Source organism: Dendrobates tinctorius, unplaced genomic scaffold, assembly GCF_039654945.1.
Source record: "Dendrobates tinctorius isolate UK_male_01 unplaced genomic scaffold, ASM3965494v1 ptg000051l, whole genome shotgun sequence".
NCBI lineage: Eukaryota > Metazoa > Chordata > Amphibia > Anura > Dendrobatidae > Dendrobates > Dendrobates tinctorius.
The window spans coordinates 22,541,493-22,644,153 of record NW_027361719.1 but is presented as its reverse complement, the minus strand read 5'-3'; the positions used below and the strand labels follow the sequence as shown (position 1 = coordinate 22,644,153).

Here is a 102,661-nt window from a genome sequence, read left to right as displayed (position 1 = left end):
GTGACTTAAGTTGTGAGTGACACTGAGTGGAAGGAAGCTGCCCGCAGGGAGAGCTCAGCAGCTGACTGAGCATGGAGGCAGCCACATAATGCATTGGAGGGAGCAGCCAGGGAGGCTGGGGAGAGGCAGAGCATGGAGGCAGCCGCATAATGCATTGGAGCCGGGAGCAGCCAGGGAGGCTGGGGAGAGGCAGAGCATGGAGGCAGCCGCATAATGCATTGGAGGGAGCAGCCAGGGAGGCTGGGGAGAGGCAGAGCCTAGCAGCCGCATAATGCATTGGAGTCGGGAGCAGCCAGGGAGGCTGGGGAGAGGCAGACCTGGCAGAGCATGGAGGCAGCCGCATAATTTATGCGGCTGCCTCCATGTTCTACCTCTCCCCAGCCTCCCTGGCTGCTCCCTCCAATGCATTATGCGGCTGCCTCCATGCTCTGCCTCTCCCCAGCCTCCCTGGCTGCTCCCGGCTCCAATGCATGATGCGGCTGCCTCCATGCTCTACCTCTCCCCAGCCTCCCTGGCTGCTCCCTCCAATGCATTATGCGGCTGCCTCCATGCTCTGCCTCTCCCCAGCCTCCCTGGCTGCTCCCGGCTCCAATGCATTATGCGGCTGCCTCCATGCTCTGCCTCTCCCCAGCCTCCCTGGCTGCTCCCTCCAATGCATTATGCGGCTGCCTGCCTCCATGCTCTGCCTCTCCCCAGCCTCCCTGGCTGCTCCCTCCGGCTCCAATGCATTATGCGGCTGCCTGCCTCCATGCTCTGCCTCTCCCCAGCCTCCCTGGCTGCTCCCTCCAATGCATTATGCGGCTGCCTGCCTCCATGCTCTGCCTCTCCCCAGCCTCCCTGGCTGCTCCCTCCAATGCATTATGCGGCTGCCTGCCTCCATGCTCTGCCTCTCCCCAGCCTCCCTGGCTGCTCCCTCCAATGCATTATGCGGCTGCCTGCCTCCATGCTCTGCCTCTCCCCAGCCTCCCTGGCTGCTCCCTCCAATGCATTATGCAGCATAATTAAGCCCCTATTAAGATCCGCCATTGGGTGGAGGTAATGTGATGGTCTGGGGTTGCTTTGGTGCTGGTCAAGTGGGAGATTTGTGCAAGGTAAAAGGGATTTTGAATAAGGAAGGCTATCACTCCATTTTGCAACGCCATGCTATACCCTGTGGACAGCGCTTGATTGGAGCCAATGTCATCCTACAACAGGACAATGACCGAAAGCACACCTTCAAATTATGCAAGAACTATTTAGGGAAGAAGCAGGCAGCTGGTATTCTATCTGTAATGGAGTGGCCAGAACAGTCACCAGATCTCAACCCTATTGAGCTGTTGTGGGAGCAGCTTGACCGTATGGTACGCAAAAAGTGCCCATCAAGCCAAACCAACTAGTGGGAGGGGATTCTGGAAGCATGGGGTGATATTTCTCCAGCAAATTAACTGCTAGAATGACAAAGGTCTACAATGCTGTAATTGCTGCAAAGGGAGCATTCTTTGATGAAAGCAAAGTTTGAAGGAGAAAATTATTTCAAATGCAAATCTTTTTTTAAAACCTTGTCAATGTCTGGACTAGATTTTAAATTCATTTGGCAACTCATTTGATTAATAAAAGTATGAGTTTTCATGGAAAACACAAAATTGTCTGGGTGACCCCAAACTTTTGAACAGTAATGTATATCTGCTCTCAATTTTGTCAGAACAAAACTTGTTAGTGTACTTTTAGGACCATACAAAATGAGAGCCTATTAGGTCCCACTGATGATGCATTATACGAATTTACACTGTAAAAGGTGAAGATTAAAAATAAATCTCAGAATGAAAAAGCAATTTTTTTTTAACAAAAAAATTATCTTTAATAAAATAGATTTTCCAAAAGTAACGTTACACAACATGTTGCATTAGAAAAGATATGATCTTGAATACATAAAAAAAACAAAAACCCCATACGCAGAGCTAAAAGGTTACACTTACTGGAACTTTTGTGGTTTATTATGCTGTAAGAGACCCTCATTCTGGTTGTCCACTATGTTAGGCTCATAAAAACACATTGTATTGTAAAGAAAGGGTTTTCCTGGAAATAACTGACATTTTTATCCAGCACATTGCCCTGTGACAAACGTGTTGGCACGGCCATATCTGTTAGAACGGCCATTAGCACATTCATTTTAGTGCTGCCGACTTACAAAGCAAGAAGGGAATGGACACAGAATTGGCTGTTGTGCTCCAAGAGGTTCTTGCTGATGGGTAGTGGTACAAGGCATCAACACACCAACAATGACACATCGATGGCCAACGTTAAAGGGTTGCTTCATGAAATGTGGTAAAATAATTTTACATTTAAATATTAAACGTTTTTTCTAAATAACATCATTTAGCAAAAAAGGTCTGCTTTATGTAGTGCTCTCTATCAGGATTCAGAGATGGCAGCTACCATCAATCACAACCTGTCCTAGATTTCAGGACAGGCTGCGTGAAGAGCTGTAGAGCGGAGACAGGTCTTGTCAGGGTAGCCTCCTGTCAGGCATTGTGAATGTGTATCCTCTGTTCAGTCTGCACGACTCCCCATGTCCTGTCAGGTTGACTGAACAGAGGAATGCAATGTCAGGACTGCTCTGAAGTGACCTTCTTCGCAAAGCCTGTTCTGAAATCTAGAACTGCTTGGGATTGATGGTAGCTGCCATCTTTGAATACTGAAAGAGTGCACCTGATAAAGAATACCTTTTTGACAAATGATACAAAAATACCTTTAATGACAGACTATTAGTATTATTCGTGGAAAGCCCTGTAAAAGTGCATTTAGAAATACTGATTTGGGCCCATCAATGCACCACTGATGCGTGTCAATGGATTATACACAAGTCGTTCGGCCTCATTACACACACCGAACCTTGAGTAATGATGGGGACAGAACAGTCAATAATACTATCATTCTATCACCGTACTGTATCATTATCAGCAGCGGATTAGGTTTAGCACTGTACTGCTGATAAACGATTTTTTGCCACCACAGACCCTCAGATTATATCCAATGACCAATCGTTTTGTTAGTCACGTGATCACTGGCATGTCTACAGCGGTGGAAATTGAGAACGAGTGTTAATACACGTTATTCTGAGTATCTACTGGTATAAATGTACCATTAGAATCACAGACAGTTTTTGTGGCAGTGCTTGGTCCAAATACATGGGAAAAAATAAACGTAAATTACAAATATAATTATTCATATGCTATAAAACAATTCACTTGTTGGGCTCAAACCCCACAAAAACTGAGTGCAATTCCAGCTCCTGAGTGTTTCTTCATTATGTTTTAGTTTTGATGTCCAAGGACATAAGTCGCTACATAATGGTACATCCAATATGGACATATTTTCACACACACAAAAAAAAAAAAAAAATTGGAGAACTTTCCTGCACCCCAAACCTTAAAATGGGTTCTTGCTATGTGTTTATACTGAGGATTTGCGTTCATTTTGATTGTAATTAAGTGTCAAAGATGCATTCAAAAGTTTGGAAGTTATCCCTAATCCTGAAAAGCAGGGCTCAGAAGAGTCACATGTGAATAGAACGATGGTTGATCATGTGCATCTGCTTCATTCATTCTCACTGCAACCACCAGATATAGTTTTGCACTGTTTTGCTGGTCTTCAAAACTCTTATAAGAATGAATGGTGCGGCAGTGCACATGATCAATTTCCGCTCCATTCACATGGGGGTCTTCAGCGCACAGGTTCTCAGAATGGCTTGCGATCCCAGATGTTGGACCCTCAGCAACTGGAACGTTATCCCCTATCCCATGGACAAGAGGTAACTTGCAAATTTGAAAATCTCCTTTAAAAAGGACAAGGGATTGATGTGTCACAAAGCTCTATACATACAGCACACACAAGAAGGAAAAAAAAAATGGAGCAGATGAGAACTGTCAGCAGAGTTAGACATTCTCTAACAGTAATACAAGTTCGGTACTTGCGTTCTATATCTAATCGTCAATCAAATACGGGTTTATTACATGGGGAGGTGAAATTTTAAAACAAGTTAATGAGTGAACAGCATACACAAAGTATACAACTAAGACAGAAAAGAAAAAAAAAAATAGCAAAAACTAACTATTTGTCATTTAAAAGCAAAGAAAAAAAAAAATACATATTCAACAAATGGAAGCAGCTGTATATAATACATGGGTTCCGCACCCTCTTCACTTTTGTCTCTTCGGTAGCGTGGATTTTGCATATCTGAATAAAAAGTGCATAGTGTTCCCAGGATGAGACAGGACCGGGACATATAAAAAAAAAAAAAAAAAAAAAAAAAAAAAAACCCCACTGTCTGGTCTTCAATTACCGGTGGGGGAAAAGCTCTGGATCCCCGTCAGGTAGCTGGCTCAAGTACCTGTGCAGCTGGGAACAGCACCGCCAGATGAGAGAAATAACTCTTATGGCTTTTGAACGAAAGTTTTTTCCTACAAGTCTCAATTGTGCAACGGCCAACTCTTGTTATTAGACAGCTCTCGATGGAAATGTGAGCAAGACTCGTCATGGTCAACTTCAATGTCTTCAGTGTCTGTATCCCCTTCATCCCCAAACAACTCCTCCTCCAAGAAAGACCCCCCAATGCCATACTCATGTTCATGAAGAGATGCTTCATTGGATGTCAGGTGAGAGGAGCCTTCCACAAAATCAGCGAACCTGAGGGGGGCACACAATCAAGAAAACTTGTTAGGATAAGGTCAGATGAAGTTTGCAAAGCCAAGAATAGTGTAGATGACAGCCTTTTACTAGGCAAAGTAACAATGAGACTCATAATAGGCTCATAAGAAAAGACAAGGTTGTCCCTCATAATTGCCTTGTGAAAGAACAGCCCATTCATATATACCGTATTTTTCTGACTATAAAACGCACTTTATTCCCTCCAAAAATGTGGAGGAAAATGGGGGGTGCGTCTTATAGACCAGATGTACCGGCTGTGATGGGGAGGTAGGGGAGCAGTTTCGGGGGAGCAGCTGGCTTCTGTGGCCAACTCCTGTGCCCGCTGCTAAAATGAATATTCACTGCATTCCACACCATGGGTGTGGAGGGCAATGAATATTGACTTCTCTTTAATGGCATCCTGGTATGATGGGCCCCCACCCCGGTCCTGGAATGCCTTGTCCCATCTTTTCCTTATCCTGGTATGATTAGCCCCCACCTCCATCCTGGTATGCATGGACCCATCAGTAAACATTAAAAAAAAACCATTACACTTACCTTCCCTGGCGCTCCTTTGCAGCATCCTGCTCTGATGCCAGCAGCTGCTTAATGCTTGTAAGCAGAGTGTGGCAGAGACGTCACACGCTGCTTGCAAGCCGAAGGGCAGCTGCCGGAATACTCAATGCTCTGCACGCCGGGACTGTGTGCGCGCAAAGCAGTGAGCATTCATTGCTCTCTGGCGAGCACAGTGTCAGCCGGAGCCTTCCTGCTGCTGCCGGCTGCCACGTGTGCCTATATTTAAAGAGAAATGAATATTCACCCCATTCCATGAATATTCATGCACAGTCCCAGCATGCAGAGCGCATTGAGTATGCCGGAAGCTGCCCTTCAGCTTGCAAGAAGCACATCACGTTCCTGCCATGCACTGCTTACAAGAATAAAGCAGTTGCTGGCATCGGAACAGGACGCTGTTTTTTTTAAATGTTTTTTTGATGGGGCCCATGCATACCAGGATGGGGGTGGAGGCCAATCATACCAGGATAAGGATGGGTCCATGCATTCCTGAACCGGGGATGGGGTCATGCATACTAGGACGAGATGGCTTTGCATACCAGGATAGAGATGAGGGCGATCACTCTTGCCAGGATAGGGATGAGGAGGACCATTCCTACCAGGAAAGGGATAAGGGGGGCATGCATACAAGGATAGGGATGAGGAGACAGGCATACCAGGATGGGGATGAGGGCCATGCACACCAGGGTAGGGATTAATTTACCACATTTTATTGCTTCAATCTTTTTTTTCCCAAATTTCCTTTTCTAAAAGCTAGGTGCGTCTTATAGTCCGAAAAATATGGTACTTTGCCTGCATGTAAAACTACATTCCTGCAGCTTCTGTATGGGACATGTATGGCAAGGGGAGGCTGTGGCATCTTTATAACACATGATATTGTCTTCATTAAAAAATACTATATAACAAAACGAACATATTTAACATCTCCTAGAAAGCCTTAAAAGAATTTAATATATACATATATAGGATTTCTTATAGCATTAGTCAAAAATGTATGCTCAGAGATACACAAAATATATTCAGCCCTGATCTTTTTCTCTAGTAGTCACTTTCGACTTTATTCTAGACTGTGTTGCTGCAGTTTTATGTTGATTTTTTTCTGTAAAATCTAGCAGTCCTAATTTTTCAGCTTAATCAAACTAGTATTAAAGGGAACCTGTCAGCAGGGTTATGCATAGTAACCTACAGACAGTGTCAGGTCAGCGCCGTTATACTGAATAAAATGATACCTTGGTTGTGGCTATTTCTTAATCTTTATTTTCAGCTTTGTGTTAATGATATGCTCGTGTCCTAAGGTAGGGTTCATATATGTGGTGCTCTGATTAGGTATTCATAATGCAGCCTGACAGGCCACTGATCCCTCACTGACCTGCCCCCTAGCTTGCATAATGAATATACTGAATAAAAAAAATAAAAAATAAATAAATGACGCTTCTGTCGGCCGTGGCACCTGAGCTGTAGCATAATCGCATGTTTACTGTGCACTTAATCCCTTTTGCAGATTTACTTGAGCGAGGAGCAAAAAAAAAGTCATCTTGAAAATGGCTCCCGCTGTGCTTGCGCAGTAGCACCTCTTAGGCTATGTGCACACGCTGCGGTACCGCAGCGTTTTTAGCCCTGCGGAACTGCAGCAGTTCCGCAGACACGGTACAGTACCATGTTACCCTATGGGTCTTAAAAACCGCTGTGCTCACGGTGCGGTTTTTTCCGCGCGGTTTTGCTGCGGTTTATAAACCACAGCATGTCAATAGTTTCTGTGGATTCCGCTGCGGTTTCACACCTTTAACATAGTAGTGGTGTGAAACCGCAGGGGAAAACCGCAGGTCACTTTACCTGCGGTTCCGTGCGGAAAAACCCGCAGGCGAATCCGCAGCGTGTGCACATAGCCTTAAGAGATCGCTGACAGCTGCTATTGTGCATGAGTGGGTGGCGCCATCTTGGTGGAGGACATTTTTTTTCTTCTCCAGAAAGACAGCGCTGCCGGCGCCTGGGTAAGAGCACCTATCGGATCTCTATACAAACCGATAGCTGCTACTGAGCAGGCGCCCCAGGTGACATTTTCAAAATGACTTTTCTCCCCTCGCACAAGTAAATCTGCAAAAGGGATTAAGTGCACAGTGACCGTGTGATTATGCTGCAGTGCAGGTGCCACACGGCCGCCACCTGCCTGCAGAAGTGTTTTTTGTTTTTTTTTAATTCAATATGTGATGGTATTCAAACTAGGGGGCAGGTCGGTGAGGGATCAGTGACCTGTCAGCAGTATGCATTATGAATAGCTAATTAGAGCTACGGAATATAGGCTGAACTGGATGAACAAATATCTTATATGTTACTTTGTTAGAGCACCACATACTGTACATGAACCCTGCCTTAGGACACGAGCATATAATTAACACAAAACTGAAAATAAAGAAAATAAAGATTAAGAAACAGCCACAAGACGGATTTCATCAACCAAGGTATCATTTTATTCAGTGTAACGGTGCCGACCTGACACTGTGTGTAGGTTACTGTGCACAATCCTGGTGACAGGTTCCCTTTAAGGGGATGTCTCCCATTCTTTTCGATTGGAGCTGCTACTATATCTTTTTGCAATCTGATCAACAGGATTAAATTGCACTTCTTTGTGCAGAATATTTTAGAGATGACTAAGATGCCAGGGAAGGGCTTTCTCACAGCATCATGGATAAACGGCAGATTTTATTACACTGCTACAGTGATGATTAGCTGTATTTGCAAAGAATGATTAAAAAAACAAAAAACAAAAACAGAGCTGTGGAGTCGATGTCAGTATAAAATGGACAGACTTAAAATAAATAATAAATTGGGTACAGTATTTAAATGCAGTATGTGCTGAACACTCATAAGGATTTAGGCAAGTTATGAAGTGTCCTGTACAAGTCTGTTCTACACCATGTTCCAAATTATTATGCAAATTGGTTTTCAGTGGAATAGCGTTTTTTTTCTTCAATGAAACCCATTGATGGTATTGTGTCTCAAGGTTCTTTGGATCACTGAAATCAAATCTCAGATACCTGCGATAATTAGTTTGCCATGTGAGCCCAATAAGAGGAAAACTGGATGTTCCACACTATTAAGCAGGCCACAGTTTTCAAGTAACATGGGAAAGAAAAAGGATCTCTCTGCTGCTGAAAAGCATCAAATAGTGCAATGCCTTGGTCAAGGGATGAAAACATTAGATATTTCCCGGAAACTTAAACGTGATCATCGTACTGTTAAGAGAGTTGTGGCTGATTCTGAGCACAGACATGTTTGTGCTGATAAAGGCAGAATGAGGAAGGTTTCTGCCAGGCAAGTTCATCAGATTAAGAGAGCAGCTGCTAAAAAGCCATTACAAACCAGCAAACAGATATTTGAAGCTGCTGGCGCCTCTGGAGTCCCTTGAACCTCAAGGTGTAGGATCCTTCAAAGGCTTGCTGTGGTGCATAAACCTACTAATCGGCCACCCCTAAACAGTGCTCACAAGCAGAATTGGTTGCAGTGGGCCCAGACGTACCTGAAGACTAATTTTCAAACAGTCTTGTTTACTGATGAGTGTCGAGCAACCCTGGATGGTCCAGATGGATGGAGTAGTGGATGGTTGGTGCATGGCCACCATGTCCCAGCAAGGCTGCCATGTCAGCAAGGAGGTGGAGGAGTCATGTTTTGGGCAGGAATCATGGGGAAACAGCTGGTAGGGCCCTTTAAGGTTCCTGAAGGTGTGAAAATGACCTCTGCAAAGTATATAGAGTTTCTGACTGACAACTTTCTTCCATGGTATAAAAAGCAGAATTGTGCCTCCAGGAGCAAAATAATCTTCATGCATGACAATGCACCATCTCATGCTGCAAAGAATACCTCTGAGTCATTGGATGCTATGGGCATAAAAGATAAACTCATGGTGTGGCCACCATCTTCCCCTGACCTCAACCCTATAGAGAACCTTTGGAGTATCATCAAGCAAAAGATCTATGAGGGTGGGAGGCAGTTCACATCAAAACAGCAGCTCTGGGAGGCTATTCTGACTTCATGAAAAGAAATACAAGCAGAAACGCTCCAAAAACTCCCAAGTTCAATGGATGCAAGAATTGTGATGGTGATATCAAAGAAGGGTTCCTATGTTAACATGTAACTTGGCCTGTTAGGATGTTTTGGAGTTAAATAGCTTTTTTGTTCAGTGAATGTGACCTCCTATTGCTGCAAATTCCACAAACGAGCATTTTCAGTTCTTTAAAACATATCAAATGTTTAGAAATTCTACTGTGCCTAATAATTTGGATCAGTAGATTGAGTTTTTATTCATTTTGGAGATTATACTGTTATCATTGGGAGGTTTCTTCAATAACATTTGATGTATACTCTATTAGACTGACTGACTGTCATTTGCACCGACCACTTCGAAAATCAGAGAAAAATATAATTTGCATAATAATTTGGAACATGGTGTATTCCTGATCTAAGACTCTCTGCTTTTAGTTGAGCTGAATCTGTGCTGCACTCTAGGTACATGCTCAGTAGTAAAGCTCCTCCTCTACAGATCTGAGCGAAAAGGCACCGATAAGGAATGCCTGTAGCGCTGCACTCATCTCAAGAACTGCCAACGTCAACGGGAAAACAGGATTAAGGCAAGCACTTCTTAAATCATATCTGAATTTTCAATAAATTGTGCATATATAAATAGTCCAGTGTATGCTTCATGTTTTAGTTTGCTTTTCCTATGAGCTCATGTTTGAAGAGGTTAGTGGATGTGATGTTATTAGCTCAGCTAGCAGTTTCAGTTTCTTTCTGGGGTATAATTCAGAACAAACTTCCTGCCTCTCTCTTCACCTCTTCATAGACTGCAAAGCATCATGATGTGAAACATTTACTGAGCTGTACCCTGAGAAACACCAGAGACTGAAAGCGATCTAATAACAAACTTTTTATTTGTCATCATCTGTGCTATTGATTTATGCAAACTTTGTTTTATTTGTATCCAAACTTATACATTATTCCCTATTCTTTCAGAAATTACAATACACCCTATTTTTTTATAGGACAAAATTATTTTGAGAGCAAATTTATATGATTACAAAATGCCTTAGAAGCTTCCTATGGAGTCAGCTGTATAAACATTTCCTATTAACTCAAGATAAAAAATATATTGTATATCAGTGCATGACAGATGAAAACAAATGCTGTGAGATCAAAATCAGTGCATTCTCTGGCAGTGATAAAAATGCTAATACAAGAAAGAACGATCATAACCAAGAAACCAGTGCCCAGCGCTCCCCCCCCCCATGCAAAGGGGGAGGAAAGAGCATCTCAAACATCAGTTACAAAACATTTTGTAAGTGACAAAGTTGCTGTAACAATGACAGCAGAAATGTTTGAAAGACCACTTATAGAGCTTGTTGTACCATTATCATTATTTGCACGACCAGCATTAATGGAGAAGTGGCCCGCAAACTTGGTGATCCTCAAGGAAGGGAAAGTGTTATTGAAGAAGCCCTTAACCAAAAGGAGGACCTTAAAAAGACTCAATAGATGCTTTATATTTCTTAAAATGGATGCCTGCACAAGTCACAGAGGGAATTATTTTGCTATCAATCTTCGATTTGTTTGTGACAACAGTAAAATTGTTACCAAGGCACTGGCAGTAAAACATACTAAAAATTATCACTCCAACCAGTTTCTCCATGTCTTAGTGGAAAAAGTTCTGCAAGATTATAGCTCAAAAAAGAACAGGCTTTTGCTGTTGTAATTAACAATGCTTCAAACATAAGTACAATTAAACGATGAATCAGAGTAATGAAGGTGAATAGCAGCTAGTATGTTTGAGATGGAAAGCTACAGTCCTGTTCCTGAGGGACAAAGATATTACTACAAAAGAACAGCAAATTATACTTTACAATTGGCCAAACCTCAGTTAACACTAAATGAAGGTCAATGGACACAGGTGGCTGAATTGGAGGAATTGCTTAATCCTCCCCCATTTACAGTGACTAAAATTAGAAGCTGAGGATTTAACTCCTGGCATTTTCATAAAGGAGTGGAAGAACCTGCTGTTTTGCTTGTCCCAAAGAGGAGGATTAATGGCAGATGGCATTGTTGCTTCAATGAAACGGAGAGAGACACAGCTATTAGAAAATAAAATTCTTCAGGCAGCTGTTTATGTGGACCCAAGTCATCGTATATTGCTGGATGATCAACAGCTTACTAAACAGCTTACTAAAGGAAAAGAGTCGCTGACTGAAGCAGCAGTTAGGGCGAGTGGGCTACAGGAATGCCAAGAGCAAGAGGACTTGGGTCTTGCCAGTGCTGCTGCTACCATATCTTCAGTCTCATCAGATGAGTAGTTTAATTTTGAAAAGTATTTGGATGACATGGAGCAGGCAAAACGTTGCTGCAGGGAAAAAGATTTCACTACCATAGCAAACTGACCATATTTCAGCAAAATCTGTCACATGCTCTCAAAAAAATAGAGTTCAATCTTTCATCAAAACTGACTCTGCACGAGGCAATTCCTTTATACCCAGAAATGGTTAGAGACATTGTACGCGTGGTTACGCTTGGCCATCAACCCAAGATAGTGTAGACAGGTTGTTCTCTAGCCTTAAAATAATTAGATCAGATTTGAGGTAATCTATGAAGGAGGATCTGATGGAGGCCGTACTATTTCTCAGAACAAATTCATACACTGCACAAATGTTATTCAGTACGTTTTGGTGGAAAACTATTATTTTCCCCGCTTACTACATGTATTGCATATTTACAATTCATTAAAAGTTTGTGTTGTAAAGTTGTATTTCAATAAAGATATTTCATGCTCTATATAAATAGCTTGATTATTGTATCATAATGGTGATTAAAAGTCTGATGTTACAATTTTAATACAGCAAATGTATCACAAATTAAAGAGGAGTCATGTATGAGGGAGTCGAAGTCAGAGAAATTGAGGAGTCGGAGGTTTGGCTTACAGACTCCACACAGCCCTGGAAAAAAAAACAAAAAAAAACAGCTCTGCCATCTCTACCCAAGTCTGTGCAAAAGAGAATCAGCCATGCAAACCCTCGTCAGTCTCTAAAAAACAGATAAACTGCGCAAAGGTTAGCCTAAAAAAAATGGATGTTGTAAATTTTCTTAAAGAGAGATGTCCATCCAGCAGCGCACAAAGCTACAGCTATACATGTGCTGAACTGTACGATCTAGCTAAAAGGATAACAAATGCCTGAAATTCAATAGTTTAAGTACCATGGTCTCCTTTCCTCTTCTCGCTCTCCATTGAGGGGATATCATGGTCCTTGAATGTTCTGACCTAGCGAGCAATAAAATGTTTGCAACATAAAACTCACTGCTTTGTAAAGACTTATTAGATCTCTTGTAATACAATGACCAATTCTACAAAAAAATACATATATTTTCATAACAATAGAAATGTAATATATATTATATATACACACACACACACACACACATTATAATATATTGATTTTACAACATTTCTACACCTTTCCTCACCATCAATCTCAATAGAGGAGACTTACAGAACGCATCTCAACTGGGCCAAATGTCACTTCTTGGTTGAGACCTAATAAATCTGCATGTGAAACACTGTCTGTGGGTCGGAATAAACGGAAGCTGCTTTGTGGCAATGGATATGGCTTCTCCGGAAAGGGGGCACATCTTAAAATGCTATAGTGCACCCACTACAGCACAATGCCAGTCAGTCAAGAGGTGGTGAAAAGTTACACTAATGCCCAAATAAGCGCTACATTCCTCATTAGCTTGAGCTGCTGTGAAAAATGTGGCACATAAATATTGGACTGAATTAGTAAATCTGTCCCAATGAGAGGAATTAAAAAATACTGTATATACTCGAGTATAAGCCGACCCAAGTATAAGCCGAAGAACCTAATTTTGCCACGAAAAACTGTCAACTTATTGACTCGAGTATAAGCCGGGCATGTATTGCCCCCTCATCCCTGTCGTGGTATCCGTGTGCCCTCCCCCGAATCGCTGTCCTGGTATGCATGGTTCCCCCGTCCCTGTATATGTGGCTGCCCCCGTCACTGTCCTGGTATGTGTGGCTCCCCCCACATCGCTGTCCTGGTATGCGTGGGCTCCCCCCTCCCATACTTGTATGCATGCTTATAAAAAAACAAAAAAATATCCTACTCGCCCTCCTGTGCGCCCTGCATCTCATTGGTTCCAGTGCCCTCGCAGCATCTTGCTGGTTCCAGCTTCCAGCAGCTCTTCCTATGCCGAGCGATCACGTGGCACCTCTCTCATTAAGGTAATTGAATATTCACTCCACGCCTATGGGAGTGGGGGCGCGTGCATATTCATTACCTTAATGAGTGGGGCCACGTGATCGTTCGGCCCAGGAAGAGCTGCTGGAAGCCGGAACCAACGAGATGCTGTGAGGGCGCCAGAACAACGAGATGCAGGGCGCAAAGGAGGGCGAGTAGGATTGTCTTCTAGAAGCCGGCGGCTGCAGCTGTCACTGTGCACACTATAAGAGAAATGAACACATTTCTCTTTAGCAGCGGCACAGGCTTTAGCCACAGCCGCCGGCTCCTGCCCCTGTGACCCGCTGCTCTGCCGCTCCCCCGCCGGATTTCTGGGACAATGGACTCGTGTATAAGCCGAGGAGGGCGGTTTCAGCACAAAAAAAGTGCTGAAAAACTTTGCTTAAACATGAGTATATACGGTAAAAGGCTTGTTTTATTTTCCCCAGAGCAGAAATAAAACACAAACCAACGTCTGTCTTCAGGTTTCGGGACACTTGATTACCAATATGTAACGACAAGCAGGGACTTTTAGTATATCATGGAAACTATATGCCACATCAGAAATCCTCATTTCTCTATCGCTTCATTAGGGGACACAGGAAACCATGAGTGTATGCTGCTTCCACTAGGAGGTTCATACCACGCAAAAAAAGTTAGCTCCTCCCCAGCAGTATATACCCATCAACTGACAAGGAAGCTCATCAGTTTTAGCTAAGTGTCAATAGGATGTGGACACAAGGTTGCTCTCAGCCCCGTTTCTACCTTTAGGTTTTGTTTGTTTGTTTTTTTTATTAATGATCTCGGTTTTTCAGATACAGCTTGTGATTCTGGGCGATTTAGTGCAATTGATCACTTCACTCTCCCCTCTAGAGACCGGGAGCACAGTGTGGGATTGCGTCACTACTGTACCCTCTCGTGTCTACCAGGCAGGACACCATGCCTCCTAACACATCAAGAGTGTTTGGGGCATCCGCACGGAGGATAATACGGACTGGTGCTTGCCACTACACCTTAGCCCGCTCGCTACAGAGCCAGACATGTAGGGTGGGAAGACTGTATCGGTATCTTATAGCTGCCCGACAGAGCCCCAGGACCAGGTACCCTCCAGCCGCCCGTCCCTCTGGGACGCCTGATGACAGTCTTCATTATCATGCTGCGAAGATGGTTTCCAGGGCCTTCAGGACAGGTATCTCTCCTCATAAGTCTCAGGAAATAGGAGGGGGGGGGGTCTCTTTAAACACAATAGTGATATGGTGTTTTTTACATAAAATCGTGATGCAGTTATAGCCCAACCATAGCCCCTCGCCACCCTGCTCTCCCGACAGATGGTTCTCTAAATTTAGTCCATGGCTGGTTACGGGGCCTGGTCCCGCGATCGGTACTCACCCTCACCATTTAGTCTGCCAGTTGCGCAGGCTGTCTCGTGCACCCCACACATCGTCCTCATCCCCCGAAGCACGGGAACTTACCGCACCCTTTTTTTTTTCTTTAACGCCGACTCCTCAGCCCCATATTTTTTCCCACTGAGTATCAGGAGGAGACATCCACCTGCTGTACTGCAGTGTTTGGGCCAGATGCTCTGTCTAGACACTCTGCCTAGATGTTTCAAATTCATTCCCTCCAGGAGAGCACCCACCTCCCCCTCCTCAGACCTCATTCGCAGCAATGTTTTTTTTCCCTATGCCCACCAGCTTTTCCATCCATGGGGAATTAGACTTTATGTGCTATAGGAATAACAGCATTAGTGTTTGGTCCCCTACCCAGTGAATCTGATGCACCTTTTACCATGTACCTTATGGTCGATCACAGCTGCAGTCCACATTTTCTGACCACTATCTAGTGTATCAGATGCACCATTTACCATGTACCTCCTGGTCGATTGCAGCAGCCGTACTAGTGTTCTGTCCACCATTTGGTGAGTCAGATGCACCATCTACCACGTACCTAATGGTCGAATGCTGCAGGGGTCCATGTCTCATGCCCACTATCCAGTGAGTCAGACGTACCATTTACCACACACCATCTAGTGTGCATCAGATGCACCACCTGTCACTTTCCTTATGGTCATTTGCAGAAGTGGCCCACGTTTCCTGCCCAATATTCAGCGAGTCAGATGTATCATTTACCATGTGTCTCATGGACAGTAACAGCAGCAGTCCACGTTTCCTGTCCACCATCCAGTGACTCAGGTACACAACCTATCAAGTTCCTCATGGTCATATGCAGCAGTGGTCCACGTTTCCTGCCCATTATCCAGTGAATCAGATGAACCAGCTACCACATGGTGGATCGCAGCAGGAAATGTAAGTGCTCTCTCCTTTATCCGGTAAGTCAGTCACACCATCTATCATGTACCATATGAGCGCTTGCAGAAGTGGTCCAAAAGCTCTGCCCGCTATCCAGCGAGTCAGACTCATTATCTACCACATAACCCAACCTTGATTACAGTTATGACCCGGAGGGGGGGGCCTTGTCCTCCATCCTGTGAATACGATTTGCCAAGAATTATCCAACAGGTCAGGACTTCCATCTACAGTTAACCACATTGCTGTCCACAATGCAGTTCAGCTGTGCTACCCATTAGCCAGCAATTAGACCCAAAATGCCTAATAGAAGTGCTTCTAGTACTCTGCTCACTATCCAGTGAGTCAGGTCCTACATTTACAATGATCCTTTTGGCTGATCATTGTGCAGCCCAAGGGGTCTAGCGAGATCTCAGTTTTGTCCGTTTCCGTACTACTTTCTTACAGAGATGGGTTAGCACTTTGTCCTTATCAAGCTGCAGCCAAGAGCACGAGAGCCTCTCCAGCCTTGGATCCGATGTCCGAACATCACGTAAGCGAGTCTTCTCCGGCAAAGATTATATCCTCTCTCAGTATTGTATTGTAATCTTGTGCTTTTTACCACTCGGTGATTAAATTACAATTCTCGGGGCCAGCGCCGTCTCACCCGGACAGCCCATTCCAACTCACGGAATCCCTGGCTATGTCTGACCCTGCGAGTCACAGGGTCGGCACTCATGCCCAACTGGTTGCGTCAGTGACTGTCTCTGCCTTTTGTTTCCTGTGCCAGGCATTCGCTGGAGCTCCTTCGAATGTTAAAGACCTCGCTGATTATACTGTCTTTTTCTGGATTTTCTTCCCTCAAGGTAAGTGGTTACACATGTAAGGAATCTTAACCACTTCCTTAACAAGATGGTCTGAATCGATAAAGGCTACCAAAATACCTCAAGTTATCTGTACTAATTTTCTTAAACTGGACGAGTCGTCCTCAAAGCGATTTAGAGTCCACATTAGCATCGTCCTTTTTCGCCATTCACGTGTTTTTTTCTGGCTCTCAACTACACTGTTGTTCTTTGGTACCTGGATTCTGAGTTCAGACCTTGCCACGGACTCCTCTCCAAAAAGTTTGGAGCTCTTTTCTCATGATTGCTCTCATCACCTCACCCATCTTGGCTGGGTTATCAACATCCCAAAATAGGCTCTAGTCCCGGTCCCACATGTTGATTTTCCAGGGAATGCTGTTTGACACAGAACGATCAAGAGTTTTTTTCTACCCAAGGAAAAACCCTCGATCCTATCACGTGGGACTCTCCCTCAGAGGCACATGTGCACATTCGCTCCGCTTCTACATGAGCGTTCTAGGTAGGATGGTTGCATCATTGGAAGAAGTTCCATTTGACTACTTTCATACACATCCTTTTTAATTTTCTTTTTCTGCCATCAAGATGGGATTGGTCGATTCACTCCCTGTATCAACTAATCATGCCCCTCTCCAGATAAATAAGTTTCTAGACTGGTGGACTTAATCTCCTCTTTTCAATTGTGGTAGATCTTTCCCACACCATGTAGGAAGATTGCTACTACAGAAGCCAATCTCAATTGGGGAGCAGATTTTCAGAACTTAACAGTCCAGGACCGATGGACCATCCAGGAATCGTCTCTTACCATCAACATTCTGGATTTTGGGTCCCTCCTTCTTACTCTACTTTTCTTGCAAGACCCTATTCTCTACCATTAGTTTCGGGTCCAAACTGACAATGCCACAGCGGTGACAGAGATGAACCTTCAAGGAAGAACCCTATGTCAAGCAATATTGCCAGAAGTGCAGCGGATTTGGTTATGATTTTGGCACTGCACATCCCAAGAATGGAGATCTGGGCTGCCAATTTTCTCAGCCAAGAGGGTCCCTGAACCAGTCTCCCATGACATGAGGCTCCTTTGAGGGTTTCCCGACATCAACCTGATAGAGTCCAGTCTAAGTCACAAGATTATTCATGTAGTCTCCAGAACACACATCACGCTAGCAATCGGCACTGACGCTTTGGTAATTCCTTGGCAGTTCTCCCTCCATACCAGTTACCTCCCTTAACACTAATCTCTAGGGTGGTCCAGAGGATCAAGACTGAGGGAGTGCCCATCATTCTCATCGCGCCACAAGACTTGGGTATGCATAAGTAAACAACTTCCTCACGGGCACTCCGTAGAAACTCCAGGATCTTTCAGATCTCTCTCAGGGTTCTCTATTCCACCAGAATTCTCCGTCACTCTATTTAACAGCATGACTAAGACCAGGTTTCTCAAATCAGCCGATTTCTCCAATCAGGTTATCCAGACCATGTTCAGAACTATGAAGCCTTCCTTTACTCACATTTCCCATCGTTCGTGGAAAAAATTTCTCCACTGGTGTGTAACTAATCAGACTTCCCAAAGGATCTTTCATCTGCTTTCCATTTTGTCCTTCTTACATTTGGGTCCGAGATCTGGCCAGTCCGTCAGTTTTCTCAAGAGACAGGTGTCTGCTTTTTCCATCCCTTTTTGAAAGATTGTAATGTCTCACCTGCAGTTCAAGACCTTTCTGCAGGGAGTTGGACACTCTGTTTTCCTCTACTGGCCTCCGGTAACACCTTGGGATCTCAATTTAGTGCTCAACGAACATTCAAACTTCTACGAGACATCCTTTACTTCTTTCCTGGAAGGTTGCCTTCCCGGTCACCATTTCTTCTGCGAGCTTGTAAACTCATCTGATCTCTTGTCGTTCCTCCTTACCTAGGGTGTCACCCATCCTTTCTCCCTAAGGTGGTTTTTTGCATTTCTCCCCAATGAGGATACTGTTTTTTTTTTTTTATTTCCTTTTGCCCACTTTTGTTCCCTTTCTTCATCAAGAGTGGTCTCTAAAACTGGACCTGGTAGAGTTCTCTGTATTTACCTTCCCAGGACAGCACACTTCAGATGTGCAGATTCACTGTTCTTAATCTCAGAATGTACTGGTAAAGGTGTTTGCTGTTTCCAAGCCTATTGAGGCCTGCTGGGCTCGCTACGCCATTCTGAAGCCTACCGACTAATGGACAGATCGCATCCATTTAAGGTCATCTCTCGCCCAGTGGGGGGCCTTCTCTGTCACCCACCACCAGGCGTTGGTCTTGTAGATTTGTTAGACTGCTACATGGTCTTCCTCTCACACCTTTGCCAAGTTCTGCAAGGTTCACATGTAGGCTTAGTCATATGAGAATCTCTGTAGATAGGTCCTGCAAGCAGCAGTGACCCGAGCTCTGATTTAACGGTCTACCTTTATCCACCCTTGAGACTGCTTTTGGACGTCCCATGGTTTCCTGTGTCCCCAATGAAGCGAAAGGGAAATGAAGATTTTGGGTACCTACCGTAAAATCTTTCTCGGAGCCTTCATAGGGGGACACAGCACCCGCCCTTGTTTATTGTTCGTTGTGGTTATGTTATGATAGTTGTATACCTGTTGCTTATCCTACTGCTTTCTCACTAGCTGATGAGCTTCTTGCCAGTTGGTGGTTATATACTGCTGGGGAGGAGCTAAGTTTGCATAGTGTCAACCTTCTAGTGCAGCAGCATACACACATGGTTTCCTGTGTCCCCCATTGAAGGCTCCGAGAAAGATTTTACAGTAGGTACCCAAAATCTTAATCCCCCCCCCAGGATACTACTTTGCACCACCACTGCCAAAGACAAAATTTGTCATGACTTTAAAAATCGAAATCATATAGCATACCCTAAAACTAATATTTTATTAATAAAAAACCCACCAGGGTTACACCACAAGTGAACACAAAAGACAAAACAAAAAAAGTGTCCAAAAGTAAATATATTAAAATGATTTGTGGGGAATGTCCTAGGAGTCCCTATTGAGGTAACCTATTTACACCTTCCTGACCGTGGAGGTTGGCACCCTAGGGGGAACGTTGTGGCGCCCCCGCTCAACGATGGCTGTCCCTAGGGGCCCTATTGTACCCTAGCACCACTAATGAAGTCCCTTCCCCGATGCTAAGGGAACCTCTACCAAATAACAGAGACAAACCTACGATGAGGGGGACCCTAGAACCCACAAAATGTTACACATAAAAAAGGAACACATGAATAGATAGGCCTATGGGGAGACAGTGCTGTCTTGACTCATGGCTCAGGCATATAAATATGACTGACAAAAGTACAATACATCATGACTCATCAGCTGCAAACAGTATGTGTCAATCCACCTAATTATCGCAGCATGTGTATTGCTTCACAGACATGTATATGTATAGTCCAAAATACCACATCCTCATAGGTCATGATTAATAAACTTAGCCAGGGTCGAAAAACACATGTAGAGCTTATGCCCACACCATCAGTTTTCAGATCTCATCATATTATCAAAAAGCGGATAGAACATATCCTCGGTGGAAAGCTCAAAATAAAAATGGGATACTCATCGTATACTCCAACAGCCTCCCCATAGCCTAAATACGCCTCGACGCGTTTCACCCCTCTGGGATCATCAGGAGGCTCGATAGCAACCTTACTAGTGTCCTAGTGTGGTAAAGTGGCCGGACTGTCCCGATATCCCTCCATTTAAATCCGCCACCACAGCGTACGCCAGCCCTGAACGCTGCGTGGAGACACTCCCCCTAGCATCTGTGCGCATGTCAAGCCGGAGCGTCACAGATCACCTGATAATCAGGGCGCTCTGTCGGCACATCTCCCCACAGTGCGCATGTCTGAACTCCAGACAGAGATCTCGCAGTATGTCTCGTGATAACTTAACATAGATCGATCGAGTGCGCACCCGCAGCATGTCTCATGATAGCTTAACATAGATCAATCCGGTGCGCACCCCAGCCACACAGCGCACATAACAACCGCTAACATATAAGATAGTGATCTCGGACCAAATAACGCAATGTCAATAGTATATATATATATATATATATACACACACACACACACACACATTATATATATATATATATATATATATATATATATATATATATATATATATATATATATATATATATATATATATATATATATATATATATATATATATATATATACACACACAGGACACGCATCTTGTTAAACAGTCGCATGCGTCAGATAACCAACAACAACCCGGAGACCATAGCGATATCTCCTAATGACATAAATACGAATAATCTCTAAAAAAAGAGAGAGATAATATCATGCACAGGTCCTAATATAAACATTGTATATAGCCATAGAGGCAGATAGATACAGACTAATAGAAATTCAGTTCCCGATATATGTATATATGAGCTTATCAATAATTCACTTAAATTATCCTGGAGACCTCAATAGTTTTCTCCAATACTAAGTTACATAAAAACATACTAAAGATGAATAACCATTTTATTAAATCTACCTAGATGGTTATTGATTAGGGGGTCTCACGTCTCCTGGAAAAATGAGGGAAATGATATCAAAACAATCTACATGGAAAATCCATAGGGGTCTTAGTCTAGACTCCCCCAAGAGTTGCAATCAGGTCCAGCATTCAAAAATAGGTACTAAATAAAAATAAAAAATAATAAATAGAAGAATATATTCTCATTGGTTAGTATATGGCAAACATTACAATCAATCAAGAAATACAGTAAAGGCCTAGCCTGACGTATTTCAAGGGGCCTGTTCTACTATAAAAAACAGGCAAATGACAGTTGTTCATTGAGGCCTAATGGTTCGAGGCTTTCCATTCTGAAGATCCACTCACACTCTCTTTTGAGGATGGTCTTATCTATATTGCCCCCACGGGGATTCAGATTGACCACCTCAATGATCGTAAATTTTATATCCGCAAGGGAATTATTGTGAGCACATCGCATATGTATAGCAAGTGGAGTATCCCTTCTATTTCTGATATCTCCCACATGTTCCCCCACTCTCCTTCTAAACTCCCTTTTAGTTTTACCTACATAATCTTTTGGGCAGGAACATGTGGCAAGATAGACCACACCAGTGGTCTTACAGTTTGAGAAGTCTCGTTGATAAAAAACCTTCCCTGTCACCGAACTGTTGAAGGATTTGTTAGGTTTCATCCACTTACATAAACTGCAGCCTCCACATTTAAAGAAGCCGACAGGTTTCCTCTCAAGCCAAGTTCCTTTCTTGGCCGGTCTCTTGTACTGGCTATGCACTAGCATATCCCTCAGAGATTTCCCCTTCCTGAATGTGATATTTGGCCGTTCGCCTATCAGGCCACCAATCTCGGGGTCCAATCTCAAAATGTCCCAATGTTTCATCAAGATTGTTCTAACTTCTTGATGTTTGGTATCGAATGTACCTATAATCCTCAGAGTTTCTGACATATCCTTATCAGTGTGTTTTTGTAAAAGTTGTTGCCTATCTGCTTTCTCAGCAAATTTAAATGCCGTATCTAGAACATGTAACGGATAACCCTTCTCTCTAAATCTGTTATACATGTCTCCAGCCTGATTATAGAAATAGTCATTCCTCGAACAATTTCTCCTCAGCCTAAGAAACTGGCCTTTAGGGATACCCCTCTTTAGAGGAGTAGGATGGTGACTCTGCCAATGAAGCAGACTGTTAGTGCTAGTGGGTTTGCGATGAATGATTATGGATATAGTTCCAAAGGACTCTCTCCTGATTTTAACATCCAAAAAGACCAATACTTGTTTCTCGATCTCATGGGTAAATCTGAGATTGATATCATTGCAATTGAGTTCACCTAAAAAAGTCTCAAATTGTCCTTTACTGCCTGTCCATACCACAAAAACATCATCTATATAACGATACCACATAGAGATATATTCCTGCCACCATTTTAATTCTCCTCCAAAGACAATGGTTTCCTCCCACCAGCCCAGGAACAAATTTGCATACGAAGGGGCACAAGAACTCCCCATCACAGTGCCCCTGAGCTGGTGGAAGTACTCCCCATCAAAGGTAAACACATTATGTGTAAGTGTGAAACCAAGAAGAGATAATACAAAGGCATTGTGTTTTCTACAGGCTATTGATCTCTGTTGAAGAAAATGTTCCACACTTCTCATTCCATCCCGATGTGGGATGCTACTGTATAGTGCTTCAATATCGATCGATGCCAGCCAAGCATCCCCATCAAGGTGAATACCCTCCAATTTCAATAAAAGATCCGATGTATCCCTGAGGTATGATGGCATCGAAATAACAAAGGGACGTAGAATTTGGTCAACATAGATCCCACAATTTTGTGTCAGGGAATCAACCCCTGAGACTATGGGTCGTCCCTTAAGTGGATCTAGACCTTTATGCACTTTTGGAAGTGCATAAAAAGTCGCCATTACCGGAAACTTGGGTAACAAAAAATCATATTCAGTCTTTGAAATTAATTTGTCAAGCAAGGCCCCCTCGACCATTTCAGTCAATTCTCCATTATATTTAGGTATTGGATTAATGTTAAGGACCTCATATGTTGACCTGTCCTGTAGAATATTTTGACACATCTTGTGATATTCACGATGGTTCATAATCACAAGATTACCACCTTTGTCAGATGATTTTATGACCACCTGATCATTGTTTTTAAGACCAAAGAGAGCATCACGTTCTCCTACCGTCAAATTTTCTACTTCATCCCAGCCCTTCTTTTTATTATTGAGCATTTTGCGATCTCTCTCCACTAGTGACATAAAAATGTCAATGTTTTTAGTGTCACCCAATGGTGGCATCTTTTCACTTTTATTCTTTAATTTAGTGAATGGACCTTTACCGTCCTCTGGGATGTTCTCATTCTCTCTAAGGAGACCCACAAGTGCTTGATAACTCTCGATATCTTCATCACTGAGACCCTGCCTGAGGCATTCCTCTCGATCATTGTGTCTAAAAAATTTCTTCCATTTTAATTTTCTACAGAACAGGTTCAAATCCTTTACCCACTCGAAACAATTGTAACTATTTGTCGGCACAAAGTTAAGGCCCCTTGATAGCACATTCAATTCCTCTCCACTCAGAATATGCGAGGACAGATTTAAAACCTGACCTTTGATTAATTGAACCGAGTTCTTAGCTGGTAACCTGCCCTCGCACCTTGCTCCAAAAAAGAGGAGGATAAGGGTGTAGTAGAAGAGGGAGTCACAGAAGGGGGTCTTACAGGTGCCGCTGGTATGCTGGATACTATATGGGATACTTGTTGTCTCATCCCACCCCTGTATGACCCCCTTCCTCGTCTCCTCCCTCCCCTCCCCCCCGCCATCTCTGTTTAGGGACAGCACCTCTAGAAAAAGGTGCACAAAATAGTGTATTTTCAGTTCTCTCTGTGTCAGAGGTCTCTAAATCTGAAGATGATGCCTCAGAATGCCTCTCTGTTTGAAAATTAAATATTTGGTTTTCACTGAAATCTCTCAGGTCCCTCTGAAACTGAAGATGTTTTCTTTCCTTCAAAAGGGCCTGATATCTTTCCACAGAGGTTTGTAGAAGTCCCTCCCTCCTACCAAAATCAGAGTCGGTTTTATGCTTCAATACCTGCTCGATCAATCTATTAAGTTGGCTATTTGTTTTCTAAAAAATCTTCTTTTCCTCTGTTAATAAGATTTGCATAAACCTGATTGATGACTCAATGGATTCCTTCGTCCAAATATTCAAAAACTCAGGCGACGCAACTCTTTGAGAAGGACTAATATTGATCCTAAGTCCTCTTGGTACAATCCGATTTTTCAAATAGTTTTCTAATGTCCTAATCTCCCACCAGGATTTAAGATATTCTTTATATCCAATATAGACTTCATTAAACAGATTCTTAAGTGCCAACGGGCCGGTGCTCTTATCTAGAGTACCACTAATGTTGAATGCTTGATTTGCATCTTCTAACCAAATGTCTGAATTCAACGGACCGGCTAGAAAACTGGCCATTACAACTCCGAATAAGTAACAAAAATCAATTTAAATACTAAAGGGTCTCAAGTAGAAATCATATAGCATACCCTAAAACTAATATTTTATTAATAAAAAACCCACCAGGGTTACACCACAAGTGAACACAAAAGACAAAACAAAAAAAGTGTCCAAAAGTAAATATATTAAAATGATTTGTGGGGAATGTCCTAGGAGTCCCTATTGAGTTATTCGGAGTTGTAATGGCCAGTTTTCTAGCAGGTCCGTTAAATTCAGACATTTGGTTAGAAGATGCAAATCAAGCATTCAACATTAGTGGTACTCTAGATAAGAGCACCGGCCCGTTGGCAGTTAAGAATCTGTTTAATGAAGTCTATATTGGATATAAAGAATATCTTAAATCCTGGTGGGAGATTAGGACATTAGAAAACTATTTGAAAAATCGGATTGTACCAAGAGGACTTAGGATCAATATTAGTCCTTCTCAAAGAGTTGCGTCGCCTGAGTTTTTGAATATTTGGACGAAGGAATCCATTGAGTCATCAATCAGGTTTATGCAAATCTTATTAATAGAGGAAAAGAAGATTTTTGAGAAAACAAATAGCCAACTTAATAGATTGATCGAGCAGGTATTGAAGCATAAAACCGACTCTGATTTTGGTAGGAGGGAGGGACTTCTACAAACCTCTGTGGAAAGATATCAGGCCCTTTTGAAGGAAAGAAAACATCTTCAGTTTCAGAGGGACCTGAGAGATTTCAGTGAAAACCAAATATTTAATTTTCAAACAGAGAGGCATTCTGAGGCATCATCTTCAGATTTAGAGACCTCTGACACAGAGAGAACTGAAAATACACTATTTTGTGCACCTTTTTCTAGAGGTGCTGTCCCTAAAATCATCTGACAAAGGTGGTATTCTTGTGATTATGAACCATCGTGAATATCACAAGATGTGTCAAAATATTCTACAGGACAGGTCAACATATGAGGTCCTTAACATTAAACCAATACCTAAATATAATGGAGAATTGACTGAAATGGTCGAGGGGGCCTTGCTTGACAAATTAATTTCAATGACTGAATATGATTTTTTGTTACCCAAGTTTCCGGTAATGGCGACTTTTTATGCACTTCCAAAAGTGCATAAAGGTCTAGATCCACTTAAGGGACGACCCATAGTCTCAGGGGTTGATTCCCTGACACAAAATTGTGGGATCTATGTTGACCAAATTCTACGTCCCTTTGTTATTTCGATGCCATCATACCTCAGGGATACATTGGATCTTTTATTGAAATTGGAGGGTATTCACCTTGATGGGAATGCTTGGCTGGCATCGATCGATATTGAAGCACTATACAGTAGCATCCCACATCGGGATGGAATGAGAAGTGTGGAACATTTTCTTCAACAGAGATCAATAGCCTGTAGAAAACACAATGCCTTTGTATTATCTCTTCTTGGTTTCACACTTACACATAATGTGTTTACCTTTGATGGGGAGTACTTCCACCAGCTCAGGGGCACTGCGATGGGGAGTTCTTGTGCCCCTTCGTATGCAAATTTGTTCCTGGGCTGGTGGGAGGAAACCATTGTCTTTGGAGGAGAATTAAAATGGTGGCAGGAATATATCTCTATGTGGTATCGTTATATAGATGATGTTTTTGTGGTATGGACAGGCAGTAAAGGACAATTTGAGACTTTTTTAGGTGAACTCAATTGCAATGATATCAATCTCAGATTTACCCATGAGATCGAGAAACAAGTATTGGTCTTTTTGGATGTTAAAATCAGGAGAGAGTCCTTTGGAACTATATCCACAATCATTCATCGCAAACCCACTAGCACTAACAGTCTGCTTCATTGGCAGAGTCACCATCCTACTCCTCTAAAGAGGGGTATCCCTAAAGGCCAGTTTCTTAGGCTGAGGAGAAATTGTTCGAGGAATGACTATTTCTATAATCAGGCTGGAGACATGTATAACAGATTTAGAGAGAAGGGTTATCCGTTACATGTTCTAGATACGGCATTTAAATTTGCTGAGAAAGCAGATAGGCAACAACTTTTACAAAAACACACTGATAAGGATATGTCAGAAACTCTGAGGATTATAGGTACATTCGATACCAAACATCAAGAAGTTAGAACAATCTTGATGAAACATTGGGACATTTTGAGATTGGACCCCGAGATTGGTGGCCTGATAGGCGAACGGTCAAATATCACATTCAGGAAGGGGAAATCTCTGAGGGATATGCTAGTGCATAGCCAGTACAAGAGACCGGCCAAGAAAGGAACTTGGCTTGAGAGGAAACCTGTCGGCTTCTTTAAATGTGCAGGCTGCAGTTTATGTAAGTGGATGAAACCTAACAAATCCTTCAACAGTTCGGTGACAGGGAAGGTTTTTTATCAACGAGACTTCTCAAACTGTAAGACCACTGGTGTGGTCTATCTTGCAACATGTTCCTGCCCAAAAGATTATGTAGGTAAAACTAAAAGGGAGTTTAGAAGGAGAGTGGGGGAACATGTGGGAGATATCAGAAATAGAAGGGATACTCCACTTGCTATACATATGCGATGTGCTCACAATAATTCCCTTGCGGATATAAAATGTACGATCATTGAGGTGGTCAATCTGAATCCCCGTGGGGGCAATATAGATAAGACCATCCTCAAAAGAGAGTGTGAGTGGATCTTCAGAATGGAAAGCCTCGAACCATTAGGCCTCAATGAACAACTGTCATTTGCCTGTTTTTTATAGTAGAACAGGCCCCTTGAAATACGTCAGGCTAGGCCTTTACTGTATTTCTTGATTGTAATGTTTGCCATATACTAACCAATGAGAATATATTCTATTTATTATTTTTTATTTTTATTTAGTACCTCTTTTTGAATGCTGGACCTGATTGCAACTCTTGGGGGAGTCTAGACTAAGACCCCTATGGATTTTCCATGTAGATTGTTTTGATATCATTTCCCTCATTTTTCCAGGAGACGTGAGACCCCCTAATCAATAACCATCTAGGTAGATTTAATAAAATGGTTATTCATCTTTAGTATGTTTTTATGTAACTTAGTATTGGAGAAAACTATTGAGGTCTCCAGGATAATTTAAGTGAATTATTGATAAGCTCATATATACATATATCGGGAACTGAATTTCTATTAGTCTGTATCTATCTGCCTCTATGGCTATATACAATGTTTATATTAGGACCTGTGCATGATATTATCTCTCTCTTTTTTTAGAGATTATTCGTATTTATGTCATTAGGAGATATCGCTATGGTCTCCGGGTTGTTGTTGGTTATCTGACGCATGCGACTGTTTAACAAGATGCGTGTCCTGTTTATATATATACTATTGACATTGCGTTATTTGGTCCGAGATCACTATCTTATATGTTAGCGGTTGTTATGTGCGCTGTGTGGCTGGGGTGCGCACCGGATTGATCTATGTTAAGCTATCATGAGACATACTGCGAGATCTCTGTCTGGAGTTCAGACATGCGCACTGTGGGGAGATGTGCCGACAGAGCGCCCTGATTATCAGGTGATCTGTGACGCTCCGGCTTGACATGCGCACAGATGCTAGGGGGAGTGTCTCCACGCAGCGTTCAGGGCTGGCGTACGCTGTGGTGGCGGATTTAAATGGAGGGATATCGGGACAGTCCGGCCAATTTACCACACTAGTAAGGTTGCTATCGAGCCTCCTGATGATCCCAGAGGGGTGAAACGCGTCGAGGCGTATTTAGGCTATGGGGAGGCTGTTGGAGTATACGATGAGTATCCCATTTTTATTTTGAGCTTTCCACCGAGGATATGTTCTATCCGCTTTTTGATAATATGATGAGATCTGAAAACTGATGGTGTGGGCATAAGCTCTACATGTGTTTTTTGACCCTGGCTAAGTTTATTAATCATGACCTATGAGGATGTGGTATTTTGGACTATACATATACATGTCTGTGAAGCAATACACATGCTGCGATAATTAGGTGGATTGACACATACTGTTTGCAGCTGATGAGTCATGATGTATTGTACTTTTGTCAGTCATATTTATATGCCTGAGCCATGAGTCAAGACAGCACTGTCTCCCCATAGGCCTATCTATTCATGTGTTCCTTTTTCATGTGTAACATTTTGTCGGTTCTAGGGTCCCCCTCATCGTAGGTTTGTCTCTGTTATTTGGTAGAGGTTCCCTTAGCATCGGGGAAGGGACTTCATTAGTGGTGCTAGGGTACAATAGGGCCCCTAGGGACAGCCATCGTTGAGCGGGGGCGCCACAACGTTCCCCCTAGGGTGCCAACCTCCGTGGTCAGGAAGGTGTAAATAGGTTACCTCAATAGGGACTCCTAGGACATTCCCCACAAATCATTTTAATATATTTACTTTTGGACACTTTTTTTGTTTTGTCTTTTGTGTTCACTTGTGGTGTAACCCTGGTGGGTTTTTTATTAATAAAATATTAGTTTTAGGGTATGCTATATGATTTCTACTTGAGACCCTTTAGTATTTAAATTGATTTTTGTGACTTTAAAAATCGCCTGCAAACTAAAATACAAGAGCAGAAGCAAAACTTTCAAATAATATTGATATTATGCAATATTTGGTGAGACATAATGTATAAGAGGGGGGAAGTTTCAAGAAAAATAAGGAAAAATAATCCCTTTTACGTACAATTACCCCTGTACAAGCTCCTGTGCTGGATACACTTTTTATGATACATTATGCTTTTATGCTAAACTGCATTGTGTCCACAATGTGGAAGTGGTTAATGGCATTGTCACAAACTATTTTCAGAAAATATATAGGGTCATTGGTATATTATTTATAATGTGCATGTTAAAACTATGAAATCTGTGCCAACAGTGAAAGGGTTAATTCGGACTACTAATCTATAGTACTGGCAAAGCGGTGTCCAAAAAGTAAATCCAAGAGGTAAGTAAAGTCTCTTCTTGTGGAGAGAGCCAATGCTTATGAAGCATTACTTGGCACACTCCACAAAGAAACGTTACCCCTTAGATACCCTGCCAGAAGCCTGTCATCTAGCCAAATCAGCACTACTGCTTTGTATTGATGAGGGGTAAATACCCCCAAACACATCTGCAGATGAAGTGTCTGTTTTGACTTTTTAGCGATAGCGATTGTACTCTGATAAGGTGCTGTGCCTGCATGTCTCGACAACCGCAGCACATGCAGCCGAAGGGACTCAAACTTATTTTTCGAGCATGCCAAAAGACACTTAGCACACGAGCATGCTCGGATAACACGCTAGCTCATCAATACTTCTTATCTCAAGTCATAGGCAAGGCTTTTTTAACTCCATCACGTCAAAAGTTGTGTCCCCGACATTGATGAGGGCTCACAAACCGAGCCCGCATCTTTCCTTTAATCTTTAATTCTCAATCAGCTATCATGTGCCTTTAACAGTCACGGGTGTAACTGAGCTATAATTTTCCATGACAGCCGGGGGAGAAGGTCTACTAATGACTACCATTGCCTGTCGGTGCGATACTCCTGTGTAAAACCAGCGTTTAACTGATTTTCACTCTACATGACAGAGCTGATGCCCTGCTATGTATAGCACAAGCGTTCAGATGATCTCAGCCTCAAGTCCCTTGAGGGGACTAACTATATATAAAAAAAAAAAAAAATAATATACTGTACGTTTTTAAAAATATTAAAGACAACACAGTTCAAATCACTCAAATAAGACACTTATGGGGTATTACCGTGTTCGTAAACGTCTCATCTATCAAATTAATTTGGTAAATGCTTTGACGAAACAAAAAAAAAAAAAAAACACAAGCGCCAAAAATCACATTTTTTGGCGGCCCCAACATTGCAATAAAATTCAATAAGGTACTATTGAGTCATTGGATCTACCCCAAAGGGTATTCAGCAAAATAGCAGCCCTCACGCATCCCAAGAGCCCAAAAAAAAAAAAAAAAAATATGAATATCCATAATGTACTTTTTTTTTATACCGCTTCCCCTCCCAAAATAAACAAAAAAATAACATACTTGTTTAGTATCTGCATATTCATACTGACTTGGAAAATCATATTGCATATTCAATTTTACCACAGAGTGAACATGGCAAAAAACAAAACAAAAAAAAAACAAACAAAATTGTGGAACTGAACTTTGTTTGGAATTTCAACGCACTTGGAATTTTCTTCCCGCTTTCCAGTGGAACTTGCCCAGCAAAAAAAAAAAAAGCCCTCATACGGCTATGTGGACAGAAATGTAAAAAAGGTGTGGCTCTTTGAGGAGAAGGAAAAAAAAAAAAAACTACAAAAAAAAAAAAAAAAAAAAAAGGAAAATCGCCCGAGGGTGAAGGGGTCAATATGGACTTCTAGGATTACTACATCCAACAGGTAGCACACTAGAGTTCTTCTTCCTCTCTGAAGAGGCCATTTGCATGTCCAAAATGTAATACTGGATGCAGTAATACTGTTCACTACTAGATGTCGATATTTTACTGCAATCTATGAACATATTCTCTGCCTACATGCCCTGCAACAATGATTGCAGCACAGGTCACACTTCTGTGCAACAAGCACGTGTACGCCCAACTCAATGCATGGGAACTAAACATTAGTATCCTTTTTTCCATCCATTAAAATATAAATAAAATTAATCCACGAAATTCTGAAAACTACTTAACCAAGCCTTGCATTAAAATAGCAGATGTCTGCAGATTTAATTTTTACATTCTTTCCCGATTTCTCTTCCATAAACCTAGGCTCTCTTATGAAATGTGCACAAGACGTCATATGTTCAGGCAGGTCCGCTCCGAAAACCATCCTGGAAAAAGCAATTCAAAACTGCTAAAAAGAAAGGACACGCACTGCAGCGTCAAAGCGACTTGCCATTTATATGTTCCACCTTTTTAGTTTCCCCCAATCTTATCACACTTCTCAAGCCACAAAGTGATTAAAAGAAGAGACCCATGTAGTCTTCTGCTTGATTAACTTGGTGGGTTTGCCAGAGTTTAAAAACTTGAATGCACATACCCCAAAGATATATCAATCTATTGATAGCTGTACAGCCCTTACACTGGAACCATTCAAATGTCATAGTGAATACTGTGTGCCCTGAGACCAAAGAAGAACTTACCTTTTTGGAGACTGGATCCGTGAAATCATCCTCCAAGTTTGAAAATCTGGGCTAGAGCAGTATACCCGCAAGTCTTCTAGCGCTTTCTTAGTTTCCTCTTCCCCCTGCCGTCTGTATTCTTCTTCTGACAGCATACGCGGTGGAGAAGGTTTGCTTCTGGATTTAACAATGGTCCTAAACAATTACAAATAAGATAATTTCAAAACAATGATCCAGTGTCTGCTGGGCTAAGGAGCATGAAATAATGAGACTTTACACATACCGGGGGGCAGGTTTATGAATGCTGCCTAGGTGTATGACCGTTCACACACAGACTAGACAGTCTAAAAACGCGCCAGATTTTACAGTGGCACTCGACGTGTGATAAATCTGACGTATCTTTACATTACATCAACTATTACTAGCTTAGTCTGTGCCAGAAGTTAGCACCCAAAATTTTGATGCATTTTTAGTGCACATTGTTGAATATAAAACCACATCCCTGTGACAGATGACAAGCCCTTTTGTCGAACAAGGTAAAAAAAAAAAAAAAAAAAAAGACTGTAGAGAAAAGACAGATGTATAATATATGAGCTGTGCTCAGACCTTAATTAGACTGTTAGGCTTGTGGCTAGTACACTATCATGGTTAGGAAAGGCCAGGTGATGCAAATTTCGCAGCTTTATAAAAACCCAGCAACCTCTAACCTTGTGCCAAAAACATCAGCCATGGGTTCTTCTAAGCAGCTGCCTAGTACTCTGAAAATTGTGGAGGCCCACAAAGCAGGAGAAGGCTGTAAGATAGCAAAGTGTTTTCAACTTAACAGGAACAGTGGAGGTCAAGATAAGATCTTTGCTGCAAAAGACATTCAGAAACATTTAGCAGACTCTTGAGTTGTGGTACATTGTTCTACTATTCAGAGACACCTAAACAAATATGGCCTTCAAGAGAGCATCACCAGAAGAAAAACTCTCCTGCACCCTCACCATAAAAATTCTGAGTCAGAATTATGTAAAACAAGCCTGATGCATTTTGGAAACAAGTCCTGTGGACAGATGAGGTTAAAAATAGAACTCTTAGGCCACAATGATCAAAGGTATGTGTGGAGAAAAAAAGGGCACATATGTTCTATTCCTGAAATTCTCGCCAACCAATAACCATGGGGTGGATCAATCATGTTTTGGGGTGGTGTTGCAGCCAATGGCACGGGATCATTTCACAGGTTAAAGGAAGAAAGAATTCAATGAAGTTTCAATAAATTCATGATGCAAACGTAACATCAACCTTAAAAAGCCAAAGTTGAAAAGGGGATGATAGATAGAGATATATATATATATATATATATATATAGTAAAAATTACTGTTGTGAAGTTAGGCAAGTTGAAAAGTGTGTGTGTGTGTATATATATTATATATATATATACACAGACACACACACTTTTCAACTTGCCTAACTTCACAACAGTAATTTTTACCAGGGGTGGCCAAACTTTTACATGCTACTGTACATATATATATATATACATACATACACACACACACACACACACACACATATATATATACATGGATTTTTGTGAGTACTCACCGTAAAATCCTTTTCTCCGAGACGCTCATTGGGGGACACAGAGACTGTGGGTGTGTGCTTCTGCCGTCTGGAGGCTGACACTAAGTATACAAAAAAAGAGTTAGCTCCTCCTCCGCCGCATACACCCTCGCCCCCAGACCGGGCGTAACTCAGTTTAGTGCATAAGCAGTAGGAGAACGCGCCTTAAACTCAGGCAAGAAATTATACGTCTGGAAAAGGGACCACCCTGATCCTTACATAAGGATTTGTATAACTTAAAATAAGCAAAAGCCAACTGGCTAGTAGGGTGGGTGCTGTGTCCCCCAATGAGCGTTTCGGAGAAAAGGATTTTACGGTGAGTACTCACAAAAATCCATGTTTCTCCTTCGTCTCATTGGGGGACACAGAGACTGTGGGACGTTCTAAAGCAGTCCCTGGGCGGGATCTTAGCTCACCCAATCCATGCTACTTTGCGCCCCTGATTAGAGGTGCGCAACTGCTGCCTGAAGAATCTTTCTTCCCAGGCTTGCATCCGAGGATGCCTGGGTATGTACGTTATAATGTTTGACAAACGTATGCAAACTGGACCAGGTAGCTGCTTTGCACACCTGTTCCGCTGAAGCTTGGTGTCGCAGTGCCCATGAGGCACCCACTGCTCGAGCCGAGTGTGCCTTGATCCCTGCCGGAACCGGCGTGCCACTGATTTCATAAGATTCTTGAATCGTCAGGCGAACCCATCTGGCCAAAGTCGCTTTGGACGCAGCAAGCCCCTTCCGTCTCCCTTCTGGGATCACGAATAGAGAGTCTGTCCGGCGGAAAGATGCTGTCCTTGTCACATACCTCCTAAGAGCTCTTACCAGATCCAGTGTGTGCAAAGCCTTTTCTACCCTGTGCACCGGTGCCGGGCAAAACGAAGGTAAGACAATGTCTTCGTTGATATGGAATGCAGAGACAACCTTCGGCAAGAAGGGGGGAGCTGGCCTTAAAACTACCTTATCCTTATAAAAAGTCAAGAACGGCGGTTTACAAGATAAAGCTGCCAATTCCGAAACCCGCCTAATAGACGTAATAGCTACCAGAAAAACGACTTTTCTGGACAGGTAAGGTAAGGAGACTTCTTGTAAGGGTTCGAAGGGGGGCTCCTGAAGGGCTCTGAGCACCAAGTTCAGGTCCCATGATTCCGTCGGCGCCTTATAGGGGGGTACTAAATGTGCGACCCCCTGCATAAACGTCTTAACCTGCCAGACCGAAGCGACCTTTCGTTGAAAAAGGACCGACAGGGCCGAGATTTGCGTCCTGAGCGAACTCGGAGCCAGCCCTGCGTCCAGCCCTGCCTGCAAAAAAAGCCAGTACGTTGGGGGTTGAAAAAACCAGAGGAGCCACTCCGCGATCCCTACACCAACGGAAAAAAACTTCCCAAGTCCGATGATATACCTTCGCCGAGGAAGGTTTTCGGGCACTCACCATCGTGGCCACCACATCGCGCCTGAATCCTGCCTGTGTTAACAGCCAAGATTCAATGGCCACGCCGTCAAACACAGGGCCCCTAAGTTCGGATGGTAGACCGGCCCCTGGGACAGCAAGTCCGATCGATCTGGTAGACGCCAGGGTACGTCCACCACTAGCTGAACCAGATCTGCATACCAGGCCCTCCGAGGCCAGTCTGGCGCTAGCAGAATTGCTGGAACCTTCTCTCTCCTTAACTTTCTGATGACCCTTGGAAGCAGAGGTAGCGGGGGGAACAAGTATGGGAGACGAAACTGGCTCCATGGAAGCACCAGAGCGTCTGCTGCGATCGCCTGCGGGTCGAGGGATCGAGCGACGAACCTTTGCACTTTGGCGTTCTCTCTGGATGCCATAAGGTCCACGTCTGGTGTCCCCCACCGTTGGCAGATCTGTTGAAAAACCTCGGGGTGCAGGGACCATTCCCCTGCCGCGACCCCGTCGGCTGAGAAAATCTGCCGCCCAGTTTTCGACTCCCGGAATGTGCACCGCTGAAATTACCACGTGGTTCTTTTCGGCCCAACGCAGTACCAGTCCAACCTCGCGCATGGCTGTTTGGCTGCGCGTGCCCCCCTGATGGTTGACATATGCTACTGCTGTAGCATTGTCCGACTGAATGCGCACCGGCCGGTGTCTCAGGAAACACTGAAAATGTTGCAGGGCCAATCGTATTGCCCGTATCTCCAGAATGTTGATCGGGAGAATTATCTCCTGAATGGACCACCGCCCCTGGGCTGTGTGACTCTGGAAAACTGCTCCCCAACCTTGCAGGCTTGCATCGGTCGTCACCACCAACCACTGTTCCGGGGGAAAGGGTTTCCCCTGGACAAGAGACGAGTCGCGAGTCCACCATCGGAGTGATTGTCGGACCAGCGGAGACAAATTGCACCGATGACTGAGGGATAGCAGCCTTCTGTCCCATGCTGACAAGAGCGCATGCTGAAGCGGACGGAGATGGAACTGGGCAAACGGGATTGCCTCCATCGCCGCCACCATTCTGCCCAACACACATGCCGTACCGGATGGATCTGGAGCCTGGCTGTAGAAGGTTCCGTACCCCCTGTTTGATCTTTCGCGCTTTGTCCTGAGGGAGGATCACCAGCCCCCAGGAGGTGTTGAAAACCATGCCTAGGAATACAATTCTCTGGGCTGGAACCAAGGACGATTTGTTCCGATTGATCAACCAGCCTAGACGCGCCAGGGTATCCAGCGTGATACTGACATTCTCCTGGCACGCCTGAAAGGACGGCCCCTTTACCAAAAGGTCGTCAAGGTAAGGTAGTACCGTTACGCCCCGAGCATGCAGGATGGCCATAACCACCGCCATTATCTTCGTAAAGACTCTGGGAGCAGTGGCCAGACCGAAGGGCAGAGCAACAAATTGAAAATGTCGCCCTCCGATCGCAAAACGCAGGAACCTCTGGTGTGGAGGAAAAATCGGAATGTGCAGATATGCATCCTGCACATCGATCGAGGCCAGGAACTCCCCTGGATCCATGGCTGCAATGACCGAATGGAGGGATTCCATCCGGAACCGGCTGACTGATGAATTTGTTTAGGATTTTTAGATCTAATACTGGCCTTACTGTCCCGTCCTTTTTGGGGACCGAAAACAGGTTGGAGTAAAAACCTTGTGTCTCTTCGCTTTTCGGTACTGGGACAATGACCCCGTTGCGCTGTAGCGTCATTATGGCCTGTAACAAACTCTCCGCCTGCGACTCTGTTCCGGAAAGTCGGGAACGGAAGAATCGCCGTGGCGGGAGTCCGAGAAACTCTATCTTGTACCCGGACGATATCAATTCTGCCACCCAAGCGTCGCGTGCCACTGCGACCCAAACGTGGCTGAACCTTAGTAGGCGTCCGCCCACTCTGTCGTCCGAAGGTACGAAGCGCCTCGAGTCATTTTGCTGGAGGCTTTTGGGATCTGGCCCCCCTTGTTCTGGGCAAACGGCCTCGGCCTCTACCCAGCGGATTGGCTCTGTAAGAGATTTGCCTTTCCCTAATCTGACCATCATTTGCGGAGGTGGATGCTCTGGCCGAAGACCCCCTCCAGGGGTTACGAAAAGGCCGAAAACGCCTCTGTGTCTGCCTGAATGCTGGCCAAGTCCTCTGCTGCGGGAGGAAACTACTCCTCCCCCCTGTGGCTTCTGAGATAAGCTTATCAAGCTTCTCACCGAACAACCGATTGCCCTGAAAAGGCAATGAGGTCAAGGACTTTTTGGAGATAGAATCCGCTTTCCACAATCTCAGCCATAATGCTCGCCTAATGGCGATCGCATTTGCTGCTGCCACCGCAGAACACTCGGCCGCGTCCAGAGAGGCGCTGACGAGAAAATCACTTGCCCCTAAGATCTGATTTGTCACCTCCAAGACCTCCGCAGGCAGGTCTCTGTTTTGAAGGGCATTCTGCAGAGCGTCCGCCCACGAAACCATGGCCTTAGCCACCCAAGTAGCCGCAAAGGAGGGGGCAAGGGCCGACCCCGCTGCCTCATACACCGAGCGGGCAAGCCCCTCTATAAGGCGATCAGTTGGGTCCTTGATAGAAGAACCGCTGGGTATCGACAATAGCGATCTTGACGCTAAACGTGATACCGGTGGGTCCACTACTGGCGACTCCACCCATCCCTTATGGAGTTCAGGAGGAAACGGATACTTAGCTTGCAGCGCTTTTTGCATTGCAAAACGCTTATCCGGGTGTTCCCTATGTTTCTGAACTAGCTCCTCGAACTCCGGATGCGTGGCAAACCTTCTATGCGGTCGCCTGGTCTTTTTGAAGGAGACCTTGTGACCTGAGGCCGTGGACACATCGTCCTCGATCTCTAAAGTCTGGTTGACTGCCTCAATGAGGCTGTCCACCTAGTCTTGGTATCCCAGGCTTTCTGGATTCCAGGCCTCCTCCTCCTCCTCGCCCTCATCCTGCTCGCTTCCTGAGCTCGGCGACGGGGAACGAGATACCCTAATACCCGCCACCGAAGCCCCAGAGGGTCCGGCCGACGGGGAACGAGCTCTTTTGCTATGAGCTTGTCTGGTGCTGGAGCGGCCTCTAACGGTCGGAGGGTCCCGAGACGTGGACGAGCTGTCTTCCGCTGGCAGACCACCATCCTTGTCCCTACCTGGGCCTTGGAGAGACTCAATTGCTTTGTAAGGGATATCATAGAGTTTGATAAAGATACCGCCCATTCTGGAGGGTCCTGACCTCTGGGCTCTGCAACAATGGGGGGCTCCTGGGCTCGCTGCGACTCGCAGGCTTCACAAAATTTACCCGGCTGTGCTTTAGGCAGCCTGACCCCACAGGAAACGCAAACAGCGTATAGGAAAGAGTGAGCTTTCCCTTTGCCAGACATATTGCAAGGTAGGGTAGGAGGATAACCCCTTCCTTGACTACTAGTGCGGCACTCGCAACGGGGATGCACTTACCCACCGGTAATGGCCCAACTTTGCGTCTCTTCCGTGCGGCGTTACCCGCCGGGGCACTCGCACTCTGGGAGATAGGGGGCGGCTTCCGGCCCCACTTCGGCGAGGAAATGCAAGGAGGGGGGCGGGAGGTCCCCGGTAACTGTGCGCGCCCGCCGCTCTCCGCCCCCGGAAGTTAGTGGGCGGGGCTTCCGGCTATCCCCGGAAGTCGGCAGGCGGGCGCGCGGACTCCGGACCTCCCCATACAGCGGGGACCGTGGCCGCCCGCCGGTCTCTGGCCGCACTCCACGTGCGGCGTTGGAGGGAGGGGGCGGGAGCTCCCCGGTCACTGTGCGCGCCCGCCGCTCTCCGCCCCCGGAAGTAGTGGGCGGGGCTTCCGGCCATCCCCGGAAGTCGGCGGGCGGGCGCGCGCTCACGGATCTCCCCATACAGCGGGGGCCCGCGGCCGCCCGCGGGGCTCCGGGCGCGCTCCGCGTGCGGCGTTACCCGCCGGGGGCAGCGCCGGGTGAGAGACGGACTACCTGGTCCCGGCCTGATCAACCAAAGGTGAGCCGGGCCGCCGAGGGGGCTCTACGGAGGTGCTTCTCAACCCCATCCCTGGGCAGGGAGGGGGAGGCTACTGTCCGCTCTCCGCTTCAATCCCTGGCTTACCTGCGCCTCCAACTCCACCCCTGGACTCACTACCTAGGGGTGGTAGGGGCATTTCCACGTTGCAGGAGAGAACAACGTGGAGGATCGCTCACACGTGCTCGCCCGTTGGGAACGATGGGGAAACCGCAATCCTCTTATCAGGATGCGTTGCCGCCTCTTTCAAAATAAAAAAGAAAAATAGTTGTCTGGGGAAAAGTCCCAGATGTGTCCCTCGGTGCGGGAGAGAAACACGTGGAGGGTTACTCACACGTGGTCGCCCGTTGATGATTTGGGGAGATCGGATCCTCTCTATAGGATCCGTCGCCCCTGTCTTATCTTCATAGAGGAAAAAAAAAAAAAAAAAAACCTAGTCTGGAGCTCCAGACTGCGTGTGCCTCCATCAGACACTAAGCAAAAAACTGAGTTACGCCCGGTCTGGGGGCGAGGGTGTATGCGGCGGAGGAGGAGCTAACTCTTTTTTTGTATACTTAGTGTCAGCCTCCAGACGGCAGAAGCACACACCCACAGTCTCTGTGTCCCCCAATGAGACGAAGGAGAAATAAATATATATATATATATATATATATATATATATATATATATATATATATATATATATATATATATACACACACACATTATTTCATAATTGAACAACCAGGTTGAGTAAAACCATGCAACTGGATTTCGTGCTAGAGCCCATGATCATCCTCATACCTTCCTGCATACCTGATGGCTCTTTTGACTAGTACACAGAGCACAACAATCATTGCGTCATGACACACACATGACATTGCCCCACACCTTCTAATTTGGAGGAATCGGGAATGCAGTCAAGTAGGAGGAAGTGCGCAGGGCTCTAGTCTGGCATCCACAAACTACTGACGGGACTGCTGGACCACGATCCATCAAATCGCTATGCTCAACTCCAACAACAACCAGCTAGTGTTTTCATTTTTAACCCCTTTTAAAAATGGTGGTTTGCATGTTAATGACCAGGCCAATTTTTACAATTCTGACCACTGTCCCTTTATTAGGTAATTACTCTGGAACGCTTCCATGGATCCCGGTGATTCTGACAAAGTTTTCTCATGACATTGTACTTTTGTTAGTGGTAAAATTTCTTTGATATGACTTGCGTTTGTGAAAAAAAATGGAATTTTCCAGCTTTGAATTTATGCCCTTAAATCACAGAGATATGGCACACAAAATACTTAAGTAACATTTCTCACATGTCTACTTTACGTCAGCACAATTTTAGAACCAAAGTTTTCTACAAAAACATGTTTTTGTTTTTTAGGGACATCACATTTGAAGTCACTTTGAGGGATCTATATGAAAGAAAATACCCAAAAGTGACATCATTCTAAAAACTGCACCCCTAAAGGTGTTCAAAACCACATTCAAGAAACTTTATTGACCCTTCAGGTGCTTCACAGGAATTTTTGGAATGTTAAAAAAAACAAAAAAAAAAAAAAAAATGAACATTTATCTTTTTTTCACAAAAAGTTTACTTCAGATCCAATTTATTTTATTTTCCTAAGGGTAACAGGAGAAATTGGACCCCAGGAGTTGTCGTACAATTTGTCCTGAGTACGCCGATACCCCATATGTGGGGGTAAACCACTGTTTGGGCGCATGGCAGAGCTCGGAAGGGAAGGAGAGCAGTTTGACTTTTCAATGCAAAATTGACTGGAATCGAGATCAGATGCCATGTCGCGTTTGGAGAGCCCCTGATGAGCCTAAACAGTGGAAACCCTTCAATTCTAACTCCAACCCTAACCCCAACACACCCCTAACCCTAACGGTAACCCCAACACACCCTTAACCTTAATCCAAACCCTAACTTTAGCCCCAACCGGAAAATGGAAATAAATACATTTTTTTATTTTATTATTTTTCCCTAACTAAGGAGGTGATAACGAGGGGTTTGATTTACTATTTATAGCGGGTTTTTATGTTTGGCAGCTGTCGCATGCTAAAAGATGCTTTTTATTGCAATAGTTTTTGCATCATCACATTTTGAGAGCTATAATATTTCCATATTTTGGCCCACAGAGTCATGTGAGGTCTTATTTTTTGCGTGACGAGTTGACGTTTTTATTGGTACCATCTTCAGCCACATGACATTTTTTGAACTCTTTATTCCAATTTTTTAGGAGGCAGATTGAACAAAAACCAGTAATTTATGAATTTCTTTGGGGGGGGCGTTTATACAGTTCCACGTGTAGTAAAATTGATAAAGCAGTTTTATTCTTCAGGTCAGTACGATTACAGTGATACTTCATTTATATCATTTTTTGTGTTTTGGTGCTTTTATACAATAAAAACTATTTTAGGTAAAAAATAATTATTTTTGCATCGCTTTATTCTGAGAGCTGTTACTTTTTTATTTTTCTGGTGATGGAGCTATATGGTGGCTTGTTTTTTTGGGACAAGATGACGTTTTCAGCGGTACCACGTTTATTTATATCTGTCTTTGTTTGTGTGTTATTCCACTTTTTGTTCGGCGGTATAATGATGAAGCATTGGTTTTTTTGCCTTTTTTATGGTGTTCAATAAAGGGGTTAACTAATGGGACAATTTTATAGATCGGGTCGTTACAAACGCGGCGATACTAATTGTGTGTACTTTTATTGTTTAGTTTTTATTTAAATATTTATTGATGGAATTAATATTGATTTTTTACTATTTATTTTTAAAAATATTTTTACAATTATTTAATTTTTTACTTTTTCATTTAATTCGATCTTTTACACTTTGTCCCACTATGGGACACTCATTTTGTGCAGGCTGATCACTTCAATACGTACAGACCTGCATGCTATAGAAGATGTCAGCACTGCAGCTTCTATGCACTAACCTGAGAGACTTCCTGACATGCACTGCACATGACAGGAAGTCCCTGAGCTCTGGAGACCCGGATGTCATCATGACAACATTGGGCCTCCATGGCAGCGAGCGGGACCCCGTGTCATGCCGCGGCATCTCCGATCCAAAGGCAGAGGGGTTGTCAGCCCCTCTGCCCGCTCCGGAACGCTGCGATCTGTGAGAATCAGCTGACACTGGGCCGCACACCCCCTGTGAGCGCGACCGATCGCTAATGATGCACTATTCCGTCCATGGGAATCAAGTCCTAGGTCACATGGATGGACTAGTACATCTAATGGCAGAGAAGGTTAAAGGTCATCTCCAGGAAACCATAACGTCACCCAGATAATGTACATAAGGATCTAAAAACAATCTACAAACTTGGGACAAATATTTCTGGTAAAGTTGGTGTTGATTATATAGCTAGTCCATGTTTGCTTGATTGGAGGAGGACATTAGTAATATTAATCATTGCGTACTGAAACTACAACTACTGCCCAATTCTCGGAATTTGTTTTTTGGGCATAAAAAGTACCAGCGAGTACAAGCATTCCTGATTTTTTTTTTTTTTTTTTAATGGCACTTGGAAAAGGCAAGAGAAAGGTTGCTGTATTTTAACCCCTCTCCACTCATCCCGAAAAAAAAAAAAAAATACATAATCTACTACATGTACCCCAAATTGGTTTCTATAAACAGTGCAACTTGTTCTGCAGAACACAAGGCCTCGCAGAGTGCTAACAAGAAGAAAAATAAGCTATGACAGCTGGAGGGGGGGGGGGGGGGAGATATTTTAAATTTCTGGCTAAAATTACTGGAAGTAAAACAAAACAGAAAAAAAAACACGTTCACGACCAGGCCAATTTTTACAATTCTGACCACTGTCCCTTTATGAGGTTATAACTCTGAAACGCTTCCATGGATCCCGGTGATTCTGACATTGTTCTCTCGTGACATATTGTACTTCATGATAGTGGTAAAATTTCATTCATATAACTTGCGTTTATTTGTGAGAAAAACGGAAATTTGGCGAAAATTTCGCAATTTTCCAAATTTGAATTTTTATGCCCTTAAATCACAGATACAGCACACAAAAAACTTAACATTTCCCACATATTTACTTTACATCAGCACAATTTTGGAACCAAAATTTTTTTTTTGTTAGGACGTTATAAGGGTTAAAAATTGACCAGCGATTTCTCATTTGTGCAACACCATTTTATTTTTACGGACCACATCACATTTGAAGCCACTTTGAGGGGTCTATATGACAGAAAATACCAAAAAGTGACACCATTCTAAAAACTGCACCCCTTAAGGTGCTCAAAACCACATTCAAGAAGTTTATTAACCCTTTAGGTGCGTCACAGGAATTTTTTGAATATTTAAAAAAAAAAAAAAAAACATTTAACTTTTTTTTTCACAAAAAAAATACTTCAGGTTCAATTTTTTTTTATTTTACCAAGGGTAACAGGAGAAATTGGACTGCAAAAGTTATTGTGCAATTTGTCCTGAGTACGCTGATACCTGATGTGGGGGGAACCACTGTTTCGGCGCATGGCAGAGCTCAGAATGGAAGGGGCGCCATTTGACTTTTTCAATGCAAAATTGGCTGGAATTCAGATCGGACGCCATGTCGCGTTTGGAGAGCCCCTGATGTACCTAAACAGTGGAAACCCCCCATAAGTGACCCCATTTTGGAAACTAGACCCCCCCAAGGAACTTATCTAGATATGTGGTGAGAACTTTGAACCCCCAAGGGCTTCACAGAAATTTATAACATACAGCCGTACAATTAAAAAAACATTTTTTCCACAAAAATGATCTTTTCACCCTCAATTCTTATTTTTCCACGGGTAACAGGACCCTAAAAGATATTGTGCAATTTGTCCTGAGTGCGCTGATACCCCATATGTGGGGGTAAACCACTATTTGGGTGCATGGCAGAACTCTGAAGGGAAGCAGCGCCATTTGACATTTTTGGCTGGAATTGAGATCGGACACCATGTCGCGTTTGGAAAGCCCCTGATGTACCAAAACAGTAGAAACCCACAAATGACACCATTTTGGCAACTAGACCCCCCAAGGAACTTATCTAGATGTGTGGTGAGCACTTTGAACCCCCCAGTGCTTCACAGAAGTTTATAACGCCCGGGCGTGAAAATAAAAAAAAAAAATCGTATTTTTTCCACAAACATGATCTTTTAGTCACCAATTTTTTTATTTTCCCAAGGGTACAAGGAGAAATTGGACCCCAAAAGTTGTTGTCCAATTTGTCCTGAGTACGCTGATACCCCATATGTGGGAGAAAACTACTGTATGGGCACACGTCGGGGCTCGGAAGGGAAGTAGTGACGTTTTGGAATGCAGACTTTGATGGAATGGTCTGCGGGTGTCATGTGCGTTTGGCGAGCCCCTGATGTACCTAAACTATTAAAACTCCCCACAAGTGACCCCATTTTGGAAACTAGACCCCCCCACGGAACTTATCTAGATGTGTGGTGAGCACTTTGAACCCCCAAGTGCTTCACAGAAGTTTAGAACGCCTGGGCGTGAAAATAAAAAAATCATTTTTTTCCACAAAAATATTTTTGCCCCCAATTTTTTATTTTCCTAAGGGTAACAGGAGAAATTGGACCCCAAAAGTTGTTTTACAATTTGTCCTGAGTAGGCTGATACCCTATATGTGGGGGTAAAACACTGTTTGGGTGCATGGCAGAGCTTGGAAGGGAAGGAGCACCATTTGACTTTTTCAACGCAGAATTGGCTGGAATTGAGATCAGACGCCATGTTGCATTTCGAGAGCACCTGATGTGCCCAAATAGTGGAAACCCCCCAATTATAACTCCAACCCTAACCCTAGCCTTAAACCTAGCCCTAATGGGAAAATGGAAATAAATACATTTTTTTAGTTTTATTATTTTTCCCTAACTAAGGGGGTGATAACGGGGGGTTTGATTTACTATTTATGGCGGTTTTTATGTTTGGCAGCTGTCATACGCTAAAAGACGCTTTTTATTGTAAAAATAGTTTTTGCATCACCACATCTTGAGAGCTATAATTTTTCCGTATTTTGACCCACCGAGTCATGTGAGGTCTTATTTTTTGCGGGACGAGTTGACGTTTTTATTGGTATCATTTTCGGGCACGTGACATTTTTTGATCGCTTTTTATTCCGATTTTTGGAACGCAGAATGAACAAAAACCAGCGTTTCATGAATTTATTTTGGGGGAGTGCGTTTACACCATTCCGCGTGCGGTAAAATTGATAAAGCAGCTTTATTCTTCGGGTCAGTACGGTTACAGCGATACCTCATTTAGGTCGTTTTTTTTAGGTTTTGTCGGTTTTATGCAATGAAAACTATTATATAAAAAATAATTATTTTTGCATCGCTTTATTCTGCGAGCTATAACTTTATTTTTTTTTTGCGGATGACGCTGTATGGCGGCTCGTTTTCTGCGGGACAAGCTGACGTTTTCAGCGGTACCATGGATATTTATGTGTGTCTTTTTGATCGCGCGTTATTGTACTTTTTGTTCGGTGGTATGATAAATCATTTTTTGCTTCGTTTTTTATTTTTTAAGGGGTTCATTAAAGGGGTTAACTAATGGGACAGTTTTATAGGGCGGGTCGTTACGGACGCGGCGATACCAAATATCTGTACTTTTATTGTTTTTTTTTATTTTCAAAAAATGAATTTATTGGGGAATATTTTTTTTTTACTAATTTATTTATTTATTTTTTTAAAATTATTTTTACACTTTTTTTTTTTTAAACTTTATTACATTGTCCCAGATGGGACATCACTGTCCTGTGACAGATCACAGATCACTGTGACAGATCAGCGATCTGTCACAGGCACTGCTGCAGACTTCCTCATGCCTGCGCTTTGCAGGCAGTGAGGAAGTCCGCTCCCTACAGGCCCCCCGAAGGTCCCCGTCGCCATCTTGGATCCGAATGAGCCCCCCGCAGCAGCGCTGCACATTGCGCTGCTGTGGGGGGCTCAGGGAAGCACGGAGGGAGCCCCCTCCCTGCCGATGCTTCCCTTTAACCCCTGGTACACAGCGATCGTGTTTGATCGCGGTGTACAAGGGGTTAACGTGTCGGGGCGGTCCGTGACCACCCCTGACACATTGTGCCGGGTGTCAGCTGTGATAATCAGCTGACACCCGGCCGCGATCAGCGGCGCTCACCACGTGGGCGCCGCTGATCGCTATGACGTACTATCCCGTCCCTGGGAATTAAGTCCCAGGGCACATGGACGGGATAGTACGTCTGATGGCAGAAAGGGGTTAATACCTGGAATTGCCAAATTTAACTTTCGTTTCTTCCAGTATTGTCACTAGAATTGAGCGAATATGTTCGGAAACTATTACCAAATCCGATTTTGCCACATTCGTGCCATTTTTGTACCACATTTGTGCCAAATTTGTGTTTGACGATCGGTTCCGAACATGTTCGCTTAACTCTAGTCTCAATAACTCCAATGACGTTCGGCTGTATTCAGAGAAAATTGCAAATACAATAATCGCTGTGATTATAATCCGAACAGAATTTTGCAAGATTTGCTCATCTCTAATTGACACCACCAGGGCTGTGGAGTCGGAGTCGGAGTTAGTTTTGGTTGGAGTTGGAGTCGGTAGAAATGTACCGACTCCAGCTTTAAAAAAAATGAATTAATATTTCATAATTGAACTTTCATATGAATTTTATAAATGTTACTCAAATATATATGTTCTATCAAACTATGAACAACAGTGATAAGCAGTTCTGCTGGAGATAGAGACATTTCTTACTTCTTGTGTGTCACTGTTCTCCACTGCCCTTATCTAATCTTATACTTGGTTAACCTCATGCTGCCCCAACCCCCCTACTTACAATGTATGAGACTGAAAGTGAAAATGTGTTGCAAATTCTTAGTAGTAAAGCTCCTCCTCTAGACTAGATCATACTAGGTGTGCGTCTTCCAAGCATCTCACAGCTGCCTGCTACTCAGAAGAGGAAGACTGTAAGAAGTATTATCCTTTCAGCAAACTTTGCATCAGTTAACTGTGAGTACATGAGGAATAATAACAGTATTACTGACCACTATATCAGTTGTACGACCTGGCAATAATTTTGTACAATTGTTTTTAGGAAAAACAATTGTCATTTGGATTGTGAATGCAGAATTAAAAACAGGATTTTTAGTTGCTTACCGTAAAATCTGTTTCTCTGAGCCTTCATTGGGGGACACAGAAACCATGGTGTATGCTGCTGCCACTAGGAGGCTGACACTATGCAGAAAAAAAGTTAGCTCCTCCTCCGCAGTGTACACCCCTCCGACAGGAAGTAGGATGTTCAGTTAGTAAGAAAGCAGTAGGAGAAGCAATCTGTGAACTAGACAGAAACCACAGAAAACACAAACTCAAACTGTAACACTATAATACAGTAAAAGGCTGTTCAACTTGGGAGGGTGCTGTGTCCCCCAATGAAGGCTCAGAGAAACAGATTTTACGGTAAGCAACTAAAAATCCTGTTTTCTCTATCGCCTTTTTGGGGGACACAAACCATGGGACGTCCCAAAGCAGTCCCCAAGGGGAGGGAACAGCGGACAACTCCCATCAGGACGAGGGACTCGCCATCGTCCCTTGCCAGGTCAACCTGCAAGATCTTTTTAAGCTCGGCATGGGCTCTGAAAAGCCTCGTGGACCTATGGAGGACATATCCTCTGTAGAGGTGTCGGGCAAAGACCGAAAGAGCACCGCCAGGAGGACAAACACTGCCCGGGCAGGGTGTGTCGTATTCAGGGGAACGCAGTCTTTCCTGACCAGGTGATCTCACCATGCCAACCGGATTCAGCGATCAGCCGCTGACCAGGAGGTCGGAAGACCTCTACGCTTCAAGTCCAAACCTGATAAGAACCGTTGCTCTGGCTAGATAGCCTGATGAGAGAGCGTCATGAAGGGTACGTCCGAGGACACTGAATCATTGATCCACCGGAAGCGCACCACAGCTGCTACAAACTCTCTGAGACCTCAGGAATAGTTGAAAGTCTGAAAGGGAAGGCTACCAAATGAACAAGAAGATAATGAACCTGTCTGTTTTGAAAAACAAACAAAACCGAAATTTCCGAAGTTCTGAATAAATCAGGACCTGGATAAAGGTTTCATGGAGCAAAGTAAAAATCTTGCGTTTCTCAGACGGCGAATGCTGAACGCAGAAGTATTTTCCTGACCAAAAAACAAGGATGGACTCAATCCTAGAGCCTCAGCGAGCCATGTTGAAGAAATGCACTGCAGAACAACGAGGTTAGCCCGAGGAAAGGGGACAGCTCACCCTTCTGGAGGCCTACTTAAACATTTGGTCTGGAGGAGCCAAACCGAAGGAACGGCAAGTTGGCGAGGGACATCTTTGGGGATAATTTCGTTTGTGAAACCGTAAGCCAAAAAAGGACCCTGTAGGCTTTATCCGGGTGTCTGTAAAAAAGGATAGGTAAGTATCGACAATAAGGGACTCAAATATTGTGGTAGCTCAAGGCCCTCAGTATATACCAGAACCTAAAAGGTACTATTGGCCAATCATTAATAAGAATAACACACCAGGCAGTAAAGATGGCCTGCGGATAGTACTGTAAACTGACCAATTGAGTAGTTAGAAAAAGAATAATCAGAACGTGTGGACAAAACTCCTGCGGAGCAATTCACACTTAGGGTCCAAAGCATGCCGCAGTAAACTGCGACGATCCGTAGCGGACACAAGAGTGTCTAACCTACCTGAAGGTGGAGTATCTACTTATGCTGCTGCCGAGATCCGCTGCGCCTGTACGCGGTAGGGCCTAAATTTTAACTGATAACAACCCACAGATGTTATACGCTATGGAATATGTAGATGACAGGAGTCCTTGACTCACCTGAAAGCGGTCTGTACCGCAGCTGCAGTCCACCAGAAGTAATACATACCGTCACCTTCCCCTGAGTGGCGATTAGACGGGAGCTTAGGCAGAAGTTGTAAAAGACTCTGAGGGGCGCGAGATAAGGCGCCTTTGACTCACCTGACAATGGGACAGAAGAGCCGGACCGGTGTATCCGATCAACCTCGGGTATGGTTGAGTTACCGGAAAGACGGCAAGTATTGAACAAACACGTCTGGAAGAGGTGTATGCACGTGCTCGATAGGAACCGAACACTGCTGCAATGGGACGCGAAGAAGCTGAAGGCTGGAGCGTCTGACTTACCTGAATATGGTACAGAACACCAGTACCACTGCAGCGGTCAGCGAAGCCACGTCTCCCCTGAAGCACAGCACTTTCGACCACTGTACCTGGTAGATGGTGCGTCTGAAGCCTTGGTAACGGAGAGCACCCAGCTGTAATCTGCCCCTATTATCTTGAGAGAGAACCCGAACAAGGGTATAGGAAAGAGCCAATTTTTGTTGCGTGAAGGTCTGAATACCTGACGACATTAGGCAGAATCACAGCCTCTGGGATGCGGTCTAGGCCTGAATACCTGATGACATTAGGCAGAATAACAGCCTCTGGGATGCGGTCTAGGCCTGAATACCTGACGACATTAGGCAGAATAACAGTAATACGTGTAGTGTGCCGCACCACGAAGACTGTCCTGAGGTATAACTTGACCAGTCCGTTCTTTTGACTGAAGAACAGTAGGCCTAGAATCAGAGGGAGACTAAACTCTACTCTCTGTTGTGCGCCTTGGTCGCAACCTCTGGATCTGCTGGTTGTGGTCAGCATCTTACTACACTGACGCACAGCAGACAATTGCAGGGTAACACGGACTTGTATGAAGCTGAAAGTCCGTCCCAAACACAGCAGACGTGAAGGGGTAGAGGCAGGCCTTTATACTGCTTAGAGCAGAGCAAAGTCAACGTCCGGAGGGCAGGAAAATGAAGGACTAATGCCTGGGTGTAGGGGATATGGACGCAGTTGTTATGCCGGGGCACCAGCATCCCTATGTGAGTCTGCCTATCATTCCAGTGAATGTACAGCTCTGGATTATTATTGAACCAGGATTGCACTGCTGTAGATTATTACCGGTTATAGGTAACTAATAAGACAGTGACTGAACGGCTTCAGAGAACTGTACGGTTTCATATTACCCTTACGTCTGTGACTGTACAGCACCAGGGTACTATTACGTCAGTGACTGTGCGGCTCCAGGGTACTTTTAAGACCGTGACTATACGGCTCAGAGTACCATTTCCGTCAAACTGTGCGACTGCAGAGTACCATTGTGAGACTGCATGGCTGCAGAGCACTATTACGTCAGTGACTGTAACGCTCCCGAGTATCATTACATCAGTAACTGTTCGGCTGCAGAAAACCATTACGTGGCTGAATGGCTGCAGAGTACTACTACGTCTGTGCCTGTAACGCTCCTGAGTACCAATACGTCCGTAACTGTGCGGCTGCAAAGTACCAATACGAGACTGTATGGCTGCAGAGTACTATTACGTCAGTGACTGTAACGCTCCCGAGTATCATTACATCAGTAACTGTTCGGCTGCAGAGAACCATTACGTGACTGAATGGCTGCAGAATACTATTACGTTTGTGCCTGTAACGCTCCTGAGTATCAATACGTCAGTAACTGTGCGGCTGCAAAGTACCATTATGTGACTGTATGGCTGCAGAGTAGTATTACGACTGCAGAGTACTATTACGCTGTAAGGCTCCGGAATATCATTACGTGAGTAACTGGGCACTGTATCGCTAGAGCCACTATTGATTGTACGGCCCGGGAGAACTTATTACGCCAATTACTGTTGTGCTCTAGAGGATCTAATACCCGAGAGACTGTATCACTATAACACATAGCAGAGGAGCCAATACCAAAGTAGGATAATCTGCCACATCTCTGGACCTGCCGATAGCGTGGGGCTGCTTAAATTTTACTGTAAGGGACTTGCGGTGACAAGGCCCGCGCTGCCCGCAGGCAGAAATCATTATCGGTGTGCTCACCCCCATATGGCCGCACAGGGCCCCCAGCTACCCGCATTAGAAGAGGGGCGCTGTGCAGACCTCCGCTCTGCACAGCCCGAGCGGGGGCGGATCTAACCGTGGACTCAGGGCGCAGGCAGGAATCATTACAGCAGGAAGATGGCGGCGATGGGTCTTCTGACACTAAGCTAAACTGAACATCCTACTTCCTGTCGGAGGGGTGTACACTGCTGAGGAGGAGCTAACTTTTTTTCTGCATAGTGTCAGCCTCCTAGTGGCAGCAGCATACACCATGGTTTCTGTGTCCCCCAATAAGGCGATAGAGAAAACCTGAGAATGTCAAAGAAGCATCACATTAAATCAGCTGTATTTGAACATTTCACCATCACTCTAGATAGAAAGCATTATGTCTGTCAGTGTATGACAAATGATGCAGACGAAAACAAATGCTGTGAAGCCAAGATGAGTGCATATTCAGGCAAAGATAAAAATGCTCCTACCAGAGCTTCTAATCTAAAGAGACATTTACAGCGCTTTCATCCAGAAGTACTGAAAGCAGTGGATGAGAAAGACTGCATCCAAACCAATGAACCAGTGCCCAGCTCTTCCAGCCAAACAAAGGAGCAGAGAACTTTGCAGCCATCAGTTGCAAGATATTTTGTCAGTGACAAAGTTACTGTGACAATGACAGTAGATACATTTAAAAAACAGATCATAGAGCTTGTTGTAAAGGATAGTGTGCCTATTTCATTATTTTCACGACCAGCTTTTGTGTGTCTGAATGGGGAAATGGCCCGCAAGCTTGGTGTTTCTATGGAGAGAGAGAGTATTAGAAAATTAGTAATCGAAGAAGCTTTTAAACAAAAGGAAGAACTTAAAAAAACTCTCAAGGGACGCTTTCTGTTTCTTAAAATGGATGCCTGCACACGTCACAGAGTGAACTATTTTGCCATCAATGTCCGATTTGTTTGTGACAAAAATGAAAAAGTTACCAAGACATTGGCAGTAAAAGACACCAAAGCTCATCACACCAGTGAGCTTCTCCAGGTCTTGGTGGAAAAGGTTCTGCAAGACTATGAACTTAAAAAATAGCAAGTTCTTTCTGTCGTAACTGACAATGCTTCAAATATGATAAGTACTATTAAGCTAACGAATGAGAGTAATGATGGTGACCAGCAGCTAGAAGAACATTCTGGGTCCACAGACACAGAAATGTTTGAAATAGAGGAACACAGTATTGTAACTGAGGAGCAAACTGAAGTTGCGTCAGATGAACAGCAACATGATAGTTTAGATGATCTTGTTGAAACTGTGTCAATATGTTCTTAATATGTTCTTTCATTCATCACATGCGCTGTGTTGTGCATACGCTACAGCTGGCTATAAGAGACAGTCTGCAAGAAGGACATGCTGCTGCACTGATTGGCAAGATGAAAAAATTGGCAACTGTTGCCAGAACCCCTAAAGTTGACTCAATTTTGAAGAGACGTGCTGGAAAAGGGGCAATTATTGATCAAGCCACACGATGGGGCAGTACTTACTTAATGATTCAGCGCTTGGTTGAACTGAAAACCTTTCTTGTAGACATGGCTAACCCTCAACTGACGCTAAATGAAAGTCAGTGGAATCAGGTGACTGAGCTGGAAAAATTGCTAGAGCACCCATTTACAGTGACTAAAAAATTACAAGCAGAGGACTTAACTCCAGGTATTTTCTTAAAGGAGTGGAAGAACCTGATGTTTCGCCTGTCCCAAAGAGGAGGGTTAATTGCAAGTGGCATTGCTACATCAATGAAACGGAGAGAGGAGCTACTATTACAAAATAACATTCTTTTGGCAGCTGTTTATGTAGACCCAATGCATCGGATTCTTCTAGATGATCAACAGCTAAGTAAAGGAAAAGAAGCTCTGTTTGAAATAGCAGTAAGGATGAAAGGGTTGCAGAACAGTCAGGAGGAACAAGAAGAATTTGGTCGTCCTGCCACATCTTCACCCTCATCATCAACTGATGAAGAATTTAATTTTGAAAAATATTTGGATCACAAGGACCGTGCAACGCGTTCCCGCATAGAAGAGTCATCCCCATCAAGGAACACAGCCAGTACATTTCAGCAGAATTTTTCATGTGCATTAAAAGAAATTGAGAAATTTGACCGTTCATCAAAAATAACAGTGCAACAAGCGATTCCTCTGTATCCTGACATTGTCAGAGATGTTGCCCGAGTGGTTACTGCTTTGCCACCAACACAAGTTAGTGTAGAGAGGTTGTTCTCTGCTCTCAAAATAATTAGATCAGATTTGAGGGCATCCATGAAGGAGGATCTGACAGAGGCAATAGTTTTTCTGAGGACAAATTTATAGATTTCTTCTTATTAACTGCATAAAAGTGTTTATTGCATATTTACTTACAGTTTATAAAAGTTATTTGCTATATTCTAATTGTATTCTAATAAATGTAGTTTTTGCTCTAAGTGGTCTGATTACTTATATGATGGTGAGAAACTGAATAAGCACGATGTTTAATATTTTACAACAGTAAATTTGTTGTTATGAATTGGCCATTTATGAAGGAGTCGGAGTCAGAGCCTGATAAAATCCAGGAGTCGGAGTCGCAACTGTGCCTTACCGACTCCACAGCTCTGGTCACCACTCAGGAAGCAGCAGGGAGTCACCATCCGTGCATTTCCTTCCATTAGCAAGACGGAATCCGAAAGTCAGGCAAACCTTGGCTGAGCGGATAAGCTTATTTTTTGAAATTAGTTACACCAATAGCCAATAAGAGATTACAATGTACCAACAAGATTTGCTTGAGACAAAATTCAAAAACAACAATCAACTTTTCCAATTTATAATTTGTTCCCATAGATTAAAAGGTGATTGAGAGGGGTACAAGCAAGGTGAATATCCCAAGCGGATCAAGGGAGGGGTCCTTAAATGAAAACTAATCTGTGGGCAGATAAAAGTTGATGGACTCCAATAATACCCTGAACACTTTATTTTTACACAGTTCGCTTGGTCTAGAGAAACATTTCCTCATGAAGTAATAAGTGAGACTATGAACCTCTGAAACAGGATATTGTGATAATCAATTTATTCAATTAATTTAAAGGAACTCTGACAGCACAGAATGACTGTACAAACCAAGTACAGGTGCTCCGTGCATCATGGCGTGGTCAATCTTTTAAGGGCACCTTCCCACTTGCTTGTTTTGCCCCCACCTCTGCCTTTCACTGGCTCTATAAAGCCAGAGCTGTCAATCAAAATAGAGAAGGGTGGAAATAGTTGGAAAACAAGTAAGTAGGTGGGAAGGTGCACTTAAACGATTTCCTGCTTGTTAGGGGCAATCCCTGCATGTGTAGCTGCTGTTGAACAGCCATGAGACATGGAGAGGCGGGGACTGGAGGATAGTTTTCAAGCACACCCAAGATACTCTGATAACACAATATCCGAGCACACTCGCTCATGGCCACACAAAGGGCGCACCAAGTGCCTGATTTGACCAATCATTCTGCAATAAGTCCCTTTAAAAGAAGTCTGGATGTTTTTCTAGAGAAATGAATTACGCGATCGTTGAGATGAGTGACTGATACAAAGATATACTCTGATTATTCCTTTTGTGCACTGCCTATTGGGCACCTACGTAAACGGCCAAGGCATAAAAGGTAACATTCAGAATGACACTGGGGCCAAGTTAGTTATGTAGAACTAGACAGTACCAACATAACTTATTGTCGAAAACTAATCACTGAAAATAAAGGCTTGATATCTGTCAATAGCTGAGTACATGGAAATAGATTTCTTTCACTTACTTGTATAAGCTGTGTATCCACCGCAGTGGGTACTCAATGTGTTTGGTACAAAACGCAACTACGATCATAGCCAGTGCCACATAGCGCACTTGTATGCCGATGTACATCAGCAGTAATCCGATTATTTGTAAAGTCCAGTTCAGCAGGTTTACACTCCGCTCATTTTCCAAAGGTCCATATTTGTAGCACACAGCAAAGCTGAAAAAGCCCACAATACCCAGATAGCCTAGGAAACAAAAGGATTGTGGGAAAGGGAAAAAAGTTATATTCTTTAAAAAGTACCAAAAGGATAATTTTTACCCAATAATCATTACAATAGGATGCAATAATATCGTCAATACTGTGCAAAAGATCTAGGCAGGTGGGGAAAAAAATACTGCAAAGTAAGAATACTTGCAAAGAGAGCAAAGTTAATAGCATGTTTTTTTTTTATCAATTAACAAAACATATATACTGAGTGGCGGCTGTAACCGTGCCGTCACCAGCTCTGCAGTGCATAAGTCCCGAGTCGACTGTCAGTCAGTACTGGAGTGTGTTTCCAGCGGCTGCTCACTATGTACTAAGTGGTGACTGAAGCCACGTCAGCCGCATGTCTGACTAAAAGACAAAGGCTGCCGAGAGAATCAAAATTCATGCAGATAAAGCCGACTGCAGAGGTTTTTCCCTCTGTTGTCTGCACACCCTACTTCTTTAATTGACATCTCTGGCTTTATAGAACCAAAGAAGAGTGAAGTTGGATGGAAACCAAGAAGGCAGAAAGGTGTTTATAAATGTTTGGCCCCAGCATGAAGCACAGAGCTCATGTATCTGGTTTGAAAAGTCATTCTGTGCTGACACAGTATCATAACATAAAAGTAATTAAACTATACAGTAAAAAGGAAAAATAGAAACGCCAGTATTGCTGTGTATTTGGTTGCTGCACCTGTCTCAAAAAAATGCAATAAAAATTGATTCCACGTTGCTTTGGTCTTGCAGTATTTGTACCGAGCTGGAGAATCAGATTGTTAGGTCACTCTCAGCACACAATGGACATTGTAAAGACAAACAGTTGAGCGAATATGTTCGGAAACAATTGCTGAATTTGCCATATTCGTGCTGTTCTGGTACTCTATTCATGCCGAACTTTAGGTTTGACAATCAGTTCCGAACATATTTGGTAATTTCTACTCCCGTTGACACCAAATATTACAAAATACAATATTCGCGGCCGAACTGAATTCTGAAAAATTTGCTCAACTCTATAAACAAACCCCCACCAAAATTTTTATTTATTTTTTTTTCATTTAGACAAACAGATTGGCGGTTGCATAATAGCATGTTTAGACAAGCCGGCTACACATAAAATTCTTCTGCGCACACAGTACATGTTCTCAGAAGCATAACAGGATTTTTGGTTGCTTCCTGTAAAATCTGTTTCTCGGAGTCTTCATTGGGGGACACAGGAACCATGGGTGTGTGCTACTGCCACTAGGAGGTTGACACTATGCCGTGAAAAAAAATGTTAACTCCGCCTCCGCTGTATACACCCCTCCGACCGGCTGTAGAACAATCAGTTAGTGAGAAAGCAGTAGGAGAAATCATATAAGCCAATTATATAATCATCACACGTAATATAATCAATCATGGGAGGGTGCTGTGTCCCCCAATGAAGACTCCGAGAAACAGATTTTACTGTAAGCAACCAAAAATCCTGTTTTCTCTATTGTCTTATTGGGGGACACAAACCATGGGACGTCCAAAAGCAGTCCCTGGGGAGGGAGGAAAAAAAAAAAAACCTTCATTCAGGTCGGAGAGCTCTCCAATGCCACCTGCAAAATTCTTCTGCCTAGGCTGGCGTCCGCTAAAGCATAGGTATGGACCTTATAGAACCTTGAAAAGGTATGAACGGAAGACCAGGTAGCTGCCTTGCACAGTTGCATGGCTGATGCACCGCCCAGGAGGCGCCCACATGGAGTGAGCCTTAACCCCAGCAGGAGGCACCTTGTTCTTCACCGGGTAGGCCTGCAGAATTGCCATTTTGATCCAGCGGGCGATTGTAGCTTTGGAGGCCGACAGGCCTCTTCTCACACCATTAGGAATGACAAAAAGAGAGTCTGTCTTCCTGAATGGAGCAGTCCTAGCCAAGTAGACCCTTATCAACCTGACAGGTCTAGCTTATTTAAAGAATGCTCCAGAGGTTGAGTTGGGGCGGGGCAGAAATACGGAAGGATTAGATCCTCATTTAGGTGAAAACCGGGCACCACCTTGTGAAGGAAGGAAAGGGGGAGGCCGTAAAACAACCTAGTCTTGGTGCATAATCAAGAAAGGAGGATGACATGAAAGGGCTGTCAGCTCGGAAATACGCCTGATAGAGGTGATGGCTACAAGAAATACCACTTTCCAGGACAAGGACATGGAAACTTCCTGGAGGGGTTCAAAGGGGGAATCAGTCAGAACCTCCAAGACCAGGTTAAGATCCCAGGGAGCCACTGGAGATCTGTATGGGGGCTGTATGTGCCATCCCTTGAAGAAAGGTTTTAACCTGCAGGCGGGAGGCTAAATTCTTCTGAAAAAGAATAGAGAGAGCTGATACTTGGCCTTTTAAGGAACTCAGGGCAAGACCGGCATCTAACCCTGCCTATAGGAAGGCTAGGACAGATGGTAGGGAACTGGGCATAGGTGTAATGCGATTAGATTCACACCAGCCAAAATAAGCCTTCCAGGCTCGATGATAGACCCTGGAAGAAGAAAGGCTTCCTGGCCTGAATCATCGTGCTAATGACTCGTTCCGAAAATCCCGCCGCTCTCAGTATCGTAGTTTCAACGGCCATGCCGTCAAATTGAGCAATCGAGAATTCTGGTGGTAAAACGGCCCCTGAGCCAGATCTGGTTTGTCGGGGAGCCTCCAGGGGGCGTCTGCGAGAAGATTGATTACCTCTGCGAACCAGGCCCTCCTGGGCCAGTACGGAGCAATCAGTATGACCGGCACCCCTTCCGCCTTGATGATCTTTAGCAGCCTGGGAAGGGGAGGGAACAGGTAATGGAGTCTGAACTTTGACCAAGGGATGACCAGCGCGTCAACCCCTACTGCAAGAGGATTGAGGCAACCTGGAAACAAACTGTTGGACCTTTCTGTTCTGCCAAGATACCAGAAGTTCCACATCCGGGTTGCCCTATCAAAGACAGATCTGATTAAACAGTTCTTGATGTAAGGACCTGTCACAGTCCCACCGCTATGTCACGGATGGAGGAATGCGACGCTCTGACGACACAGCTATCACGGGGGGGGTTTATCTTAGTTATCCCACCGCTGGACCCATGTGATAAAAAAACAGCAAGCTAGTCTTGCCCTAACAATTTATTGCAGGGGGGTTATTTTGGTTGTCCCGCCACCGTCCACAATACTTCACAAGACTTTTCAGTTCCACTTTGGAACTTGCAGCTCTCCGGCGCCCGCCTTACCCTCAGGTCAGTTAGGGAACTACACCTGGGATAATTGGTCGCCGGCCGGCTGCTTCAATGAGGACTAGCCACCCGGCACGCTGCAGTGAGGGAATTATAAAATGCTCTGTCCGCAGCCACCCAATTAGTTCATAAACTCCCTTCCGTCACTCTCAGCAGTGCCCAGATCACACTTTGCCGCCAACAGCTCCAGAGTTTCTCTGATTAAGTTATAAACTTAGAGGGGGTCGAAGCCAACCCAGTTCAGTAGCAATTATCTTAAAGGCACGTGTTCGTTTTTAGAGCATGAAGACAGACTAATAAGTTTTATAATTTATTCCCAAAAAGGCGGGCAGTGATTACACATAAAAGATTTACAAAGTTGAGACATTAGATATGTACAATGCAAATATAAAATAAATGGGATTTACAAAGAAAATCAACACTTACAATTGCTTAATGGTCTTTAGGCTAACCACGTGGGGAGGCGGAGCCACACGTCGCCCTGCATCTGGGGTCCTTTTAGCAGCAAACCTCCAGCTCGAATGACTGATTTTTGGGAGGGAATACCTTATAGCAGGGTTCCCCAACTCCAGTCCTCAAGGCCCACCAACAGATCATGTTTTCAGGATTTCCTTTGTATTGCACAGGTGATGCGATTATCACCTGAGCAATACTAAGGAAATCCTGAAAACATGATCTGTTGGTGGGCCTTGAGGACTGGAGTTGGGGAACCCTGCCTTATAGCTTTGGGTTTGTGACATCATAAAAGGGGCCGTCTGGTCTGTTCCTCCCCCTGCTCTAGGAGTTACAATTCTGACTACAAAACTTATAATGACTATCTCGCAGAGGGTACCTCGTATAAAACATGCACATGGTATCACTCTCTTTAGCCTGCGCAGACAATAGTTAAAGACCAAACATGTAGTAATTATGTCACACAGTTTAGGAGGAATCCAGTTCTCTGTTTCTGTGGGTGCTGGAACCGTGAAAATTATGGACTCAAACGCCGGGTTGATGCATTTTGCAGAAATGTAATTTTCATGTCTCTGCCGCGTATGGTTTTCGAGATTCAGCCTCTTGAATATTAACCATACTTATATCCAGCTGCATATTGCTGCAAACAAAGACATTCTTTCCACTTAGCTAATTAACATTCCTTAAGCCCCCATTACACACTGCGATATCGCTAGCAATATCGCTGTAAAGTCACCGATTTTGTGACGTTGCAGCGATATTGCTAGCGATATCGCTGCATGTGATACTTACCTCCGACCGGCTCCCCTCGCTGGTTATCGCTGATCGTGCGAGAAGCTCCTGGACCATTCCTCGTCGGCGACTTCCTGCTGCGCTTCCTGTGGCGCCGACGAGCGACGCGTGGAGCCGGGTGGGAGGACGCAGGATCGCCGCGTCTGACAGGTAAGTAGCGATCCCCGTCCCCAGCGATGTCGCTGGTGAGATCGGCCTGTGTGGCAGCTCACTAGCGACCACTTAGCGATGCACCAGCGATCCTGACCACGTCATATCGCTAGTCGGGATCGCTGGTGCATCGCTAGGTGTAACGGTACCCTTAGCTGTGGCATGGAGAGTGTTTGCACAGGAAGCATCTGGTGTAGGGTTACAAGCAGGCACATAGCTGCAGTGTGAGTAAGGGGGGGGGGGGGTTTGCAGCAATGTGACAGGCAAAGTCTCAGAGAATGGAAGATTCTGTAGGGTTCCAGAAGTCATCTTACTTATCATTACAGGACCATTCCCCTGCTGCGATCCCCACCCGGCTGAGGAAGTCAGCAGCCGTGTTGTCTGTGCTGGGGATGCGAACTGCCGATATTGCTGGAATCGAGGCTTCTGCCCAGCTGAAGATTTTGGATACTTCGGCCAATGCCCAGGAGCTCCAGGTTCCCCCGATGGTTGATGTATGCCACTGCTGTGGCATTGTCCATTTGAATCCGGACTGGTTGGTCCTTGAGGAGTCCTTCCCAATGAAGGAGCGATAGAAAGATCGCCCTCAGCTCGAGGATCTTGATCGACAGCGAGGATTCTTGAGTCGACCAACGTCCCTGGACCGTCAAGTGACGGAATACCGCCCCCAGCCCAAGAGGCTGGCATCCGTAGTTATCACGTCAGTGGATGAGAAGGAAAGACCGACCCAGATGAACAAGAGGGGAGGTTAGCCACCACCTGAGGGACTGTTTGGCCTGAATGGAAGGGAAAAATGGCATTCCAGTGAAGATCCCACTGTCCCACTGAAGGAGGATGTCTCTCTGAAGTATTCTGGAACGGAACAGGGCAAAGGGTATTGCCTCTGAGGCTGCCACCATCCTCCCCAGGACCCTCATGGGAGCGCGAAAAGATAGGAGTCGGGATTCTAGCAGAAAGCGAATTCCCTGCTGGAGAGTTGTCTATTTCTTTTCGGGGAATAGCATGTCGAATAGCATGCCTAAGAATTCAAGGCGTTGTGTTGGCGTAAGGCAGGTTTTGTCCCTGTTGATGAGCCAACCAAACCGGTACAGAGTGCTTAGGACCACAAATCTGTTTTCCTGAGCGAAGAAGGGTGCTTTGACGGGAATGTTGTCGACATAAGGGTCTAACACGATGCCCTTGACCCTTAAAATAGCTGCCATAATCTTTGTAAAAATTCTGGGGGCTGTTGCCAGCTCAAATGGTAGGGGCACAAACTGGAAATGATGCTGTTGGATAGCGAAGTCCAAGAATTTCTCATGTCCCTGAAAAATGGAGACGAGCAGGTAGGCGTCCCGAATGTCTCTGTAGCACAGGAATTCCTGATTCTCCATAGAAGTAATTACCGAGCGAATCGACTCCATCCTGAAGTGACGCAGGCAAACCCATTTGTTTAGCATCTTGAGGTCTAGTATGGGCTGAACTGAGCCATCCTTTTTTGGTATCACGAACAGATTTGAGTAAAAACCTGTAAAACGCTCTTGCTCGTTAACGGGGATGACTACTGCCGAGCTGAGGAGGGAGTCGATTGTTGCAAAAAAAGCCTGAAGCTATGGCAGGGTCTCTTGGCGGTTGGGATATGAAAAAACGGTTTCGCAGAAGCGCGTCAAAGTCTATTTTGCATCCTGTGAATGCCACCTCTCTTACCCAAGCATCTACTACCGAACTAAGCCAAATGTCTCTGAAGAAGAGAAGATGGCCTCCTAGTCTGGGAAAAAGACGGAAAAAAGCTGGGATTCCTGCAGGCAACAGGCTGAAGAGGATCTGCCTGGCCCCGTCCTGGCAGCTCTGCTGTGGGAGCTGCGAGAACGTCATGAAGGGGTAGCTTGAAAGGACACTTTCTTCCTATCTTTAGGCGCCTGCGATCTCTGTGAGCCCTGGGCACGACAAAAGGAACGAAAAGGTTGAACCCTTCGTTTGAAGGGGTATCGGCGAGACTTGGACTGAGGGAGAAGGGAGCTTGTGCCCCTGGTTGCGTCTTTAATGATTTGGTCCAACACTGGACCAAAGAGACGGGAACCCTGAAAAGGCAAACCGGTCAGGGATTTATTTGAGGATAAATCAGCTTGCTAGGCCTTTAGACAGACCATCCACCGGACGGCTATCATGCTGCTGGACGCTTGAGCTGTGCAAGACGAGGCGTCCAAGGCTGCTGATACCATATACTTCCCTGCCTGCGAGATCCGCTAGTTCTGCTGGTGGAGCCCCGGCCAATATGCCCTGTCTAAGCTGTTTGGCCCACTCTGTTAACAGACTTAGCTACCCAAGCTGAGGTGAAGGCCGGACACAGTATAGCGGCCGCTGCCTCAAAGGCAGATTTTGTCAATGATTCCACCATCCTGTCATTAGGATCCCTAAGGGCTGCCCCACCAGCGAGTGGACGGACTGTATTGGCAGATAGTCTCGACACTGGCGTATCCACCCAAGAGGAGGAAGTCCAGCTGGCGGAGCGTTCCTGAGGGAAGGGATATAGGATCCCAAAACGACTTCCCCTCTGAAACCGACTGGTTGGGTTCTCCCTTTCCCTGGCCAATACTTCCTCAAAATCTCTGTGGGAAGCGAAGACCTTGGAGGGGGACTTATGCCGCTTAAACGAAAAGGCCTGTTCATCAGGTTTTTATGCCGAGACCTTAAAGTTAAAGGTCTCATTGACCGCGGCAATGACGCCCTGGACCATATCCTTGATGTCCTGGGGCTGTTCTGGTCCGTACCCCGAACCCTCCTCTGAGTGCGTGTGATAACGCCTCGCCTGATTCAGGGGAAAAGGATCGGGATGAGGCAGACTGCCAGTGAGATGGAGCGAGAAGGGGACCTGGGCTGGTGGTCCTGTCTGAACCTTTTATGGCCCCTAGAAGGTCCAAAAAAAGGACTCCTTCGGTGCACCAGCGGCCACTGGAGTCTGAGGAGGCAATTTGTCGAGTACCGTTACCAAGGTCTGCAATACCTTGGTAAGCTTGGCCACGGATTTAGACAAGGAAGAGGCCCAACCTGGGCTAGGAATCTCACTGTCCCCTATGGCAACGGATGACCCTAGGGAGACAGGCAAGGCAGCTTCATCCGGCTTCTGGGATAAATGCAGGAGCTCTGGCAGGGAAGGTAGGGGGGCTGCTCCTGCTCTCCTGCGTAGGTGATACAGTGGGTCTACTGCAGTCCAGACTGAGTGGGGAGGACTGACCCAAAGGAAGCCTGCTATTACATGAGGTACATACAAAATATTTAACAATGGTAGCCAAAGAGGATGAGGAGGACCGAGACCGCTCTCCCTTGGGCATACTGACTGGCCCTCAGGGGGTGAAGAGCGGAGTGAAGGAGTAACAGCTGTAGTGCGTCCTGTGTCCTGCCACCGTCAGGAACATCAGCTGACGCCGCCACCCGGAGAGAGAGACGAGAGAAATGTGGACAGCCATGCCGCTGTCCAGAAGCTATCATATAGCCCCCTGAAGTCGGTGGGCGGGACCAGGCACCGGACCTCCTGGAGTCCCAAGATGGCGCCGGTCCCGGAAGACGACGCTGGGGGACAGAGCCTACCCCGGAAGTGCCTCGCTAGAGAGACGCCGGGACCTGCTTCCGGGCGTGCGTGTGCTGGGCTCTGAAGCTAGGGCTGGAGCCGCCGGAGCCCAGGAAAATAACGCCACCGTCCGGGAAAAAGGAGTGGGGGACAGCGGCATTCCGGCTCTGCTAAAAAAAAGGCACTGGGCTTTGAGTGGAGCCTATATCTCTGGCGCTCCTACCATCTATAGAGAAAAAGGTAATACTGTCATGATACTGTCAAGATCTTTCCCTGTGCAAAGAAAAGAGATTGACAAGCAAATTTCAGATGTGAAATACAAAATGTTGCAGCCCCTTGCCTCCTGCTCACCCTATGACAGGGAGGAGTTTACCTGATCGAAAAGACTGCTGTCCCAAATCTATTCTGCATGGCGTCTCCCTCAATCATCAGGCTCTGGTGGGCGAGTGATGGGAGACGGACGTAAGGACCGGGTCCGATCACATAAACACGGGTCCGTGTTAGGGTCCTGCCTATGGAAACTATGAGGATACGGGGTGGCAGTACACGCCATACTCATAGTCCCTGTGTGGGAATACAGTAGTAACAGATCTACTCTGTAACCCCCCAATGGTTACCTGAAAGGGAACGACACGTTGAGGTAGGCATGGGTCTTGTGAGAGACCCATGTCCACCTCCTGCCGACACCACGCAAAACTGATTGTCCTACAGCCGGTCGGAAGGGTGTATACTGCAGAGGCGGAGTTAAAACATGGATTTTTGTGAGTACTCACCGTAAAATCCTTTTCTCCGAGACGCTCATTGGGGGACACAGAGACTGTGGGTGTGTGCTTCTGCCGTCTGGAAGCTGACACTAAGTATACAAAAAAAGAGTTAGCTCCTCCTCCGCCGCATACACCCTCGCCCCTAGGCCGGGCGTAACTCAGTTTAGTGCATAAGCAGTAGGAGAACGCGCCTTAAACTCAGGCAAGAAACTATATGTCTGAAAAAGGGGGCCACCCTAAACCTTGTACAAGGATTTGTATAACTCAAAATAAGTAAATGCCAACTGGCTGATAGGGTGGGTGCTGTGTCCCCCAATGAGCGTCTCGGAGAAAAGGATTTTACGGTGAGTACTCACAAAAATCCATGTTTCTCCTTCGTCTCATTGGGGGACACAGAGACTGTGGGACGTTCTAAAGCAGTCCTCTGGGCGGGATCTTAGCTCACCCCATCCATGCTAATTTGCGCCCCTGATTAGAGGTGCGCAACTGCTGCCTGGAGAATCTTTCTTCCCAGGCTTGCATCCGAGGATGCCTGGGTATGTACGTTATAATGTTTGACAAACGTATGCAAACTGGACCAGGTAGCTGCTTTGCATACCTGCTCCGCTGAAGCCTGGTGTCGCAGTGCCCATGAGGCACCCACTGCCCGTGCCGAGTGAGCCTTGATCCCTGCCGGAACCGGCGTGCCACTGATTTGATAAGCTTCTTGGACCGTCAGGCGAACCCATCTGGCCAAAGTCGCTCTGGACGCAGCGAGCCCCTTCCGCCGCCCCTCTGGAACCACGAATAGAGAGTCTGTCTGGCGGAATGGCGCTGTCCTTGTCACATACCTTCTAAGAGCTCTTACCAGATCCAGGGTGTGCAAAGCCTTCTCTACCCTGTGCACCGGTGCCGGGCAAAACGAGGGTAAGACAATGTCTTCGTTGATATGAAATGCAGACACAACCTTCGGCAAGAAGGGAGGAGCTGGCCTTAAAACTACCTTATCTTTATAAAAGGTCAGGAACGGCGGTTTACAAGATAAGGCCGCCAATTCCGAAACCCGCCTAATAGACGTTATAGCTACTAGAAAAACGACCTTTCTGGACAGGTAAGGTAAGGAGACCTCTTGCAATGGTTCGAAAGGAGCCTCCTGAAGGGCCCTGAGCACCAAGTTCAGGTCCCATGATTCCGTCGGCGCCTTATAGGGGGGTACTAAATGTGCGACCCCCTGCATAAACGTCCTAACCTGCCAGACGGAAGCGACTTTTCGTTGGAAAAGCACCGACAGGGCCGAGATTTGCGTTCTGAGCGAACTCGGAGCCAACCCTGCGTCCAGCCCTGCCTGTAGAAAAGCCAGTACGTTGGGGATCGAAAAAACCAGAGGAGCCACTTCACGATCCCTACACCAACGGAAAAAAACTTCCCAAGTTCGATGATATACTCTCGCCGAGGAAGGCTTTCGGGCACTCACCATCGTGGCCGCCACATCGCGCCTGAATCCTGCCTGTGTTAACAGCCAAGATTCAATGGCCACGCCGTCAAACACAGGGCCCCTAAGTTCGGATGGCAGATCGGCCCCTGGGACAGTAAGTCCGGCCGATCTGGAAGACGCCAGGGTACGTCCACCACTAGTTGGACCAGATCTGCATACCAGGCCCGCCGGGGCCAGTCTGGGGCCAGCAGAATTGCTGGAACCTTCTCTCTCCTTATTTTCCTGATAACTCTTGGAAGCAGCGGCAGCGGGGGGAACAAGTACGGGAGACGAAACTGGCTCCACGGGAGCACCAGAGCGTCTGCTGCGATTGCCTGCGGATCGAGGGATCGAGCGACAAACCTTTGTACTTTGGCATTCTCTCTGGATGCCATAAGGTCCACGTCTGGTGTCCCCCACCGTTGGCAGATCTGCTGAAAGATCTCGGGGTGCAGGGACCATTCCCCTGCCGCGACCCCCTGTTGGCTGAGAAAATCTGCCGCCCAGTTTTCGACTCCTGGAATGTGCACCGCTGAAATTACCACGCGGTTCTTCTCTGCCCAACGCAGTACCAGTCCGACCTCGCGCATGGCTGCCTGGCTGCGCGTGCCCCCCTGATGGTTGACATATGCTACTGCTGTAGCATTGTCCGACTGGATGCGCACCGGCCGGTGTCTCAGGAAACACTGGAAATGTTGCAGGGCCAATCGTATTGCCCGTATCTCCAGAATGTTGATCGGGAGAACTATCTCCTGAACGGACCACCGCCCCTGGGCTATGTGACTCTGGAAAACTGCTCCCCAACCTTGCAGGCTTGCATCGGTCGTCACCACCAACCATTGTTCCGGGGGAAAGGGTTTCCCCTGGACCAGAGACGAGTCGCGAGTCCACCACCGGAGTGAACCTCGTACCAGCGGAGACAACTTGCACCGATGACTGAGAGACAGCAGCCTCCGGTCCCATGCTGTCAAGAGCGCATGCTGAAGCGGACGGAGATGGAACTGGGCAAACGGGATTGCTTCCATCGCCGCCACCATTCTGCCCAACACACTCATGCCGTACCGGATGGATCTGGTGCCCGGCTGTAGAAGGTTCCGTACCCCTTGCTTGATTTTTTGCGCCTTGTCCTGAGGGAGGATCACCAGCCCCCGGGAGGTGTCGAAAATCATGCCTAGGAACACGATTCTTTGGGCTGGAACCAAGGACGACTTGCTCCGATTGATCAACCAGCCCAGACGGGCCAGGGTATCCAGAGTGATACTGACATTGTCCTGGCACTCCTGAAACGACGGCCCCTTTACCAAAAGGTCGTCCAGGTAAGGTAACACCGTTATGCCCCGTGCATGCAGGATGGCCATAACCACCGCCATTATCTTTGTAAAGACTCTGGGGGCAGTGGCTAAGCCGAAGGGCAGAGCCACAAATTGGAAATGACGTCCTCCGATCGCAAATCGCAGGAACCTCTGGTGTGGGGGAAATATCGGAATATGCAGATATGCATCCTGCACATCGATCGAGGCCAGGAATTCCCCTGGATCCATGGCTGCAATGATCGAGCGGAGGGACTCCATCCGGAATCGCCTGACCCTGATGAATCTGTTCAGGATCTTTAGATCCAGTACTGGCCTCACAGTCCCGTCTTTTTTGGGGACCGAAAACAGATTGGAGTAAAACCCCTGCGACTCTTCGCCCTGCGGCACTGGGGCGATGACCCCTTTGCGCTGTAGCGTCATTATAGCCTGTAACAAACTCTCCTCCTGCGAATCTGTCTTGGAAAGTCGGGAACGGAAGAATCGCTGTGGTGGCCGTCCGACAAACTCTATCTTGTACCCGGACGATATTAGTTCTGCCACCCAAGTGTCGCGTGTCACTGCGACCCAAACGTGGCTGAACCCTAGTAGGCGTCCGCCCACTCTGTCGTCCGTAGGTACGGAGCGCCTCCAGTCATTTAGCTGGAGGTTTTTGGGACCTGGCCCCCCTCGCTCTGGGCAAACGGCCTCGGCCTCTACCCAGCGGATTGGCCCTGTAAGAGGCTTGCTTTTCCCTACTCTGGCCATCGTTTGCGGAGGAGTATGCCCTGGCCGAAGTCCCCCCCCAGGGGCTACGAAAGGGTCGAAAACGCCTCTGCGTTTGCCTGAATGCCGGGCAACTTCTCTGCTGCGGGAGGAAACTACTTCTCCCCCCTGTGGCTTCTGAGATAAGCTTGTCCAGCTTCTCACCGAACAGCCGATTGCCCTGAAAAGGCAATGAGGTTAAGGATTTTTTAGAGATAGAATCCGCTTTCCACAGCCTCAGCCATAATGCACGCCTAATGGCGATCGCATTCGCTGCCGCCACAGCCGAACACTCGGCCGCGTCCAGTGAAGCGCTGACAAGATAATCACTCGCTCCTGATATCTGATTTGCCACCTCCAAGACCTCCGCGGGCAGAACCCTGTCTTGGAGGGCCTTATACAGAGCGTCCCCCCACGAAACCATGGCTTTAGCCACCCAAGTTGCCGCAAAGGAGGGGGCCAGAGCCGACCCTGCTGCCTCATATACCGAGCGGGCAAGCCCGTCCATGAGGCGATCAGTTGGGTCCTTTATAGAAGAAACACTGGGTATCGACAATAGCGATCTTGATGCTAAACGTGATACCGGTGGGTCCACTACTGGCGACTCCACCCATCCTTTATGGAGTTCAGGAGGAAACGGATACTTTGCTTGCAGCGCTTTTTGCATTGCAAAACGCTTATCCGGGTGTTCTCTATGTTTCTGGACTAGCTCCTCAAACTCCGGATGCGTGGCAAACCTTCTATGTGGTCGCCTGGATTTCTTGAAAGAGACCTTGTGACCTGAGGCTGTGGGCACATCGTCCTCGATCTCTAATGTCTGGTTGACTGCCTCAATGAGACTGTCCACCGAGTCCTGGAACCCCAGGCTTTCTAGATTCCAGGCCTCCTCCTCCTCTCCTTCATCCTGATCGCTCCCTGAGCTCAGCGACGGGGAACGGGATGCCCTAATACCCGCCGCCGAAGCCCCGGAGGGCCCGGCCGACGGGGAACGAGCCCTTTTGATATGAGCTTGCCTGGTACTGGAGCGACCTCTAATGGTTGGAGGGTCCTGAGACGAGGACGAGCTCTCTTCCGCTGGCAGACCACCATCCTTGTTCCTGCCCGGGCCTTGAAGGGATTCAATTGCCCTTGTGAGGGACAGCATAGAATGCGATAAGGACACCGCCCATTCCGGGGGGTCCTGACCCCTGGGTTCAGAAACAGTGGGGGTCTCCTGGGCGCGCTCCGACTCGCAGGCTTCACAATATTTACCCGCCTGTGCCTTTGGCAGCCTGACCCCACAGGACACGCAAACCGCGTAAAGGAAAGAGTGAGCTTTCCCTTTGGCAGACATACTTGCACAGGTTGAAGGCAGGGTAGAAGGAGGAGGAGGGTAACCCCTTCCCTGACAACCAGTGCGGTTCTCCAAACGGAGTTACACTCACCCACCGGCAGGGTCCCACTCCTGTTTGAAGTACCCCGGGAAGCTCCGGATGCGTGGACGCGAGGTGGTAGGGCGGAAGTCTCCTCTCCGGGACCTGTGCGCCCGCCGTTTTCCACCCCTTGACCTCCAGGCCTCCTGCTCCTATACAGCGCGTCTCCCCGACGTCAGTGGGCGGGACTTCCGGCTACCACCGGAAGTCGGCGCGCGGCCTCGCGCGATAGTCACGGACCTCCTCCTGCAGCGCGGCTTCCGGCCGCACTCCGGTACACGCGGTGTGCGGCGTCCGGTTGCAACGCCACTCTGGCTACCGTTACACACCGGGGCAAACTTGCGGTGCGCTCCAGGAGCGGATCCCCCAAATATTAAAGGTGAGCAGGGCCATCCGCCGTGGGCTCCATCCCCGGCAGGGGGGGGGGGGGGGGGACTTCTGGTACCGGCTTCTTCCCCCTGTACTTGCCACGTCCACAAACTAGATCGGCTCACCTGCGCCTCCAATTCAGCCCCTGGACTCACTACCAAGGGGTGGAAGGGGCCTCCATACATTGTTGTTGTAGGAGAGGAACAACGTGGAGGCTGACCCCTGGTTCTGCTCACACGTGCTCGCCTGATGAAGTTATGGGGAAACCGAATCCTCTTATCAGGACGCGTTGCCCCTCTTTTAAAAAATAGTTGTCTGGCAAAAAGTCCCAGATGTGTCCCTCGGTGCGGGAGAGGACACGTGGAGGGTTACTCACACGTGGTCGCCCGTTGATGATTTGGGGAGATCGGATCCTCTCTATAGGATCCGTCGCCCCTGTCTTATCTTCATAGAAAAAAAGGGAAAAAAAAAAAAAAAAAAAATCTAGTCTGGAGCTCCAGACTGCGTGCCTCCATCAGACACTAAGCAAAAACTGAGTTACGCCCGGCCTAGGGGCGAGGGTGTATGCGGCGGAGGAGGAGCTAACTCTTTTTTTGTACACTTAGTGTCGGCCTCCAGACGGCAGAAGCACACACCCACAGTCTCTGTGTCCCCCAATGAGACGAAGGAGAAATTTTCACGGCATAGTGTCAACCTCCTAGTGGCAGCAGCACACACCCATGGATCCTGTGTCCCCCAATGAGACGATAGAGAAATCCTGTTTGCACAGGATCGTTGTGCTACAGAGAACGGCTGTTTATAAGCTTCAGATGCAATCGCCCAAATGATTATTAATATATCATTCAGTGCACATAGGCTGCCATTATTCTCTGCAGTGCATGTCCTGTTTATACAGGATGATGAGCTGCCAAGAACAAAGATTTTTTTTGCAAATCAAACCTCGTTCGTCAGGTGATTGCCTGCCTGTTTACACAGGCCAATCATTGTGAAATGAACCTGCCTATGTAATAAAACTTTTACATTAAAAGTTGAAGCACATAGCACAAACGGTAATGGATTAAAACAGTGATGTAATCTTAAACAGACTTTACAACTTCAGAAATAATAAAACACCAGTGTACCTAGTAGATACTGCCAATGCTCTCTGCAGATTTCCTGGAAGTTTTTCAACACCAGCTGGATAATATATAGTGAGAAGGACCAACCTCCGACTAGTAACATATAGAAAGGGCTTTTCTAGAGCAAAAGGAGAAAAAAAAAAAAAAAACAGCAAAAAAGTTCAATTTAGAATATTCTTCATAACAATCCTAAGGTTACGCATCAACTGTACACATACAATGGAAATGTAAGTGACGATATAAAAATATAAAGAATAAATGATCAAGTTTTATCTACAAGGAACTGAAAGCGATAATTAGAATGAGTTTTAATTTCGGAGGAGCAATAGACAATTTCCTTCTGTTTTTACAGCTGGCTACATTTAGTTTCTCCAATACTCACAGCAAGGCAGTCTTAGTTTTCACTAGCTCAACCATAGCTCACTGAATCACAGCAGTGCCGGCTGTCAGTCAGTGCCGGCTGCGATGACTGTAGCTGCGACAGACACACTGTATGACTGAAAGCCGGCGGCTACTGAAAAGGAATAAAGTTAATTTTATCCCAAGTGGCACACTTTCAGAACTGTGGCTAGGCTATTAACATGCAGTTAACCCTACAGTGGGGCAAAAAAGTATTTAGTCAGTCAGCAATAGTGCAAGTTCCACCACTTAAAAAGATGAGAGGCGTCTGTAATTTACATCATAGGTAGACCTCAACTATGGGAGACAAACTGAGAAAAAAAAATCCAGAAAATCACATTGTCTGTTTTTTTTTCATTTTATTTGCATATTATGGTGGAAAATAAGTATTTGGTCAGAAACAAAATTTCATCTCAATACTTTGTGATATATCCTTTGTTGGCAATGACAGAGGTCAAACGTTTTCTGTAAGTCTTCACAAGGTTGCCACACACTGTTGTTGGTATGTTGGCCCATTCCTCCATGCAGATCTCCTCTAGAGCAGTGATGTTTTTGGCTTTTCGCTTGGCAACACGGACTTTCAACTATCTCCAAAGGTTTTCTATAGGGTTGAGATCTGGAGACTGGCTAGGCCACTCCAGGACCTTGAAATGCTTCTTACGAAGCCACTCCTTCGTTGCCCTGGCGGTGTGCTTTGATTTCATTGTCATGTTAAAAGACCCAGCCACGTTTCATCTTCAATGCCCTTGCTGATGGGAGGTTTGCACTCAAAATCTCACGATACATGGCCCCATTCATTCTTTCATGTACCCGGATCAGTCGTCCTGGCCCCTTTGCAGAGAAACAGCCCCAAAGCATGATGTTTCCACCACCATGCTTTACAGTAGGTATGGTGTTTGATGGATGCAACTCAGTATTCTTTTTCCTCCAAACACGACAAGTTGTGTTTCTACCAAACAGTTCCAGTTTGGTTTCATCAGACCATAGGACATTCTCCCAAAACTCCTCTGGATCATCCAAATGCTCTCTAGCAAACTTCAGACGGGCCCGGACATGTACAGGCTTAAGCAGTGGGACACGTCTGGCACTGCAGGATCTGAGTCCATGGTGGCGTAGTGTGTTACTTATGGTAGGCCTTGTTACATTGGTCCCAGCTCTCTGCAGTTCATTCACTAGGTCCCCCCGCGTGGTTCTGGGATTTTTGCTCACCGTTCTTGTGATCATTCTGACCCCACGGGGTGGGATTTTGCGTGGAGCACCAGATCGAGGGAGATTATCAGTGGTCTTGTATGTCTTCCATTTTCTAATTATTGCTCCCACAGTTGATTTCTTCACTCCAAGCTGGTTGGCTATTGCAGATTCAGTCTTCCCAGCCTGGTGCAGGGCTACAATTTTGTTTCTGGTGTCCTTTGACAGCTCTTTGGTCTTCACCATAGTGGAGTTTGGAGTCAGACTGTTTGAGGGTGTGCACAGGTGTCTTTTTATACGGATAACAAGTTTAAACAGGTGTCATTACTACAGGTAATGAGTGGAGGAAAGAGGAGACTCTTAAAGAAGAAGTTACAGGTCTGTGAGAGCCAGAAATCTTGATTGCTTGTTTCTGACCAAACACTTATTTTCCACCATAATATGCAAATAAAATGAAAAAAAAACAGACAATGTGATTTTCTGGATTTTTTTTTCTCAGTTTGTCTCCCATAGTTGAGGTCTACCTATGATGTAAATTACAGACGCCTCTCATCTTTTTAAGTGGTGGAACTTGCACTATTGCTGACTGACTAAATACTTTTTTGCCCCACTGTATATCTGCAGGCTAATAGCATTTTCCGACGAAACAGATTCCCATTAGGTCATTTCAAAGCAGGCAATGTTGCTGCTGTGTGTGACAAAATTATCAAAAAAGCAGATCAGACATTTTCTAGTAGAATATGCCAAAAATAGGCAAACATTGACTGATAAAGTTAGGTCTTATTGTGCCTTAATTGACAAAAGAGCATATATCAGTGGCAGAGAGGGATTTTGGTTTAAGAGGTAAAGCACAGAGCCATAATCTCAATAGCATCGAGTTGGTCTCAGATTAAAAGGATTGTCAGCACAGAATGACTGTACAAACCAAATACAGGTGATCCGTGCATAATGGCGGAGGCCAATCATTTAAGTGCATCTTCCCACCTTCTTGTTTCCCCTTCATCTCCACCGTTCTCTATTTTGATTGATGGCTCTGGCTTTGTAGAGCCAGAGAAAGGCAGAGATGGAGAAAAAACATGCAAATGGGAAGATCCACTTAAATGTTTGGCCACGCTATGGGTGCACAGAGTGCCCGAACATGGTTTGAATACTTATTCTGTGCTGACAGTCTTTCTTTAAATGAAAAGACAGAAGGATTATCACAAGCCTATATCCAAAGATCAAGATCTGTGGTTAGTTCTCCTTGATATTTGGAACAACCTACCTGTTTAGTTCCTTCAAAAACTGTGTACAAGTAAACCTATAACAACGGATGCTGTAGATTTCTCTTTTGTTCATTTACTTTGCATCTCGTTAATTGGTAAAAACAAACTAAACTATTAAAACACGTCCATTATTGGAATGTCATACTTTGCAGCAGGCGGCTTTCCACATCTGCTTAAAAGTTTTGCACAAGATATAAAATGTTTCTAGTGATGCAAAACACTTATCATCCAGCGTGATAACTTTGGCATATGTGGTCTTATACTAAATAGTCATAGCTATAAAGACAGTATTTGTATTTAATTATTAATACCATGCATCCTCCTAATTGTGTAAGAATAAATGTAGCGTCGTGCACTCCCGCAGCAATTGTTATCATACAGTGTTACACATATTACCCTAGGCAGCAGCCTGGACAGCATGAAGACAAGTATTAGTATGGAAGCCATCATCCCCACACTCATTCCGGTGCCGTAGAAAAACACTTGGCTTCTGTGGAAGAAAAAGACAAAGTGTTCCGTACATGGATAACACTCAGGAACAGTGGCACCAACACTTCTACTCTTACAGTTGATGTGAACATTGCCTACCTTCTCAGCCGTAGTCACAGACATTGTCCAATTGAATAGGAAACATAATACTGTATCTTAGACTATACTTTGCGTTAAAACAGAACCCCTTGGATTATTTCTTTCAATGGGGATATCTGCCATACAACAGATCTGTCATCGCATCGTATTTTATGTGATAAGCAGAAACCAAAGAGTAACACCAGAGGGCTCACCTAAAAAGCCATAGAAATCACACACCGATGTAACAATGTGAACCCCCTTCCCCAGGAGGGCTGCATTTGGCCCAGTGCACCAGCATAGAGAAGATCAGAAAGCGAATGTAAGGCTAAGTGCACACGTACCGGAACTCTCGCGGAAATTACCGCGAGAATTCCGGAATTCCAGTCCGCGGGAAAATCGCATTTTAAATTCCTGCGATTTTCCCGCGGAAAAACTAGCATTTTGCAAGCGTATTTAGCTTGCAAAATGCTAGCGTTCTCCAAGCGATCTGTAGCATCGCTTGGAGAACTGATTGACAGATTGACAAGTGTGACCAACGTTTTACTATTGAGGCTGGCTATGCGGCATCAGTAGTAAAATATAGAATGCAAAAAAAAAAATAAAAAAATAGTGTTATTCTTACCTTCCGGCGTCCCACGCAGGCGTTCCCAGTAATCCTTTGCGAAAATGCCCGAGATGACGTCAGTTCTCGCGTGGATCGCGACGTCTCGCGGTAATTCTCGATGACGTCGGCGCGAATGACCGCGAGACTTCGCGATCCCGCGAGAACGGACGCCATCACGGGCATTTTCGCAAAGGACTACTGGGAACGGGAGCGTGAAGAGAAGCGGAAAGACTGCGCGGGACGTCGGAGGGTGAGAATAACAATATTTTTTATTTTAAATTCTATTTTTTACAGGGATATGGTACCCAAAGCCCGGAGGACAGTCTCCTCTCCTCCGGACCGTGGGTACCATCCGCAATTGTTCTGCTTACTTTCCGCATGTTGTGCACAGCCACATGCGGGAAGTAAGCGGAACAATGCATTCCTATGGGTGCGGGATTGCCGCGATTCCGCAAATTAATGAGCATGCTGCGTTTACCGCGAAGCGATTCCGCTGCGGTAAAAACCGCAGCATTAGCACAGCATTGCGGAATCCCATAGGAATGCATGGGATGCTTATTTTTCGCATTTTCGCGGCAAAATCGCGCGGTTAAAACAGCCGCGGAAACGCGAAAAAAATGCCACGTGTGAACTCAGCCTAAGACGTGTATATATCTTCACATTATGTCATTCACGCAGCAGTGTCATCACATCTGTAACCTATCAGTAAAGTTAAAAAATGGGGAGGATCATATAACTTGATGGCAAAAAAAAATCTCCCACAATTGTCACTGCCAAGTATAAGTAACAAAAAAATACCCCGGCAGAATTTTTGCTTTCTTGGCCTTGTTTCAGAGAATATGAATGATAACACCAAAACTTTTTCTCCACTCATGGTTAGAGGTTGGGTGAAGTCATTTAATTTTAAACTACTGTGTTTTCTCTTTTTAAATCGTGCAAATGACCCTGATCAAAAATTTACATACCCTGGTGATTTGGGCCTGATAACTTCTGTGCATGTTGACACAAATGGGTTTGAATGGCTACTAAAGGCAACATAACATCCTCACGGGTGAGCTGTTTGCTTCTAATCATTGTGTGTGCATAAAAGCTGAGTGAGTTTCTGGGATCCAGACAGACTCTGGCATCTTTCATCCAGCCACTGACGTTTCTGGATTGTGAATAATGGGGAAAGCAGAAGAACTGTCAACAGATCTACCGGAAATGGTAATTGAACCAGGAAAGGGATACAAAAAGATATCCAAGGAATTGGTAATGCCAGTCAGCAACATTCAAACTGTGATTAACAAATGGAAAATCAGGGGCTCTGTAAAAACGAAACCACGGTCAGGTAGACCAACAAAATTTCGTCCACAACTGCCAGGAAAATTGTTTGAGATGCAAAAAAATCCCCACAAATAACATCAGCTGAAATACTGGACTCTCTGACAACTAGCGGTGTGGTTGTTTCAAGAAGCACAATAAGGAGGCACCTGAAGAAAAATGGGCAAGTCACTAGAAGAAAGCCATTACTGCGCAAATGCCACAAAGTATCTTGTAGCTCGCAAAACAGCACAGAGACAAGCCTCAAAACTTCTGGAACAAGGTAATTTGGAGTGAAGAGATCAAAATTGAACTTTTTGGCCACAAACGTTACATTTGGAGAGAGGTCAACAAGGCCTATGATGAAATAAACACCATTCCTGCTGTAAAGCACGGAGGTGGATCTCTGATGTTTTGCGGATGTGTGAGCTACAAAGGCACAGGAAACTCGGTCAAAGTTGAAGGAAAGATGAATGCAGCACGTTATCAGCAAATACTGGAGGCAAATTTGCGCATGGGACGTACTTGGACGTACCAAAACACAAGTCTAAGTCGACCTGTCATTGGCTACAGCAGAACAAAATGAAGATTCTGGAGTGGCCATCTCAGTTTCCTGACCTCAATATCATTGAGCCACTCTGGGGAGATCTCAAGCGCGCAGTTCATGCTAGACACCCTAGGAATTTACAGGAACTGGAGACTTTTTGCACAGAAGAGTGGGCAGCTTTACCATCTGAGAAAATAAAGAACCTCATCCACAACTACCACGAAAGACTTCAAGCTGTCATAGATGTTAGAGGGGGCAATACACGGTATTAAGATATGGGGTATGTAAACTTTTGATCAGGGTCATATGGATGTTTTGGTTTATCATTAGGATTTAAAAAGAGAAAAAGAAAAAAAAAAAAAAAAAAAAGTATGACAACAAATAGCTTCACCCAACCACTAACCATGAGTGGAGAAAAAGTTTTGGTGTTATCATTCATATTCTCTGAAATAAGGCCAAGAAACCAAAAGTTATGCTGGGGTATGTAAACTTTTGAGCACAACTGTGTAAATATTAGGACTTAAGGGGATTTTACACATAGCAATATCGCTAAAGCATCACCGATTTGGTGACGCAGCAGCGATATCGCTATGTGTGATACTTACCTCCGACCAGCTCCCCCGCTGTCCATCGCTGATCGCGCAGCTCCATTTCTCGTCGGGCGCTTCCTGCTGGGCTTCCTGCTGGCGCCGACGAGCGACGCGTGTACGCAGACGGAGGACATCAGGATCGCCGCGTGTGAAAGGTAAGTATCGTCCGCTGTATCGCTGTTGCATCGCTGTGAGATCTTACTATGTGGAAGCTCACTAGCGATCATTTAGCGATGCACCAGCGATCCTGACCGGGTCATATCGCTGGTCGGGATCGCTGGTGCATCGCTAACTGTAAAGGGGCCTTTAGTCATGTTTCCAGCTGAGCCGGCAGCCAGGAATCTGGAGCTTCTCTTGAAAAGAATGCAATAGTTACTCATCGGTGTATGGGAACTTCAGGGAGTTCATACTAATAGCAGATGTCTAGATACACCCCAAATCCCATAACAAGATATGGAAGAAAAAAGGCAGCACTCCTTGAGAAAGGTTCTATGAACCAAAACGTTGCCATTTGGGCTTAATAAAGTCCACCTTTTTTCAATTTCTTTGTTTTGGATTGCTGCCTTTTTTTTCTTATAATAGCTATTAAAGAACAAATTGGACATTTGTCTGGAGGCCTAGCACCCACTGTAAGTAAATACTAAATGGTGCTGTTCCACAAAAAATTATATGGTTCAATGACATCTCTATCATATGTACGTATGTATACAAGTCCAGTGAGCATCCTATTCATAGATCGACAGTCATTCCTGTATGACTGTGCATGAAGAGCTACCTGTCAATCACTAGTAGGACCACCCACTAGACCTCCTATACACACAAAAACCAGGGAATTCAATCAATGAAATCCAAACTGTACTGAATATATCATTTTTCTCAACTTCTCTATTGCATGATAACCACAGATCGGACTGCAAGTACAACGTGACAGGTTCCCTTCAATACTCCATATTACACAAGAGCAGATGGATACAACAGAGGGGGAGTCCTCCACTCAGGACACCTCTTTGTATGCTAGAGAGCAGAGATGCTAACAAAAAAAACCCCCAAAAAAACAGCTCTTGATCAGAAGGGAATTCTGCAATCCACGTACTATGGAAACAGTCATTAAATTTTGCCTTTGCCCTGGGATAAGTATAGGTGCAAAATACAGGACCCTAGCTACCGATTCTTCCACTGTGTAAACCACGGACACAGCGATGTCTGTTTCAATATTTTAAAGGTGGTGGTTTTCATGTGAATATGCCATGTAAAGGCATTCTCATCAATTGCCACTTTTGAGAAGTCACTGAACACGTCTCAGTACAGAAATAGGAGATCCTGCTGTTTGTACCTGCGGAAGTACGGACAAACGGGGACAAGTCACATGAAATAAATGGCCAGCTTCATCTTTAGTAAATAAATGCAGAGATCAAGAGCAGAAAGGTGGGCTGTCGGGACTTTCTTAGGCACGGCTAGGATGCCATATACAGGTACCTTAAGCTTTCTCAGAACAAGGGCAGAATTTAATGCATTTGCCTTTTTTGGGTCATAAAGGTATAACCCCATGAATAAACAGTGCTTACCCCAATAATGTTTGGAAGAAATCAAATGCAAGTACAATTACGTGTAGAACAATCCATTAGCGAAGAGGAAGAGAGTTAAGTGATTGGCTAAAAAACATCAAGTTTTTGCCATTATCCTCTGTTTGCTGATGGCTCCCTTCAAGAATAATTTAAAGCAAAATCAGAAAAGATTAGAAAGGAGAGTATGAAAGATCTGAGCCTACAAGGTTGCGTACCCCAGGGGGCAGATACCATGTTGGCATGGGATACTTATGGGTGCTATGCTGCAGTTCTAATGTATGGCATAGTTTAGGGCCATAGCCTTGGGGATACAGCTCGAGGGGTCATGTGTACCCTAATATGCTAATGTCACAGCGTGAAAACAGTGACAGGTTCTCTGCTACAATCCAGCGACACTGAATTCCTTCCTGGACCAATCACAATTAACCATCGTAATAGTCATTATTACAACATTATTGTATCCAAGATCATGAAAACCTACCGACTGAGCGAGTCTCCATAGAAAAACAAGAAAAGACCAATAACGAAGATGGCAACCAGCTTGGGATCAAAGTCTGAAAATAGCAAGAAGAACACGTCAATGAAATGCGTGAAAGGAACAACAGCATATGTGAACAGCCTGTGATCATTATTGGGCAACAGAGGGTGTCAGTCATCAGGTCACAGCAGCAGTACTACCCCAGTCTGTATTATGTCAGCTGTGCCTGGGGCCTTTGACTTTCTGGGCAATATAAGAATCTTAGAACGCAACAAAAATTACTAAGATTTATATTCCCTTCCTAAATATTGCAGATAACTAACTTAAAAGGGAATCTGTCACCAGGTTTTTGTTATGTAATCTGAGAGCAGTATAATGTAGGAGCTGAAACCCTGATTCCAGTGATTTATGACTTACTAGGGTGCTTGATGCAGTTTCAATAAAACATTGATTGTATCACCAGAAGATTATAAGTAAAGGACTAGGTGTCACATGCCATGTTGTCCTCCTGGTGTATAACACCGCCCCCCCCCAACACAGAAAGCTGCCAATCAATGGTGTGCGCGGGGTTATACAGAGCTGAGCATTCAGAGAACTGACAAATCTGCAGCATAGAAAACAAGGATTTTATCAAAACTAGAGCAAGCAGCCCAGGTACGTGAGACATCAGTGGACTCAGGGTCTCTGTCCTTACATCATGCTGCTCTTAAATTCCAAAGCAAAAAACTGCTGACAGATACTGTTTAAAAGTAATGCCTCATGCCAGGACTGTGTCTATAATTGTTAGCAACTGACTAACAGAGAACCCCCTCTAAAATATCCTATGATTTTCTAAAAGCAAGGTAAGGATGTAATTCGCATTAAGCACCTTTCTGTATGCCTTAGACAAGCCCTGTCCATATCCCGTTAGGTTACGTAAGAGAATAGGAGATGCCATATGTGTCGAAGAGATGTCTTACAAAAAGCAGCAATCCTTATAGAGTAAGAGTGCCAACATACGGCCCTCAGTGCCTGTGCGGCCCTCCACGATCTGGTCACAGACAGGCCTGACAGTGTATTGTCCATGTTAGGGAGTAGAGTCAGGTAGCACCTTAGGGATGGGTAATTATTACTGGTGCACTTTGTAGCTGATTATGGGAGAAGGGAAAAAAGTGACTGTCAGCATCTCACATAAACCACACTGGGCAAAGCTGAACCTGTGGTCTCTTCCTTTCTGGATGCTAATACTAAAAATGGAATCAGCACCTATTAGATATTTATGATCTGATGTTTTAATGAAGCCAAATGGGTTGTCTCAATCTGGCAAAGTGACCAAAAAAAGATTGCACACCCCTGCTCTAGAGTGTCCATTTTGCCATGCACTAAATGTATAACGCATTGATTTCAATGTTTGAAACATTTCCCTTCAGACGCACAGCCACAGAGGTGGAAGGGATCGTGTACGCCAACGTTATCAGCTGATTGTGAGAAGGCCAATAACAACCAAGCCTATAAAAGGAACAAGTTTAAAAGGGAACCTGTCACCTGTTTTGGCTGCTATAAGAGGTGGCCACTGCCTTTCAGGGCTCATCTACAGCATTCTATAATGTACTTACAATTGCTCATTTTTCCTTTCTACCCAACTAATTTTTCTCTTTTCCATTAGATCAACATGTGTCCAAATATTAAAGGGGCACTTCATAGATAATACGACAAACAATCCTATTTAAGTACATACAGGACAAGAAGAGATCCCACAGAGTATGAATAAAACCAATAATTTTATTAATCTTTTAAAAGACAAAACATGAAAAAAAAGCAGGAATGCCAAGAGACGTTGAGCACTATGTCAAAAGAAGAGGGCAGAATAGTAATAAAAGCACAACGAGGAGAAATATACCAATAGGTACAAATCCAGCGAAAACCTATAATAGGTACTGCAAATATACTATTACAGCTATGTACACTGATTAATAAGAACTGCTAGTAAATAAGCCACTCACTAGAAATAAATAACACCACAGGGTCAATAAGATAAATAGCAAATACAGCTGCCAAAGTTTTGTGGAACAGAAGGAAATAAGAATCACGATCAAGGTACAATACTCCTGAATATGGTAAGGCAAGAGCTGACCATGTAGACAACAGTTAACTGACGCAAACCCCTATTAATCTAGGGAAGTTGTGCCCATCCACAAATAAACAAGGCAGATGCCATATACCACAGTAATTATCTGTGGAAAGAGTGCTCCTGGCGTCCCCGGAAGAAGCTCGCAGCAAAACGCGCATCGGGGTGATGGGATGCCAGGGGCACTCTTTCCACAGGTAATTAGTTTGGTATATGGATGGCATCTAACATCTTTTAAATATTGATTAATAAAATTACTGGTTTTATTCATACTCTGTGAGATCTCTTCCTTGTCCTGTATGTACTTGTATAGGATTGGTTGACATGTTCTCTTTTCCATTAGGTCTATGACTGACATGATGTGTTTAAGAATTGACAATCTGAATCCTTCTAAGCGATATGTAAAAACAGGAGATCTCAATTCCCTGTATGAGTCATTGCAAAAGTCGCCAATAGGGTGGACGAGGTCGTAAAGGGGTTAAAAACTTGGGAGTGCTTCTTTAAAATGTCTAGTGCTAAACTTCAGGCAAGTAAGCAGGTAAAAAATTGGTTACAAAATGGGGATATTCTGTAAATGCAGCAAACAGATCACATACAAAACTTCCAACTGCACGCTACCTTTAGAAATTGTGACAGTGTAACGTGTGTCTGCTTCATTCACATGGACTTTAATGCAGGTCTTGTTGCTCTGGAGATCCACATTTATATAGGTATCATTTAATTTCTCCTTGAAGAATGAGAAGAAGTCAAACACCGTAAAGCCTTCCAACTCCTTCAGCTGCTCTTCACTATCCACCTGAGTCACTCGGATCATCCTGCTACTGTTCACCCGAATCTGTAGGAAAGAAAAGCACAAAACAAAAAAATTATATAAAATAAATTCCTAATTATGAAGCTGTCAGTAAAGATTGCAGAATAAATGTATTAGAGCAGAACATTAATCACTTCAGGATTGTGTTCTCACAGTACCAACGAATAAGAAAAAAAAAAAACAAATTAAATTGGACCTGTCACCAGATTTTACAACATACATAGTATTCAATATTAAATCGATCTCTTAGACCCGATGAGTTTGGTGTATTTACTTAGAAAATCCATGCCAGAATGGCTGTAAGTTCATGTTATTAACCCCTCCATGCCATATGAAGTACATTTACGTCATATGCCGTGTCCCTGAAGTTTTTGTGCAAACAAAAAGGTCAGATAGGCCCAGCGCCTGCACACTGCAGTACTTTGATCTGCACTCAACAGGGCAGATAAGTACGCCTGTGCAGGAGCGCGATGCCGAGCAGACTGTGTGGATGACGCAGGGACGTGTCGTTCACACGAAGCAATCAGAAGGACGCAAGAAGATGGGAGTCGCCGGACCAAGAAGAGCGACACCCCTTGAACCAGACCGCCAGGCAAGTGAGTATAATAAGCTATTTTTCTTCTCTTATAGGTCGGGTTGAGGGCTTATATACAGCATTATAGAATGCTAAAACAGAGGTAACAAAGGAATGCTTAGTGGTAGTGGGGGTATACGTAGTACTTAGTGAAATAACAATATAGAATCATATGAAAATCCCTGCAACCAAGAAGCCGGACCTAAGTGATGATACGAGGACAGTCGGAAATTTTACAAAAAGAAAAGAGGAAAAGAGCCGACTATACAGTCCAAAATATATACAAATCAATTTATTAGTTAAATACTTCAGCTAAAAAAAAACCCAAAAACAACAGGACAAACCACCATGAATGAAGTATAAAATAATGAATGAGGTAAAATAGAACAAAAAGGACGCACACCCAGGGGTATGATAATATTAATAAAGCTGGGTGAAGAGGGACAAGATAGTGTGTACGGCACAAGAACAACATATACACTTATAAAATTCACTAAGCAAAGATGTACAAAATAGTATATTGCAAATAAAGTGCCATCGCAGTGTAACAAAAAGTGTTACCATGGCAGCAAAATCAATAGGTGTAAATGTATAATATGTAGTGGTCAAAGCACCAAATAGCAGCACAAAGGAGAAGTGTGGTGACAGGGACAGATAGTCATGTGAGGGTGTAAACAAGTAATCCAAGGTAGGAAGTAACTCACAATGATAGTGCAGATCTCTGCCTCCTGGATGGCGTCCACCCCAATGCTATCCAGGAGCCAGAGATCAGCCCTGAAAGGCGGGTGGCCGTAACTCGTATCGGCCAAACCTGGTGGCAGGTTCCCTTTAAACGACCGCCATTCAGTAGATGTTTAGCGCCACAAGGACACATTGAAGTTGATCAGATAAAGACATCGCTATACGCACAGTGACGCCTCCTACCTGTACTTTCGTCCAAACATCATGCCACTTTGGCTCTGACGCTTTATTGTAGCAGAAATTCTCAGATGTATTATACGTGGCAGACTTTCCTACCAAGAGTTTTATCACCTTTACTTGATTCCCTGAAAAAAAAAATTTAAAAAAGATATAAAACAATTTACAAAGTAATAAATGATCGCAATGTTTGAAAAATTAATTTATATAACAAAATATTCTAGGTGAGCAGCTTAGTGTGCGGTTACATATACAGTACTGATAATGCTGAGAGGGGAAGCTGCACAATTACCATTTGTTCTTAAAAGGTGTTTTCCACTACTCAGACAACCCCCTCTTGATCTGAATGTTTGCCCTTGTGACCACTCATACTCGCGTCCTGTGCCGGCGCCATTCCAGCAATGTCAGCACTCGTGTTCCCGAGGCTCTTGTGAGGTTGTTATGACACGTGAGCTTGGCGCCCAATCAGCGCTGGTGTCACTGTCACCATCTTTGGACGTATACGTAATCAAGAGGAACAGGGGGCTACGGGCTGGCCACTCACTTCCTTTCGATTGCGAATATGTAAACGCTGCAGTTCTCAAAATTCACAAAAAAAAAAAAAGCATGTGCCTGAGAATTCTAAAATCTCATTGCTTTTGCAGGTACTGTAAAACACAGCTTATTATTACATACCCTAAAAAAAATCATTGAGTTCTAAAATCAAAAGGGTTAGTGCACATGTGGCAGAATTACGGTACTCTGGGGTTAGTGCACATATGGCAGAATTACGGTACTCTGTGTAGAGAATGTTACCAGTGTGAGACATGTAATGGCTGACAGTCTGCTCTACATCTCACAATGGTAACACCACCTTTCATGTAAAACTAGCTCTGGAGGCAGATTCTCATGCAAATCAGCGCCCAGACCACAGATTTCGGGATCACAAAAAGGTATCATTTTATTCAAATTCCTATGACCTGCATGCCCGTATCGATGGCTTCGGAGGGTTGATCTTAATGAGAGATTCTACTGCAGACATCTGTGAAACTTGGTCCAAGCATAGACAACAATGCAGGGCTCACCGAGAGTCTCCCAACCACAATTCGACAGCCTCATGTCTGCTACAGTGGCTTCACGGACATCTGCATGAGCCCAAATTGTGCACAGATTGGTGGAGGTCCCAGTCCTGACACTGACACCCATCAGCTGTAAGAACTGTGAAGCTCAGGAGACAGGAGTGCCCACACACAGTACAAATGCAGTGCATACAAGCTCAGGCAGGACCTGCAAACTTTCAGGCTATGTGCCCACGTATGCAGAAAATTTCTGCATGAAAACCGGACTTCTTCCCAGAAAACGCGCATTTTTTTTGCGTCCCCAGTCTCAGAGAAAATAGCTAAAAACGAGGACTTTTCCGCAAAATTAATGAGCATGCTGCGTTTTTTTACGTGGAAAAAACACATCAAAAAGCACAAAAAGTGCGGAATGCATTAAAATGAATGGGATGCTTCTTTTAAGCAATTTTTAAGCTTTTCTGCCGGTAAAAATACTTAAAAAATGCCAAAAAAACGCTTACGTGGGCACACAGCCTCAAGAGGTCTTTTCAGTCAAAGTTAGAGGTCTTAGGACACGGTCCCCCACAGATCTGCTCAAAACAAAAAGGTCCTAATTATATTAACATAATCTAACCTAGAAAGAAAATCACCCTAAAGTTTATTTACCCTTACCAACTCTGCACAAAACTACATAGATGTATAACAGCGCTGTGGTCACAATGTGGGGGGGGAATCAGGGTCAGAGCTCTATCCACAGTAGATAGCGGCCATGTTGCAGATAGAATTTTCCAATCACTCTGACAACAGCGTTGAAATGGAGCAGTTGCTATTTCTTTAGCGCAGCGGCTCCCACCAGTCAACCATGGGGGTACCGATGAGTAACCACGGCTGTCAGAGGCCTTCAGAAGGCCCCCTTTGCTGCCAACTTGGCACTTGTCGTTTTTAGGTCACCACACCTCTCTAAAAGAATGCAATAAATCAAAATGTCGCATGCCCCCAAATTAATATCAATAAAACCATCGGATCACCGCAGAAAAATAAAACATTAGTCTCGGAAGATGGCAATCCAAACCAAGTTTATTTGGTACTGTTGGAGCGGTGCTGCCCGGAGAATCAGGTTTCCAGACCATTTTTAGCACACACTGTCCCCAGTAAAAACAAAACCCAAAAGACTATGGCGGAGTTGCATCTTTACACCATTTTAGCCCACTTGGATTTTTGTTTCCTATTTTTCAGTACATTAAACGGTAAAGCAAGTTATGTAAATTCAGAACTACAACTCAACGCGCAAAAAACACCATCATACATCTTGGTCGATGGAAAAACAAAGAACGTAAAGGCTCCTAGAAGGGGACAATCCAAAGGCGAGACCTCCCTGGGGCAGCGCTGACAGACACACCAGGAATCCCACTTCGGCCTGGTGGTGACTTTCGCCGGAGTCGGCAATTTTCCCGCCGTGCGCACATGTCATAAGGGGTGTGCACAATTACCTGATGACACTTTCATTAATGCAATTTTTTCATGTGTAATATAATAAAGTTAAAAGTGACTTTAGTGGTCCGGCGGACTGGAGGCAGAGCCCAGGACCCTAGTGGGCTGCAGGGGACGCACCCCACACCCAGCAATAAGGAACACTACCACCCAGCTCAGTGGTCTCTAAGGCCTGTTTCACACTTCCGTTTTTGGTCATCAGTCAAAATCTGCCAATTTTATAAAAAAAAAAACCGGATCTGCCAAAAAAAGGGGCGGATCCGTTTATTCGCCATTGATTGGCATTAGTGGTGGATTTTGACTGATGGTCGTCCGTTGGGTCCGTGTTTTGACGGATCCGTGAGAATTTTAGCGGCTCCCGGGCGGACCAGACGTACACTGCACGTTTCTTTTTTGATTGACGGTCCGCTATTTTTAACTACGCATGCCCGAAAGGTGAAAGCCGGGAGCAGTTTTAACCCTGAAATGCCGTCCCGGCAGCCGCTAAAATTCTCTCTCTCTCCCGATCTCACCTGAGCTCCCTCAATTCCAATCACATCCTCAAAATGGCCGGGAGATCGCGGCCATGAGGATCGCCGCAAGATCGCGGCCAAGAGGATCGCCGCGAGATCACGGCCGGCCATGAGATATCGCGGCGATGGGCAATGCCGCGAGATCGCGGCGAGCTTCCAGCCCGCGGTCCCTTTAAATCACGACGCTTTACATCCTCCACAGATCCGGACTGCAACGTGGTCCGCTGTCATCCATACGTCATGAAAAGGAGACGGATCAGTTGTTTGGAACCTTTCGCGGATTTCAGATTTTAACTGACCGCTGATGACGGAGGTACGAAACAGGCCTAATAGCCCACAGGCTGCACACGGCACACGGGGGGGGGGGGGGGGGGGGCGGCTGCACACGGCACACGGTGGGGGGGCGCCTGTCACGGCACACGGTGGGGGGGCGCCTGTCACGGCACACGGTGGGGGGGGCGCCTGTCACGGCACACGGTGGGGGGGCGCCTGTCACGGCACACGGTGGGGGGGCGCCTGTCACGGCACACGGTGGGGGGGCGCCTGTCACGGCACACGGTGGGGGGGCGCCTGTCACGGCACACGGTGGGGGGGCGCCTGTCACGGCACACGGTGGGGGGGCGCCTGTCACGGCACACGGTGGGGGGGCGCCTGTCACGGCACACGGTGGGGGGGCGCCTGTCACGGCACACGGTGGGGGGGCGCCTGTCACGGCACACGGTGGGGGGGCGCCTGTCACGGCACACGGTGGGGGGGCGCCTGTCACGGCACACGGTGGGGGGGCGCCTGTCACGGCACACGGTGGGGGGAGGCCTGCGCCGCCTGTCACGGCACACGGGGGGGAGGCCTGCGCCGCCTGTCACGGCACACGGGGGGGAGGCCTGCGCCGCCTGTCACGGCACACGGGGGGGAGGCCTGCGCCGCCTGTCACGGCACACGGGGGGGAGGCCTGCGCCGCCTGTCACGGCACACGGGGGGGAGGCCTGCGCCGCCTGTCACGGCACACGGGGGGGAGGCCTGCGCCGCCTGTCACGGCACACGGGGGGAGGCCTGCGCCGCCTGTCACGGCACACGGGGGGGAGGCCTGCGCCGCCTGTCACGGCACACGGGGGGGAGGCCTGCGCCGCCTGTCACGGCACACGGGGGGGAGGCCTGCGCCGCCTGTCACGGCACACGGGGGGGAGGCCTGCGCCGCCTGTCACGGCACACGGGGGGGAGGCCTGCGCCGCCTGTCACGGCACACGGGGGGGAGGCCTGCGCCGCCTGTCACGGCACACGGGGGGGAGGCCTGCGCCGCCTGTCACGGCACACGGGGGGGAGGCCTGCGCCGCCTGTCACGGCACACGGGGGGGAGGCCTGCGCCGCCTGTCACGGCACACGGGGGGAGGCCTGCGCCGCCTGTCACGGCACACGGGGGGAGGCCTGCGCCGCCTGTCACGGCACACGGGGGGGAGGCCTGCGCCGCCTGTCACGGCACACGGGGGGGAGGCCTGCGCCGCCTGTCACGGCACACGGGGGGGAGGCCTGCGCCGCCTGTCACGGCACACGGGGGGGAGGCCTGCGCCGCCTGTCACGGCACACGGGGGGGAGGCCTGCGCCGCCTGTCACGGCACACGGGGGGGAGGCCTGCGCCGCCTGTCACGGCACACGGGGGGGAGGCCTGCGCCGCCTGTCACGGCACACGGGGGGGAGGCCTGCGCCGCCTGTCACGGCACACGGGGGGGAGGCCTGCGCCGCCTGTCACGGCACACGGGGGGGAGGCCTGCGCCGCCTGTCACGGCACACGGGGGGGAGGCCTGCGCCGCCTGTCACGGCACACGGGGGGGAGGCCTGCGCCGCCTGTCACGGCACACGGGGGGGAGGCCTGCGCCGCCTGTCACGGCACACGGGGGGGAGGCCTGCGCCGCCTGTCACGGCACACGGGGGGGGAGGCCTGCGCCGCCTGTCACGGCACACGGGGGGGGAGGCCTGCGCCGCCTGTCACGGCACACGGGGGGGGGGGCCTGCGCCGCCTGTCACGGCACACGGGGGGGGGGGGGCCTGCGCCGCCTGTCACGGCACACGGGGGGGGGGGCCTGCGCCGCCTGTCACGGCACAGGGGGGGGGGGGCCTGCGCCGCCTGTCACGGCACACGGGGGGGGGGGGCCTGCGCCGCCTGTCACGGCACACGGGGGGGAGGCCTGCGCCGCCTGTCACGGCACACGGGGGGGAGGCCTGCGCCGCCTGTCACGGCACACGGGGGGGGGTCCTGCGCCGCCTGTCAGGGCACACGGGGGGCAGCCATTTTCCGGGAGGTGTCCTGTTCCCTGCACCAGGCACTGAGCGGCAATGTCCTGTCGCCTGCAGTGTGTACAGGACCGGGCGGGCTCCTCGTTACCTGCTGCCGGAGCACACAGTGTCGGGACCATTAATAACAGCACAAGTACCGCCGGCCTCATCACTCCACAGCCAGACACTTCTCCCGCCATAACCATGAACTCAAAAGAGCCTTCCAACCGAGGCGTGGAACGCAAACACTTCCGCAGCTTGTCACCAGGCCATAGCAGCGCCGACGCTGTGTGATGACATCGACAGTCATGTGATCGGGCTTATAGTGTACGCGCTTGAAGGGGCTGAGGAGACGGCGAGTCACATGATGTCGCTTGTAGTTCCACAAAGCCTCGGCAGGGGGCTGCACAGAGCATTTTAGGTTTAGTATGACTACTAGTGGCCACCACCTTCCCTGTAGTAAACGTCTGGTCACGTCTCTATTAGGCTGTGTGTGCACACGCTGCGGAAAAGGTGCGGATTCATCCGCGCGGATTTTGTACAATCCGCAGGTGAAACCGCAGGTCAAAAGACCTGCGGTTTTACCTGCGGATTGCTCTGCGGTTTTGCCCTGCGGTTTTTCATCTCCTCAATGGAGGAGATGGCAAACCGCAGGAGAATCCGCAGAAAGAATTGACATGTCAATTCTTTCTGCGGATTGAAAACCGCAGATAATCCGCGCGGAAAATTCCGCACCGTCTGCACTGCGGTTTTTGATTCCCATAGGGAATCATTGTACTGTACACCGCAGCAGAAACTGCTGCGGGTCCGCAGCGGCCAAAACCGCTGCGGAACCGCAGCAAAATCCGCAGCGTGTGCACACAGCCTTAGGAGCTTTCCTGACTGATTCAGACCCCGGCTCTGGAGGCTGCGTATTATACCGTCATGTGATGGGTAGCTCCCGGAGTGAATCATATGAGCCGGCTCCTGGCAGGGAGCCAATTGAAATTTAAACGGCTCTTTGCCAGTTCACGTTCCACAGTCAGTCCCCTCTTGCCCCGCCCCTCCCGGCAGTAGTCACTCTGATCTTATCCAGGAGACTGAGAAAGAGTGCATGCGCCTCCTGCTGCCGCACATAGCACTGACTCACAGCCCCGCCCCCCTCCAATCTGTGACAAGCATTCCTTGCCTTCTTGTGATTGTTTTTAAGTTAACACACACACACAGTTAACATGTTGCACTTTTAAAAATGGTTTTCTGCTGCTGTTTTGAGCATTTGTTATATTTTTGCACATTTTATATTTGTTAATGTTTTCATACTAAACAGAATACACAAAATGTTATTTTGGAAATTATCAGGTTTAAAGGGGTAGGCTCAATTCTTACCTTTCCCGGCTCCAGCGCTGCATTTTCTCTTATGCCCCTGCCTCAGGGGGCGGGGCCGGAGATGCAACAGGCAGTTCTGTGTGCACGCATGACATGCGCACAGAACTCCGTGATTGGCCTCCGGGGACCGATCGCACAGCTCCGTGCTGTCACCGCCCGACCCACAACGGCACAAATTCCTTATCTAAATCCGCCTGGATGCAGATGCGACATGTGACACTGCAGTTTTGCTGCAGACTGTTTGCAGCAGACAGCCCACAGCGAACTTGCGAAGTGTGAAGGTAGCTTTAAAATGTGGCACTGATAATTAGGATCTTGTTGCTATTTTGCATGTTCATTTTGTGTTTGCTAAAGTTTTTACAGCAAATATAAAATCTGGTTATTCTGGAAACTATTCTGTTTTATGTCATAAATTGGCACATGTGTAGATTTTTACTAAAAGGTATACAATCATGGGTTAACACATACCAGAATTTGGCTTCAAATTTAAAGCCAAAGGTAATACGAAATGAAGAGCCGTTTTCGGAGCCAAAAGAGCCGGCTCTTTTTGGTGTGCCGATCCAAAAGAGCCGGCTCACCAAAAAATCGCATTTTACCCATCACTAATAGGAATACCTCCCAACTTTTGAAGAAGAGAAAGTGGGAGAAAGGCTGCTGCACGCAGCGCACCTCGGCAAATTTAGGCCACACCCCCACCAAACCCATTTCACAACTAGTCACCTCCATGGCCACGCCCCAAGCGCACCTATATGGCACTTCTGATCACACTGAATCCCCCACTGCCCTCTTTCAGTATTTAAATCCTTACTCTACCCTCCTATCCATACTCAACCCCCCATGCTGCCCTACTCTCAGTACTGAGGTCCTCAGTCTACAGAAATGGCCCCCCTAACCACCAGTAGCCCACCTAACTCACAGTCTATAATAATAGTCCCCCTAACCACAAGTCTATAGTAGTAGCCCCTCTAGCCCCCAGGCTACTGTAATAGCCCCTCTAGCCCCCAGGCTACTGTAATAGCCCCTCTAGCCCCCAGGCTACTGTAATATCCCCTCTAGCCCCCAGGCTACTGTAATATCCCCTCTAGCCCCCAGGCTACTGTAATAGCCCCTCTAGCCCCCAGGCTACTGTAATAGCCCCTCTAGCCCCCAGGCTACTGTAATAGCCCCTCTAGCCCCCAGGCTACTGTAATAGCCCCTAAACGCCCTTCCTCTCAAAGACAATGGATGTATTTTAATGTCGGGAAAGGTCTCAGAGAAAAACTGTTTTTGCACCTCATCTTGGCACCGCCCTCTCAGCCCGCTGTCCCAAGCACCGGACCCTTGGTGCCTAGTGGAAAATACAGGCCCTCTGGTAGGCAAGATCGATCTTTGTAAAGAGCGTTCATCCATCAAGTCGCTATGGCTCGAGAGTGAGCCGAAGGCTGTCAAATGATATCAGAATAATTGTCCTTCTCTCCATCTGTACACATGCTCTTTCAATAGTCTAGAGAGTCTTTCTAATCAATGCCGAAATGAAGGGATTGTCCAGTGAAGGAAAGTCATCATCTAACAGGATAGGTGAAAAATTACTGATTGATGAATGTCCCACACCGATCGGGAGATTGGGGTATTTTTATCTCAGGAATGGCACTTTTAACCTTTTTAGAAGTCGGACGATCAAACGGCTCAATACATTTTCTACGGGGCTGAATGAGCTGGTGGTTGAGCATGCGCACTGGTGATCCATTCTAACAAGCATAAAAAATATCCCCATTCAGAGCAGGTCCCAGTGGTCAGACCTCTTTTGAATAGGTAGGGCTAGTTTCACATTTGCGTCTTTGTGCGCTGCGCATCGTGCGCAAGTAGAAACGCATGCAAACGCAGCTTTTTTTATACGCATCATCGTACAAATGACAACAAAAAAACGCAGCGTTTGCATGCGTTTTCATGTGTTTTTGCATACGTTTGCAATTTTTATGCGCATGCGTTCTCTAGGTGTCACATTTCCCAGGAGGAAAATCCTTGAAACAGACTCCACCAATGGGACTCCAGTGGACATGGGAATTCTTTATATAGACCCTGTTACAGCTGAATTCTTGCTGCTGTTTCATTTGTCACCATAGATCTGCGTTGGAAGTGTTTTCGCTTCAACTTGGATCTGGAGATCGCACTGTCTCAGGCCTTTTCAATTGCTTGCCAGCAAGAAAGAGACAGCGAAGATGTCAGCGGCGGAGTTTTTGGATACATCCGATTATTGAAGTTCAGGAGAGTCGTAGAGCGTACCACACCCTCTACAGCGAGCTCCAGGCAAACCCAGCAAAATTTATTAACTATACCCAGATGTCCCAAGAAAGCTTCATGGATTTGCTTGGTCATGTTCAAGGAGCCACCCGGAGACAGAACACACAGCTCCGTCATGCGATTCCTCCTGAGGAACGGCTCCTGGTCACAATACGGTACGTAATATTTAAAAACCAATGCCTGCAAAATTGTTTTTGTTCTGCGATGTACTAATCCAAAGCTGGCAGAAATATGTTCTGCCATGTAGTAAACAAAAGTCTGGAGAATTATTGTTATGCCATGTACTACTATTTTTTTTCATTTCAGTGTTTTGCAAAACCCTAGACATAAATATTAATTTTTTTCTTTCTCTGTTTGGCAGATTCCTGGCTACTGGAGAGACCCTATTATCACTCCACTTCCAGTACCAGCTTGGAATCTCCACCTTGTTGGGAATAGTTGCGGACACTGCCGGGCTTTGTGGGACGTTCTCTGTCCAGAATTTATGCCCCTGCCCACTGCGGAAAAGTGGATGGAAATAGCTGAACAATTCTTGACAGTCTGCAATGTCGCCAACTGTTTGGGAGCGGTGGATGGGAAACATCAGGATAACCAAACCCACAAGAAGTGGATCGGAGTACTATAACTATAAAAAGTACTTTTCTACAGTCCTCATGACCAATGTGGATGCAGACTGCCTGTCTGTTGCAGTGGACATTGGGGCATTTGGCCGGGGCAATGACTCCCAGCCTTTTAAAAACTCGGACATGGGCCATAGGTTGTATGGCAACCATTTTAATTTCCCCCTGCCACAGCCTCTTCCCCACACTGAAGGTCCGCCACTGCCATTTGTAATGGTTGGGGATGAGGCCTTTCAAATGTGCCAAAACCTGCTGAAACCCTACTTCAGCCGGGACTTGGACCACACGAGAAAAATATTCAATTACAGACTCACAAGGGCACGAAGAGCTGTAGAGTGTGCCTTTGGGATTCTTGTGTCCAGATGACGCATTCTTGGCACAGCCATTAATCTTAAAATGGAAACAGTGGATAAGGTGGTGACAGCGTGTGTGGTTCTTCACAATTTTGTTATGGCTAAAGAGCGCTCTAACTTTGAACTAGATGAACCAGCTGCCAACCCATTGCCTGATTTCACTCAGCACCCTCTCAGGTCATCAGTTGAAGTTGGCCAAATGAGGGACCAATTTGCGGCATACTTTATCTCTGATGTAGGACGTGTTGCATGGCAAGATGAAATGGTTTAAAATTGTTTTCTTGTGTGTATGTTAATAAAAAACCTGTTTTGATACCTGTACCGAGTGCACTCTGTCGTTATACACTCCAAAACAATAATCACCTCCCCAGGTGTCCAGTGAATTCAGGATGCTGTTTTTTGGGCATCCTGACTTTACTAGGACTCCTGACCAGGTGAGTCTAGATATAAAAGTTGTATGACCTTCATCATCTCTCCAGTCTGTGTTCAATAAGGCAGATTGCAGCATCTGTGGAGATAATACAACTAATATCTATATTACCTGGCCTGATGTTATAAATAGTGATTTTGGGATGCACTAGCATCCTTCACTCTGTATGACACCTGACCATGTGAGTATAAATATTAGTTGTAGTATCTCCACTGTCGCTTCAGTATGCGCTCAGACTGGAGAGATGATAAAGGTTTATACAACTTCTACAATCCCCTGGCCTGGTGTCATGCTGAAATGAGGATGCCCAAAAAACCGCATCATGACTTTAGAATTTTATGACACCTGGGCAGGTGAATACACATATGAGTTAACCTCCAGCATCTCTCCAATGTGCATGCAATGCATAATCCAGACTGAAGCGACGCTGCAAATGACAACTCATAGGTATACTCACCAGGCCAGGTGTGCTAAATAATTATGATACCAGGCCAGGATATTGTAGATATGATGTGTATTTTCTCCATCATCTCTTCAGTCTATTCGACACAGACTGAATAGATGATGTGGTTAATTACAAGGTATATCTAGAATCCCCTGGCCTTGTGTCCCAAAGAGTGAAATGATGATGGTCAAAACACACCATCATCAATTCACTCTTTATGATACCTGGCAAGGTGAGAATAGATATGCCTTGCACTAACCACCATCCTATATTCAATCTGACCAATATTAGCAGACTGGAGAGACTGGTGTTGAAAATGCAAGTCATATATTTGTGTTTTTGACAACACATACCTCCAGGACTGACACAAGAAACGTGTCAGTACTGGAGCTATGTGGTGGCAAAAACACAAAGTGTACGGCGTAGTGTGTGTAGGCAGCGAAAGACACAATAACCAAACTATTAGGGGAAAACAATGACATTTACAAAATGACATTAAAAAAATACAAAAAATTTACTGGGAGCGACGTTTGGGGGAAAATGGTGGCAACTTGGGGGTGTGGAGGGACGAGAAATAGCTTAAAGGCGAGGAAGGGGTTCTAGGGGAAGGGGCAACGAAAGTAGTGGGGGAAGGGAGCTCAGAGATGGAACTGGAGGCATGGGGTGGGTTAGACACAGTGTGAGGTGAGGGGGTAGGGAGTGTAAGAGTCTTTCTCTTTTTGTATGCACTTTTATGTCTTCTGTGGCCCGTCGCTGGTGTGTCCTGCCTGGAGTGCCTGGTGCTGGTGGACCTCCTGGAGCTGGGGGACCTCCTGGCAGGATTCTATAGCTGCTGCGGCATGCGGGTAGTGGTGCTAGAGGTCATGCCAGGGTCCGTGGTGTCAAATAATGAATGTTGGTCCCCCAGCTGCTGCTGTTCAGTGGTGGAGGTGGTGGTGGTGGTCCAGGCAGGAGTGGTGGCGGTGGTAGTCCAGGCAGGAGTGGTGGTCCAAGCAGGAGTGGTGGCGGTGGTGGTCCAGGCAGGAGCAGTGCTTGCCATGGTGGTGGCGGGGAGTGTCCAGCTGCACTCGGTCTTGGGGTGGTGTAGTGGTGTCCGGCATGGCTTGGAATGCAGGTGGCAGTGCAGCGGTATGCTGCAGAACTCAGTAGTGCGGTGAAGCGAGTCAGTGGTGGCACAGTTGGAAATGCCACCACTGACTGCTGCACGTACTGACTCTGCTGCATAGCCTGCATGAAAGCAGGACATAGCCTGCATGATGAAGGACAGCTCCAGGAACAGGTTGTAAGGTGCTGCTCCAGGTGCTATTAAAAGAAAAGAAAAACATTAGTATAATGCATTTACAATAGTCAAAGCGCCAACTCCTGTGGAATAGAAAAACAATACAATACAACAACAAAATACGATCTGGTGACAAGGACCGGTCTTAAGAAGGCCAACTCCCGATGATATCTGTATTTGTACATGGCATGGAATTAACATTCATCTTCTCTCTTCACACAGGTAATCAACTGAGCCACCCTGCATGTATTTACTCCATTCACTGCCAGCAAGCAGCCTGAATGATACAACTTCCCACCTCTGCTGCCTCTATTTCTCTGCTGCAATATATCCAAATGGTAATCAACTGAGCCACCCTGCATGTATTTACTCCATTCACTGCCAGCAAGCAGCCTGAATGATACAACTTCCCACCTCTGCTGCCTCTATTTCTCTGCTGTAATATATCCAAATGGTAATCAACTGAGCCACCCTGCATGTATTTACTCCATTCACTGCCAGCAAGCAGCCTGAATGATACAACTTCCCACCTCTGCTGCCTCTATTTCTCTGCTGTAATATATCCAAATGGTACAACTCCATACTTCTGCTGCTTGACCATTTTGCTGCATATTTAAATGTGCTTGCTAAAGCTTTGGTATAATTCATTTGTTGCACTGTATGTAATACTTACTGCTTTAGATCTGTGACTGGGGCCTTTCTAGATCTTATCAGGTGGAAGGTGCTATAGCATTTTGCCACATCTTGGTCTAGTGCCTTTGATCATCTAACCATCCCCTGGTGTGCTGGCCCCAGCTGCCAAATTATACCCAACCATCTCCCACAATCCCTCTCTCCTGACCCTGTAGTGTGGCCTATATATGTAGTAGTTGCTAAGGGGAAGCACGCAGTGTGGGGTACAGCACGCAAGCATCCCATAAGCAAAGCATCACAGAAGATAAGCATCCAGCAAAACGGCAGTTATACATGGCATGGAATTAACATTCATCTTCTCTCTTCACACAGGTAATCAACTGAGCCACCCTGCATGTATTTACTCCATTCACTGCCAGCAAGCAGCCTGAATGATACAACTTCCCACCTCTGCTGCCTCTATTTCTCTGCTGTAATATATCCAAATGGTAATCAACTGAGCCACCCTGCATGTATTTACTCCATTCACTGCCAGCAAGCAGCCTGAATGATACAACTTCCCACCTCTGCTGCCTCTATTTCTCTGCTGTAATATATCCAAATGGTAATCAACTGAGCCACCCTGCATGTATTTACTCCATTCACTGCCAGCAAGCAGCCTGAATGATACAACTTCCCACCTCTGCTGCCTCTATTTCTCTGCTGTAATATATCCAAATGGTACAACTCCATACTTCTGCTGCTTGACCATTTTGCTGCATATTTAAATGTGCTTGCTAAAGCTTTGGTATAATTCATTTGTTGCACTGTATGTAATACTTACTGCTTTAGATCTGTGACTGGGGCCTTTCTAGATCTTATCAGGTGGAAGGTGCTATAGCATTTTGCCACATCTTGGTCTAGTGCCTTTGATCATCTAACCATCCCCTGGTGTGCTGGCCCCAGCTGCCAAATTATACCCAACCATCTCCCACAATCCCTCTCTCCTGACCCTGTAGTGTGGCCTATATATGTAGTAGTTGCTAAGGGGAAGCACGCAGTGTGGGGTACAGCACGCAAGCATCCCATAAGCAAAGCATCACAGAAGATAAGCATCCAGCAAAACGGCAGTTATACATGGCATGGAATTAACATTCATCTTCTCTCTTCACACAGGTAATCAACTGAGCCACCCTGCATGTATTTACTCCATTCACTGCCAGCAAGCAGCCTGAATGATACAACTTCCCACCTCTGCTGCCTCTATTTCTCTGCTGTAATATATCCAAATGGTACAACTCCATACTTCTGCTGCTTGACCATTTTGCTGCATATTTAAATGTGCTTGCTAAAGCTTTGGTATAATTCATTTGTTGCACTGTATGTAATACTTACTGCTTTAGATCTGTGACTGGGGCCTTTCTAGATCTTATCAGGTGGAAGGTGCTATAGCATTTTGCCACATCTTGGTCTAGTGCCTTTGATCATCTAACCATCCCCTGGTGTGCTGGCCCCAGCTGCCAAATTATACCCAACCATCTCCCACAATCCCTCTCTCCTGACCCTGTAGTGTGGCCTATATATGTAGTAGTTGCTAAGGGGAAGCACGCAGTGTGGGGTACAGCACGCAAGCATCCCATAAGCAAAGCATCACAGAAGATAAGCATCCAGCAAAACGGCAGTTATACATGGCATGGAATTAACATTCATCTTCTCTCTTCACACAGGTAATCAACTGAGCCACCCTGCATGTATTTACTCCATTCACTGCCAGCAAGCAGCCTGAATGATACAACTTCCCACCTCTGCTGCCTCTATTTCTCTGCTGTAATATATCCAAATGGTAATCAACTGAGCCACCCTGCATGTATTTACTCCATTCACTGCCAGCAAGCAGCCTGAATGATACAACTTCCCACCTCTGCTGCCTCTATTTCTCTGCTGTAATATATCCAAATGGTAATCAACTGAGCCACCCTGCATGTATTTACTCCATTCACTGCCAGCAAGCAGCCTGAATGATACAACTTCCCACCTCTGCTGCCTCTATTTCTCTGCTGTAATATATCCAAATGGTACAACTCCATACTTCTGCTGCTTGACCATTTTGCTGCATATTTAAATGTGCTTGCTAAAGCTTTGGTATAATTCATTTGTTGCACTGTATGTAATACTTACTGCTTTAGATCTGTGACTGGGGCCTTTCTAGATCTTATCAGGTGGAAGGTGCTATAGCATTTTGCCACATCTTGGTCTAGTGCCTTTGATCATCTAACCATCCCCTGGTGTGCTGGCCCCAGCTGCCAAATTATACCCAACCATCTCCCACAATCCCTCTCTCCTGACCCTGTAGTGTGGCCTATATATGTAGTAGTTGCTAAGGGGAAGCACGCAGTGTGGGGTACAGCACGCAAGCATCCCATAAGCAAAGCATCACAGAAGATAAGCATCCAGCAAAACGGCAGTTATACATGGCATGGAATTAACATTCATCTTCTCTCTTCACACAGGTAATCAACTGAGCCACCCTGCATGTATTTACTCCATTCACTGCCAGCAAGCAGCCTGAATGATACAACTTCCCACCTCTGCTGCCTCTATTTCTCTGCTGTAATATATCCAAATGGTAATCAACTGAGCCACCCTGCATGTATTTACTCCATTCACTGCCAGCAAGCAGCCTGAATGATACAACTTCCCACCTCTGCTGCCTCTATTTCTCTGCTGTAATATATCCAAATGGTAATCAACTGAGCCACCCTGCATGTATTTACTCCATTCACTGCCAGCAAGCAGCCTGAATGATACAACTTCCCACCTCTGCTGCCTCTATTTCTCTGCTGTAATATATCCAAATGGTAATCAACTGAGCCACCCTGCATGTATTTACTCCATTCACTGCCAGCAAGCAGCCTGAATGATACAACTTCCCACCTCTGCTGCCTCTATTTCTCTGCTGTAATATATCCAAATGGTAATCAACTGAGCCACCCTGCATGTATTTACTCCATTCACTGCCAGCAAGCAGCCTGAATGATACAACTTCCCACCTCTGCTGCCTCTATTTCTCTGCTGTAATATATCCAAATGGTAATCAACTGAGCCACCCTGCATGTATTTACTCCATTCACTGCCAGCAAGCAGCCTGAATGATACAACTTCCCACCTCTGCTGCCTCTATTTCTCTGCTGTAATATATCCAAATGGTAATCAACTGAGCCACCCTGCATGTATTTACTCCATTCACTGCCAGCAAGCAGCCTGAATGATACAACTTCCCACCTCTGCTGCCTCTATTTCTCTGCTGTAATATATCCAAATGGTAATCAACTGAGCCACCCTGCATGTATTTACTCCATTCACTGCCAGCAAGCAGCCTGAATGATACAACTTCCCACCTCTGCTGCCTCTATTTCTCTGCTGTATTATATCCAAATGGTACAACTCCATACTTCTGCTGCTTGACCATTTTGCTGCATATTTAAATGTGCTTGCTAAAGCTTTGGTATAATTCATTTGTTGCACTGTATGTAATACTTACTGCTTTAGATCTGTGACTGGGGCCTTTCTAGATCTTATCAGGTGGAAGGTGCTATAGCATTTTGCCACATCTTGGTCTAGTGCCTTTGATCATCTAACCATCCCCTGGTGTGCTGGCCCCAGCTGCCAAATTATACCCAACCATCTCCCACAATCCCTCTCTCCTGACCCTGTAGTGTGGCCTATATATGTAGTAGTTGCTAAGGGGAAGCACGCAGTGTGGGGTACAGCACGCAAGCATCCCATAAGCAAAGCATCACAGAAGATAAGCATCCAGCAAAACGGCAGTTATACATGGCATGGAATTAACATTCATCTTCTCTCTTCACACAGGTAATCAACTGAGCCACCCTGCATGTATTTACTCCATTCACTGCCAGCAAGCAGCCTGAATGATACAACTTCCCACCTCTGCTGCCTCTATTTCTCTGCTGTAATATATCCAAATGGTAATCAACTGAGCCACCCTGCATGTATTTACTCCATTCACTGCCAGCAAGCAGCCTGAATGATACAACTTCCCACCTCTGCTGCCTCTATTTCTCTGCTGTAATATATCCAAATGGTAATCAACTGAGCCACCCTGCATGTATTTACTCCATTCACTGCCAGCAAGCAGCCTGAATGATACAACTTCCCACCTCTGCTGCCTCTATTTCTCTGCTGTAATATATCCAAATGGTAATCAACTGAGCCACCCTGCATGTATTTACTCCATTCACTGCCAGCAAGCAGCCTGAATGATACAACTTCCCACCTCTGCTGCCTCTATTTCTCTGCTGTAATATATCCAAATGGTAATCAACTGAGCCACCCTGCATGTATTTACTCCATTCACTGCCAGCAAGCAGCCTGAATGATACAACTTCACACCTCTGCTGCCTCTATTTCTCTGCTGTAATATATCCAAATGGTACAACTCCATACTTCTGCTGCTTGACCATTTTGCTGCATATTTAAATGTGCTTGCTAAAGCTTTGGTATAATTCATTTGTTGCACTGTATGTAATACTTACTGCTTTAGATCTGTGACTGGGGCCTTTCTAGATCTTATCAGGTGGAAGGTGCTATAGCATTTTGCCACATCTTGGTCTAGTGCCTTTGATCATCTAACCATCCCCTGGTGTGCTGGCCCCAGCTGCCAAATTATACCCAACCATCTCCCACAATCCCTCTCTCCTGACCCTGTAGTGTGGCCTATATATGTAGTAGTTGCTAAGGGGAAGCACGCAGTGTGGGGTACAGCACGCAAGCATCCCATAAGCAAAGCATCACAGAAGATAAGCATCCAGCAAAACGGCAGTTATACATGGCATGGAATTAACATTCATCTTCTCTCTTCACACAGGTAATCAACTGAGCCACCCTGCATGTATTTACTCCATTCACTGCCAGCAAGCAGCCTGAATGATACAACTTCCCACCTCTGCTGCCTCTATTTCTCTGCTGTAATATATCCAAATGGTAATCAACTGAGCCACCCTGCATGTATTTACTCCATTCACTGCCAGCAAGCAGCCTGAATGATACAACTTCCCACCTCTGCTGCCTCTATTTCTCTGCTGTAATATATCCAAATGGTAATCAACTGAGCCACCCTGCATGTATTTACTCCATTCACTGCCAGCAAGCAGCCTGAATGATACAACTTCCCACCTCTGCTGCCTCTATTTCTCTGCTGTAATATATCCAAATGGTACAACTCCATACTTCTGCTGCTTGACCATTTTGCTGCATATTTAAATGTGCTTGCTAAAGATTTGGTATAATTCATTTGTTGCACTGTATGTAATACTTACTGCTTTAGATCTGTGACTGGGGCCTTTCTAGATCTTATCAGGTGGAAGGTGCTATAGCATTTTGCCACATCTTGGTCTAGTGCCTTTGATCATCTAACCATCCCCTGGTGTGCTGGCCCCAGCTGCCAAATTATACCCAACCATCTCCCACAATCCCTCTCTCCTGACCCTGTAGTGTGGCCTATATATGTAGTAGTTGCTAAGGGGAAGCACGCAGTGTGGGGTACAGCACGCAAGCATCCCATAAGCAAAGCATCACAGAAGATAAGCATCCAGCAAAACGGCAGTTATACATGGCATGGAATTAACATTCATCTTCTCTCTTCACACAGGTAATCAACTGAGCCACCCTGCATGTATTTACTCCATTCACTGCCAGCAAGCAGCCTGAATGATACAACTTCCCACCTCTGCTGCCTCTATTTCTCTGCTGTAATATATCCAAATGGTACAACTCCATACTTCTGCTGCTTGACCATTTTGCTGCATATTTAAATGTGCTTGCTAAAGCTTTGGTATAATTCATTTGTTGCACTGTATGTAATACTTACTGCTTTAGATCTGTGACTGGGGCCTTTCTAGATCTTATCAGGTGGAAGGTGCTATAGCATTTTGCCACATCTTGGTCTAGTGCCTTTGATCATCTAACCATCCCCTGGTGTGCTGGCCCCAGCTGCCAAATTATACCCAACCATCTCCCACAATCCCTCTCTCCTGACCCTGTAGTGTGGCCTATATATGTAGTAGTTGCTAAGGGGAAGCACGCAGTGTGGGGTACAGCACGCAAGCATCCCATAAGCAAAGCATCACAGAAGATAAGCATCCAGCAAAACGGCAGTTATACATGGCATGGAATTAACATTCATCTTCTCTCTTCACACAGGTAATCAACTGAGCCACCCTGCATGTATTTACTCCATTCACTGCCAGCAAGCAGCCTGAATGATACAACTTCCCACCTCTGCTGCCTCTATTTCTCTGCTGTAATATATCCAAATGGTAATCAACTGAGCCACCCTGCATGTATTTACTCCATTCACTGCCAGCAAGCAGCCTGAATGATACAACTTCCCACCTCTGCTGCCTCTATTTCTCTGCTGTAATATATCCAAATGGTAATCAACTGAGCCACCCTGCATGTATTTACTCCATTCACTGCCAGCAAGCAGCCTGAATGATACAACTTCCCACCTCTGCTGCCTCTATTTCTCTGCTGTAATATATCCAAATGGTACAACTCCATACTTCTGCTGCTTGACCATTTTGCTGCATATTTAAATGTGCTTGCTAAAGCTTTGGTATAATTCATTTGTTGCACTGTATGTAATACTTACTGCTTTAGATCTGTGACTGGGGCCTTTCTAGATCTTATCAGGTGGAAGGTGCTATAGCATTTTGCCACATCTTGGTCTAGTGCCTTTGATCATCTAACCATCCCCTGGTGTGCTGGCCCCAGCTGCCAAATTATACCCAACCATCTCCCACAATCCCTCTCTCCTGACCCTGTAGTGTGGCCTATATATGTAGTAGTTGCTAAGGGGAAGCACGCAGTGTGGGGTACAGCACGCAAGCATCCCATAAGCAAAGCATCACAGAAGATAAGCATCCAGCAAAACGGCAGTTATACATGGCATGGAATTAACATTCATCTTCTCTCTTCACACAGGTAATCAA

The 102,661-nt window shown here is 45.8% G+C and overlaps 1 protein-coding gene across 1 annotated transcript; it reads right to left on the bottom strand.

Moving 5' to 3' along the window:
• Positions 1-1,811: 1,811 nt before the first annotated feature.
• On the bottom strand, positions 1,812-88,583 carry NEMP1 (nuclear envelope integral membrane protein 1). The gene is given in 11 exon segments (XM_073576854.1): positions 1,812-4,665; positions 12,472-12,506; positions 12,508-12,535; positions 31,775-31,948; positions 54,483-54,708; positions 70,042-70,156; positions 73,287-73,380; positions 78,550-78,622; positions 81,272-81,488; positions 82,963-83,084; positions 88,374-88,583. Coding segments are annotated over 11 exon segments (1,398 nt in total). The 5' UTR covers positions 88,471-88,583; the 3' UTR covers positions 1,812-4,448.
• Between the last annotated feature and the right edge of the window lie 14,078 nt (positions 88,584-102,661).